The sequence below is a fragment of the Acomys russatus genome, chromosome 1, assembly GCF_903995435.1.
Source record: "Acomys russatus chromosome 1, mAcoRus1.1, whole genome shotgun sequence".
NCBI lineage: Eukaryota > Metazoa > Chordata > Mammalia > Rodentia > Muridae > Acomys > Acomys russatus.
In genome coordinates, this window is record NC_067137.1 from 101,393,605 (window position 1) to 101,537,783 (window position 144,179).

Here is a 144,179-nt window from a genome sequence, read left to right on the forward strand (position 1 = left end):
TCATTGTATAAATGTATGAAATTGTCAAACAATTTTTATCAATATGCAATAGAAGTTAGAAAAATTAAACCTCATAGAAAGGGTCAAAGAAAAAAATCTTAAAATGCTTTAACATTTTTCCAAAGTTTAGGGAATCCACTGAGGCCAGGTAATGAGTGGTACGGTCAGATTCCCTTCAAGGAGGCTCAGAAAGGGCATTGCATGAAGTTGTTAAGTTGAAACCAAGGGTGTAGTGAGATCCCAGCATGTTAGCCATACTGTGGGATGCCTGTCAAGAAAGGGACAGCCATCAAATACAGCTGGCTGATGAGAGAGGCCACTAATGCTGTAGGTGACAGAACTGGAATGGTGTGGTTAGCCAAGACGGCTCAGACTCAGATTATAGCATTATTACTGCATTATTTTTGCTTTCTAAGGAAAAGCATGTTTAACTTTATCTCATGTGTATGAATTTGGGCCTTTCCAGTCCTTCCTGCAATATAGACCTTACTTTAGAGATGCATCCTTGTAATGATGATCTGTAAATGCCCAAATCGCTGTTTTGTTTTAAAAGTGCAAATGACTATGTTATTCCCATTCTTTTTTTAAAGATTTATTTATTTTTTTAGAAATTTTTATTATATTTATTTTTACATATACATTTATATTATTACACATAACTGAAATAAACTACATACAGCAAGAAGAACCATGAAACAATAAGGAATTATATAAATGTTATATTCATAGTGTTTTGGCTATTTGTATTTGGGAACCTTCAAGAAAACATCTTTCCTATCTTAGTCTAAATTTCTTAATGAAAATCAATATCCATCGTATATCATCTCTGTTAACTTAATCATCAGTCCAGACTTAATAACATCTTAACTACTAAACAACTAAGGTAAACTATCTGGTTTTCAACCCCATCAGACACTGGAGAAGAAATAAAACTTAATTACCTGAGTAAACCAGAAGTGCAGGTTAGCAGCTTTCTAAAGTGCAAAAATGACAGAGACAGTCTTCTGCCTGAACAGTCACCTAAAACTCTCTATAATGGTGGAGCATCAAAATAACTTTGCCAAATACAAATTTATGGGTACTTTTACCTTTCATATTTTTAATTATACAACTTGTTGTTTTCTAACTCCTACCACTGGAATAGGAAAATTATGGAAGTTTTTCTTCTAGTGTTTTGTCTTTTTTTTTTTTAATATTGAAAAGAAATTATTCTTTAACATTTTGAAGTATCACTCTGAAGAATTTATAGATTTCTTCTTATTTGTTGTACTTGGTGTACATTACATGAAAATTCATGGATTATAGCCTTTAATCAACTCCAGACAATCCTGTCTTTTTCTTCTATATAACATAGACATCTAAATTTTATTAGTTAAAATTTCACTACCATTCTTCCCACACACAGGAAAAAATATCTTAAAATTTATGTAGAACCACAGGAGAATCTGAGTAGTTGAAGCAATCCTGGGAAAAACAATATAACCTGAACTGTCACCTTATTTGATTTCCAGTTATATGATAGATCCATAGCAATAAAAATGGCATAATGTTGGACCACAAACAAATGTGTAGATTAATGGAACAAAACAGAGGACGTACACAGATGTCTATGCATTTCAGATATCAAATTTTGGGGTAAGACATAAAAATTGCAGTATCTTTTTTAAAATTTTTATTTTATTAATTTATTCATATTACATTTCAATGGTTATCCCATCCCTTGTATCCTCCCATTCCTGCCTCCCTCCCATTTTCCCCTTACTCCCCTCCCCTATGACTGTGGCTGAGGGGGACCTCCTCCCCCTTTAAATGCTCATAGGGTATCAAGTCTCTTCTTGGTAGCCTGCTATCCTTCCTCTGAGTGCCACCAGGTCTCCCCAACCAGGAGACGTGGTCAAATATGAGGCACCAGAGTACGTGTGAAAGTCAGACCCCACTCTCCACTCAACTGTGAAGAACGTCCTGTCCATTAGCTAGATCTTGGTAGGGATTTAATGTTTCTGGCCTGTATTGTCCTTGGCTGGTGCCATAGTTTGAGTGGGACACCTGGGCCCAAATCTGCCTATCATAATTTTCTTCTTGTAGATTTCCAGGACCCTCTGGATCTTTCTTTCTTTCTTTTTTTTTTTTTTAATTTTTTTAAATTAATTTATTCTTGTTACATCTCAATGGTTATTTCATCCCTTGTATCCCCCCATTCTTCCCTTCCTCCCCTTTTCCCCTTATTCCTCTCCCCTATGACTGTTCCTGAGGGGGATTACCTCACCCTGTATATGCTCATAGGGTATCAAGTCTCTTCTTGGTAACCTGCTGTCCTTCCTCTGAGTGCCACCAGGTCTCCCCCTCCAGGGGACATGGTCAAATGTGAGTCACCAAAGTACGTGAGAAAGTCATATCCCACTCTCCACTCAACTGTGGAGAATATTCTGACCATTGGCTAGATCTGGATAGGGGTTTAAAGTTTACCGCCTGTATTGTCCTTGGCTGGTGCCTTAGTTTGAGCGGGACCCCTGGGCTCAAATCTGCCTATCATATTGTTCTACTTATAGGTATCTAGGACCCTCTGGATCTTTCTACTTTGCCATTCTCCCATGCTTCTCTCATCTGGAGTTCCAAAAGGATGTCCTCCCCTCTGTCTCAGTTTCCTCGTAAGTGTAGACTTTCATGGGACATGCCTCTTGGCCTAGTGTGCAGATATAAGTGAGTATATACCATTTGATTCTTTCTGCTTCTGGGTTAACTCACTCATTATGATAATTTTTAGTTCAATCCATTTGTCAAAAAATTTTGGTAATTCCTTCTTTTTAATAGCTGAGTAGTATTCCATAGTGTATATGTACCACAGTTTCTTTATCCACTCTTCTACTGAGCGACACTTAGGCTGTTTCCATGTTCTGGCTATTATGAATAAGGCTGCTATGAACATGGTTGAGCAAATTTTCTTGTTGTGTGCTGGAGCATCTTCTGGGTATATTCCAAGGAGTGGAATAGCTGGGTCTTGAGGAAGCCCTATTCCCATTTTTTCTGAGATAGCACCAGATAGATTTCCAAAGTGGCTGTACTAGTTTGCATTCCCACCAGCAATGAAGGAGTGTTCCCCTCTCTCCACATCCTCGCCAGCATGTGGTGTCGCTAGAATTTTTTATCTTAGCCACTCTGATGGGTGTAAGATGGAATCTCAGAGTTGTTTTGATTTAATTGCGGTATCTTTAACAAACAGTGTTGGGAAACTGGATCTACACAGAGAGAGTGAGACTAGAGATCCTGTGTTTCTCATGCTACACAAGCCCCACCTCCAGGCATTTCCTTTGCAGTTTCATTAACGATTGTTTGGATTTCTTCTGAAATCAGTGTTAGTTCAGCTCCTTTACCAACTTCATTTCTCTGTGTTTCAAGGGTGTGTAGATCTCCCTCTTTATTAAATTGTCCTTCCAATATATCTACTCTAGTCTACAAATTGAGTTTTGATTTCAAATAATTATCAGTGTCATTTCTAAGACGTTAGGGTTTCACAATCAATATATGCCTAATCACTTGATTTTGTTAAATTATCACCAAGAGTCTGTCTGAATCCCCCACAGATATGTTATCTTCCCTTTTTGTTTGTTTTTCTTGATTTTCAGAATGGTGTTGTAGTTGCTTCTAAATTCAAATATAATTGATAGTGAACTCACATTTAGCCGAGTTTAAACCAATAAACTTAGTTGACCACATTTTTGTTGTTGCTGTTGTTCAGAAGCCGGAAAGCCTTTCTGACCGCAGCTCCTCGAACAGTTCATTGGTTTTAGCTTATTGTTAGAATCTCAGATGACCTCATCCACCTCTATCTGTCTCAAGGTCCACTCTTCTGTTTTTTAACTTTAAAAATATATTTCTATTGCAGTATTATGTTCACACACAGTACAATTAAGACTTTTTCAGCATTTCACATGTATCACTTAGCCCACATGCACTCCATCCTCTATTATCAACCTCTTGCATATTTGAAATACCTCTTATAACTGGTGGTCTTGCATTTTTAGTGTACTATTAGACAAGCAGTTCTTTAAACATAACTTTATTCAAGAAATAAGCCTTCCAGAGTGACTCTTCATGTTATCAGAAGGACACATGATACAGTTTTATGGGCTAAAATCACCTCAAGAGTTTGATTCTTATGAATTAAGAATATATGCTTATACTGAAAAGGATTAGAATACCTAATTTACAGCAGAGTACATAAGCTATAGGACATATAATGGTATATGCTTACCATTATGAGCTAATGAATTTTTGTAATAGACTTATATTATGAATGCATTTGCAAATAATATAATTGAAATGTTGCACCATTTTCCTTTGATGTCTATGGTTTTTTATACCTATAAACCCACCAACTGAAAAAAAATGAAAATCTCTTTTTTTTCCCAGTGGCTTAGAATAAAATTTATGATTTTCACATGGCTCTATTAAAACCTAAATACTCTTTGTCCCCTTAGGGAGTATGGGTCATTCAGGAAAGTACTTACTGTGGGGGTTTAAGTTCTAAGTTATTCTCAGAGCCATGTAAAAATATTTAGGTTGAACTGTATATGCTTTGAGTCCCAGAAGTGCAGAGACAGAGATAGGCTAGTCTCTGGGGCTCTCTAGACATCCAGACTATATGGTTCCAGGGGACAATAGGAACAGCTGGGATTGCTCTCCAGCTTCCACAGGCACATGCACACCTATGCACACACACTTGCCTACACACAAACACATATACATTATTTGTGACCTGGTTGAGGGGGAAGTATTTGACAATTTATTATGCAATGATATTACTTTATTAGACAAGACAGAAAAAGTAGGTTACTGAATAGATTCTAGTGAGTTATTTTTGTGTAAGAGTTTCTGGAAAGATATGGCATAATAAGTTATATTTCATGCATATATATATGTTCGTAAACATAACCTGAGCAGTCTGTATAATGTTAATCATATGTTTGTCTTCAAAGTTGGCCATTTGGTATTGAATAACAAGTTGGTGTACTCTTGTCTGGAGAATTCTGTTTCTCCCACTCTCAGCCTCCTTAGTTCCCTGTAGTTCTCTGTAAGGTTGAAACCGTGTAGGCTCTCCTTTGTCTATATTTGCATGTCTATTTTTATCATCCCTGTTTAGCTTGTCATGTTCGTGAAACTTTATGAGTATAATTTCTACTTATATTAACAATTAATAAAAAGGGAAACCATGAAATTGAAAGACAGCAAGGAGGGGCGTATGCAATGGAAAATTTAAAATGTTGTAACTATATTATAATCTAAAGAATAAAAAGTTAAAGTTGAATTTCTTTTATAAGGAACAAATAAATGATTAAATATACTTCTTAAAGTTATAATTTAAGTTTTCAAAATGTTTAAGTATTTCAAAATATATAGACTTTTATTTAATATAGTAAGTCCATGTATTTTGGTTAAAATTCTGGGTATCTGGTGAAGATCCATATTTATTAAATAAGCTTATTCTGTTATTCCATATACACATCTTCACATATATATTTGCTAAAAAAATCAGCTCGCTTTTGGAAAATAAAGCATAGGTATTAGGGAATTGAGGATCTGGGCCATATATCCAACCTAGTTATGCATGTTGGGGTGCTTATAGCTAAGCCACATTTGTCACTTCACAATGTAAAGACTGGAATATATATGACTGGGAAGGTGCTTAGAGCATGACTTATGCTAATTATCCCCAAGTATCCCATTTGTATCTGGGATGGGAGAGTTGCAACAAACAACTATAAGAGTGAGGGCTGGAAGAATATGAGTAAACTAGAGACGGTAAGAGAAGCCAGGTGGATGCTGATTTTTTTCCTGCTGCTATGCCTACCATTTCAGCAGGCTCTTACCATGTTTCAAATGAGTGCTATGAGGTGATTATCAGTTCTATCAATCAGTGTTTAGATTTGTGGGTACTTAACAGAGGTCAGTAGAGAGAAAGATTATGACAATCAAAGGAAAGCATGCTGTTGCTAATACATACAATTACCTTAATACCATAACAGACCGTACTCAAACTATATGCATCTGGAAACATCTTAAAGCTCAAATGGGTCAAACTAGTGAACTATAAAGCAATAGTACTTAAAACAGCATGGTACTGGCACAGCAACAGGCTGGTTGATCAGTGGAATCGAATCGAAGACCCAGATATGAATCCACACACATATGGTCACTTGATTTTTGAACTGTGATAATTACATATTACTTAGCTCTTAATGGGATCATCAGCAGACTTTAAAGATCTTTTGGCTTATGCTGGATATTAAATAAACATACTTTGTGATTATGATTATTATTTTTCTAACAGTTCACATTAAAGCTGCCATTGGGAGTTTTCCTTGTTTTTGGTTAAACATTTTATATCTAAAGTTCTTGGAAGCAATTAATCAATTGACTTATATGTCAATTCAATATAACCCACTTGCTTAATGTGGTAATGTATAGGGAACATGAGAAGATCAGGTATATCACTTCAAAGATCTGAGGTGTATCACTATTAAATTATTTGTCTACCATGTGCACGGTACCAGAGATGAGAGTAAGCTGTCACTTCCTGGGATGCTTCCTGCTGAATACTTGGTTACTCCCATTTAAAGACTTTGTCTTGATGCTGGTTTCCTTTGTAGACAAGATGCAGCTGGAACAGAGACTCTTACCTCTTTTCTTGTTGTGAAGACTTGCCTGACTTCATAAGAAACGCACATCTGGAGTGGATGATTTGGATACCTGAGGCAGACAAAGACTGCTGAATTTCAAAAGCACACTCTTTGTTCTCTTTTTAGTTTTTAAAAATTTATTATAATTTATTCAGATTACATCCCTATTGTTTTCCCCTTGCTTGTATCTTCCCATTCCCACACTCCCTCCTCACCAAGGGGAAGTGATCAAATCAGGTGCACAAGAGCTCATGTCAGAGGCAGTCTCCACTCTCCCCACAAGCCTGGAGAATGAGCTCTCCATTGTCTACATCTGATCAGGGGGTCTGGGTTTACTGCATGTATTGTCCACTCTTAAGTATGGTTCCTCACTGGGTTAGATGATACAATATCATACTTGAGGGTTTAGCAAAGGAGGACTTTTGATGGTGTGGCCTCTAGTATACCCACCCATCCAATGCCAGAGCTCTGCTGTTAAGCAGACCTCACTCACTAAGACGGGAGCTACTAATCATCATTTGCTATTCGTCATCTTACTCCTATGAAGCTTCTCTTGCCCTATTTTCCCAAATATTAATTTGCTTTTGAAAAATCATTCTGCATACTAGATGAGTTTCATTATGTCATTTTTACACATGCCCTAAGCCTCTTCTCATATTCTTCTCTGCCACCTCCCTGTCTGCCTCTTGGTAGCTGGCTTCATGATACCACTAGGAATAATTTTGTTTTCATGCCACATGGACTCCATTACTCCCTTTTCTGCAACCCACCTTTCCCTAATAACATCCCACATGTCCATGTTCTTCATTTTAATTTCACAATTCTGCCCCATAATACATATATGCATATAAAAATCAGAAATTAGAGTCTAAGATTCACATACGAGAGAGACATATGGTATTTGTCTTTTTGAGTCTGGCATATTCACTTAACATAATAATTTCCATATGACCCAGTTCTATCAATCCTGACTATATACCTGGATGATTCTAATTCCTAATCCAGAGATACTGTGCATCCATATTTATTGCTGCACTACTCATACTAGCTAAGATGTGAAGCAAGCCTAGATGTCCATCAACAGATGAGTGAATAATAAACGTGTGGTACATAAAGACAATGGAACTTTATTCACTAGAAAGGGAGATGAAATCATGGATGGAACCGCAAAATATTTTTTATTAAATATTTTTACATATACATTTATATTATTACACCTATATAAAATAAACTATCTATAGCAGAAAGAGCAATGAAACAATCAGGAATTATATAAATGTTATATTCTTAGTGTTTTGGCTATTTGTATTTGGCAGTCTTGAAGAAAACATCTTTTCTATCTTGGTGTGCCTAAAATCTGAATGTAAACCAATATATATCGTATCTCATCATTATCAACTTAAAACATATATCTAGACCTAAAAACATCTTAACCCGTAAACAATTGAGCTTAAATGTAAAATTAAACTATCTAGTCTTCAGGCCCATCAAAGACTTGAGAAGGAATAAAATTCATTACCTGAATATGCCAGGAGTGCAGGTTACTAGCTTTCCAAATGAGAAGATGACAGAGACAGTTTGCTACCTGAATAATCACCCAAAACTCTCTATAACATTTAAGCATCATCTTCAGTCTTCCAGCCCAATATATCTAACAGACATATTTGCCAGAGGAAGATGTTACAGGTAGTAGAGATGAGACTTGACAGCCTGAGTTAGAGGAGGAGGACTTCCTTACTGAGGCAAAGGATTTTTCTAATCACAAAGGGTTCTTAAAGGAAATTTTGTGACATAAACACTTCTCTACCTTCTATAATCCCTATGTGTAAGGTTTGTAGTCAAACCTTATTTAAACATTGAACATAGATAACACGATCAATCAGGGTTAATACCAAGTTCAAATTCCAATATGTCTGTGGATTATCTGTTTCATGCTCTGCCTCCTCAATTCTCCCAGTCTTATGTATCCTAAGCCAGCATCAAGCCACTAACTTCCAATACATTTGTGACTTACACCCTACATATGAAAGCCACTTAGAAGGTAGACAAAGGTAGAAACCATCACTGTCTTGATGATGAATAAGCATGAGCATGAAAGTCAATAGGTATGATGTACATCCTAGGCAAGCCTGTGAAAAACAACCCCCTACATAGCTGATGAGAACCAAAGGTTTGTAGCATTTGCTGGACACAGATATGAGAACCCCCTGCTCTGGTATCAGATGAGATCATATGCAAAAGCCTTCTTGCTTTTAGTTCCAGTTCTTCCAGCAACTGCAGAAGACTTTAATTTTCTGGCAAAACCTCTTCACATGTTGTACTTTATACATTTCATATAATTATTATATGAAAGGATGTAGAAGGAATTTTAGAGGCAGGCATGTGGTAGAAAGATGGATAAAGAATTTATACGCAGGCTCCCATTCTCACTGGCCAAAGAATTTCCCACGAGACATTAACTGGTCTTTTAAATCCACGTAGCTCCCTTACCCTCTCTCAAAAATAGGTGAAAATGCCAGGGGCAAGAGTCAAAGTGTGTGCAAAGATATTGTGACAATTCCTCCCAAGAGAAGATATGAGGAACCTCTTATGCCTAACAAGGTTCCAACTATAAAATAGACTATGATTTCAACAAAGATCACCCAGGGGAGCCAATGAATTTGTGTTACTTACTTATAGAGCATGGGTAGGGGTGAGAGATTACTGGCAGGAATGTGAGTGACCTAAAAGCAGCTACACTGAACAGCATACATCCAGTATGAATGATGACGTTTCCATGGCCACATGAACTGAGAAAATTTTAGCTAGCTTCCCCATTCTTTATATTATACCTTCCTCTAGAGACTTGTCCAAGCCCATGTTCAACTTTGAGGACAAAATTGCATGTGTATGTCTGAGAGCAGTGACTAAATACTGAAATCTGAGAACCCTTGCTAATTCCTCTCCTTCCTTGAGGGAATGTCAATAATCTATAGGCCTACCCATGATGGCTTCTTGCATACATACAAAATTAATGAAGTTAGTACATGCTTTGCTTAGACGACTGCATTCTACAACACCTGTGTGTATTTGACTCATTATCATGCAAAGCTAATTTCAGCAACAATAGTTGTAATGAAGCAAATGTTATAAGATTCCAGAAAAGGTGCTACCCAGGGACTCTGAAGTGAGGTACAGTAACTGTTTTCAATAAGAAACATGTCAGACTTTCCAAGATGGCGGTGCCCAGTGCTTACTATATCTGAGTAGCAGAAGATCACAGATTGGGAACCAAACGAGTGACCTGACTGCTGACTCCAAAACACCAATTTCTGTGTTTCCTGGACAAGAAGGGGCATCCTTGGAGCTAGGGATATATATTTTCAGGCCCCCTACATGATGCCTGTGTATGACTCCTGGGTCCAAGACTCATACAGAGTCATAAGCTCATGGCATCCAGTGCCCTCTACCTACTGGAATATAATTCCTAAGTTACAGAAACATGTGGCTCCAGCATCTAGACCTCAGACTTGCCTCACCTCCAGAGGCCAGGGTCCCAGCCACCAGCTGATGGTTCTACCTGTCCCCCTGTGGAGAACAGTTGGACAATAGGAACATACAGGAATCTCCTTCAAAGATGGTGGTATCTAGTCTGAGAATCAGGAGCTTAGTTTATGCTAGGTGAGCAAGCCACAGTGCTGCTTACTCTGAAATGCCAGTATCAGTTCCCATTTCCCCAAAGAGAGGAGAGGATGCCAGCTGCCAGATACACACATGGTACGACCTCAGAACTCCAGGCTACCACAACCATCCTGAAGACTCTGGAGTCCATAGATGTAAAGATCCGGCCTATGGTTCATAGCTCTACTAGCTGTCTTGAGGAAACCTGTAAGACCACACTGGATAACACAGGTTAGAAACCCACACCCCAATTCCTTGCCTATAGCTCCAACTGGAACACATCCAGCAGAGCAGAGATGTAGGCTACAGGAGGAGATTCAGCTTCCAGCCCATGACCTAGGGCTCCTGCCTAAGAAACCCAGCAGTTTCTATAAACAACCAATGCCAGGGACAACCAGATACCTAAAGGCCAGCATAAGAACACAATCAACAAAAACCAGGGCCGTATCCTAAAACAGATAAAATACAGAAAGATGACCTTAAAACTATGCTCATGAAGATGGTAAAGGCATTTGAATAGAGAACAAATAAATCCCTCAAAGAAGTACAAAAATATATAATCAAACAATTAGAGGCCTTTAAAGAGGAAACAAATAAATCACTTAAAGAAATAAAGAAAAATACAAACAAACAGAGGCCTTTAAGGAGGAATCAAAGAAACCACTTAAAATATACATAAAAACACAAACAGGTAAAGAAATGAATAAAATAGATCAAGAACTGAAAATGGAAATAGACTCAATGAAGAAAAAACACAAACTGAGAAAATTCTGGAGATGGATAACTTAGGAAAGAGAACATTAACAACAGAACTAAACATCAACAGAATACAAGGGAGGAGAGAAATTAAGACATATAAGATACAATTGAAGAAATCAATACATCTGTAAAAGAAAACATTAAATCAAACTATTCCTGACACAAAACATTCAAGAAATCAAGGACACCATGAAAAAACAAAACCCGAGAATAATAGGAATAAAAGAAAGATAGTATTCCCAGCTCCAAGGACCAGAAAATATTTTCTTTTTTTGGTTTTTGTTTTTGTTTGTTTGTTTTTTGAAATAATACCAAGTGTTTATAATCCATTTGTAATTATTAAACAAGAATGAATGAAAACTCTAGAAAATGTAACATGACAGAACCTTTTGCATTAAATTAGAGTTTACTTCACATTAAGAAAAATTAATACTGCTTTTCACAAAGTCTATTTTATTTGAAGAGTTTAATTATGCTCTATAAGTTCACTGATAAACAATTGAAGACTTAAACTTCAGAAACTTTATTATACATGCTAATGAATAAATCACAAAAGAGAAACAGCAATGGTTATAGTCTATCATATGGATTCCTTAAAGTTTTATGCACATTGATAATTACTTATGATATAATAAAATATTTGCTTTGTCTTTTCTTTTTTTAAATTATTTTTTATAATTTATTCCCATTACATTGTGATTGTTATTACTGCTAGGGTTCAGGTTGTCTGCTGAAGAAAGCCTCCAAGGCAGTATGCAAAAACAGAGTGTTTTTATTCTAGCATACTAGGGTTGCCTCTCTCCTTTGAGCATGCAGGCTCAATTTATAGACATTTGGAGGGATCTATGATGACAGGATTGAGTCAAAGTGTACAAGGGGATTCAAGTCTGGCTTTTGGTTTGGCTATTGGGGGGACTTTTGAGTCACTGAAGTTTTGGCTCTTACTCAGGAGTTGGCCTTTAATTTGATTGGATGGAGCCAGCTGTGTTCTTTACCAAGGCCATGAAGTAATAAAAACATGGTATCTAGTCATTTTGTTCTGGAAGTTGATTAACTGCACATGAGCTATCCATGAGCTGTCTATAACTTGTGGCTTTTTCCAAAAATTGTTGGAAACTTGGCCTAGTTAGGCAGAGTGAAAACCTGAAGCCTGTCATGGAGTTGGTCTAGTTAAGCAACTGGGGTCTTGGGGGGCTTTGGGATCTCTGGGGACCTAGGGGTAAGGTCCCTTCAATCACCTCACTATTACCTCCCCTTTACCACCCTTACTCCCTCTTCTGCCCTATTCCCCTCCCCTAGACCACTGACAGTGGGGGAGGGCAGGAGGAGTGTTCTCCCCTACCATCTGTTTTCAACAAGGACACTTGATCAACTATGTTCATAGAAACTTTATTTGTTATAGCTAGAACCTGAAAACAACATATATGCCCCTCAGCTGAAGAATGGATAAAGAAACCATGGTACATTTCCATAATGGAATATTACTCAGCTATCAAAAATGAAGAAGTGATGAAATTTGCAGGCAAATGGATGGAACTAAAAGGATCATCCTGAATGAAGAAAAGCAGTCCAAGAAAGACAGATGTGGTATGTACTCACTTATAAGTGAATTTTAGCCATACAGTACAGGATTTGCATACTACAATGCCCATACCAAAAGATGATAAGTAACAAGGAGGAGCCAACAAAGGACACTTAAATCCCACTAAGAAGGAGAATAGACAGAGGTAGTGGTTGTAGAAAGGGAACAAGATAGGAGAGGCATGAGGGTGGAGATCAGACCTTGGGAGAAAAAGGATTATAAGACAAAAAGGCCTGTAGAGAAAAGAAACTGTGGACAGAGGCTTCACTGTGACAAGCTGAAACCTTAAGTCAGGGTAGGCTCCTGGGAGGATATGAGGGGGATGCCAGCAGAGACTCATATTAGCAGGGGTTGTAGAAACTGAAGAGGACCCACCCCTGCTAGATGTGCAGGGATAAAGATAGAGCATAGAGATGAGAGATTGATGGAATGTCCAGGCAACGCTGGACAGAACTTAGGACCCACCACATGAGAGGGAGCCCACCTCTGACATTGCTAACAATACTCTGCTATGCTTGCATATAGGAGCCTAGCAGAGTTGCCTTCTGAGAGGCTCCACCCAGCAGTGTTTTGAAACAAATGCTGAGACTCACAGTAAAAAATTGGGAGATACAGGAGTCCTGCAGAAAAGTGGGGGTGGGGGAAGGAGAAAAGGGCCTGGAGATGATGGGAGCTCCACAAGAATACCAACAAAGTCAACTAACCAGGACCCAGAAGGACTTGCTGAGCCTGAAGCGCCAATCAAGATCCATGGATGGACTGGACCTAGGCCCCTAAACACAGATGTAGCTGATGGACATCTCAGATGTCACGTGGGTCCTCTAATAATGGGAGCAGGCTCTGTCTCTGACATGGACTCTGTTGCCACATTTTTATTACTTCCCACTGCTGGTACTGCCTTACCAGGCCATAGGAGAAAAGGAATGCCTCGGCCCTGATGAGACTTACTGAGCAGGGTAGATGGAAAGGGGGCTTTCATTTTACTGAGGAATAGGAGAGGGGGAAAGAGGGAGAGGGAGGGGGTGAGACTATGAGGAGTGGAGGGATGTAGCTACAACCATCATATAAAGTGAATAAACAACATAAAAAGTTAACTACACATAGGTACACAAGAACAAAGAGCAAAGTTTAATGATACTTACATGTCTAATTCTTCATGTCCTAAAGTAAGCTTCTGTTTTAAGTAAGCTTCTCTTTTCACTTTTATTGATCACCTCCACAATAAATGTAGACTTATTAATGAAAAATGTTATACAAGCTGCTTGGGAAATAGCTGAAGCTAAGGCCTAGATGATGATGATGATGATGATGATGATGATGATGATGATAATCAGCAGCAACATCGATATCTTTGTGTCATTGTGAGCTGATATGCTGGGAAACTCCCATTATACAACCAATATATGAGAGATAAAAACAGTGAAACTAAATGTCTAATGTTACTGTTTGGTATGGTATAGGGTATGGTATATTTTCAGTGATTATTTATAGGTGACTCTACTGATGTCCTCATGGTGATTTTTATAGGGGATTATACTGCTGTCCTCATGGTAATTATCTTTAGGGACTGTCCTATTGTTCTTATGGTGACTATCAGAGGGACTTCATGCCATCTTCTTGGATATTATCTGTTATGGGCTATTTGCTGTCCTCATGGTGATCATCTATGCATGCTGTTTCCATGGATTATCTCCTGGGAACTGCTTTTATTCAGCAAGATCTCATGAAAGAAAAAAGAAATATAAACTTGTTTCATAAAAATTCATACTCTTAATTCCATTTTCAGATTTAAATTTTAAACCAATTCCAACGTTTGTATACATTTTTAAAATCTGAGCAGTTTCATTTTTTGTAGTAATTATATAATTTTTTGCCTTAAAAGAAAAATCAGAGAAGAAAATTTCCCCAACCTAAAGAAAGAAATGTCTTTAAACATAAAAGAGGCTTAGAGATTAGACCAGAAAAGAAATTCCTTTTGCTACATAATAATCCAAACACTAAATGTACAGAACAAAGAAAACAAACTAAAATTGGCAAGGGAAAAAGGTCATGTAACATGTAAAGTCAGACCTATCAGAATTACACCTTATTTCTCAATAGAGACAATGAAAGCCAGAAGGGTCTGGGAAGATGTCATGCAGACCCTAAGAGAACACAGATGTCATCCCAGAATACTATAGCTAGCAAAGCTTTCAATCACCATAGAAGGAGAAAATAAGATATTCTATGGCAAAACCAAATTTACATAATATGTGTATGCACCGCCCCAGTTACAGAATATATTAGAAGGAAAAATCCAGCCTAACAAGGTCAACTACCACCAAGAAAACACAGGGTATAAATAACTTCACAACAACAAAACTAAAAGAAAACAAGCCCACAAGTACACAACAGCCAACAACATCATAATAAAAGGAACTAACAATCATTGGCCATTAATATCTGTCAACTTCAATGGACACAAACTGTCCAATAAAAAGACACAGACTAACAGAATGGGTGCATAAACAGGACCCATTATTCTGTTGCATACAAGAAACACACTCAGCTACAAAGATAGACATTACCTAAGAGTAAAGGGCTAGAAGAAGGTTTTCGACGCAAATGGACCCAATAAGCAAGCTGGAGTAGCCATCACAATATCTAATAAAATAGACTCAACCAAAACTAATCAAAAGAGGTGGGGAGATCACTTCATTCGCATCAAAGGAAAAATCCACCAAGAAGACATCTTAATCCTGAACATCTATGCCTCAAATACAAGACCACTCATATTTGTAAAAGAAACAAGATTAAAACTTAAGTCACACAACAATCCCCAGAAATTAATAATGGGAGACTTCAATACCATACTTTCACCAATGGGCAAACCATTAACACAGAAACTAAATAGAGAAATAATGAAACTAAGAGAAGTTATGAGTCAAATGGACCTAATAGACGTCTACTGAACTTCTCACCTAAATACATCAGAATATACTTTCTTCACAGCATCACACAGAACCTTCTTAAAATCAAACACATACTTGGTCACAAAGCAAACATCAACAGATAAAAGAAAATTGAATTAATCCATTGTATTTTATTAGATCATCATGGAGTAAAGATTGACTTCAATAACAGAACTAACAAAAAGCCTACACACTCATGGAAACTGAATAATTTTCTACTCAATGACTACTGAGTTAGAGAAGAAATAAAGAAAGAAATTAAAGACTTACTAAAATTCAATGAAAATGAAGGCACAATACACCTAAACTTATTTGACACCATGAAAGCAGTGCTAAGCAGAAGTTCATAGCGCTAAGTGCATTCATAAAGAAATTGGAGAGATGAAAAACAAGCAACATAACAGCTCACCTGAAAAATTAGGAAAAAAATTGAAGCAAATGCACCAAAGAGAAATAGACAGCAGGAAATAATTAAACTCAGGGCTGAAATCACTAAATTAGAAGCAAAGAGTAATACAAAGAATCAACAAAAGCAAGAACTGATTGTTACTGAAAATCAGCAAGATAGACAAGCCCTTAGGCAAACTAAGTTAATAACAGAAAGACAGTGTCCAGATCAACAAAATCAGAGAGGAAAAGAGAGATGCAACAATAGATACTGAGGAAACCCAAAGAATCATTTTTTCATACTTTGAAAGCCTGTACTCCACAAAATTGGAAAATACAAATAAAAAGAAATTTTTCTGGATAGATTTCACTTACCAAAGGTAAATCAAGATCAGGTAAGCAAAGTAAATAGTCATATAACCCCTATGCTCTATGGAGCTAGATCAGTCATTAAAGGTCTCCCATCCAAAAATACTCCAGGGCCAGATGGTTTCAGATTTTCAAAGAAGAATGGATAAAAAAAAATTGTGGTTCATTTATACAGTGTTATACTACTCAACTATTAAAAACAAATAAATCCTGAAATGTTTAGGCAAGTGGATGAAACTATAATGATCACCCTGAGTGTGGTAACCCAGGTTCTGAAAGACACACACACTTGTAAGTGTATTTTAGCCATACTACAATGCACAGATCCAAAGAAGATAAGTAACAAGGAGGACCCAAGGGAGGATGATTCAATCTCACTCAGAAGGAAAAGTAGAATAGTCAGAAGTAGTGGTTGAAGAGAAGGAATAAGGTAGGAGAGGCAATGTAGAGTGAAATAAGTATGGAGATCTGAACAGGAGAAAGTGGGGACAGGAGGGCAGAGGGCCAGCAGAGGAAAGAGAAAGCATCGCAGGGGGGCATCTCTGAGACAAGCTGGAGACCTAAGATAGAGAAGGCTTCTGGGAGGATGTGGGGTGACTCTAGCTGAGATTCCTAGTAGAAGGGGTCATGGAATCCTGAAGAGGACACCCTCTAACTACACAGTACTTCTAGTGGAGGGAGGGGGAAACCACCCCACCCACAAAAACTTTGTCCCAAAATTTAACCTGCCTACAAGATGCAAGGATAAAGTTAGAGCAGAGATTGAGGCAATGTCCAACCAATGCCTGTCCCAACCTGAGACCAACCCCATGGGAGACAGCCAACCCCTGACACTACTAACAATACTCTGCCATGCTCAAAGAGAGGAGCCTAGCATAGCTGTCTTTTGTAAGGCTCCACCCAGAACCAGATTGAAACTGACACTGAGACTCACAGTCAAACTTTGGGCAACACATAAAGAGTCTTGTGGAAAAGTTGGGGGATAGATAGAAGGACTTGAAGGTAACAGGAGCTCCACAAGAAGACCAACAAAGCCAACTAACCAGGGCCCAGAAAGGCTTGTGGAGATCAACCAAGGACTATGAATAGACTAGACCTAGGCCCCTTACACAGATGTAGCAGATAGGCAGCTCAGGCATTACATGGTTCTCCTAGTAAGAGGAGCAGGATCGGCCTCTGATATGGACATTTTTTCCTGATTTTTGATCACTTCCCCCTAGGAAGGATGCCTTGCCAGGTTACAGGGGAAGAAGATGTGCTCAGTCCTGATGTGATTTGATAACTGAGAAGGGTGACTAGGAGGGCTCCTCTTTTCTGAGGTAAGGGGAGCAAGGGAATAGGGACAGTAGGACCAGGAGGAGAAGAGAGAGGGGGGCTATGATCAGGTGAATAAATTAATTAATTAAAAAGAGAGAAATGTGTCTCCAGTTGGCCCTAGATTTGATTTTGTTTTGCAATGGCTGCCTTGGCATTTTTTTTTTCTCCTTACATGAAGTTCTTGTGTGGTTATAACAATACCACAAACCTGATGAATGGTTAAAAAGAAGGGTAATGCACTTCTTTTATGTCTAGAGATGTACAAACCTGTGAGCAGGATGCTATTGTGGCTGAATTCTTAGAAGGGCCATCTTTTAGCTTCAAGACAAGACACTTCTTGAATCCTCACATCGTTGACATAACTATCTCTCCCCATTCCAATCTTACTGTGGAAGGCTCCACTCCTGTGACTGTATTACTTCCCATAGCTTTCACTTTCACACCTCATTGTATCAAGATTAGGGTGTCAAGATAGTAGTTTTGTGGTTCACACATATTTATTTTACAATCCCAACCAGTTTGGGGAGCAGTCAATCATACCAACCAGTCATCCAATTTGTACTTTCTCTTAGCAGGTCTTCAATTTTCTCTACTATTTGACAATAATAAAAAGCACCATAATCATAATAAGCTACAGGTTTATTCTTCAGAATCAATAAAGTCAAGTGTAAAACAGAGTGTCTTGAACACAGTAAATGTTGAAAAGATTTTCCTCTTGTGATACCAGTTTATTGGTTCCCAGGAGATACTTTGGTATTAGGAAGAAGAGGTACCCCTGTATGATCTGCTTGTGTGTGTGTGTGTGTGTGTGTGTGTGTGTGTGTGTGTGTGTAATTGGTTATCATTTTAGACTATTTATACTTCTATTTAGAACATTAGAGAGACACCAAAATTCACTACTCTCCTTGTCTCATTTATCCAAAACAGCTTTAAAGTCTGTATATGTATTGTGTGAGTGTATGTGTATGGGAGTAACATCTGCACATATGTGCACGTGTACATGACAGCCCAAGTGGGATATTGTGTATTTTTCATATTCATTCTCCATGCTACCACTACTATGACTCCTACTACTACAGCTACTTCCTCTTCCCCCCTCCTCTTTTTTCTTCTTCTTCTTCTTCTTCTTCTTCTTCTTCTTCTTCTTCTTCTTCTTCTTCTTCTTCTTTTTCTTTTTCTTCTTCTTTGGCAGTGTCTGCCACTGAACCCTGAACTCAAACATTTAGGTCGACTAGCTAATTAGCAATTCCTGAGGGTCCTCTGAAAGATGTTATTTCTTAGTCTATTTGAAAATTATATATAGGAGGGGTACAGATTATTTTCCTGAGTTTATCTTGTATCCAGCAACTTTGCTGAAAGTGTTTATTAGCTGTAGGTGTTTCCTGGTATCATTTTTTAGGGTCATTAATATATACTATCATATCATCTGCAAATAACAATACTTTGATTTCTTGCTTTTCAATTGTAACTCCTTGACTTCTTTTAGTTGTATTATTCTTCTGGTTAAAACTTAAAGTCATATACTGAATACATATGGAGAAAGTGTGCCACCTTGACTTGTTACTGATTTTAGTGAAATTACTTTGAGTTCCTCTCCATTTAGTTTGATTTTGGTTATAGGCTTGCATTTATTAATAAAGGCTATAATTTCCTTTATTATGTTGATGTGTGTTCCTTGTATCCCTGATATCTCCAGGAATTTTATCTTGAAGTATTGGTTTTGTCAATGGACTTTTCTACATTTAATGAGATTAACAATGTGGGTTTTTTCTTGTTGTTTACATGGCATATTATATTTACTGATTTTTATATATTGAACCATCCCTGAATCTCTGGGAGGAAACCTACTTCATCATGGTGTATGTTTTGTAACATTATTGGATTCAGTTTGCAAGTATTTGTTTGAGTATTTTTGCATCTATGTTCATAATGGAAATTAGTCTTTAATTCTCTCTGTGTGTTCAGTATTTATGTGGCTTGAGCGTAAGTGTAACTGTGACCACAAACTATGAATTGAGCAATGTTCCTTTTGTTTCTATATTGTGGAATAATTTGAGAGGTATTTTCTTTAACTCTTCTTTGAAAATCTGGTAGAATTCTCCACTAAAACCATCTGATTGTGAGCTTTGTTGGGGCAATGGGAGTTTAATGACTACTTTTATTTTACTAGGAGTCAAGATTCCATCTTATACCTGTCTTAATAGCTTAACAAGATCAGTAACACAAGTTGCATTACATGCTGTAAGAGTGTGGAGAAAGGGGAACACTCCTCCATTTCTGGTGGGAGTGAAAACTTTTACAGCCACTTTGGAAGTTGATATGGTGGTTCTTCCAAAAGTTGGGAATTGGTCTACTTCAATATCCAGCTATACCACTCTTGGGAATATAACCAAAGGATGCTTCATCATATTATAAAGGGCCAACCATGTTCCCTGCAGGTTTATTCATAATAGCCAGAAACTGGAAAAAATCTAGATGTTCCTTAGCAGAAGAATAGGTAAAGGAAATGTGTTACATTTACACAATGAAGAATTACTCAACAATTTAAAAATAATTTTTTAATTTATTCACTTTACACCCCAATTGTGGACACTCCCTCATCTCCTTCTGGTCCCACTCTACCTCTGTCATCCACTCTAAAGCCTCCCCTACTCCTCAGAAAGGAGGAACTTTCCTCCTCTAGTCCTCAGAAATGGGGAACCCTCCTCCCCTATCATCTGATCACAGCATATCAAGTCTAATCTGGACTGCCTGCATCCTCTTCCTTTGTTGCCTGGCAAGGCCACTCCACCAGTGGGAAGTGATCAACTAGTGGGCACCCAGAGTCCATGCCAGAGATAGATTACTCCCCATATTATGAGACCCACAATGAAACTGTGCCGCCTATCGACTACACAGGAGGAGGAAGGAGGTATAGATCCTCACCATGCATGGTCCTTGGTTGGGACCAAGTAAGTCTCTGAATAGCAACCACCACCCCCACCTCCTGGTCTGGCCTAGATTTGTTGGCTCCATTGGTTTCCTTGTGGAGATTCTGTTCACTCCAGGTCCTTCTATACCCCATCTGTTCCATAAGACTCTCTGCAAGGCACCTGTAAGACTCATGTTGGGAGAGTCTTTCCCTGGAAGCCCCAATGAGAGATGGAGTCAGAGATCAATGCAAACTGAAGAAGATTTTATTGATCCAACACAACGGTGTCTACCTGTCTTCAAGAAGGAGACCGTGTGCATCAAAAGCAGTGGGTTTTTATACCCTTTATAAAAACAGACTTCAGCAACAGCAATTATCACAAACTTGACTGGCTAACAGGGTGACCTTTAAGCTGACTGGGTGGGTGACCAGGGCTAAGTGAGGGGACCAGGGACAGACCCCAGGAGGGGAATTTTTCATTTGTTCTGGTCACTGTGACTTGTAGCTCTGATTGGTTGGCCTTGGGTGCAAGCTCATAGAAAGAGTTGCTACCTGTGTATCTGTGTCTCTCCCTGGAAACTCTGAGGAGGGCAGGTCAGGTGTTCAGACCCTGAACACAAAGGGTGTTGATGTGGTTTCTACACACCCTAAAATTTGGTGGTGAGCATCTGCTTTGATTCCCTGCTGGGTGGAGTCTTCCAGAGGACATCTATATTAGGCTCCTTTCCTGTTTATTCTCTTCCACTTCTCTATTCTTTTTGCTCTTCTGAATGAGAATTAAGTATTTCCCCTAAGCTTCTCCTTTTTTTTTTTTTTTTTTTTTTTTTTTTTTTTTTTTTTTTTAGCTTCTTTAGGTCTATGGATTGTAGTATGGTATCTTGTATTTTGTGGCTAATATCCTCTTATAAATGAGTATAAATCATGCTTGTCTTTCTGGGTCTGGGTTACCTAACTCAGGATGATATTTTATAATTCCATCATCTTTTTAATAGCTAGGTAGCATATCATTGTGTAAATGTACCATAGTTTCATTCAGTTGGGGGGCATCTAGGCTTGTTTCCAGATTCTGGCTATTATGAAAAAAGCTTTTATGAACATAGTTGAGCAAATGTCCTTATATGGTGAAGCATCTTTCAGGTATATACCCAGGAGTGGAATACCTGGGTCTTGAGGAAACACTATTACCAATTTTCTGGGAAAACATCAGATTGATTTCCAAAGTAGTTGTACAAGATTGCACTTCCACTAGCAATGATGGAGTTTTTTCCCTTTCTCCACATCCTTGCCAGCATGTGCTGTCATTTGAGTTTTTGATCTTAGCCATTCTGAAGTGTGTAAATGGAATATGAGAATTGTTTTGATTTGTATTTCCTGGATTAGTAAGAATGTTGAGCATTTGTTTAAGTGTTTCCGGCAATTCGATATTCCTTGGTTGAGAATTTTGTTTAGTTCTGTACCCCATTTTTTTTTTTTTTTGCTTTCCTTTTTCTTTTTTCTTTTTCCCTGTTTTAAATTTATTTTTTCTTTTTTTTTTATTAATTTATTCTTGTTACATCTCAATGTTTATCCCATCCCTTGTATTCTCCATTCCTCCCCCCACCATTTTCCCATTATTCCCCTCTCCTATGACTGTTCCTGAGGGGGATTACCTCCCCTATATAATTCTCATAGGGTATCAAGTCTCTTCTTGGCTACCTGCTGTCCTTCCTCTGAGTGCCACCAGGTCTCCCCCTCCAGGGGACATGGTCAAATGTGAGGCACCATAGTACGTGAGAAAGTCATATCCCATTCTCCACTCAACTGTGGAGAATATTCTGACCATTGGCTAGATCTGGGAAGGGGTTTAAAGTTTACCGCCTGTATTGTCCTTGGCTGGTGCCTTAGTTTGAGCGGGACCCCTGGGCCCAAATCTGCCTATCATATTGTTCTACTTGTAGGTTTCTAAGACCCTCTGGATCCTTTTATTTTGCTATTCTCCCATGCGTCTCTCATTTAGAGTCCCAATAGGATGCCTTCCCCTCTGTCCCAGTTTCCTGGTAAGTGAAAGTTTTCGTGGGACATGCCCCTTGGGCTAGTATGCAGATATAAGTGAGTATATACCATTTGATTCTTTCTGCTTCTGGGTTAACTCACTCATTATGATCATTTCTAGTTCAATCCATTTATCCACAAATTTCGGGAATTCCTAACCCTGTACCCCATTTTTAATTGGATTATTTGGTTTGATGATGCTTAATTTCTTGAGTTCTTTATATATTTTGGATATTAGCCCTGTGTCAGATGTAGGATTGGTGAAGATATATCAGCTGTTGTTTTCTTCTGTTGACAGTGTCTATGTGATAGCAAAACTATCACATAGAATATGGGTGTGGCAACCAAACTGGAGGGAAAAAAATCTGAAGAGCAGGCACAAGAGTAGAGGCCCACATGTTCTCAGAGTCAAGAGACCCATAACAATACTAAGCTTATAGCTATATCTATACTACGTATGTAGAAGTTTTGGTGCAGACCATGGAGGCCCTCAATCTCTGTAAGCTCTTATGCTCCTTGCTAAGTTGATTCAGAGGGCCGTGTACTTCTGATTTCCTCCACCCATTATGTCTCTTAAAATATTTCTTCCTACTATTCCTTGGGATTCTCTGAGCTCTGAGAGGAGGGACTTGATGGGGACCTCCAATTTAGACTCTCTGTCTCTATCTCTGTCTCTGTCTCTGTCTCTGTCTTTGTCTCTCTCTCTCTCTCTCTCTCTCTCTCTCTCTCTCTCTCTCTCTCTCTCTCTCTCTCACATATCTCATTGAGTGTCTTTGCATCTGTTCCCGTCTGCTGCCAGCAGAAGCCTATGTGATAATGACTGGATAAGGCACTGATCTATAAGTACAGCAGATCATTAGAAATTATTATATTGATACTTTTCTCAGGCCAGTAGAGTTTGGTTTTATACTAGGTCTCTGGACTATATAGTCTGTGGTTGTTGGTTACATAAGCTGTGAAAGGTATAGTTTTTTTTTCTTGTGAAGTGTGCCTTGATTCAAATCAGACAGTGATGGACGACTCCAACAAATTCTGTGTTACTGTTGCTCTAATATATTTTTCAGGAAAGACATTGTATGTCAGAGATTTGAGAAGGAAAAACTTGGTTACCTGAGTATGCTGGGAGTGCAGGTTAGTAGCTTTCCAAATGAGAAGATGACAGAGACAGTTTGCTACCTGAATAGTCACACAAAACTCTCTATAACATTGGAGTATCTTCTTCAGCTCTCTGGCTCAATATATCTAAAAGACATATTTGTGGGGCAGGAACTATTGAGGACTTACTCACCTTGTCTTGGCAGAGTTTGGCCATTGAATCTGCCTGTAGCATTTTTAACCTATTGAAGGACTTGATGTGGACTTTTGTTAATGGAAGAAAGTCCTCAAATACTAACCAGGGGAAAAAAACCAATCAAGCAATGGGTTAGGAAGTGAACAAAATTCTCACAAGAAAAAGTACGAGGTGCAAATGTGAAAAATAATATTGCATTCCTTTCTTTCTTTCTTTCTTTTTTTTCTTTTTTAAACAGTTGGACTGAGTATCCATTGCTTTGTTTTCTTGAATTTCTTATCTGTAGAATTTGGTGGCCCTTGCCACCTATGTTTTTAAGGTCTTTGAAACTGATTCTAAAATGAGACCATTGTTTTTGTTTAGTGTTAAAAATATGATTGCATACAGATCAAGTTGACTTTTTTGTAGCTAATAGTGACCTTGAATTCTTCATTCCTCTGCTTTTCTTCTCAAGTTCTAGGCATATAGGCAGATGGCACTTTGCCTAGCTTAAAATAATTCTATTCAACCGGACCTAGAAGATAAAACAGAAGCTTTTTAGATGAGGAAACATTACATTTTGTTCCCTTGACCACCTACTAAAACATTTTAATGCCTTTCTTCATGATAGGCTGAAAAATAAATGTATCAGTCCTTTCTTTTATCTGTGTTTTATTATTTTACATAAACTTTTTATTATTGCTCCTTTTTGTATAGCAATGCTTAAAGAACCAGGATTTTAAGCTGTGTTCTGAGTGCAGCCATACTCACTTACTTCTGTTGCTTTCTGTAGAAATTCACAAAGGACAGCATCTGGATTGGATGGAAGACAGATGAACAGGATGTGAGTGGCTGCTCTAGGGCAGGCCCTGTACCAGGTTTTCCTAGTGTCCCACATGTACATTCTCAGCCATTTTTACTCTACTAATAGAAGTTGCACAGAATTTCATGTGTATCTAATCCAACAGTGTCTTGTCCTCCTTCTATCTTGCTCTTGACTTCTCTCTTAGTTATTTCCTATGGTGATTCCTAAGAAAATCTGCACAGCCATCTGATATGTGTAGAAAATGGTTTTCCATAGGGCATTGCTTAACTGGAGATGAACATTGATCTTTTCTCTCTCAGGTTGATAAGTTTGAGGTACCTGTCCATGACTCTTCAGAATTTCTCTAATGTTAATGCATTTATTCATTAAGCTGTGGTGACTATGACTTAAATGAACTTTCTTCTACATCTTTTTCTTACCCTTCCAGTTTCCTTCTCTTATTTCCTCATTTCATTTAAAAATACATATATTTTATACATATTGTACACAACATGTTTACATTGTAATATTATATACACACATATTACATACATACATGTGTATGTATGTATCTATTATATACATATATAATATACACATATATATTATATACATATGTATGTATGTATGCATATACACATATACACGTATTCGTATTTCTATTGTTGCAACAAAACCACCATGACCAAAAGACAAGTTGACAAGAAAAAGGTTTATTTGCTCTACACTTCATTGTTGAAAGAAGTCAGGACAGAAACTCCAATAGAGAATAATCTTGGTGAGAGGAGCTGATGCAGAGGCCATAGAGAAGTGCTGCTTACTGAGTGTTTCCTCTGGCTTGCTCAACCTGCTTTCTTATAGAATCTTGGACCACCAGCATAGGGATGGCACCATCCATAATGGTCTGGGCCCTCCCACATTGATCACTAATTAAGAAAATGCTTTAGAGCTGGATCTCATGAAGGCATTTCTTCAACTGGGGCTCTTTGTTCTCTGATATCTCTAGCTTTTGTCAATTTAACACAAAACCAGCCAGTATTCATACACACACACACACACACACACACACACACACACACACACACTTCTTATGATGCACACAGGCACAGTGAAACCTATGTAATATATATTTTTTCCATTCACTAAAGAATTTTAAGCACTTTATACAGTTCCTGGAACCTAGTCAGCATTCATAAAAAAAAAAAAAAAAAAAAAAAAAAAAAAAAAAAAAAAAAAAAAAAAAAAAAAAAAAAAAAGGAGGTTGATTAATCACTGTCTCTCAGCATTGTGATATCTAGAGGATGGACAAGATAAGTGACATTCCTTGCAGAATGCAGTCTTTTAAAAGTCTATTCCTCAGTGGGTTTGCTACATCCTGTGATTGATCATTAATAATGGGTGTAGTCAGCATCTTGCTGCTGTATTGTGTAATACATGCTGTATGGCTCTTCTGATGTGAGTTCCCTCTCCACACTAACATCAGGGTCTCTGGGAAAATGATGTTTCACTAGGTGAATTGTAAGAGTCTAACATGGAGTCCGGCATGATGGATTGTTCTTTGCTCATAAATAATGCAAAGATGGTGTGAAGCAAAGATAAAGACGTGATTTATTCTGCATACCCTCTATGTAAGTCTCATAAACTGCACACAGTAGTGTCTGTAAATTAGACAGTGGCTGTGGCACTTCAGTGTGGTGACAATAGGAAGCATTTTGTGCATTGATAAAAAGACCTAAAGAGGAAATCCCTTCCCGTTCCCCTCTGGGACTCCCATCAGGAAATAAAACAATACTAGTTTCAGAGTTAAGCAGACGATCATAACATCTCCTTCCTTACCTCAACATCAGTTCAGTGTAGTAGAGTACTATGGTGTCATGATACATAAAGTAATATGTGGCAGTGAAAATCTACAGACTTAATCAACCTTTCTTCTCATTCTTCAGTGTAACTTCTTTCTACAAAAAATTCTCTCTTCTTTATAAGCTTCCAGAAGCTTCTGTGGAATCAAAGGGAGTTCAGGACAATATAATTAGCTAAATCGACTGAGATAATATTGTTAATGATTTCTATAAACATTTGGCAAAGGTCAACTTTTAAGCTTAAATAAAAGATTTTTTTTCATTTGCATCTAAATAAATGTGCTGACTAGCAAGGAACCACAACAAAAATCTCTGTAATTTGCATCTGTGCCATTGACCTTCACAGAGACATTGTCTTAGGATAAACACTGAATGCTTTGTTTCTCCCTCTGATTGGTATTTGGAATCAGATTTTGCTTCAGGCATTTTCTTATAACAAACACTATTTTCCTAATTAATTAAAAGGAAACATGATTACAACATTAAGAGTGGAAAACATCAATAAACGATTCAGTTTCTAGCAATGGCCCTCTGTGAGTCCAATGCACTACACAGCCTTGCTATCCTGAGATCAAAGCACACATTATTAAAAGACTGTTGCCTTCAGCTCTGACAACAAGGAAGCTATGACACATGTGAAGTTGGACTTTCTTGAAACCTGGCTTTCGGAGCCATTTGCACAAACAGCTTAGAAACTGACTCTATATAAAGTAATTTAAAGAACAGAGATTATTTCCTTAGAACATTTGTTGTTGGAGGAGAAGTTGTTACTGTAAAAAATGTCTGTGTGAGGAGGAGGTACTCTACAAGCTATCAAAAGAGTAACATAATCAACAACCCAGCCACAAATCCTTTGGAGTGGTGTACTACCTGCAAGACATGCTATTGCACTGTTGGCATAAAGCTTGTGGGAGTACCCAACCAATAACTGATTTGACTTAGGGCCCTCACCAAGAGAGAGATGGAAATCATATCCAACCCACTTGGATAACTAAGAAGCTGAGACTAGATAGTCCAGGGTTCTAGGAGAAAACCAAATAATACAGTGTAGAGATAAATGACTCCTAATGATGCTCTGCTATGTTTTAAACCAGTGCCTTGTTCAATTCTCATCAGAGAAGCTTCCTCCTACAGCCAATGGGATGGATATATATATATATATATATAAAACCAGAGCCAGACAATATTCAGGGAGTGAGAAACCTTGAAACACTCATTAGTAAATGGGATGATTCTATAAATCCTTCTCCTCAGAAATCAGAGAACCCTGTGAAGGGGAGATGGGAAGAGTTTAAGAGTCTGAGGGGAAGGAGGACACCAGGAAAACAGTACCCTCTAACTCAATAAGAGCAAAGTTCATATGAGCTCACAGAGATCAAAGCAACATGCACAGAGCCTGCATGAGTCTGTACCAAGTTCTTTACTTATACATTATGGCTTCTAGTTTAATGTTTTTATGTGATTCCTGAGTTTGCAAATGAGTGCATCCCTGACTCTTGTGCCTTATCTGGGCTCTTTCCTTCTGTAGGTTTGTCTTGTTCAATTCCAAAGTGATAATTTTTATTTTATCCTACAATGTTTTATTTTGCTATATTTAAAAATGTATTTATGTATGTATGTATGTATGTATGTATGTATGTATGTATGTACGAATACCTAGTCACTATGGTAAAGGCTAGCAACTGATCTGTCATTTATACCTCCTGGGAGAGGGACAATTAGTTTTCTCCTATAGCGAATAGATTAATATCTTTTATTCTAATCTGTTTTTAAACTAGTTTTCAGACTACATTGGAGTGTGTCACATTTAAAGAAATTCATTTCCTTCTTGATTTCTTATTTTAACTCATCTTGCTAATGATAGCAATGGGCAAATAACAACCCAGTAGGATATGATAAGTAATTATGGGATGAAGGTCTCCGCCTTGTGTTATGAGATATTTCTTCTTGGATCCCAATTTTCTGCTTTTCATTCTCCAAGACTTACCCCACTATGCCCCTAGATTCTTGTTTGAAGACTGTTTGTATAGTAAATAACTTTGGAAGATGCATCCAGTGCCTTTCTTCAAAACCAGTGGTAGGTTTTTGTACTATAAAATATAAAGATAATACTTTCTTTGATATCAAAAGATGGCTATGTTTGTCATGTATTACGGCACACTACATTTTTGTAAGTTGATTATTTCTTTTTAAAATAGGTGGTTTGGTGGGGGAGCTCGCCTATTCTTAGGAGAAGAGGAGGTAGCAAAGAGGGTGGGAGGGTGGGACCAGGAAGAGAGGAGGGAGAGGACAGCAATGAATGAATGATGAATGAATGGCTAAATGAATAAATAGTGAGAGTGTAAGCAAGCAAACAAATATATGTAGCTTATTGAGAAAGATAGTGCTACCTGGACTCCTTTGTTTCCTTAGTGGAAGATGGGTAGGACTACAGTGTTCCCCTTTGCTAGTGTGGGAAATAAGGGTCTTATTCCCCAGCCTTGGAAGTCTCCTATTTTCTTCAGCATCAAGCCGACTGTGGCTACCTTGTTAGCTCAGACTTTTCACAGGCATTTACAACTCTTTTTTCCTTCGGATATTTTATACGTGTAAGTACTCTAACTTCATAATATCCAAACACCCACTCCTCCAATTCTTTCACCCCATGGGAAATTTTCATCCCAAATCAGTGTTACCTTTTTTTTTTTTTTTACTACATTTCTGCTTCTTTCAGTTTCTTTGTTTCGTTTTAACGTTCTGTTTGACCATCTGCCACTCAGAAGCATAAAAATGACCAGGTGGATTATTAGAAGAAACAAGTCTGAAGTAGCTAAATTTTTAAGTTGCTGTTTGTACTAAAGGGAATATAAAAGGTATTAAGTACCAATGGGGAGAAGAAGGTGAGAATTTTTTAAAAGTATCTAGTAGGAAACTGTAATTAAATTTAACATGTTAAAGACAAAAAGAACTGAATTTGAGAAGGAGATATGTAGGGAAGAAGGTTTCAGGTGGCAGAGGGTGTTGATGAGAGAGGCTAGAGGGGTGACAATGACTAAAACTTTTATAAATATAGGAAACTGTCAAAAATGAAAATAACTAAATATTTTCTGGTTGAATAAATGAAAAAAAAAACCCATGTATTTGGATTTGGATTTCTCTATCTTTTCTGGTGAAGTTTCATCCTTGTTACATATATATATATATATATATATATATATATATATATATATATTACTCATTTATATATATATTACTCATTTATATATATATTACTCATTTATATGTATATATTTACTCATATATATACATATATGTACATACACACACACAAATACTGTATTCTTGTTCCTTGTAGATATGAGTATTATTCATGATGGTTTCAAACTTGCTTATTCTATTTTAACCAGGCTACCCCAAAGTAGACAGGTTCTGACATTTTATAATTCATTTCCTCTTTCTTATATTTACAAAATTCCTTCCATTATTTCCCACTAGTCTGCTGGTAAGGTTGAACATATGATCCCGTAAGTACACGCTCCTGAAGTTAGGGCTGAATTCCACATGTCTTGTTTAATGGCTTGCATGCTTCAGGGAGTCCTTTCGCTTTCCCTTTGGTAGTACTTGCATTTAGGGAAGGTTTATAACTTCTTATTCTGCCAAGAGCAACAATGTGTGGTATAAACACAGTATCTTTTGGCTCTTTCTGTTGTGTAATGTAAAACAGTTATCTTGGTCTTTTCCCAGACGGGTTGCCATTTTCTGTGTAGAACTAATTTCTCTGGCATTTTGGGAGCCCCGTAATGGCTTTCTACCTCTTAGCTGCTATCAATAAGTCTGCAAGTTCTGTGACTAAAGGACCTGTGCGGAATATCACAGACCCAGACACCCCACTCTCATCCTTAGACTGAGAGCTTCAGGCTTATCTGCTTGGCTTTTTGTCTGACTGTTCTCACCGTATTTTCTGCATGGACTAAGGTACTCATGCCAAGGGAATAAAAAACACCACACCTCTGATCATTTCTGCTCTGTCAACTCACTTGTCTTCTTTTTTTCTTTTTATATCCCATAGGAAAACAAACAAAAACAAAATTATTTTCCCAAGCCAGATACGGAGATAAGAAGAAAATGACACAGCAAAACTGCATAATTTAAGCATTTTTATTTTATCTTTAAAATTAATTTTTTTATTTGATAATTTCACACATAATATATTCTATTCTGATCACTCTCCCCTGCTCTCTTAATACTCCCCCCCATACTTCTCACCCTTCACTTTAAATTCCTGCTAGTCCCTTTCCTAGAATCATAACTTTTGATTTTGTATTCTGTACCATTTGGGTTAACCAGTGCCACTTGTGTGATGACTGGGATAGGACTAGCAATCAGAGCCTGGGAAGGTTATATGTAGGCATATAACTGAAAAGTCAGCGAGTTTCCCTCTCTATGTCAGTAGCAAATAAACCAAAGTTTTTAAAACATGGAGTTTACATATCAATGATGATTATGGTAATTTAAAATTTCCTTGTCTCTACAAAGTTTGCTTTTCAGACTTTTACAAATTATATATTATATATGTAAGCTATTTTCCATCTAAATACAATTACGTAACTTCTACCCTTCATTTCCTCCACCTAGCCTCCCCCAGATAGCTTCCCTCAAACCCCCCCAATTTATCCCACCACTTATTCATATATACATATTCATATATATGTGTGTGAGTATGTGTGTGCACAAGTATATATAAACACAAGCTGCATAGTTCGGTTTTGTTGTTTGTGTATAGGGTTGCAAGGCTGACCATCCTGTACTGGACGTCCAATAGGGGGACACTCCTTGGAGGCTAATTCTCTTTCTCTCAGTAACCACGGTTGCCTGTAATATTTTGCTTAGGATTGTGTCCCCAAGAAAATTTCCTTCTTTCACATAATATCTCCATCAATATTGTTATTGTATGTGTCTGGTTTATTCAGCCATTTCTAATTGAGATGGCTTCACAGTAGACTTGATGGTATTCTGTCTCTTACAGTCTTTCTGTCTCCTTGTCTACATGTTGCCTGAGCAAAGGACGTGAAAGCTGTGATGAAGAGGTATCTGTTGAGATTGGGTTCCCCATAATCTGGTGATGTCTGTATTGTGTCCAGTTGTGGTTTTTCTCTCATGACCTTCATTTGTGGTAAAGAAAAGATTTCTTGATGTATTATTAAAGTAATTAATTTGAAGTATTAATTAAACTTACCTAGTGGCATAAGGAAAACAATGTAGTACCACTACTTTGCTAAACCAGGATAAATTCTTACTATTTTCTAAATATTAGCCTTACGAACAAAGTTAAGTATAGATTTTGAAACTTTAAAAAAGTAGCTTACGTTTAATACACAAATTAGATGCTATTTTATTTTCTTATTTCTGACCTGAAAGATTTAATTATTCATCCCTATTTATCTCTTACTTTTCATTCAACCACTTAAGGTACAGACATAACCATGAATGACTAGAGGCAATTATCCACTACAATGGAAAGTGAGATATATTATACTTTTCACACATACTGGTCATTATAGTTGGCTCTTCTCGCTGCATCTCTGTGATTTCTTCCCCTCCCCCTCCAACCCCGTGATATGTCCACATGATTCCTTGATCTTTCCTATGTCCACATATATTATAAATTTTGAATTAGAGTGGTTTGTTTTTCCTACTGTGAGAAGTAGTGCTGTTTTTATTCATTAAATACCACACTCCTCAGACTTTTGGTTTTTAAAATTATTATCTTCAGAGTGTCAAATCCATGGGGGTGGTGCTCCACCACCCACCTAGAAAGTAGTGCTAAAACTTGCTATTTTTACTTCTCCTAGGTCAACTCTTTAGGTTGTATGTTATATAAAGTTTATTTTATACTCAAGTAATTTAAGGGTAAGCATATTAAATATTTATTGTTTATAATTAACAATAGGTTACATTGATTATGTTGATATTTAGATCCTACAAATTCACTTTGATTACTTGTATCTGTGGTTTCTGTTCATTTATTATAAATTTTTGAAAGCCTGGGAATATTTTACCTTTATTTTTTCAATATAATTTAAGTTGTACACAAGCATAAAGATTGTTTTATGTGATTTTTTCTTGTCACTTATATAATCAAATTCCATAGTAGCTTAAGAAATAGAAACCACTGTTCTTGAAGAGACTTATTGATTAGATGGGCTTTCATGGAAGCCGTCAAGACTATGTAGGATTTGAAATGATAAGTACAGAGATGATAAATATTTATGAACAATGACAACCTTAAAATTTTGGAGCTCAAAAAAATCAATCATGCTGGCTTTTGTATTTTATAATAAGTATCTAGAAAAAGGTTTTTCTAGATCCTTGAGTGTAGGGGAATCATGTATCAAGAAAAAGGGGATAAACTATAAGCAAGCTAAAGTACAAGGGTTATGTTTTTTTATATGAACAACCTTCATATGTACTCTTTAAAGATATTTTAGCTTTATTAAAATATGATTAGCAAGTTTATCATGTATACATTTAAGATGTACAACTTGATGTTTTAATATATGCATGATTTGTACCCTGGAAAATTATCACAATCAAGGTTGTTCATATTTCTATCATCCCAAATCATTTCTAATTACCATTTTATTTGTGATGAGAACACAATGTTTACTCTTGTAAAAAATTTTTCAAATATGGTATGTGGTATTATTTTATTATAATCATAATGCTGTATATTAGACAACCAGAACTTTCACCTTATATAAATGAAATTTGTACTCTTTGAATAAGATCTCTCCATCTCCCCCACTGTCCAACTCCTGCAGTCATCTGTGAGTTCTCCTACATGATCACTCAGTTTTCTTTCTTTCTTTCTTTCTTTCTTTCTTTCTTTCTTTCTTTCTTTCTTTCTTTCTTTCTCTCTCTCTTTCTATCTTTCTTTCTTTCTCTCTCTCTCTTTTTTTCTTTCTTTTTCCTTCCTTCCTCCCTCCCTCCCTTCCTTCCTTCTTCCTTTCTTTTTTTTCTGGTATTCGAGAAGGAGTTTCTCTGTGTAACAGAGCCCTTGACTGTCCTTGAACTCATAGAGATGGCAAGTTTCTGCCTCCTGAGTGCTGGGATGAAAGGTGTGCAACACCATCCCTGGCTCAGTTTTGTTTTTCTGTCTGCATCTGTTTTGATGCAAATACAGACATTACTTGTGTCTATTCAGGTTTTAGTAACTTTGTTCCAAAGTTATTTTTACTGTGCTTTTGAGATATTTCATGTGTATGATCACGTCATCTTAGTCAGAGTTAATTTTATAGATCTTTTTGCAATTCAGATATTTTTTATTTCATCCTATTCATTGAATAATTTCTTAGAATGGACTTTCATTATTATGTGGACAATAGTAGTGAGAGTGGCATCCCAGCCAAATACAAATGTTTAATATTTATCATTATAACATTACTAATGTGCTTCTTATATATACACCTTTTAATTTGCCTTGGTGCATCTTTCTATAACCAGAAATTCACAACATTTTTTTCTTATTTTCTCTTTTAAAATTTACATTATTTATATAAGTGCTCTATCTGCATGTACACCTGAATGCCAGAAAATGGCATCAGATGACATCATAGATGGTTGTGAGCCACCATGTTGTTGCTGGGAATTGAAATCAGGACCTCTAGAAGAGCAGACTGTGTTCTTTATCATTGAACCATCGCTCCAGCCCCATAACACTTTTTCTTTATCGATTGAAATGATCACATAGTTTTTATCTTCTGTTAGTATGCTGCATATATTGATTGGTTTGTATTCCACATAACATTTATATTTCCTGCTGATAAGCCTCACTTGATCTTGGAGTGTCAATACATGTACTGTATATTGAATTTGAGTGTTATTGCATCTGTGTTCATTATATATGCTGTCCTGAGTTTATGTTTTTACTGCTGTCATTGTGTTTAATACCACAGTTACAGTGGTTTATAAAATAAAGTTGTAAAAGTTCCATTATGTCCTATTTTTGAAACAGCTGGAGGAGAATATTTTTATTAAAATTCTTGGTAAGATTAATCAATAAAGGAATTTAATCTTGAGATTACTGCTGTTGTCAGAGAGGTTTTATTCAATCTCATTCTTTTATGCTAGGTATTTCATTTCTTCTTCATTAAGGTTCAATAAATTGTGTGCCTGTAGGAACTTTCCATTTCTTTATTATAAAGCTATTGGTACATGGTTATTTATAATACCCCATATTATTATTTTTACTTCCCAAACATATATTCTAATGTCGTAATGTCTCCTCTTCTATTTCTGATTTATTTGTTTTCTTCTCTCCCTAAGAACTTGTCAATTATTCATTTGTTTTGAAAAGCAACATAGTTTTGATACTCTACTGCTTTCTTTTCTGTATTTTACTCATTTATGTTCTAATTTTCCAGTCTCTTACTAACTTAAGACTTAATTCAGATACAACTTTATTGTTTGTTGAAGTACAAGGTAGGTTGTTGGAAACATTTCTTGTTTTTATAGCTGTGAGATTTGCTCTTAGCATTCCTTTTGCCCTATCTTATGAGTTTTGGTGTGTTTATTTTTCTGATGAAGGCCGAGAACAGTATTAATCTCTGGATATTAATGCAAGTTTTAGAAGGTACGTTGATAATGTGACCATTTAGAAAAAAAAGTAGGGTCCCACTTAGGACTTTAAAACCTTCCAGCCATATTCCTTTCCTGGACAACAGAAGCAGGCCTAAGTTCCATTCTGTGGAGCAGGAGCCAAATCTAGTGTTTTGTTACTGCTATCACAGTGAAGCCACTGTGAAAGTAGAGAGCACGTCTTGCCTAGCAAGGTGTTATGACAGTTTAAAGGACTCCCAGCTGGACAAGAGGGACGGTTCCCCACTTCCATCAGCTGTCCCTGTGAAAGCTATTCAGTGAGGAAGAAGCTTTGAGTTCAATCCCAGCTTGCTTTGTTTATGTCCTGGGACCAAAATATAGGATTCTGTCTTCATTCATAGAATCTTCCCATAAAGTCCTTGGGGCATCCAAGAGTAATGATGGTAGCCTGTATTATTTTGGGGACTTTAATGATCAACACTTCAAAGGGAGGATGGCACACTTGACACTTGTATTTGCACTTAATAACCTATGACCTTTGAGAGGAAGTTTATTTACCCATGGCGGGAGGGGGGGCGGTCCCTCAATTCAAACTTTTTAAAGAGATTATATTCTGTTTCCATATCTTTTTCACATATCTTAACTTTTGGTTAAATTTTCCTTCTTCTATTCTCCTCTTCCCTACCCTTCCCATTTCCTCCCTGACTAGAATTTTCTCACCCCATGTCTTTCCTCACCCACTTTCATATCTAGTGCACTCTATTCTCCCCCATCCCTTAAACCTCACTCCATTAACGGTCATTGTTAGGAGCCATAGGACCCTGCCTGACCTGCCCCAGCTGCCTGAGAGGCCCTGCTGGCTGAAAGCCACAGCTGTCTGCATACTTGAGATAATAATTCTGCCTGGCAACCACAGAAGATCCAGCCTGACCTTGAGAAGAGAACATTTGGTGTATCGCGACTTCTGAGTAACTTGCCCCTTCCCCATCTGCTGCCCTTGGGGCCTGGCCCAAAGGATTCCTTAACTTTCCACTGCATTCCTTTCTGCCCCCGCCCTCCCTGAAGCTTACTTTAAATTTGAATACCCCCTTACAATAAACAGCTCTTGACAAGCAATGTTTTTTGAGCCCTGTTGTCTCTCTTGCCCATTCTTTATCCACAGGTCGCGACCGTCCTCGCCTCCCCTCCCCCCCCCCCCCCCCCCCGCCCCCGAATAACTGGACCCGCGGGTCGGGAAAGGTCATTTTTAAAAATCTTCTATCCTTTATTGGTACACAGAGTTAAACATAGTACTTGAAAAATTCATAGTTAGGAACTGCGTATAAGGAAGAGCATCACACACACACACACACACACACACACACACACACACACAATCTTACAAAATGTAGTTGCAATTTTAGTTTAAAAGACCCTGAAAGCTCAGACCCAGAAAGGATAAGCTACTCTTCAAGGTCACACATGTCAAAATAGTAGAGCAGAGACTTTGTGGGTGTCCTTTCCCTTACTCATCACAACCTATGTTCTCCCGCTGAGACAAAACTGCCTTTCCAACAAAGATGAAATATGAAAAATAACGAGAGGGTTAAGGACTTCGAAGCACACAATGCTCTAAACACTCTATGACAACAATGTTGTCCTCGGGAAATTAGAAAGCAATTTAGAAAAATGAAATGGGTCAAAAGAGCTGTCAGTGGAAACAAAGGCTGTGAATCAGCCAGTAACTCAGTAACTGCTTCTTGTGCTTTAGATTTTCAACCCCTTGGGGTGGGAGGTAAACCACCAAATAAATTTAAAAGGATTACTACTGAGTGGTTTCTGGTGAAATTCTGAAGACATTTATATTACATTCTCTGCACCTTTAATTTCCTGTGCAAAAACAGAATGACTTTCACTGTTCTCATGTCTTAAGAGGCTTATTTTCCATCATATTTTTAAAAATTTTCATGAAGCTGTTTTTAGAAAGAGAGGTTGATAATTTCCTTTGCAGAACTCAGTTTCAGATTTTCTTTGAATAAATCCTAAATTCTCTTGTTCTGTCTCATTTTCTTGATGACTGAGTGACATCTCTTTCCTGTCTCTTAGGAATCTAGGGCAGAAAATTAACCATGGAGATACAGTAGCTGCATTCTTACCTATGCTTCATATGCAATTTTAATGACAGTTCTTCATACAGAGCTCAGCCCTTGGTATGCTCAGAGGTCATATCAGCATTTAAACAGACATTCTAAATGGAAATGAGTGTCCAGTCATTTATTCATGATCAGTGTGATAGAATAGCAATTCTCCAAATCATCTTGATGTAGAAGGAGCCTGAAAAATCAACAGCAGCCATTGATTTCTTCGCCTACTTGATTTTAGCAATTGCACTTCAATTGCATGAAAACTCAGCAAAAAGAGACCTTTCATGCAATTTTAGTTGCCTTGTCTGTACAGATCAATGTGAATTGTGCATTGGTCTATGAATATTATTTTGATTTTGGCTGACTACATCTCCAATTAACTTGTGGGTTCCTAAAAAGGTTATTTTGAATTTTCACCAAGCCTAGTTAAGTGCTATGAACCTTGAATTTAAAGGCAGCAATCCTTGGATTCCAAACAGAGACTATGGCAGAATGGCAGTTGACTGGGTGCTATGGTTTCTAGAGTTCTTTTTTGTGATAGCTAAATAAAAGAACATTTCACTATTAACCACCACAACGCTGTCCTCTGATCTCATGATCAATGAGGCAGTCTGCCACAAAGCATCTATTATCACCAATAGGTAGTAGGCAGAGATGTGGAGCTCTATGACAGTGTCAAGAGATCTTTTCCTCCTGTTATTTTATTGCTCCATGAAGAAGAGAGTTGATCTTTAGCTGCATTAGTGAAGCTAGTCAGATACCTTCAAAGAGATTATGTTGATTTTCAACTGGAACTGATATAATGTCAAATGTTCTTAAATTGGCAAAGAGGTTGTCAGAGTATTCTGAGGCAGGAAATATTTGACCAGCAAAATCTAGGTTTAAAACAGGAAGCGGCCCAAGTTGAGGAAAGTGGTTGTTATAGCAGTTGGAAATGGCAAGACAAAATATATTTCCTGAACTTTCTAGGAAAAAAAAAAAAAAAAAACACAGCCTTGTAAGCACCTGCATTTTTGCTTGTCAGATCTGTCGTTCTTATATTAGAAACATTAGATAATTTATTTTTGTTATTTTACATTGCTAAATTTGTTATTAAATACAAGCTAATGAATTAAAACTAAAAATAAATATCTGGATCATCATCTATATCTGTGTATCATCTATGTATCTGTACACACACACATTCTATAATATGAGATGAGGGGATTATATGATGCTTTAATTTTAACCATAAGTTCATTTTCTCATGGAATGTTTTTATCACATACTAGGCAAATTATATACCACTGAGATATATTTCTACTCCTGTATAGAATTTTTAAAAATATTATTAGGAATATTTATTTCCCTCTCTGTTTATAGAGAAGTCACTGCTTCCTAAAGCCTACTATGATGAATCTGCCACAGAAATATCTGACACATATTCTTTGTGTTCCCAAGTGAGAGTTTCCCTTAGCCATGAAATGTAATTACTAGGGTGTATTAAATGTTCATTCTCAATTCAAACATATATTGACAAATTGCTATGTAATGTAATGAGATCAACATATACTTCTAACAGCATTATAGACTTTCATTTTCTTCATATATGTGCACGATCTAGATGTGACACAGTTTTCTAAGGTGGATATTTTGGACGTTGTATTATGAATCTTTACAAGTTATGCTGATGATATAATTTTTTAGGGTAACTTCTGGCATGTAGTGACTGTTCTGAATATTTCATTTAGAACTCAAAAGTAACCTTATTGTGTGTGTGCGTCAGATCCTTACATGGCACAGACAGATGGCTCTTTTCAGTCCCATCTCTCTCTCTGTACTATCTGACTATTTGTGATGCACTTATTCTGATTCTTGTTTCTGTGCATGTACTTTATTGTTTGTGATTTAATCATCACCTTTCACCTCTATCTTTTATTTGAAACTCCAAGGCTTATTTGGATCTCATGCGTTCTTTTCTAGTAAAATTTATGCTAGGCCAATCCATTAAAAAAGCAACCAATCAAGCAACCAATCAGCCAGCCATTTAACTGTTCAACCAACCAATCAACCAACAAAACATTCAACCAACTAACAAAGCAACCAACCACTCAACTCAATCAACTAACCAACCAACAAACAAACCAACCAGCTATTCAACTATTAAACCTACTAGCAAACCATCCAACCACTCAACTACAAACCAACGAACCAACCAACCAACCAACCAACCAACCAACCAACCAACCAACCATCCAATCAACAGACCAACCAACCAAACAACCATCTAGTCAACCAACCAACCATCCATCCATCCACCAGCTAGCTAGCCAGGTAGCCAACCAACCATCCAATCAACCAAACCAACCGAACAACAACCAACTTACTGTATATAACCCATCCAAATACATATATATGATTTTCATATAAAGGGCAAGACATGGTATTTGTCTTTTAGAATCTAGCTTATGCCACTTAATGCAATTATCTCTAGATCCACTTATTTTCCCGCATATAACATAATTTATTTGTTTTTCTGGATGAATAAAACTTCTTTGTTGGAGGGATAGAGAGATGGCTTAGTACTGGATTCAGTTCCCAGTACTCACATTGCAGCTCACATATACATCTCCTTCTTATATATAGAAAAATTAAGAAGCAGGAATATTTTTAGTCACTTAATTTCATAGTCAGTAATTATCAGGCCAACATTTGATTGATACAGTATGCTGCTAGATTCCCACAGGAAACTATAGATCTATATTGCTTTCTTTTATTAATTTTATAATTCTTGCCTTACTCCCTCATTTTTCTTGGATTTTATTCATTTTTTCTAAAAATCAAGAGATTGGAATAAATTATCACCCCACTTCTCTTACACTTTTCATGTTTTAGGATTCTGGAAAGGATCTCCATTTACTTTTTCTTCTGCCTTCTGATATAAAATGTATTTGAATTTTTTAAAGCCTGTAATTGACTTTCAATACAATTATTGGAAATACGCCATGATTTCCATTTCTCAAGGGACTATCTGAGCTGCCTGTTGATGCAATCCTTACTTAGTAAGGATCCAATTTGTGACAAATAGACTTCCCCTCCATCCCTGGCCCAAACAAGTTTTCATCTCAAATGAATTAGCATTTCAAATGTATTCTTCAGAACTGGTGCCCTTGGGGCAGCCTCATGGGAGAGTGAATTTATCTCAGTGGAGAATTTGCTATCTTTCTAATCATATTTCCTTCAAACCTTCATCCTTTTCTGTGCTAATTTAAGGGGCAAGTCTATACAGCTAAAATCAGGTTCAACAGTATTTGTAATCTAAGCCAGTCTTCCTTAAAAGAAATGGCCCAAGAGTCATAAACAAGAGACAGTCTTAAATTAATCCTTTTGGGGATGGTTCTCTATTGCAAATTTCTATGGCTCTAGCCTCCTTAACAGTGGCAGGTTTTGATAGCAATGCAGATACCTCCTTGGTGTGTCATTGTCAGATCTGCTTCAAATCAAAAATGCAAAGCAGTTGGTCTCATTTAACCCAAGCTATTTTCCTCAAAGAGCAGCTCAGAAAGTGTTTTTCTGTGGGGGAAAGGCTTTGATTCAGGTTTCTATACTTTGTGATAGCTACAGTTTATGGAAATTTACAACAGGGAAAGGTAATCAATAAAACAAAATTCAGATTATTTTTAGCATTTTAAATTCTTAGATGGTGCTCTCTTGCCTATGCTTTCTGCCTCTTTTCATTATGCCATCTTTATATCTGTCAGTTTCTTTAGGATGATGAATGGTACAGTAACCCTTTTAGATAAGATGTTGTCTTCTAGGAGATGTGGCAGGTTCTGTATGTATATCACTGAGGAGATGCTCCTCTTTAGGTAGCATAAGGCACATGGAGGATCCTGCCACTTAACTTTCTTCTTCTTTTGCTGGCAAAACCTCTTAGGTTTATCTAAAAACTTACAAGAAAACTTACATAGAAGCAGTTCTGTGTAGTAAAGTGATAATGCATATGTGAAAATTGGAAAATTAGAGAAACAAAAGGAGGGGGAAAAGATTTTTAAATATCACGATATTTAAAAGAACCGCTGCCAGGGCACATCAGCAGCTCCTTAACAGGCATCTGTGAGCATAAACTGTCTTCTTTTGTAACCTAGAGATTCTGGTCCTCTGGCATAGGTATGGTCCTCACTTTGTTACCAAAAATCTTACTTTCAGAGTCAAATGTGAAGTGCCCCTCTCCCAGAATCCTTTCTATCCAAGTACCATTCTATCCAAAACCGGAAAAGCATAGGACAGAGGAAGTATTGGTTCCTAGTGGCAGGTCCTCCATTTTAAAACCATATCCACTCTGTTTTGGCCCTCATTTTCCATATCAGTTTTCAAGGCCTATATAGAAAACTCCCTGGTCCTACCATTTAGAGGTATATTAAGTCATTCATCTTCTCCCTTTCTTGCCTAAGGGGCTATCACACAGATTATTTCAGGAGCCTCACCACATACACTTAAACCTGGTCATGCAGAGCCTAGAGATAATTTAGTCTATCTCACCAAACTCCAAAGGAGACTTTTATAGTATTGAAGACTTCCAGGGTTATAAATATCTCCTCATTATTGTTTATCTAACTACAGGTTACTTTTTTCATATGAAAAGAGACAATTTAATGTTGAAATTTTATTAACTCTATAAGTTTCAACTGATATTGGACAGATAGGGAAAAGTAAAGCTTAGAGATAGAAAGAAAAATTAACTGAAGGGACATAACTATTTACTCCAATCATTGTGTTTCTACTAAGGTTGTAATTTTTCTTTCTTTTTTTTTTCATACTTTTCTACTTAAAATTTTTATTTAAATAATTTTTTCATATTACATCTCAATAATTATCCCCTCACTTGTCTCCTTCTGTTTCCTCCTCCCTCCCTCTTTTACTCTATTACCCTCCCCTAGGTCTGTGACAGAACGGGACCTCCTTCTCCATCATATGATCACAGCCTTTCAGGTCTCATCCTGGTAGCCTGCATACACTCTCTCTGAATGTCTCCAGGCCTCCCACCAAGGGGAAGTGGTCAAATAGGGCCACTAGAGCTCATGTCAGAGTCATTCTCTGTTCTCCACACTACTGTGGAGAATGTGCTGTCCATTGGATAGATCTGAATAAGGGTTCTAGGTTTATTGCATGCATTGTCCTTGGGTGGTACAGTAATTTGAGCAGCCCCCCCCCCTGCCCAGGGCCCAGATCTACCAGCCTTGATGGTCTTCTTGTAGGTTTCTATGACCCTCTTGATCCTTCTATTTCCTCATTCTCCCATACCTCTCTCACCTGGAGTCCCACTAGGAAATCCAAGAATCTATCACAATCTCCTGCTAAGTGAAGACTTTCAGTCTTCTGTTGGGATAGTGTCCAATTATAAATGAGTATATACCATGTGTATCTTTCTGAGTCTGGGTTAACTCACTCAAGATGATCACTTCTAATTCCATACAATTGCCTGCAAATTTCAAGATTCTTTGTTTTTAATAGCTGAGTAGTATTCCATAATGTAAATGTACCATAGTCATTTTATCCATTCTTTGACTAAGGGACATCTAAGTTGTTTCCAGATTCTGGCTATTATGAATAAGTCTACTATGAATATGGTTGAGCAAATGTACATTGGCACAGGAGACAACTTTCTGAGCACAACACCAAGTGCTGAAGCTCTAAGGTCAACAATTAATAAATGGGGCCTCATGAGGCTGAGAAGCTTCTGTAAGGTAGAAGAAACTGTCAACAGAACAAAGTGACAGCTTACAGACTGGGAAAAGATCTTCACCAACCCTACATCTGAGAAAGGTCTAAAATCCAAAATATATAAACAGCTCAAGAAATTAAACACCATCAAACCAAATAACCCAATTAAGAAATGGGACTCAGAATTAAACAGAGAATTCTCAACAGAGGGATATCGAATGACTAAGAAACACTTAGGAATTGCTCAATGTTCTTAGGCATTAGAGAAATGCAAATCAAAACAACTCTGAGATTCCATCTTATGCCCATCAGAATGGCTAAGATCAAAAACTCAATTGACAGATTCCAAGATGGCGCCAACCGATAAGCCACATATCTGTTCTACTCCGAGGAGACCAGAGACATAAGAGGAGCAACAGATTGCTGGATTTTGAGAACTGTAGGTGAGTGGGGCCCCAAAGGCTGCAGACCAAACAGGAGGCCTAGCCCCCTTGGACAAGCAACATCCCGGAGGTACTAAATGCACTCCCCAAACTCTGGAACAGGATCCACATGCAAACTGCAGCCTGTATATAAAGCACAGTCTCGCTGTTTGGGGAGGGGATTTTCCAGAGTCCTCAGCCAGAGGAGTCTCAGTGAAGAGGGTGAATCTGCCCTAGGTCCTCCTTCCACACCACCCCAAACTGCAGAGGATACCTGCCTAGGCGGAGTGGAAACACAGGCGGCGGGACCCAACAGAGACAGCTAAAGCGGGACTGCAGCTCGCTGGCCTTCCAGGGCCCAACCTAACACCGATCATAGCGGACTGAGCCTACAAACAGAGGCATTGAGAAATCAGCTTGGGCTGCTTCCACAAACTTATCGGGAGACGTGGGTCTTGCCTATAGTGATAGCTGAACATCATAGCCCTGTGGGAAGACTGGGTTCCGCTGGCTTCCGCCAGAGCTCTGCAACCCTATTGTTCCTACCCAGCCACAAGGCACTGGCCCTGCACTCCCCGAACAAAGGAGCCTAGCCGGGGCTCCTGGCCCTGAGCAAGGCAGGCACTCCCACATTATAGAGAGATGAGACATGGGTGGGTTGTGTTTGCAGTGTCTAATTGCTGCCCTAGAGCGTTAGAGGAGTGCCATAGCCCGGTGAGAAGATCTGCGGGCGACCACCAGAGCTCTGCAACCCTAGGCTCCCTAACTTCCCAGCTGCAAGGCTCTGGCCCTGCACTCCTGGATCGAGAGAACCTAGCTAGGGCTCCGGGCCCTGAGCAAGGCAGGCACTCTCACATTATCGGGAGACGAGACGTGGGAGACGTGGGTGGGTCGTGTTTGCAGTGTCTAATTGCTGACCTAGAGTGTTAGAGGAGTGCCATAGCCGGGCGGGAAGATCTGGTTCCGCTGGCGACCACCAGAGCTCTGCAACCCTAAGCTCCCTAACCTCCCAGCTACAAGGCTCTCACCCTGCACTCCCTGAACAAGAGAGCCTAGCTGGGGCTCCTGGCCCCAACAAGGCAGGTACTCTCACAGTATCGGGAGACGAACCGTGGGTCTTGCTCACAGTGTCTAATTGATGACCAAGAGCAACCTTGGTCCCTCCAGGCATATAGTTCTGGGAGAGGTTGGACACCGCTACAGGGTATAGAGACAGAGCTAAAAGACAGCTACAACCCCAGATGATTTGAACTACCTGGGGTCTTGACTACAAAGCCACGGGAAGGACAGGCAGCTGGGATCAACTTACATAACCAAAATGTTTGTGTGCAGATCTTATTCTAGGTCCCCAAACTGCTGTTCTGAATTACAGCAGTAAAGTCCAAGCAGTAAAGTCTACTTTGGCTGACTCAGCCTGGAGCCAAAAGTGCTGAGGAAAAGCACCAGGAGTGAAACTGGATCACCTACCTATTCTAAGGAAATACTCCCTGATCCCCTCAGGCAAGAGCACCTGACCTATAATCAGTCATCAATTAACCACTCTCAACCAGCGAAGGTCACTACAAAATACCTTCCAACATCAGAGCCATCAAAATGACAAGAGGACAGCGAAAGAACACTAACACAAACCAAAACAATTTGGCATCTCCAGATCCCAACAATTCCAATGAAAACAACCTAGAGAACCTAACAGCAATGGATAGGCAAGAAAATGACCTCATGTCCTTAGTAAAAAAGATGATAATGGAAGAAACAAATAAAATCTGTAAACAAATGCAGGAGGAGGCAAACAAGAGGGTTGAAGAGTTAAAAGAGTCATATAAAGAGGCACTTGAAGAATTTCAGAAAAATATAAATAACCAGATGATGAAAATCATTAAAACAGTACAAGACATGAAGATAAAAATGGAACCTATGATGCAGGAACACACAGAAGAAAAACGTGATCAAGAGGCATCAAAGAAGAAAGCAAACATCTCAGAGGTGGCTTTATTTAACAGATTGCAAGAAATGGAAGAACGAATATCAGGACTTGAAGATACAATCGCAGAACTGGAAACAACCATTCAGGGAAATGCTAAATCTGAAAAGTTTCTAACACAGACCATTCAAGAACTAAAAGACAACATGAAAAGACAAAACTTGAGAATAATAGGGATAGAGGAAAGAGTAGATGGCCAACTCCAAAGCCCAGAACACATCTTTAATCAAATATTGGAAAAAAAAGTTCCCCAATTTGAAGAAAGAGATGCATACGAGCATACAAGAGGCCTACAGAACACCAAATAGAATAGACCTGAAAAGAAAATCTTCCCGCCACATAATAATAAAACACAAAATATACAGAACAAGGAAAAAATATTGAAAGCGGCAAGAGAAAAAGGCCGAGTAACATACAAAGGCAAACCTATCAGAATTACTCCTGACTTCTCAGCAGAGACCATGAAAGCCAGAAGGGCCTGGACAGAGGTGCTGCAAACCCTAAGAGAACACAGATACCAGGCAAGACTACTATATCCAGCAAAATTATCAATAACCATTGACGGAGAAGACAAGTTATTTCATGACAAAAACAAATTCAAATAGTACCTAGCCACAAATCCGGCTTTACAGAAGCTATTAGAAGAAAAACTCCACCCGAACTGGTCAAACTACAACCAAAACTACATAGGAAATAGGTAAATATGCCATTGCAAAATGACAACCTCACAAAATCTGGACGGTTACAAATACCAAAAATGAAGGGACTTACCAGTCACTGGTCATTACTATCTCTCAAGGTCAATGGTCTCAATTCTCCAATAAAAAGACACAGACTAATGAAGTGGATGCATAAACATGACCCAATATTCTTCTGCATTCAAGAAACACACCTCAACCACAAGGACAGACATTGCCTCAGAGTAAAAGGTTGGGGAAAAATATTCCAAGCAAATGGTCACAAGAAACAAGCTGGGGTAGCCATTCTAATATCTAATAAAATACTTTCAACCAAAATTAATCAAACGAGATGAGGATGGACACTTCGTACTCGTCAAAGGTAAAGTCAACCAAGAAGACATCACAATTTTGAACATCTATGCTCTGAATAGAAGAGCTCCCACATTTGTAAAAGAGTTATTAACAAAGCTTGCCCCACTCATCGATACCCACACATTAATAGTGGGAGACTTCAACACCCCTCTTTCACTCAAGGATAGGTCTTTGATTCAAAAACTAAGCCGGAAATAACCTCATTATCCAATGTCAGGAATCAAATGGATCTAACAGATATCTACAGAACTTTCCACCCAAATTCAAAAGATTATACCTTTTTCTCAGCACCTCATGGAACGTTCTCTAAAATTGATCACATAGTTGGTCATGAAGCAAACCTCAATAGATACAAGAAGATTGAAATAATACCTTGTATCTTATCAGATCACCATGGTATAAGGCTGGACTTCAACAACAACAGAAATAACAAAAAGCATACTAACACGTGGAAACTAAACAACTTTCTACTTAATGACACATGGGTCACGGAAGAAATAAGGGAAGAAATAAAAAGACTTCCTGAAATTCAATGAAAATGATGGAACAACATACCCAAATTTGTGGGACACATTAAAAGCACTAAGCGCCTTCAAAAAGAAAAAGGAATCATCCCACATAAAAAACCTAACAACACATCTGGAAGCTCTAGAAAAAAAAGAAGTAGAAACACCCAAGAGGAGTAGATGTCTAGAATAATCAAAGTCAGGGCTGAAATCAATAAATTAGAAACAAAGAGAACAATCCAAAGAACAAACAAAACCAAGAGCTGGTTCTTTGAGAAAATTAACAAGATAGACAAACCGTTAGCCAATCTAACTAAAAGACAGAGAAACACTATCCAAATTAACAAAATCAGAAATGAAAAGGGAGACATAACAACAGACACCGAAGAAATACAAAGAATCGTAATAACCTACTTTAAAGGCATTTATGCCACAAAATTTGAAAATTTAAGGGAAATGGACAAATTTCTCCACTGATTTCGTTTGCCAAAATTGAACCAAGACCAGATAAACAAATTAAATAGCCCTATTTCACCTATTGAAATAGAAGCAACCATTGATAGTCTCCCAACCAAAAAAAAGCCCAGGGCCAGATGGTTCCAGCACAGAATTCTACCAGTCCTTCAAAGAGGAGCTAATACCGATACTATTCAAGCTATTCCAAAAGATAGCAATGGACGGAATACTACAAAATTCCTTCTATGTTGCCACAGTCACATTGATACCTAAACCTCACAAAGACCCAACAAAAAAAAGAGAATTTCAGACCAATTTCTCTTATGTGCATTGATGCAAAAATACTCAACAAAATACTCGCAAAGCGAATACAACAGCATATCAAAGACATCATTCACCATGACCAGGTAGGATTCATTCCAGGCATGCAGGGATGGTTTAACATACGGAAATCCATCAATGTAATCCATCATATAAACAAACTGAAAGAGAAAACCCACATGATCATCTCTTTAGATGCAGAAAAAGCATTTGACAAAATCCAACACCCATTTATGTTTAAAGTTCTGGAGAGATCGGGAATACAAGGCACTTATCTAAACATTATAAAGGCTATATACAGCAAACCAACAGCCAACATTAAATTAAATGGAGAGATACTCAAGGAAATCCCTTTAAAATCGGGAACCATACAAGGCTGCCCTCTGTCCCCATATCTCTTCAATATAGTTCTTGAAGTTCTAGCCAGAGCAATCAGGCACCAAAAGAAGATCAAGGGGATCCAAATGGGAAAGGAAGAAGTCAAATCATCCCTATTTGCAGGTGATATGATAGTGTATATAAGTGACCCGCAAAATTCCACCAGAGAACTCCTACAGTTGATAAACACCTTCAGTAAGTTGACAGGATACGAAATAAACTCAAAAAAGGCAGTAGCTTTCCTGTATACAAATGACAAACAGGCAGAGGAAGAAATTAGAAAAACTACTCCCTTCACAATAGCCACAAACAATATAAAATATCTAGGAGTAACTCTAACCAAGCAAATGAAGGACTTATTCAAAAAAAACTTCAAATCTCTGAAGAAAGAGATCGAAGATGACATCAGAAGATGGAGGGATTTACCTTGTTCGTGGATCAGGAGAATCAACATAGTAAAAATGGCCATCTTACCAAAAGCAATTTACAGATTCAACGCAATCCCTATCAAAATACCCACAAAATATTTTGAAGATATTGAAAGATCAATTCTCAAATTTATATGGAGAAATAAAAAACCCAGAATAGCAAAAACAATCCTATACAATAAAAGATCCTCTGAAGGAATCTCCATACCTGATCTCAAGCTGTACTATAGAGCAAGGGTAATTCAAACAACATGGTACTGGCAAAGCAATAGGCCGGTGAATTAATTGAATCAAATTGAAGACCCAGAGATGAATCCACACACATTTGCTCACTTGATTTTTGACAAAGAAGCCAAATCTATTCAATGAAAAAATGATAGCATCTTCAACAAATGATGCTGGTCTAACTGGATGTCTACATGTAGAAAAATGCAATTAGACCCTTATTTGTCACCATGCACAAAACTCAAGTCCAAGTGGATTAAAGACCTCAACTTAAAACCAGAGACATTAATTCAGGTAGAGGAAAAAATGGGGAAGAGCCTGGGACACATAGGCATAGGAGACAACATTCTGAACAGTATACCAACAGCCCAGGCCTTAATGTCAACAATTAATAAATGGGACCTCATGAGGCTGAGAAGCTTCTGTAAGGCAGGAGACACTGTCAGTAGAACTAAGTGACAGCCTACAGACTGGGAAAAGATCTTCACCAACCCTTCATCTGACAAAGGTTTAATATCCAAAATATATAAAGAACTCAAGAAATTAAACACCACAAAACCAAACAACCCAATTGCGAAATGGGGCTTGGAACTTAACAGAGAATTCTCAGCAGAGGAATATCAAATGGCAGAGAAACACTTAAAGAAATGCTCGTCCTCATTAGTCATCAGAGAAATGAAAATCAAAACGACACTGAGATTCCATCTTACACCCATCAGAATGGCTAAGATCAAAAACTCAAATGACACCACATGCTGGCGAGGATGTGGAGAGAGAGGAACACTCCTTCATTGCTGGTGGGAATGCAAAGTAGTACAACCACTTTGGAAATCTATCTGGCGCTTTCTCAGAAAAATGGGAATAGGGCTTCCTCAAGACCCAGCCATCCCACTCCTTGGAATATACCCAGAAAATGCCCTACCACACAACAGGGACATATGCTCAACCATGTTCATAGCTGCTTTACACATAATAGCCAGAACATGGAAACAGCCTAAGTGTCCCTCAGTAGAAGAATGGACTAAGAAACTGTGGTATATTTACACGATGGAATACTACTCAGCTATTAAAAACAAGGAATTCCCGAAATTTGTGGACAAATGGATTGATCTAGAAATTATTATAATGAGTGAGTTCACCCAGAAGCAAAAAGAGACAAATGGTATATACTCACTTATATCAAAACACTAGTCCAAGGGATACGTACCATGAAAAACTTTACTTACCAAGAAAGTGGGTCAGAGGAGAGGACATCCTATTGAGACTTTAGATGAGAGTAACGTGGAAGAATAAGGAAATAGTAGGACCCACAGTGTCCTGGAAACCTACAAGAAGAACTTTATGACAGGCAGACCTAGGCAACGATCATGATATTCTCCACTGTTGAGTGGAGAGTGAGATCTGACTCTCACATGAACTCTGGTGCCCCTTTTCTGACTACATCCCCTGGATGGGGAGGCCTGGCGGCACTCAGAGGAAGGATAGCAAGTTAGCAAGAATAGACTCGATATTCTAAGAGCATATATAGGGGGAGGAGGTCTCCCTCAATCACAGACATAGGGGAGGGGAGAAGGGGGGAAATGGGAGAAAGGGAAGAATGGGAAGAAACAGGGGAAGGGCTAACAATCGAGATATAGTACGAATAAAATAATAAAATGGAAAAAATCTCAATTGACAGCACATTCTGCAGAGGATATGGAGAAAGACGAACACTCCTTCATTGCTGGTTGTCATGCAAACTTGTAGAACCACTTTGGAAATCAATCTGGCACATTCTAGAAAACTGGGAATAGGGCTTCCTCAAGACCCAGCAGTTCCACTCCTTGGAATATAGCTAAAAGATGCTCCACCACACAACAAGGCTGTAATTTGTCTATGTGCTTTTTAGCCTGAAGCATCTCTATGAATCCCACTATCACTGTTTATGTTGCTTTGGAACATAACATTCCTGTATAGTGCCTTGTGCCTGGTACCATGACTGTAAGCACTTCACTGTGGCTGGAGTAGGCACACATAAATAACAGGAAGAGTTTAAGCTTTGGCATGAAAACAATTTCACTTTATATTTCAGCAAAGGTGGTGTTACTCATTGCTAAGTCCAATAGAAGCTGTGTTAGATTCACTCAGCTATGTTACAAAACCCTTCCTAATGCCCTACAAGAAAAATAAATTACTCTGGAGAAATAAGGTAGCAGAGGATTTGGAAGTGGCTTGCACTGGGATGGAGTATTCAAGTGAGTCTCCTTCTTGGAGAGCACACTAGTATCATGGATGATGTTAGATTCTGTCCACTCACTATGGGGAATAATTTTATAAGAAATTTGCCTCTGTCTGAATAAAACAATATTATAAGGTAGTTTACCTTGTGTTAGAAAGGGTCGGGTGGATCATGAAAGACTAGCTGTGTGATTAACTATGAAGGTATTAGAAAAATATTAAGTTTATTGAATATATATTGTGGTAATATCTTTTTGTGAAACTATCTCTTGCCTTCCAGGACACTGAGGTTCAGTCAGATCTTGAGACAAAATTAATAATAATTCTACGTCTTGAGATCATTTCAGATCTGATATTTACTCTGAACTCAGCCTGTGTAAATTTGATATGACTTTAAGAAAACAATGTAGCCAATTTTCCTATGCCTGTGCCTTATTTATTCTATTGTGAAAAGGCACCACAAGACAACTATTATATAAGAGTTTTAATTGCTGGTTTGCTTACAGTTTCAGAGGATTAGTCTAAGATCATCATGGTGGAAGCAGATAGACATGGTATGTAAGAAGTAGTTAAGGACTTTACATCCTTATCCATAGACAGCAGGGAGAAAGAGACTGGATCTCATCTGGACTTTTGAGATGCTAAAGATCACTACCAATAACACTTCTCCTCCAACAAGGTCCCAAATTCCAATACTTCCAAAACAGTTTCACCAAATGGGAGCCAAGGATTTAAATATATGAGCCTATGGGGGGTGGGGCATTCTCATTTAAACCACCAGACCTTGGATTTTGTATGATATTGGCTCTTATAACCTAAGCTAAATGCATAGTTTTAATTCTCTCTCTCTCTCTCTCTCTCTCTCTCTCTCTCTCTCTCTCTCTCTCTCTCCATTATTTAATGGAACATCAAGAGAATCTACTTCTTGTTACAAAGAATTTGAGCATTATGAACGACAATGTTAAATAAAGTGTAATGGACAGTTTTCAAGGCCATCAGTATTTTAACACAAAAAAGCAACACAGAGAACTTGTGACTTGTAAAAAATATCAAGGTGTAGCTATGCTATAATACACGTACACTCTGCAGTTAACGGAAGAGGGAGGGAGGGAGGGATGAAGCTCACTACCATGCTTGCTACTAATTTGTTAAATCTCATTGATGCACATACTAAGTGTTTTCTCCTTGGGGACTATTTACTAAACTGTATAGAAGAAACATTAATTACATAACACACCTTTTTTACATTCATCCAAGTAACCAATAATTTTAATTTTTCCTTGTATAAATCAATCTAGAAGTTCCCTCTTAAGGGCAAAAGAACCAATTTATACTTCTGTTTTTTCTTCTTTATTTTTGACAGGTAATTTTAACTGTGAGTTGATGGTTTTCTAGCCTAAGGAGTCATCTCCTAACATTATAAACCCAATTATGAATTCTATTAACCTTCATTATTATATTTTCTAATTCCAGAATAAGACAGACAGACTTGCAGACAATGAGATACCTTGTGAATTGTTACATTAACATAGATAAGATTTTTTGATCTGAGAATAAGCTTTAAAGTAAATTAGCAGAAATGTAAAATGACACATTGAAAATTGTCTATTTTATTTCTGCAGCAGCAACTTCCTGAAGTTTCCACAGTAAACTGACTAGAAAGCAGTTTATTAAGAAATGATATGGTGACTGTCATTTGTAAGGTCCTTACATCGATCAGGTAAAGTGATTAAAACTGCATCTATCATCAGCATAATTAATCAGAAGTTACAACAGCTCATGCTCAGATGTTGATTAATCTGTAGCTCATATACATGCAGCATAGGCTGTAAGGCCATATGACACATGAATCCATCAGCGCTTTCATAGGTATCAGTATGCCTTACTGTAATTATAGAGTAGGTAGGTGTTTTTAAAAGAATAGTGTTAAACACCATCAGTGGTGACTAAGCAACAAACAAAAATCTAACATAAAAAATATTTTTTATTTATTACATTGATGTAAATGTCTTAGATTTTCTTAGTCTTTTCCACAAATACTCACTGAGTCCTTAACTTGCTTTTAGTGACATAGTAATGATCCCACAAGGACTTTGCTCTCAATAATTATACAACCCATGTTGAAAAAGGAGACACATTTAATCTTGACCACATTACAAAGGGCAGTAATTTTATAGGAAGGTAGATGCCTTCGTGAAGTTGATTACCACATTGTCTTAATGGTTTAGAGAGTTGAAATAACCTTAAATGCCTTTAAATTTTAAATATTTGACTTTATTTATATAAAACTCAAATGCTCTGATGATTTCCCTCTTCTGGAGCATGACTCAAATCCAATCAGAGTAACTGGATACTACCATATCAGTTATGTCAGTATTACAGTCGTTAATACCTCTTGTCTGGTATGTCGGTGTCATGGTTAATAGGGTTTGTTATTCACCCTCCGGAGGGCAGCCTGGTTTCTGTATCAGGCAGGTTGGTCCAGGTGCTGCTTGCTTCTGGGAGAGAACACACAGACCTGGAGATCACATGTCCAGTTTCTCTCAGGAACAGCTAGCATGCTCTAGGGTGAGGCCTGTACATTAGGCCAGGGTGTGGAAAGAGTGTTATAGTTTAGCTCTTTTAGGAGAACATAGTCCTTAATTATCTTATGGGAGGGGAGAGAATGTCTAAGTACAATTAAATGCCATTAGCTAAAGGCTAGGCTCTCCTTAGCATAGGGTGGGGTATTTCCAGGATTCCTCAGGTGCTTGCTGAGCAGGTTCGGATCTCTGATCTTCCCTGGTGCTGGCAATGTGATGCTCACTAGAGTTTCTAGGTTTGAGAAAGAGGACCCAGCTGAGAAAGGGAGTGTCTTCTCTCTATACCAAGCTCAGAGGTTTTCAGGAGGCACTCTAGCAGAACTCCACAGGGATTCATAGCTAGATAATGCCATGGGTACATTTCTTTCCCAGTAGCATCAGGGGAAAAGTTTCCTGATTAGTTTAGCTTGATTTCTCTGTATATTGGAGTGGAGATTTTTTTTTTTTCATCTTTAATAATACTGACAGTAAAATAAGAGATATGGCATTATCCTATATTTGTTTTTGGGTGGGGCTTCCTAACTAAAACTCATAAGAGGTATTTGCTTAGTAAACCTTGACTTTTAGGAGTGGCATTAGTCATGCAGAAAATTTTCTTCTAAAATATCTTCTATTGCCGTTATTTTTATATTGGCTTACAAAATACTAAGAATTGATTTGGTTTTTCATACACTTTTTATTTTGCTTAACCTCTTGCCCTCTTATGGTACCCCACCCTTCCATACCATCCCTGCTTAAAATTTCCACCCATAAAATTTCCCATCTCTTTTTCTACTACCTAAGTTTTGCAATTATCCCTTTGTTAAAGCATCACCAACACTATGTCTCTCTTCTCATTTCTTGAATTCGGCAGCTACTCCGAATTAAACATCAATCTAAAGATTTAAAGCTGCAATTTATAGATGAGAGAAAACATGAAGTATTTACCTTTCTGGGACTGGGTTACCTTGCTCACTTTATAGTTCCAGTGTCATTCATTTATCTGCAATGTTTAATTGTCTTTATCACTGAATAAAATTTCACATTGCATATGTGTCACAATTTCTTCATCTATTTACCCATTGATAGATTCTTAAGATGATTCCATTTTTTATCTTTTGTGACTAGAGAGAATAGAAAGGAACATGCTTGAGTTCACACTGGTCTGTCCAGCTTTTGGAAAGGACAAGGAATGGTTTTCCAGACCCTGATTTCTTAGTCCAAACTAGTCTCCTCTTCTCACCTCCTACTGTGCTTTCTTCTGTTACTGAGCTGGTCATAGTCACTCATAATGCTGAAGAAAAGCAGAGAAAGCAGGAATCTTTTAGCTTATTCTACATCTTCATTCAAATGGATTATGGTTCAAATATAATTTTAGTAATGATATTTATCAGCATCAGAAATAATCTGCTTTTAGTGTGCTAAGAGACTTTTAATACTTATTTTTATTTACCTGTATGTAAGAACATGTGTGTGCATCTGTAAGTGCCCACAGAGGCCCCCAGACAGTGTGGCTACTCAGGTTGTTGGGTTACAGGTGGTTGTGAGTCATCCAAGGAGGATCCTGGGGACCAAATTTTGGTCCTATGTAAGAGAAGTTCATATTCTTCGCCACCCAGCCATAGGTGCCAGTATAAATGAAAATGCTCAATAGATTTTATGAGTATGAATTATTTTCACCAATATTTGTTAAAAATACATACTATATATGGTAAATTTATTTATTGAGTATTATATGTTTATAGTTGTAGGTTTTCATAGCTGAGGTAAATTGAAGCTTAAAATATATCAATGTATTGTACACATTTAGGCTTTGCCATTTGATTTTTAAAAACTGTGACTCTTTTTGTTCCAGTGCACAGGAATACACTTCTTTCTAAGCAGTTTTCTAAGAAACTAACCAGTTGGGTGAACAAAAATAAGACATTAATTCAGCTACAGGTATCTTTGTGTTAGTTTTTTTACTACTTTCTCTCACTTAATTTCAAAGCTAAACCATCACAATCCTCTTTCTTCTTCTTCTTCTTCAGATTCCAAGAAACTATTTGGATGTGTCTCACACCAGCAGACATCCATGTCTCTAGAGGTCAGTCAGAGAAAACATTTTTGGGCTAGATAAGTAAATAAGGCTGTTTTTCGCTGCCTGAGAGGAGGCACTTTAATATATTATCATAGGATGTTTATTAAATTACTAACATAGATCTAAAATTGCATTGGCTGAATGGAGTGAAAAACATCTATTAGTGTTTAAATTGATGAGAATTATTATAGATGAAAAAATTATTAGAGGGCTACCTCAGTGCTAAACTGAAAGGTGAATCGTAGTAACAAATGATTTTTCTCATAGAGCAAGGACAGGGTCCATGTTGTCTCTGACTGAAAGCGTTCAGTAGAAAAGCAGTGGGGATCTTGGAAAAAATATTTTTAGATGTTTGTGCTCATACAGTTACCAGACAGCATGCTTTCATGGAGTGAACTAACTTTGTTTCTTATTTTCATGGCGCTATCACATGCTACAGAGGGACTGTGGATGTCCATGCAGAGTTCAGCATTTGATCTTGAGAGTTGGTTCTGGTTCACTGATTTTTGAACTGTGTGACTCATGAAAAAGCTCTTAAGTAAATACGAACTGTAATCCTCAGCAACCAGTTTTCCAAATATTGTAGGAACACTCTATATAGGATATGCTAAGTTTTTGTGTTTTTTTAATTTTCAATTTTATTATTTATTTTCATGTGGTTATTGGTAGCAATTATTCGAGTCTACTTCAATTTGCTTACAGTTGAATAGCACAATATATACCTCAGAGGGAGAAAAGAATTTTTAAAAGTTGAATGCAGAGAGAAAATTTGCGAGAGTAACTTGGATATAGGCAATAAGAAGATTATCTTAGGGTATCTATTGTTGTAATAAACACCATGGCCAAATACATCTTGGGGAGGGAAGGATTTATTTTATCTTACAGCTTAGAAGACCACTATCCAGGGAAGTCAGTGCAAGAATGCCAGACAGGAACCTGTAGTCAGTCATTGATGCAGAGGCCTCAGAAGAATGCAGCCTTCTGAGGTACTCCACCTGGCACTGCCAGTTCAGGGATGGTACTGTCCATACTGTTGGACACTTCCACATCGATCATCAGTCAAGAAAATACACAACAGGCTTGCCCACAGGACTGTCTGGTGGGGATAGCTTCTTATACATGAAGTTCCCTCTTCTGAAATGACACTAGCTTGTGTCAGGTTGACATAAAACTAGCCAGCACAGATGCAATGATTTTCTGTATAACATAGTGAAAGAATAGAAAAAGAAAAAATGAAGTCTTAACTACTGCAAAATTAAAACTGAATTACTTCTCCAAAGTGTTAGTGTAAATTGAAAATGCTAATTGAACTGCTGTTAATTTTGATTAGTAAATCCTCTGGAATTTTAGAAAGCTACAATCTCTGCTTAGTGTCAAAAACAAAAAACATGATTAATAGCAAAATAGGTAGATCAGAATTCTTCACTTACATCTTCTTTCAGAATTCCAAGGACTTCTAAGTGAGGGAAAGTCAGGAGCTCCATAATATTGGCAAGATGTAGACTATCAACACAGCTAAATTACACATTCAGTTGACTCTGATACTAACAAGGATACATTTTTATGTTACCAGGTAGGAAAATAGGTATTGTATTGATATACAAAATACACATTTAGTTTGAGCAGGACCCCTGGGCCCAAATCTGCCTATCATAATGTACCACTTGTAGGTTTCTAGGACCCTCTGGATCCTTCTACTTTGCTATTCTCCCATGCTTCTCTCATTTAGAGTCCCAATAGGATGTCCTCCCCTCTGTCCCAGTTTCCTGGTAAGTGAAGGCTTTCGTGGGACAAGGCACCAGCCAAGGACAATACAGGCGGTAAACTTTAAGCCCCTACCCAGATCTAGCCAACGGTCAGAACATTCTCCGCAGTTGAGTGGAGAGTGGGATAGGACTTTCTTATGTACTTTAGTGCCTCACATTTGACCATGTCCCCTGGAGGGGGAGACCTGGTGGCACTCAGAGGAAGGACAGCAGGTTGCCAAGAAGAGACTTGATACCCTATGAACATATACAGGGGGAGGTAATCCCCCTCAGGAACAGTCATAGAGAGGGGAATAATGGGAAAATGGGGGGGGGGGAAGAATGGGAGGATACAAGGATGGGATAAAACATTGAGATGTAACAAGAATAAATTAATAAAAAAGAAAGAAAAAGAAAAAAAACAAAATACATATTTAATTTATTTGGTATTAGATACATTCATATTTCAACTACAATTAGTAGTATTACTACATGAGATAATATTTTTTTCTCACTTTTAAAGAACTATTTTGGGAAATAGGGATATAATCATTTTAAGTCATGTATACATGAGCTGATGTACATGGAATTCTTAAAAAGATTATATAGATTATGATACTACTTTACAAACAGAATTTCTGTCTGAAAGGCAGAAAAGTAAAGATGAGGGGGTTTGGAAGGCCTGAGAGTCAGTGCCCACCCTTGACCGCGAGTTTCAGAGCTCAGTCTCAGGTTTTCATGCTGTGCAGCAAGAGATTTTATAAAATGAGCCATTTTGTCCACCCATAATGTTAAATTGTTGACTTGTCTGTACCTTATATCTGAAAATTACAGGAAACTAGAATAAGGTCAAAAGTCCTGGCTACCGAATTGTAGGCAGTAGCAAAAGGAATGATAAAGGAGTGAGGTAGACCTTGAGAGAAAAAGTTGGTGTCACCTTTCTGTGACAGGCAGATAATTTCTTTTGTAACCTCTATATAAATATATAGGTCAAATCAGTTTTGCAGTTATTTTCTTATTGAATACATTTTTTATGAGTCTAGTAGACAGAAAACTAAGGATAACACAAATATCTCTACCCATTTCTCAGGTTCCATTTTTCCTTTCTAACATGATCAACACTTACAAAAGTGATGTCATTCATTGAAGCATGTTGCCTTCATTATTTGACAATAAATAGATACATATAATATTCATAAAATTTCAAGATTTATTTTTTAATTTTTTATTGGCCACTGGTAGGAAGGGAACACAAAGATAATCAATCACATGAGTAATTTGAGGGACCACAGTTGACTTGTGGCTAAAAGGTTCCATATGATGAAAAAAACATATACAGCTCATAGAGGCTCAAAATACATCCCTGATGACCAAAAAACCAAACCAAAACAAAACAAACAAAAAAAGAAAAACCTGTTGTTTCCACAAATGCAAAAAGATAAATCTTAACCTTAACCTGAATGACAGTAAAAGTAGATTTATTCTCAACTCCTGAGTATAAAAGCTCAGCCTTATTGAAATAATTTTTATTAAATTTCATAGATACATTTATATTATTACACATATGTACAATAAACTACCTACAGCCAGAAGAACCATGAAAGAATCAGGAATTATAAAAATGTTGCATTATAAGTGCGTGGCTATTTGTATTTGGCAGCCTTGAAGAAAACATCTTTCTTATCTTGGTGCATCTAAAATTCTGAATGTAAATCAATATCTCATCATTATCAACTTATTATCACTATCAACTTATCTAGTCCTAAAAACTTCTTAACCCCTAAACAACTAAGCTTAATTGTAAAACTAAACTATCTGTTCTTCAACTCTATCAGAGAATAAAATTAATTACCTGAGTAAACAGAGAATTCAAGTTATCAGCTTCCTGAATGAGAAAGTGACAGAGACAGTTTGCTGCCTGAACAGTCACCCAAAATTCTCTATAAAGTTGCAGCATCATCTTCAGCCTTCCAGCCCAATATATCTGACAGACATATTTGTGAGACAGGAACTATTGAGGACCTGCTTACCCTGTCTTGGCAGAGTTTAGCCGTCGACTTTTCCTGAATCCAAGCTTGCCTATTTTTAGGCAGAATTCCATCTGTGGCAGAAATGAGGGCATTGTGGATTATTTGTCACATCTGAAGCCATCTCCATAAGAAGGTTCTTTGATGCTAACCATCTTTCAGGTAGTCTGGGTGTTGCCAGGAGTTAGCCTGTTTCATTTTCAATGAATTTTGAAAACAATAAAAACATCTTTAAATGTCATATTCTGTATGTCTCTGAGGTTTTTGATGACCTTATTGGACTCTTTTGCCTTATATTTCTTTTCTTGTTTTTGTTTTTTTTCTTTTTATTTAAGTAATTTATTCAAATTACATCTCAATTGTTATCCTCTCACTTTTATCTTCCCATTCACTGTCTCTCCTTCTTTCACCCTATTCCTCCTCTAGGTCTGTTACACCTAGGATGTCTATTCTTGTGATAAAAATAGACTAGTAATTGATACGACCATGATTTCATCAACTAACAATTAACTTGTATAACCTACTTATCCTAAATAGCCTGCAATAGCAGTTTCAAAGTGTCGGATGTAAACCTTGTATTATAATTGAGTTGTATGGATACAATACTGCATATCTGAGTAGAAATATATATAATGTGTGAAAAGAGTAATCTTAAAATTGAATTCTATTCCAGTGTATCTAAAATTAAATTTATGTTGCACCTATGTATAAAATTATATACCAGTGAATTAAACATAACGTTGTAAGTAACAATTAAGGCATTTTTTTTTGTCCTATCATCCCTATATATTTCTATATTCCCCCTTCTTTCTTTGCAACCCCTATTTGCAAACCTAAGAAAGAAAGGTAAAGGAAAGGAGAAAAATACCTAAGTCCAACCTTGTTGCTCTCTAAATAAGACCAAAAATAACTTATAGCCATGTCCCAATGAAAATAAACATCATTGGTTTTGAACTATGGAGCCACAACAAAGAATGTAGTCAAATTCACCTTTGCTGTTTCTTTTTGGTTAATGTTTTATTTAATAATTCTCTCATATATTACATCCTGAATGCAGTTTACCCTCCTTGCTATCCTCCAAGTCACTCCCTCCTCCCTCCTTTGTCCCCATCCACTCATTCACCATTTCCTTTTAGAAAATGGCAGGAGGCCTCCTAAGTATATCAACCAAACACGGCATATCAAGTTGTAATAAGACTGGAAAGTTGTCTCATATTAAGATGAATGATGTAACCCGTCAGAAGGCCAAGAGTCCCATAGAGTAGATAAAAGCATTAGAAACAGCTTGCAATCCCTGTCCTAGGAGACCCACAAAACACCAAGCTACACAACTACTATCACATATACGCAGAGGACATAGGTTAGACCTATGCTAACTCCTTATTGTCAATTCAGTCTCTATGAGGTCCTATGTATCCTGTGGGTTTTATTGTGGTGTCCTTGACCCCTCTGGCTTCTACAATTACCCCTCTGCCTCTTCTACAGGACTCACTGAGTTCCACATGTTTGGCTGTGCATCTCTGCATCTGTTCCCAGCTCTAATCACAACTGGGTTAGGCACCAACCTATGAGTATAGCAGAATATCACAAGGCATCATTTCCCTGACTTTTTTTTCCAGTCCGGTTTGGTTCTGTTTTACATCTCTGGGACATCTGGCCTCTAGTTTCTGGTTCTCTAAGCAGTGTCAGGAATGGACTCTCTCTCATGGCATGGATCTCAAGCCTGACTAGTCTGGGAATCTATCTACCTCAAGACCCAGTTATACAACTCCTGGTCATATACTCAAAAGATTTCTATCCTACTACAAAGACACTCGCTTAAATGTTCATAGCAATGCTATTCATAATAGTCAGAAATTGGAAACAACTAGGTGTTCCTCAAGCAAAGAATGGATAAAGAAAAGTGGTACACTTACACAACGGAGTATTACTCAGTTTCTAAAAACAATGACAATGAAAATTTCATGCAAATGAATGGAACTAGAAAAGATATTCCTGAATGAGGTAACCCAGACCCAGAAAGACAAGCATTAAATGTACTCACTTATAAATGGGTATTAACTGTCAAATAAAAGATAATCAGGCTACAATCCATAGACCCAGAGAGGTTAAGTAACAAGGAGGGCTCAAGGTGGGGATGCATGGATCTCCCTAGGAAGGGGGCATAGAACAGATATTGCAGGTGGGCTGGGGCAAGTGAGGACAAGAAAAGAAAAGATCAGGTGGTGGGAAGAAAGATGGAGGGAGAGTACTGAGAGAGACAAATGGAATTGGGTATCAATTTGTGAGCAAGATAAAAAAAAAAAAAAAAAAAAAAAAAAAACTAGTGCATGAAAACTCCCAGGAATCTATTAGAGTGACTCTAGATGAGACTCCTAGTAATAGGGGATATGGAGCCTGAACAAACCATCTCCTATAATCAGCTTCCTTGGGAGATGCAATGGCTGGAGAAGAGGGCTAAGTCTCCTGAGCTCCTTAGCTCAGGTGGGGATACCCTCTCCTGGGAGCTGCAATGTCCCAGCTGAGGAGGCCTCCTCTCAGAGCTGTAAGCTTCCTGGGCTTCTGTGTCTCAGCATACCCTTGTCTTGGGACGCTCTCCAACCTCAGAGCTGGGATACCTTCCCAGACTTTGGAATGTGGGTTTCCTGGACACCTTCTCCTCTGAGCAGGAAGGCCAACATTATGCTCTATAGATGCACTGAAGTGAACACAAGAACACCCTCAATTGTATTGAGATTTTTAGAATGTAATAAAGAAGATGGATGGGTAAATACAAGTTTAATATTAATGTATGAAATGTAAGGATGGGAATGACTTTGAATTCTTCGTAGGTAAATCAGAAGGAGTCATTCACATGCAGTTATTCTTGTTTTTTATAGTGAAAACTATGGTGTATAGCAGGGACTTTGTACTGAAATACCAAAGAGATTTGAATCTATAGTACATGAATATTTACAATATTTTTTTTCCTTTTTTCCTTTTTTTTTTTTTTTACTTTTTTTTATTAATTTATTTTCTTGTTACATCTCAATGTTTATCCCATCCCTTGTATCCTCCCATTCCTCCCCCGCCCCCCATTTTCCCATTATTCCCCTCCCTATAACTGTTCCTGAGGGGGATTACCTCCCCCTATATATTCTCATAGGGTATCAAGTCTCTTCTTGGCTACCTGCTGTCCTTCCTCTGAGTGCCACCAGGTCTCCCCCTCCAGGGGACATGGTCAAATGTGAGGCACCATAGTACGTGAGAAAGTCATATCACACTCTCCACTCAACTGTGGAGAATATTCTGACCATTGGCTAGATCTGGGAAGGGGTTTAAAGTTTACCTCCTGTATTGTCCTTGGCTGGTGCCTTAGTTTGAGCAGGACCCCTGGGCCCAAATCTGCCTATCATATTGTTCTACTTGTAGGTTTCTAGGACCCTCTGTATCCTTTTATTTTGCTATTCTCCCATGCGCCTCTCATTTAGAGTCCCAATAGGATGCCTTCCCCTCTGTCCCAGTTTCCTGGTATGTGGACTAGTATGTAGATATAAGTGAGTATATACCATTTGATTCTTTCTGCTTCTGGGTTAACTCACGCATTATGGAATACTACTCAGCTATTAAAAACAAGGAATTCCCAAAATTTGTGGATAAATGGATTGAGCTAGAAATGATTACAATCTTGAAATTGGTTGGAGACAAAAAGAAGGCTAAGTTTAATTTTAGGAGAAATTAACTGTATAAGTGTGATTGAATTTAGTGAGTAAAGAGCATATTCTATCCCAGAGTATATATTTTATTGGTTTGGAGAGAGAATACTTCCATGCACGCTCTGACTGGGCAGGTTTGCTCATAAGCGACTACCTTAGTTGAAATTGTCTGATGTGCTTACTAGCTTCAATATCTCAGAAAAGCAAGTTATAGGCCTTGAATGTCTTAGTATCACTAAAGATTAGGTGTATCTGAAAGTGGCTAAAAATCCCAAGAACAAGGGCTGTAATGATTTGATCATGTATTTCTCTTTTTTAGGCTAGGGCTTGGTGACTCTGCAGTATTAAGAATCTCATTTTTTTTTATGGACTTTGAAACATGTGTTGTTTATGCCCCTAACACATGAATGAACTGGCAATATTGCAGAAATTCCTTCTGTAGTTCTTCTAGTTGATGGGAAAGGATGGCTATCCTCACTCTCCTTCCTCACTTTCTAGAAGTTGTACTTGTATGTTCCTGCTTAGATGTAGTTGATGAGTTCATATTCATGCATAGTTATGAAAAGGGAGGACAATGGGATATTACTTCTTGTGATTATGTGAATTACCCAAAGATACATATTCTATTATTGTATGTCATGAAAGAATGTACCTTATCTAGTTATCATCTGAGAGTAAGCACACATGGTTTTTCTTTATTTTTTAAAGTGCACTTATGCTGTTAAAAGAGGAATTACCCATTCTTCTGTTGAGGGCCTTATAGGTTGTTTCCACATTCTGGTTAATATGAATAAAGCTGCTATGAACATAGATGAGTAAATGTCCTTGTTGTGTGGTGGGGCTTCTTTCAGGTATATGTCCAGGAATGCTTGAGGTAGAATTACTCCTAATTTTCTGGGAAAGCACCAGATTGATTTCTAAAGTGGTTATACAAGTTTTCAGTCCCACTATCAACGGAGGAGTGTTCACCTGTCACTTAAGTTTTTGATCTCATCCATTCTGACAGGTGTAATATGGAATCTTAGAGTAATTTTGATTTGTATTTCCTTGATGGCTAGTGACTTTGAACATTTCTTTAACTGTTTCTCAGCCATTTGATATTCCTTTATTGAGAATTCTGTTTAGTTCTGTGCCCCATTGTTTAATTGGATTACTTGGTTTGGTGTTTAATTTCTTTAGTTCTTTATATATTTTGGGTATTAGTCCTTTGTTAGATGTAGGGTTGATGAAGATCTTTTTTCAGTCTGTAGGCTGTCATTTTGTTCTGTTGATAGTTTCCTTTGCTTTACAGAAGCTTCTCAGCTTCATGAGGTCTCATTTAATAATTGTTGGTCTTAGGGCCTAAGCTGTTAGTGTTCTCTTCAAGAAGTTGTCTCCTGTGCCAATGAGGTCAAGGCTCTTCCCCACTTTTTTTTCTAACAGATTTAGTGCATTTGGTTTTATATTGAGATTTCTAATCCACTTGGACTTTGGTGAAGGGTGATAATAAGGGGCTATTTGCATTCTTTACAAGTAGGCTTCTAGTTAGACCAGCACCATTTGTTGAAACTTCTATGTTTTTTCCATTGTATGGTTTTGTATTCTTTGTTGAGAATCAATTATCCATAGGTGTATGGGTTTATTTCTGGGTATTTGATTTGATTCCATTGATCCACCTATCTGTTTCTATGCCAGTACCATGCCATTTTAATTACTGTTGCTCTGTAGTACAGCTTGAGTTCAGGGATAGGGGAGATACCCCCAGAAGAGCTTTTGTTGTATAGGATTGCCTTAGCTATTTGGGGTTTTTGTTTTTCCAAATGAAGTTGAGAATTGTTCTTTTAGGGTATGTAAAGAAGTGTGTTGTCATTTTGATGTGAATTGCATTGAATCTGTACAGAGGTTTTGGTAAGATAGCAATTTTACTATGTGAATCCTACCAACGCATGAGCATGGAAGATCTTTCTATCTTCTAATATCTTCTTTAATTTATTTCTTCAGAGACTTGAAGTATTTTTCATACACGTCTTTTACTTGGTTGGTTAGAGTTACACCAAGATACTTTATGTTTTTTTGTGTTTATTGAGAATGGTGTTTCCCTAAATTCTTTCTCAGCTTTTTTGTCTTTTGTATAATGGAGGGCTATGGATTTTTATTTAAATTGATTTTGTATTCAGCCACTTTGCTGAAGGTGTTTATCAGTTGTAGGAGTTCCTTGGTGTACTTCTTAGGATCATTTATATATACTATCATATCATCTCTGAATAGTGATAATTTGATTTCTTCCTTTCCAATTTTATCCCTTTGATCTCCTTTAGTAGTGTTATTGCTCTAGCTAGGATATTAAGCACTATATTGAAGAGATATGGAGAGAGTGGGAAGCCTTGTCTTGTCCCTGATTTCAGTGGAATTGATTTAAGTTTCTTTCCATTTAGTTGGATGTTGGCTATAGGCTTGCTGTATATTGCCTTTGCTGTGTTTAAGTATGTGTCTTGTATCCCCAAGCTCTCCCCAAGACTTTTAACATGAATGGTTATTGCATTTTGTCAAATGCTTTTTCAGCATCTAAGGAGATGATCATGTGGTTTTTTCTTTCAGTTTGTTTATATGATGGATTGCATTGATGAATTCCCACATATTGAACTGTTCCTGCATGTCTAGGATAAAGCCTCTTTGGTCATAGTGAATGATATTTTTGCTGTGTTCTTGGTTTAGGTTTGCAAGTATTTTATAAAGTAAACCTAGATGTCCCTCAAACAGAGAATGAATAAAGAAATTGTGTGGTACATTTACACAATAAAATACTACTCAGATATTTAAAAAAAAAAAGGAAAATTTGAAAATTTCAGGCAAATGGATGCAACTAGAAAATATCATCTTATGTGAGGTAACCCAGACCCAGAAAGACATGCATGGTATATACTCATTCATAAGCAGATATTAGCCACAAAGTACAGGATAACCACACTACAATACAGAGACTGATGCACTAACTAAGGACCATGTACGATATGGACCTAGACCCTCTGTTCAGATGTAGTACAGAAGCATCACAGTCTCCTTGTGGGTCCCACAATATAGAGAGTGGGGACTACTTATGACATGGACTCTGTCCCCCCTCCCCACATTGATCACTTTTTCCTAGCAGGGTGCCCTTGGCAAGCCACAGAGGAAGAGGATACAGGTGGTACAGAAGATAATTGATAGGCTGAGGTCAGATGTTAGGGAAGGAGGGCTCCTCTTTCTGAGGACTAGGAGAAGGAGGGAGGAAGTATGAGAGAGGGAGTGTGGGATCAGGAGGTGATGAGAGAGGGGGCTACAATAGGGATGTAAAGTGAAAAAAAATTAAAAGATAAATCATTTTATTCATGATATTGATGCTTTGAAATACTATTAAAATACTGCTTCCTCAAGATTTTTATACTCAAGTGGTTAACAGGTCATAAAAATTAGTTGAAATGACTCATAGATATACTAATAACTATATTTATATAAACTAACCAGTGGCAATTATTTAGTGTTATATTTTCCTGAAGTTGCTATAACATTTGGGACAAACATGACTTAGAAGAGAAGTCCAGAGAGGGATTTTGCAAAGATCTGATGGGACCTTAAGAAATTTGAAAGCCCTAGACATGTGCAAGGATATATATTAATATTTACATAATATATAATATAATAATATGAATATAGAAAATGAATGTATTTTGTGTAAATATTATATATAAATATATATGCAAACGTTACAACATTTTATGTAAGCGGCTTCAGCATCTGCAGATTTTGGAGTCCATGGGATGCTTGGCATGGTTCTTTGTATACACCAAGAGATAGCTGTTAATAACTTAAACTATATAATTGTCAAGAAAGATATACCAGAAGAAACAAGATATACAATATGAATACATTATTGTGTTAATATAATAATAATATTGAATGCTTTAAGGTATAATGTATCATATCATAAATGTGTGTGCGTGTGTCTTAGTTTGTTAATATGTAAGACCAACAAAGGCCTTAATATCTCATTTTCTCTGATATTGAAAACCTTCAAATCAGACTGTGGTTACAAAACTAGATAACAACAGAGCAAGGTGTGAAAGAATTACTGACAACAAAACAATAAAAGCTGAGGTAACTTAAGCACTGTTTAACTATTAGCTAACAAAGCAGAAGTGTCTCCAGCTACACACCTCAGTAATAGAAACTTCAAGAGCACCTTAAGAAAGTCAACAAGCAAAGGACAGAAACTCCAAGCTGCAGAACTCAGAAGAGCTAGAGTTATATGTCCAGGGACTTTTTATTTATTTATTTATTTGGACTTTTTTTTTTTCAAACTGCAGTCAGCTCTCTTTGTCCATTGATCCTACATCCATGAGTTCTGCAGCCATAAACTCAATCAACTGTAGATTGAAAATAAATTGAAAAAAAAATTGTATCTGTATTACACATTTCAATTCTAATTTATTTCCATTCTCTAAACATTGTAATATAAAATCACCACATTTGGAATTCACATTTTATTGATTTTTCTGAATAAATTAGGATATAATTGAAACATGCAAGAGGATATGCAAAAGATAAATGTGAATATCACAACATTTTATAGGAGAGACGTTAGCATTTGCAGACACTGGAGTCCAGGAGGCTGTTGGCCTAATCGTGTACATACAGTCTTTATGAATTAAATTATATAATTTTCAAAAAAGATATAATAAGATATGAGGTTAAGATTTGCATGTGCGTGTGTGTGTGTGCATGTATGCTAGTGTGTGTTCTTAAAATATACACCCACCACTCAAAAAAAAAAAGAAACAACAATATGAATATATTTCAAGATAAATAAAAACCAGAGATTTAAATTTTTTCTCACAAATAGAGTAACCCATAAAAATATTGAAGGCTGGGATGAAAGAACTTATATAATTATTTAAGTTCACATGAAGAATTAGACAGCACTAATAGAAACTCCTTCATTGGCAAATATAAAATAATAGTGTATATTCATTTTTGTTGATGAATCTTTTCTTCTACTTTATTCACAAGGAAACTGTAAAAGAAGTAGTTAAAGTCTCTAATTATATAATATATAAAAATGTCAAACCAATTTATAGTGATCTAAGAGTGCATAAAGGTATAAAGGTATGGAGCGAACAGAGCTCTTATGGAGTAAAGTTTTGTATACTACTAAATTTTAATTGGTAGCAATCCTTAGTAAAATGCTTTAGGATGTTAATTGCAATTTCCAGGGAAACTACTGAGAAAATAACTCAAAACTATAATAGGGAAAAAATAATAAAATTATACACTATAAAATATTTATTCAATACAAAAGAAAGCAGTGATGGAAAGTACCATGTAAAAATTATTCAATATAATAAAAAAATAGTCCACTTTAGATGTAAGTCCTACAGCATAAATAATATTGAATATAGATGGCCTGAATAAATATAGCAAAGAATGCATGGCAAATGGGTTAGCATGAGTATAACTTAACAATGACCTCTCTATAAAAGATACACTTTGTGATCAGTGACAATGAGATTGCAAGTGAGAGAGTAGGAGAAGATATGTATGCCCAAGTAGTAAATAAAAGGGAATGGAAGCCACCTTGGTAATTGTATTAGTAAGGATTTTCTAGAGGAACAGAACTTACAAAATAAATTCTCTCTCACATATGTGTATGTGTGTGTGTGTGTGTATACAGATACATATATACATATATGTGTATATAAATATGTGTACAGATCTGTATGTATCCATACATGTATATATTTGTGTATATATTTATATATATGTGTGAGCACACAAACACACCCCAACATAATGTATACATTTGTGGGATTTATTTATTAGTTGTTGTTCAGCTAATCTAACAATGGCTGCCGATGAATGGTAAGTACAAGAATCCAGTAGTTGTTCAATGCCCGAGGTTAGATGTCTCAGCTGGTTTTCAGTATCTGTTGGAATTTCTAAGACATAGACAATATTGCCCTTAAAGGAATGGACTTGCTATGGAGAACAAGGGCAAGTAGATAGAGTGAGGCTTCCTTTTTCCATGTTCTTTACATAGGTTTCCAGCAGGAGGTGTGGCCCAAATTAGAGATGGGTCTTCCCACCTCAGAAGATCTAGATTAACATTGTATCTTCTCACCTCAACAATTTGGATTAGAACTAGATCATCCTATTTTAAATAACCCCAATTGAGCAAAAAATCCTTTACAGTTGTGCCCAGCCAATTTTTGGGGTTCTAGATAATTCCAGATGTAGTCAAGTCGAAAAAACAAAATAGACATCACAGTAATATTAGATAAAGGAAAAACAAGCTTAACATGTTCTCAAAAAATACGTAAATGTGGATCATTTACAAAATGGAATACTACTCAGTTATAAAACAAAAGCATCATTCAATTTTCAGGCAAGTGGATGAAATAGGGAAGATCATTCCAAATAAGGTAACTCAAACCCAGAAAGACATAAAGACAGTAGCCATAAAGGACAGGGTAACCATGCTACAATCCAAAGACCCAAAGAAGCCAAGGAGAGCCCAAGGGAGGATACTTGAATCTCACTCAGACAGAACAGGAAATAAAAGAGACATTGACGTAGATGGAGAGAGGGAACTGGGTGGGAGAGGGGGTGGAGAGGATAACTGGGGTAGGAATAAGTGTGGGGAAGAGAAATGGGGTTGGGAGAAAATTAAAATCAGTGAGGAGGCACCTCTGGGACAAGGGAGGCTCACAGGGTTTATAGGGGTGACCCTGGCTGAGACCCCTAGAAGCAGGGGATGTGGAGCCTGAAGTCACCACTCCCTGTAGCCAGGTGTGACTTCCAGGGGAAGGAAGGGGGACACCAAACCACCCATGAAATCTTCTCCTCAAAATTTGTATTATCTAAAAGAAATATAAGGGTAAAGATGGAGCAGAGATCAAAGGAACAGCCAATTAATGCCTGCCTCAACTTGAGACTGACCCTGAGAAAGCCATCCCCTGTCACTATTAGTGATACTCTGCTATGCTTGCCGACAGATGCCTAGCATAATTGCCTTCTGAGAGGCTTCATCCCAGCAGCTGATGGAAACAGATGCAGAGACCTACAACCGAACAGTAGGCCAAGTTCAGAGAGTTTGTGGAAGAGTGGGGACAAAGGATTGAGGGAGCTGGAGGAGTCAAGGACACCACAAGAAGACCTATAGAATAAACTAACAGGCATCCATGGGGCCTCATAGAGACTGAACTACCAAGCAAAGAACTTGCATGGGCTGGACCTAGACCCTCAACACATATAGCAGATGTGAAGCTTGGTCATCATCTGGATCCCCTAACCATGGGAGTAAGCACTATCTCTGACTCTGTTGCCTGACTTTGGATCCCTTTCCCTTAGCTGGGTTGCCTTGTCTGGCCTCAGTGGGAGAGGATGCACTTAGTGCTGCTGTGACTTGAAATGCCAGGGTGGGTTAGTACTCCTTGGGGGCCTTGCTCTTTTTGAGAAGGAGAGGAGGCTTTGGAGGAGGGGGGTATGAGGGTGGGACTGGGAGGAGAAGAGGGAGGGGGCTGGTATCAGGCTGTAAAATGATTAAATAAATAAATGATTGAATGAAAAACAGATAGATAGATAGATAGATAGATAGATAGATAGACAGATTGATAGGTGATAATAAAGAATTTACCTTTGCTTGTGGTTTTACAGGTCCTGTTGGTCCTGTGGCATTTCTGCCTGTGGTTAGGCAGCACAACTCAGCAGTAGTGCGCAGCAGAGCACTGTTCACCTGCTTACCTCACAGCTAAGATGAAAGAAAGTAGTTGAGGTCCCGCTCTTCTCTCTAAGGTGCCTCCACCAGCTTCACCTGATAGAGACTTTATCATATCCTCAGTACTAGCTTGAGGAGCAAGTCTTCAACATATGCATACTAGAGGACATTTCAGATCCAACTACAGCAAAAGGTACCTTGTTCTCTATATTATGTGTAAATGTCTTGAGAATGAAAATTTGAAACAACTTGTTTTCTAATTATATGAAATACAATAAGGTATATGATTAAATCAAGCAAAAGGAATAAAAGATTTACACTAAAATTTATAAAATTGTCATTGGAGGTCTATAAAGTACATGTCATCTCTGGATCCTCACTCAAGTAAAAAGTAGGTAGACTGTCATTCCAGCATTTTGGAGGCAGCAACTGGATCCCCTAAACTAGCTAGACTATCCAGGATTAAGGGGATGTAGGTTCATAAAAAGGTCCTGCATTAAAACAACAACAACAACAGAACAAAGAAAAAAATCAGTGGAGAGCAATTGAAGACATCTTATGTCAACCACTGGATTTCATACACATGTCCACACAACCCATTCACATGTTAACATGTGTATGTGTATCAATATCATGCAAATACACATTCATAAAATTTTTCTGAATGGAACTTAAACATCTATGAAGACATTCCATTCTAATAGATTAAAATGTGGGCTGGAGAAATGGCTCAGAGGTTAAGAGCACTGACTGCTCTTCCAGAGGTCCTGAGTTCAATTCCCGGCAATCATATGGTGGCTCACAACTATCTGTAATGGGGTGACTTTCTCCTCTGGTGTGTGTGAAGACAGAACACTCATATATATAAAATAAAAAAATAGATATTAAAAAAATAGATAAAAATGTAACATATACATCAATGGTTCTCAATCTCTTGGTCCCAACCCCTTTGAGGGTCAAATGACCCTTTTACCAAGGTCATATTAGTTATCCTGCATATCAGATAGTTATATTACAATTTACAGCGTTTAAAATTACAGTTATGAAGTAGCAAGGAAATGACTTTATGTAGGTCACCACAACATGAGGAACTATATTAAAGGGCTGCAGCATTAGAAGGGTTGAGAATTACTGATCTACATGGTGGCATTTTAGCTCAAATTGAATTTACAGATTCAATGTATTCTATGTGTTCCCAAATTGGGACAGAATTTGAGAAACGGAATAAAAACATTCATAATGAAATACAAGGAATGCAAATTATCTTGGTGAATGACAGAACAATAATTGGTAAAACAATCATATTTTAGAGATGTCATCTCTACTGTGACTCTGTCCCAACCTTTGGCACTTTTAGCATTGAGATTGATTACAATTCAGGGAAGAATAAATGGAAAATAGCCATATTTTCCTCTACCAGTATGAACTATGAATTTCGTTCAGGGAAAAAAAATAATAAAGTGCCTGTTACAAAACAGAACGAAGATGTTTTAAATTGGGAAACAGAGAACACTGGGGTGTGTTTACAGAATCTCTGCCTCAGGAGGTCTCACTGAGATGAATTGGTATGCCCTTCTCAACATGGAAGAATTGAACATAGTATTTTGACTTGTAAAATTTCTCCTTGGCTCTCTCTGCAGTTCTTCTTATCAGCCCAGTGAGAGGAATGCAGGCAGCTGAGGCTGAATTTAACCACCAGAAATGAATAATGCTCATTCTGAGAAAGGATTTGCATTTTGTCAGATGCTATGCTCCGTACAAATTTCTCTCATTGGCCTAGCCAGGCAGCATGCAGAGCCATGATGCAGCAGGCAAGCAGCTGGCAAAGAAACCATGGTAACTTACATGTTGGCAACTGGTGTGAAGAGGTGTCTGTGAAGACTTACAGACCAAGAGAAGCAAATACACTAAGAGACATCTAGTGGGTCCTGCTCATTATGGCCCAGATTCTGATGAGGCTCAGCCGTTATCCCTGTCCTGCTTGTTAAAGTTAGACAGGATGTATTTGAGCGTATAGATAATTTTGTGTCTGAAGAACATATTTTGAGTTGGCTAAACTTTGTGAACTTCAAGTCACAAGGTCTTCTGGCCAGCATCCCTTGGCTATTGTTGTAGTTAATATTAATTTTTCACTTGATATGATATATAGTCATGAAGAAGACAAGCATGTGAAGCACGTGAAGGATTATCCAAATTAAAGTTGGGAGACCCACTGTAATATGAGCTACAGCAGTCTCTCTCTCTCTCTCTCTCTCTCTCTCTCTCTCTCTCTCTCTCTCTCTCTCTCTCTCTCTCTCTCTCTCTCTCTCTCTCTCTCTCTCTCTCTCTCTCTCTCTCTGTGTCTCCCTCATCTATCTACCTATCTACCATTTATATATATCATCTATCTATTTGTCTGTCTTATCTTATCTATCTATCTATCTATCTATCTATCTATCTATCTATCAATCATCTATCGAGTGCTAAGATGAGCACTAGCTGACTTCTCTTTCTGCTTCTTGACTGTGGGATCTGACCCATGCTTCTGCTCTCATTTTTCCTCATTGTGATGGAGCATATCCTGGAAATGGGGTCCAGTATGAAACCTTTTATCAAACTGCTTTTATTATATATTTTATCAGAGCAGCACAAAACATAGCTAAGGTATAGTTTAGTTTTGTCAACTTCAAATTGCCCATCTGAGTGCAATTTTCTAATAGAGATGCTAGAAGAATTAAGTTATCTAAAGTATGTAGAGTATTTTCCTGCTATAAATGATATTTCTTAATATTATCCTTTATTAAGTGAGGAGCCGATGTTGGCTTTCTATCTGTATTCTAACTAGCCCTTAGAAGGTTCCAGACTCTTGAGCCCAATTCTTTTAATTAGATAAAAGACTGATTAGCCAGTTTGAAGATAAAAATTTATCTTCAGAAGTTGTCCCAGACTTCATCAGTGAATAACAGTCCAAACATACTACTTTCATAAGATAATAATGGATGGCAATGCATTTTATGGAAGAAAATAACAAAATATTATCCTAGTTGCCAAGTTTGAGACATAAACCCTCTCTCAACTACCAAAGAACCAGACAACAGTGTTTGGAATTTGTGTGGAATATCAATCTTGTAAAATGTCAGGTTAGTTTCTGTGTTGGCTAGCAACTCTCAAACATGTTACAAGCAGTTATTCTATAGTGCTCAATTTATTTTTTAACAGATAATGGAAATAAGGACAAGAAGGTTGAGCTATCTGCTCAACAGCAAATACTGTTTAATAGTTCACCGTCTAGCAAGGTCTACTGATGCTCAGGTTATTGAATTTTGCTCCAAGTGCACAGAAGCAAGAAAGGCAGGCCAAAATAGTGAGTATGAGAGCTTCCAAAGGGAAGTGGAGCCTTAACTACCTTTGTAGTAATTGAGGAAGAATCTGCATGATTTTATCTATACTACGCAGGCAAGAGTTATTTTTCTTTTCCCCCTTTGATCTTATTTTGTCAGTTAATGCTGAAGTCACACAGCTGGACAAAATTATCCTTAAGAAAAAAATTCTCTTGTCATGTTCCACTGAAAATCAAACATTGAAACATTGGTAGAGAAACTTAAAATATCCAGATTATGGCAGCAAAATCAAACCTGAGAAATGAGCAATTGAGGAAGGAAGGCTGGGTCACACACTGGCAGCAGTCCAGCAGACAGTGGAGAAGGAGCTACGTTATGCATATTATTTAGTACATTTATTAAGAGAACATTTCTAAGGCAAACATCTCAATACAAATGCCACTATCACATCACAATACAAATGCCACTATCAGTTAAGCACCCCACTGTTCTGAGAAGATTTAGAGCATCACAATTTTCTCATAATGGGTTTTCTTGGTGTTTGCTGAGTTTACAGCCTTTTATGAATTGTCATTCCAGCAGATTTTAAATAGGATGAATTTGTCCTTCATTGTGGCTGCTTAGCAAAGTCACCAGTGGGTTTCTGTAAAGCAGCACAGGGAAAGACAAGAATATGTTTGTTTAAATAGCATTTACTTGTTTTTAGTTGGCATTTATCAAAATATCAAATCATGGCTCTTCTCTATTGTTCACTGACTTATCTTCAGATTATTTGAGTAACTCTTTTATTCGGTAGTCTGAACTTTAGATCCTGGGAACACAGAGATACATTAAAAATTGTTCCTGACATCAGTAAGTGTAGTATTAGAAAGTGATTAATAGCTTGTCAAAGAGGAAGGCTGACCTAGACACACACAAGTTCAAATAATGTGAGGCAGACGGATGACAATTTTTATTCTACCTGTAGGTGGAAGAGAACAGCAAATGGAAAGTTATCAGCAAAGAAATGATAATGCATCATTGATAGAAGGATAGAGTGATCAGGGCTCTAAAAATTTGCCTGACAGTGTGTAAGTCATAAAAAGGTTTTACAATTCACCATTTTTAAAGCATAAAGTTCAAGACAAGATCATGTAGGCATAAGTCTCATGGCAATGAATTTATGGTGGGAAGGCATGAAAAAAGAAATAATCTCATTATGTTGAGTTTGAAAGGCAAAGAATTTCAAAGACCAAGATAGTTCTTTTGGAAACAACTTATTCTTGGGAGACCTTATCAGGGTCTTGAGAGAAATATCTTGATGCCTTCTGTATTTGGCAACCTTAACTACTGAGACACAGTCCATGAACCTACTTGTCTTAGAGTTACTACTGCAATGATCAAACACCACAAACAAAAGCAAGTTGGGAAGGAAAGTTTTTATTTGGTTTAGACTTCTACACTATAGTCCATCACTGAAGGAAGTCATGGCAGGAACTCAAGCAGGGCTGAAACCTGGAGGCAGGAGTGGATGCAGAAGCTATTGAGGGATGCTGTTTGTTGGCTTCCTCAACATGACTTGCTTAGCCTTCTTTCTTATAGAACCTAGGACTACCAGTCCAGGATGGCTCCACTCAAAATGACCTAGGCTTTCCTCCATCAATTATTAATTAGGAAAGTATCCCACAACTGGATCTTATGGTGGAATTTTTTTACAATTGAGATTACTCTATCTCTGATAACTCTAGCTTGTATCAAGTTGACATATAACTAGCCAGTATACCACCTATCCCCTTCTTAAAGTTTCTATAACCTGTAACATTACCACAGGAAGAACAAATTTTCACACCATGAACCTTTAGAGGGTTGCCCTCAAACATTATCAAAAACATTACACAGGCCTAGCTTATACAAAATATGGACCTGTCACAAAGTATACAATGATCACCAACTAGTGTGCTAGAGATAATGGGGATCTAAACAATGATACAAAGTGACACTTAGCTTGGGGAACATATAAGAATTATTGAATGTACAGAACGTATAAAATATAATCTCAGTGGAGATTCAATTGGCTGAAATGCCATCATGTAGATAGTGTATTTTGATTTATTAACATGGAATCCTTCCAATTTATTAATATTTTATTGAGGACATTCATACAGTAGAGTCTACTGGTACTATTTCGGTCATGTGAATTCAGAATATGGAAATTCAGATTTTTGTCTTGAGGAACTGTTTTGTATTTTTTTTTCAAACATTTGTTGACCCATGATTAGCTGAAACACCAAATGTGAAACCTCTGCAGAAGGAAGACTAGCTTCATAGGTTTCCATTGTGGGTAATGATGGTTTATTTTTTTCTAGTGTCTGTTTTGTTTGTTTTTGTTTTTGTTTTTTGAGACAGGGCTTCTCTGTGTAGCCTTGGATGTCCTGGACTCAGTTTTTAGACCAGGCTGGCCTCGAACTCACAGTGATCCGCCTGCCTCTGCCTCTCGAGTGCTGGGATTACAGGTGTGCGCCACCACGCCTGGCCTTCTTTCTAGTGTCCGTACATGTTGTTGCAGTAAGCCATATTTAGGTAGGAAGAAAAGAACATGATAGGAAGAAAGCACTTGAATTTACTAAGTTTAAAGCCTAAAAAGAAAGACACTGGAATAGTGGAAGATTTTGTTAATTTTCATGGCCTTTGTTACCTTCCAGCTGCATGGCTTGAGTCCAATATCACACTCTATATCCATTTTCACCTATGATACACAGTCAGCTCTAATCTTTTGTCATCTTTGTTATTATTCAATAATACTTAGTGTGGCAGTCATTTACTTTTAAATATCACAGGCGTTATTTGTTAGCAGATGTCTCCCAACTCTTCAAATATACTCTGGATTTCAGCTGAAATTTTATTTTCTCAAATTGTGAAAACTTATGAAAACCTTTAGGACTAGAGACTAAAGAGCATTTAATGTCTTCGAAAGGTACCTCTATGCAATAATGAAAAACAACAAATGACCTTAATATACCATATTTCAAAAAGTCTATTGACTGGTCTATACTGCCATTTATATGCTAAGCTATAGTCTTAGCATATAGTCTTGATTTTTGATAGAAATTAAGCTTATATATTTTTCTTTTTTATTGTCTAAGGAAATGCTAAGATCATGTTTTTATCCAAAAATAAAATATTTTATTCTATGGAGACTATTACAAATTGAAGTTACTAAAAAATTGAAGTTGGATTATACCTGGAGAATCTACTATGCTCCGTATTTATGCTTTTTTATGTTTAATTTTAGTTTTCCTCAATTGATAAAATGATAAATTATACATATTTTAATTGTGTGTGTGTGTGTGTGTGTGTGTGTGTGTGTGTGTGTGTGTGTGATGCACACATAAGTGTGGGTGCCAGTAGATGCCAGAAGAAAGAGTCGGTACCTTTACAGCTCTGGTTACAGGTGGTTGTGATCAATATATTATAAGTACTCTTCTGTTCCTGTGAATAAATACCATGTCAAGGGAAATTCTGGGGAAGAAAGCATTAACTTCTTCTTAGACTTCCAGGTCACAATCTAGCATTGAAGGTTTTCAGAGTAGGAGTTCAAGACAGGAATCTAAAGGCAGGAATATCAAGCAGAAACCATGGAAGAACACTGGTTAGGGACCAGCTTCTATTTAGCTAACTTTCTAATATAGTCCAAGACTCCTGCCTAGGGATGATACCATTCACAGTGGGCTGGGATCCCTGCATGAATTAGCAGTCAAGTAAATGCCTCTAATATGCTAGTAGGTCAATCTGTTCAAAGTAATGCCCAGGTTGAAAGTCCCCTTTAGTACTCTGGGCACGGTAAAGTTGGCAGCTGAAGCTAACCAGAAGACCAAACATGACATGGGTGCTAGAAATAGAACTGAGGTACTCTTAAAGAGCAGCAAGCTCTCTTAGTTGCTCAAACATCTGTGTAGCCTGCCATTTTATGTTTTCACAATAGCCATCTAAGATTAGAAAGCATCTTAAACTAGTTTTATTTCTCATTTTTCTTAATAGCCAAAGATGCTGATCACTTCTTAAAATGTCTATTAAGCCATTTCTATTTCTTTTTGAGAACTCTCAGTTCAGAATTGTACCTCATTGTCTTCTTTTTTTTTTTTTTTTTTTTTTAAATTTTCTTGATGTTCTGTTTTGTGGGCTAATCTAGTGTTCTTCCACTTTGTTCAAAGTGTTAAGAACTTTGAGTTTCCTAGTGTACATTTAAAGCTATTTTGTACATAATATCATGTTATCTGTGACTAGGATACTTTAACTGCCTTTTTAATTTAAATCTCCCTTGTTTTCTTATCTTGTCTTACTGTTCTAGCTAAGACTTGGAGCACTATATTGAATAAGAATTGAGAGAATAAACAGACCTGTATGTTATTGATTTTAATGGGTTTTTTCACAACCATTGCAATCATGATTTCCTCACAGCTACAGTTACCTCCACTGTCATTAATCAGTTATGGCTTGGGGTGGGGCAATTGAAGAGCTACCACTCCCTGATGAACTGGCTTCTAGAAGATCCCAGGACAAGCAATTGTTGTCTTAGGTTTAATATACATGAACGAACTCATCAAGATCCATAGTTTAAAAACTATGACCACACAGATAATCCTGATTAAATTCATTGTTTCACAAAACTAAAGAAAAAGGTATGAGTATGAAAAGAGAACTGGTAGGGAAGAGATGTGTATTGACAATGGTAGAGGAGAGATAGAGCAAGGTTGTGGTGTGCAGGAGTGAGGGAAACCAGTATGGACTGCATATGTGTGTGAAGTTGCCAAAGAACAGATTTAATGAAATATATAACAAAAATCCAATATAAATAGAACAATCATGTTCTTTTTTTTCCCTTTTACAAGGGAGATTGATTTACATTCAGAACTTTAGATACACCAAGATAGGAAAGATGTTTTCTTCACGGCTGTCAAATACAAATATCCAGAACACTAAGAGTGTAACGTTTATATAACTCCTGATTGTGCCATGGTTATCCTTGCTATAGGTAGTTTATTGTGTATATATATGTATATATATATATATATGTAATAATATAAATGTATCTGTAAAAAATATTTTATAAAAAATTCATACACAAAATATATCTTTTATTAAATAAATAACGGAACAATTTTTCTATTAATTGTGTGAAACTTTTGTTAGTTGTGATAATTCATATTATAATTTTCATTGTGAAGGAAGTAAGCCAACAGTAACAAATCTGTATAGGGCCATCTTAAGGTAATTTATCCCCTAAAAGGCAGTTCTTTCTTTCTTTTTTTTTTCACTATGCTTTCTTGGGCTATAGATGTTTATTTTTATTGAGAATTGGTCTTATTTGAGAGAAAACAAGGTTGACTCAGGAGTGTCTTTCTTTTTCCTTTACCTTTCTATCTTAGGTTTGGATATAGGAGTTGAAAAGAAGGAAGGGGAATATAGAAATATATAGGGATGTTAGGACAAAAAGTAGATTATTGAGTTTACTCCTCCACTTAAGGCTCATAAGGTTATTTTTAAATAATTGGTATGCAATTTTGTATGTTGATGTAAAATAAGTTTAATTTTTGATACATTGGTATAGAATTCAAATTTAAGTTTATTCTTTACACACACACACTATATATATATATATATATATATTTTTTTTAATAGGAGGTATTGTACTCATACAATTCAATTATAATACACGGTTTACCTCCAATATTTTAAAAAATACAATTATAGGCTTCTTAGGATAGTAAATTATACACGTTAATTGTTAGTTGATCAAATCATGATCATGTCAATTACTAGTCTATTTTTATCACAAGACTGTACATGCTAGGTTTAACAGATAGATATGATTCTATAGATAGATAAGGTAGAATAGTTACATAATGTCTTCAAAACCTCAGAATCCTGCAGAATACAGCATTTAAGGATGTTTTCATTGTTTTTAAAGTAGCCCTTCTAATCTGTCTTCTAGCAACCCAGCTACTTTTCTATGCAGCTTGGTCAAATCTCTTACAGTGTTGATATTCCTGGATTTATTTGAGACTCAGAGGTCACAGTATACAGTCATACTCTAGTGGTCAATGGACAGATAATACTACCTACCCACACATTAGATAGAAATAAGTAGAAGGGAAGATGCAGTTTAAGAAATAATTTTACACAGAGGAGTCATAATGACAAGTGTGGCTTTTAGTAGATGAGTAATGGGTGAGCCATCTATCTATAGAAGGTGTTTAAGTTTGGTGAAATCAGTAGCTAAGAGACCAATTGAACTTTTGGAAGAGTGGAGAGTGTTCATTTGGGCCTCATATTCCAAGTTCTTATTTTGTTATCTCCCTATATGTTTAAAGTGCAGTGCTAATATTGTATTTCCAAGAACAGACTTAGGCTTAGGTGAAAATAATTTCTCTGGAGTATTGAAAAATGAGTAGAGAGAAAAAGTGAAATTATAGGATGATATTTTTTCATTCCACTCTTAAATAAATCTTCTTGGCCTCCCAAAGTTCAGGATAGTCTTTCTTTCCTTTAACTGTGCTGAACTTGTGTCTGGATTGATGACCACTCAGAAATGTAGATCAGGATGATATTCATTCCTGAATAATGGAGAAGAAGGTACATGATGCAAATCAGAGGTGTGATGACAGACTTTGAGGTTTCTTTCCCTTCTACCTTTTACTGGCTTAATGGCCATAGACAATTCACTAAGCTAAAGTGTCCTTACATATTAGAAATAAAAAAATAAGACAGGAACTTTGTAGATGATCAACAGAAGTATTTTTAAAAATGTGTTGTAATTGGAATTGTCTTAATCGAGAGATAAGGTATGGTGCAAATAAATAGAATTAGCATATTTTCTACTATGAATGTAATTATAATGCCATTAAGAAGTATAGTGGTTCTCTAAGGAACCCAAGACAGTCCATTACAGCTTTCTAACTTCAATACCAGAGTGTATTTTCATTTTCTTTAATGACAACTTGTCTTAATATTTTAAAAGTGGATTAAGACATTATAATGTTTTATAGGTGTTTTTTGGGGAGGTTTAGTTTCTGGTTATCAGTACAGATTGTAATCTTTTTGTTGGGGGATGGTTTTGTGCACTGCATATTCAAATGCTGATATCTATACCCAGAGATCTGTTTGCAGTCAGATGTTAGCACTGTCATTTCTATGATGCATCTCCTGAGTCAATGTTATATAAAAATTGTTCTCCATATCCTGATTGACTAATAAAGGACTGAGCAGCCTGTAGATGGACAAGAAAATAAGGTAGGAGGTAGAGAGAGAGAGAGAGAGAGAGAGAGAGAGAGAGAGAGAGAGAGAGAGAGAGAGAGAGAGAGAGAGATGATGCCACGTGGGAGCCACCATTAGGACACAGATGGAGCCAGAACAGTCAGGACAAGAATAAAATGACAGGTAATGGGCATGTGGCTGAGAAATAGGACAAGCCTGCATAGCAGAGGTTAGAATAGATGAGTATCTGCCCAGCTATAGTGCTGGAAGCTTATTAATAAATATAATATGTCTCCATGTCATTTTTTGGGGGCTAGAATGGGTGTAGAAATGCTCTAATTTTACACCATTTTAATTTTTTAAAAGTTATTCACTTTACATCCTGATTGTAGCCCTCTTCTTCATCTCCACTGAGACCCACTCTCTCTCCCTCTTCTCCCCACTCCCCGTCTGTAGTCTTATGAAAGGGGGAGAGCTCCTCACCTACCATCTGATGCCAGTCTATCAAATCTAATCAGGACTGGCTTCATCTTCTTCCTCTGTGGCCTGGTAAGACCACTCAGCCAGAGAGAACTGACGAAAGAGTGGCAACAGTGTCCATGTTGGAGACAGCCCCTGCTCCCTGTATTAGAGGACAGCATGGACCTTGAGCTTATAAACTACATCTGAATAGGGAGTCCAGGTTTTCACTATGCATGGTCCTTGATTGGTGCATCAGTCTCTGCAGAACAACCTGGGCCCAGATTTTTTGGCTCTGTTGTTCTCCTTGTGGAGCTCATGTCCCGTCTGGGTCCTTCTATCCTTCAACTCTCCCATAAGGCTCCCTGTTCTCTGCCCAAAGTTTGGGTATGATTCTTAGCTACTGCTACGATTCCCTGCTTGGTAGAGTCTTGCAGAGAACATCTATGGTAAGCTCTCATCCTGTTCCCTCTCCTTAACAGCTTCCTGTGTCTATTGTATAATTTGCTCTTCTGAATGTGAATTAAGCATCCTACCTAGGGTTTCCTTGTTTATTTAGCTTCTTTAGGTCTGTGGATTATAGTATGTTCATCTGGTATTATACAACTAGTCTCTGCTTATAAGTGAGTATATAGCATGCTTGTCTTTCTGGTCTGGGTTACCTAACGCAGGATGATCTTTTCTAGTTCCATCCATTTGCCTGCAAATTTCGTGATTTCCTTGTCCTTAATAGCTGAGTAGTATTCCATTGTGTAAATGTACCATAATTTCTTTATCCATATTTTGGTTGAGGGATATCTAGGTTGTTTCCAGATTCTGGCTATTATGAATAAACCTGCTATGAACACAGTTGAGGAAATGTCCTTGTTGTATGATGAAACATCATTTGGGCACTGGTGAGGATGTGGAGAAAAGGGAACATTCCTCCATTGATGGAGTGCAAACTAGTACAACCACTCTGGAAATCAAACTGCCACTTTCTCAGAAAACTGGGAATAATGCCACCTCAAGATTCAGTTTTCCATCTTTTACTTGTATTTTCCTAGAACAAATGACCCCTGAGTTTCCCCCTCCCATGATAAAATTATAACAACATTCAAATAATGTTCAAAGATTACACATGTTGTATAAATGAATATTCTTTTAAAATTTTTCAAACAGAATTCATTTTAATTAAGATGTGAAAATAGCGAATTAGTAAGTGTTCTGCTCTCATCTTGAACATGGGATGCAGAGGTGAGGGAGGAAATGTTTTCTTGCTAAAATGCTGCATTACACTGATTCATGTGTAGAAGGAAGTGAAGATGGCTATATCTTTGGCTAGAGAAAACATCTGGCTTAATGTAAAATATAGTGCTTGTGCAATGAAGACAAAATTACAAATATGTCAAAGAATCTATCATGAACTGCTGAATTTGCAGAGCAAAACATAAAATTGGCACTCTGGGGGACAGTGAATATCCTTGACTTGGTCATCATTGTTACAACATTTCTTCTATTTCTTGGTGATTTATTAGAGTGGTCAACTTATATATTGTTCCCATATATATTGCCCTACTAAACTCACACATTCAAACGTGCTGCTCTTTAAGCTGTGTATGGGAAGATTTCACCTTGTGGTTACAACCTTTTTAGAGATAACTTATGTGAGGATTTTCAAGGAACTCCTGCTATGTAGTGAGTGACATGTGATTTCTGTTAAGTATTCTTAGCAGATTGTAGATTGGTGTACATAATCCTATATTATCCACTTACTACACCATTATAATGGCACCTCCCACCTGCCTTCATGACAGGATACTGATAACATCCATGCTTAGGGATAAAGAATGATTCAGAATATTGTTTCTGGTTTATACTGCACAACTCTATTCATGAAGGCTTAACTAGAATCTATCAACTATTATGACTTTAGTACTTAATTTAAAATTTCACAAAGCATGATCTGCCTATCCTCCACATGTCTTTTTTTTCCCTTGAGGATAGTTATTTCTTTCACTTTATTTTCCCCCAGTGGAACATACCTCTGAAGTATTGGTCTGTGAGACAGTCAGGGTCCATGCTGAAAGCAGATGCATATAACTCAAATTCAGTCTTTGGCACAGTTTACTGAAGGGACCTCTTATAAAGGTGTGGACAGAATATAGGGAAACATCTCAAGATGGAGTGATTCTTGTGAAAAAGTACAAGTACTTCCTAATGGGGAAGAGAAATCATTCTATATAATTTGTGGGAAGTCTCACTGGACATTGTTGACAGTGGAGCTAAAGGAATAATTATCCTTTATTCACCCTTATGGATGGTATATTTTCACATGGACCATTGTTATTATAATACCCTTTTTATTGTTTCTTGGAGAAAGTACTCTGGCAAAGCAACTTAAAGAAAGAAGAAGTTAGTTTGCCCACAGTTTGAAGATGAAGCAGCTGGTTACCTTGCAGTTGTCATTAGGAAGCATAAAGAGATGAACACTGTTACTTAGCTTGCTTTCTTCTTGTGGTACAGTCCAGGACCTCAGCCCATGGAATGGTGCCACCACACTTAGGGAGGGTCTTTTCTATTCAGTTCACCTAACAGATAACACTCAGAGGTGTGTCTCTTTTGATATTCTAGAGTTATCAAGTGGAGATTATTAACTAACATAACTACCCACAAAGTGTGGTAGCACTGGCAATGTCTCTGTTACTGGACTGAAGTGGTCATTGTGCAGGAGGTAATTACAAATATACAGGAACTTCAAAACACGATAGCTTGGATAAACTACTCCTCTGAGTCAAAAAGAATAAAGCCTTTTAGTTATAGAGTACAGGTTTTGAGATAGTGTCATTATTATATTTGGATATCATATTTCCACAGATAAATTCTCAACACACCTTTGCCTATCTCAATGTTCTGGGATGCTGATTATCATTGGTAATATAACAGGATCCACTGGGCCACTGGATTATGGTTAGCATCTGATAATAGACATATGAGCAACCATGTACATTTTTGTGTATATTTGAAAACAATGCAAAGAGACTAAAGATTGTCTTTCTTTTTCATGGCTCTTTCACACATCTAGGGAAAATAAGGAATATATATATATATATATGAATGAGTATGTTACCAATATAGTGATTAGCAGGAATTTTATAAATATGTCCATGCATTCACTAAAAAGCAAATTCCAAAGTCAATTTTGAATTGCCGCCCGGAAAATTTATTTTCTAACATTATTCACTCATCCATGAACTAATAACTGGCATTCTTATTCACCCTGTGCCATTCCTGGTACTAGCAACCCAGGTGCAGTGCAGAAAGATGCAGACAAGCACTTGTCTTGATGCTACTTAGGGAATGGAATGTGATGAGAATTTAAGTTTCAGAGCTCAGTAAATATCTGGTGTCTTTTAGGGCAACATTACAAATTTTCAAAAGTCCCGCTTTTATTATAAAATAGATATATTGATACCTTATAATGTTTTGTGAGAATTAAAGTAAATGAGGCAAACAGGTCACTATGTGTGTGTTTGGTGCAAAGCAAGAGGTCAGTTTACTAACTGAGTAATATTCAGAGTAGCCTGGATAAAAGGGTAAACATTGCTGTACAGTGACTGAGTCCTATAGAATGTTGTGTAAGCCAGCCTCAGACCCACAAAGCTTCAAGTAGTTATTTATTTGAAATAGAACTTATACCAACAAAGGGGAAGAGCAAAATTGCCAAATAGAGAACCTCATCACCCCAATCTGAGAGATCTATTAGCATTTGATGGCTGCTGAGTGAGTGAGCCACTTTTCTTTAGGGTATGGTAGGTAGGATGTTGTAAATAGTTCATTGGATGTCCTCACATCTGTTTGTATATGGTGAATACTAATTGAAATCAGCAGTATTATCTTAAAAAAAAAAAAAGAAAAGATCAGTTTCAGAATGTGAGGTGATTTGAGTATGTCTGGAAATTCATGACTTTCCAGTGATGGCTTTTGCAGTCTAATAATAATGAAATGTAATTCTGAGAGTAAAATTAATCATAATATTTGTGAAAGGTAGAAATTCATAGTGTATAGTGATAATGAATTCTGGATTGGGGTGTCCTTTTCTTTCCACTCTATTAGCATTTTTTCTTATTGTAGGAACTTAGAGTTAACATCTGCTATGATGTCAACTTGTTTCATCCCTTTTGAAACTTATGTTGAAATTTAAATACTCACTATGAAATATTGAGTTGGAACCAGGTGGGTACTTTTCAAGTTATGTTTAGGGGACCCCTGTCAATAAGAACCAATTCATATGTAAGTAATTGATGGGCAGCTTTAACAGTGGAGATTCTATAACAGTTTCTCTACCTATCACTGTAGTAAAAAGTTCTTCATTAATGTTATGATTAAAATTAACCTATTAATAAAAAGAAACCATTGACATATACTACTCTGTCCATTGTTGTCATCTCTCTGAGCATATTTTTCCTTTAGAAAGTTAAATGACATTTTCTGTTAACAGCTCTTCATATTTACATTTAATTTATTCTACTGTTTTCCTTTCTTTTGCATTATAGGTCTTCCTTTTATAGAAATACACCCTAAGTCAAGTATTGTTGTGAATATCTGGTCTTTCCCAAACCAGCATGTCTAATATTTTTATCACTGACAGTTCAATATTACATCACTATTCTTCATTTTTCCCTCACCCTTTATTCACATAGCTATCTTTGCCTGCTGTGTTTTTCTCTTTCGTATTAGATGTTCAACAAATATTTGCCACAAAATAAAAACAAAAAGCTCTGTTTTCTCTGTTTTCCAAGATGCTCTCACTTTTGCTTTGTTTGTAGCATCCTAGGTAACTATGATTCTTTGCTTTTATTCCAAAAAAAAAACAAAAACCCAACATTATTATAAATGCACCTCAAATATGCGTTCCTCTTTGCTACCACTTACATTTTAGTAATTTTATTTGTATTTGGCTCTTCCTAGCACTGTACTGCCATATTAATTATTTTTTATACATACATATCATTCTCTTTCAGAAAACACTATAAACTATCCAATACTTTTAAATTAATATCTTAACTCTTTATGTAAGAATGCTTAAGCTCCCCAATAAAAATATAAATGCACATATTCTCAATTTCATATGGAAAAACACAATCCAATGATAGCTAAAACAATTGTGAATGATAAAAGAACTGCTGGAGATATCACTATTACTGATTTAAAGTTGCACTACAGAGATATAGTAATAAAAATCATATGTATTGACAAACAGACAAATTGATAAATGAAATCTAAGTGAAGACCCAGATATAAATCTATACACATATGAACACCAAAATACATACTGGAAAAAAGAGAATATTTAACAAATGGTGCTGGTAAAATTTGGTAGCTGTATGTAGAAGAATGCAAATAGATCCATACTTATTACCTTGCAACTCAAGTATATGTACAGCAAATACCACAACATAAAACAAGTCATACTAAACCTGATAGCCTTGAATGCATTAGCACAGGAAACAGCTTTCTTAACATGCAGACACTAAGACCAGAAATTAATAAATGGGACCTCATGAAACTGAAAAGCTCCTTCAAGGCAAAGAATACCATCAATAGGACAAAACAGCAGCCTACAGAATGGTAAAATATTTTTACTAACTCTACATCAGATACAGGACTAATATAAAAATATATAAAGAACTCAATAAATTAGATAGCGAAAAAAAAAACCAACCCAGATAATTCAATTAAAAATATGGAATAGATATTAACAGAGAATTATCAACAGAGAACATTCAGATGACTGAGAAACACTTAAAGAAATGTTCAACATTCTTAACCATCAGGGAAATGCAAATCAAAACTACTTTGAAGTTTCATTTTACAGATATAGAATGGCTAAGATCAATAATCCAATTGACATCTCCTGATGGCTAGGATGTAGAGCAAGGGGAACCACTCCTCCATTTCTGGTGGGCGTGCAAACTTGTACAATGGCTATGGAAATCAATACAGCAGTTCTCCAGAAAGGTTGAATTGATCTTCCTAAGGATCCAGCTGTAACAGTCTTGGGGCTATACTCAAAGGATGCCTCATCATACCACAAAAACTAAGCGTGATCACTGTGGCTTTATTCATAGGGGCCAGAACCTGAAAACAACCTATATGCCAAACAACAGAAGAATAGATTAAAAAATATAGTATATTTATACAATGGATTATTACTCAGCTGTTGTTAAAAAAAAAAAGAAACCCTGAAATTTGTAGACAAATAGATAGAACTAGAAAAATAAATCATCCTGAGTGAGGTAATACAGACCTCGAAAGAGAAATACACTATATATTCACTTATAAGTCAATAAGAAAAATGCTACAACCCATAGATGCAGAGAAGTTAGGTAAATAAGAAAGGTCTAGTGAGATGAATTGCTCTCCCTGGAAGAGTGAAATAGAATATATATTATAAGCAGAAATCAGGAAGTTGCAGCAGATGAGAAACGATGGAGATAGGCATAGACGTAGAGAGTGAGAGTTTAAATGGGAGGTTTCCCTCAAGTCTGTCAACTCACAGCCCAGGGAATTCCACAGAAAAGAAGGTAGAAAGATTGTAGAAGCCAGAGGGAATGGAGGACACCAGGACAACATGGTCTTCTGAATAAAATATACATGGGGGTCAAGGGTGAGGGAAAGATTGGGTGCAAGGAAAGTATGGAGAGATATGGATAAAATTAGGGGACACAGAGGGTGGTGTGGAAACCTAGTGCAGTGCAAACTTCCTGGAATGTATGAAAGTGATCCTAATGAGGACTCCTAGTACTGGGGGATACTGAGTCTCAGCTGACCATCTCACCAGGCAAGGACTCCAATGGCAGCACTAGGTTGCGTTAAATTCAGTTGTTCACCAAGGACGTCAAATGGAAATTCCCAAACAACCTCAGCCTGTTGTTAAGAATATGGCTAGCTCTCTGCAAACTGAAAGTGGGACTCTGTTGCCAAGGACAGCACCCATAGAATTCATCAAACATGGAGAAGTTGAGCTGGTATCTACAAGCCTTCACTGACTATGCTCTAGTCTCTTCATGTGGGAAGGTACTCTGCAGGCTACCAGAAGAGAAACATGGACATCAACTCAGCCACAAACCCTTTGGCCTACAAACTGTCCTGCCTGTGAAATACACTAGGGCAATAGTGGCACAGAACTTGTTGCAGTAGCCAACCAATGTCTTTTTTAGACTCAAGGCCCACACCAGGAGTAGAAACCCATACCCAGCACTGCTTAGATAACCAAGAACCAGAGACTAGATAGCCCAGTGACCTAGGACTAAATGCTACTGGTATAACAAACAGATAAACAAATGGATCAATAAAAATGACTCCATGATATTCTGATGTACTCAGATCAGTGCCTTACTTAGTGATCATCAGGGAGGCATCCTTTGGCAGCAGATGGAAAAAAGTGGAGAGACCCACAACCCGACATTATGAAGAACAAGAGTCTAAATGGAGGTCTCCATCAAATCCTTCCTCTTACAGCCCAGGTAATTCCATTAAAAAGAAGGCAGAATGACTGTAGGATCTAGAAGGGGTGGGGGACAATAGGAGAACATGGACTTCTGACTTAACTAAGCAAGGCTAACATGAGCTCACAGAGACCGAGTCAGCAGGCACAGTGCCTGTAGGGGTCTGCACTGGTCCTCTATGTATGTTTCACAACTTTTAGCTTGGTGTTGTTCGGGAACTCCTGACTGTGAGAACAGCTGGGTGTCTGACTCTTGGGCCTTTTCTTGGGACTTTTTTTCTTCTGTCAGATTACCACGTTCATTTTCTACCATAGTTTTTACTTCATCTTACTGTGTCATTATTATTTTTTCATGTTTGGTTCTTATCTCTTAGAAGTCCATTGTTTTCTAGTGAGAAACTGAAAGGGAGTGAGTCTGGAGGAAAGGTGGGTGGATTCAGAGGAACTGGGAGGAGCAGGGTATCAAAAACTAGCTTTGACATCACAGGGTAAACTGATGTGGAGCATAGATCCAGCCGCTGGCTGGTTGCCCTTCAGACTTTCTCTTAGGGCCACTTTCCAGGCTGGAACTCTTTGTTACTGGCAGTGGCTTCCACTGATAGTGGCAGCTTGAGGGCCAGGATTAAAGCACTGGTGTCAGTGTTGATAGCTTTCTGGTGTGGGCTTACACCTATTATGGTAAGCATGGGCTAGAGTTATTGGCTCTAGCATGGGCTTTCCACTGGTGGTGTCAATACATCTAAGAAAGAAAGGAAAGAAGGAGAGGCAACACATACACAGACACACACTTACACTTACACTTGATGATGAAATAAGATAGACTCCAGCAGGTAGGTTCTAACAATCTTCTTCTTTTAAGCCTCTTTTATTTTATGCATACACATACATGTACATACATACATACATATGTACATACATATAAGCAGATATACACACACATTCACATATTGGGTGGATGGAAACAGATTCCAAAACCCTTACACACGTACATACTCACATACACATTACACATGTCTTTGTGGATGGAAAAGATTTCAATGACTTTACTTTTTCTCCCACAGTTTATATACCCCAGCAAAATCTTTCAGGTAGTACAAAAATCACAATGTGGTTACATTTTATTTTTCTTTTAGTGAATGATTACATGAGTACGTGCAATAAAAACATGTTCCCCAATATCCTCACATGGTCAAATATTTTACATATTATAGATAAGAAACAAGGCATTCCCAAGAATCCATATACATTTGTAACTAAAAAAAAATTGTTTTATATTAGCAAAGTGTCATCAAGCAAAGTAACTTCTCAGTCAGCTTTACTGGCAGGCTGTAATTTGTGGTTATAAAATAGAATCAATTATCTTAAAAGTAATCTTATAGAAATCTTTTTCCCCTTTCTTTTAATTAAATATTTTTACATATACACTTATATTATTACACATATATATGATAACCTATATACAGCAAGAAGAACTATAAAACAAAACAGTAATTATATCAATGTTATATTCATAGCGTTTTGGCTATTTGTATTCTGTAGCCTTGATGAGGCTAAAATTCTGAATGTAACTCAATGTCTATCTTATCTCATTATTATCAACTTAAAACATCTATCTAGATCTAAAAAAATCTTAACCCCTAAACAACTAAGATTAATTGTAAAGCTAAACTACCTGGTCTTCAACCCCATCAAAGATTTGAGAAAGAATAAAATTAATTACCTGACTATACAGGGAGTGCAGGTTGGTAGTTTCCCAAATAGGAAGATGACAGAGACAGTTTTCTACCTGAGCAGTCACCCAAAATTCTCTATAACAGTGGAGCATCATCTTCAGCCTTCTGGCCCAGTATATCTGACAGACATATTTGTAAGGCAAGAACTGTTGAGGACTTGCTTACCCTGTCTTGTCAGAGTTTGACCATCAACTCTGCCTGCATCCAAGCTTGTCTATTTTTATACAGAATTCTGTCTGTGGTGGAAAGAAGGACATTTTGTCCAGTGGCTTGTTTGCCACACTTGAAGCCATTTCCATAAGAAGGTTCTTTGATGCTCATCATCGTCTTTGAGATGGTGAGTGTTGCTAGGAGCTAACGTCTCTTACTGTAAATCAATCTTCAAAATAATAAAAAAATTCTTTAAATGCCATATTCTGTATGTCTCTGAGGTTTTTGAAGACCTTATCTGACTATTTTACCTTATCTTTCTATAGAATCATATCTATCTGTTACACCTAAGATGCTCATTCTTGTGACAAAAACAGACTAGTAATTGATATGACCATGATTTGATCAACTGACACGAACTCTGGTGCCCCTTATTTGGCCATGCCCCCTTGATGGGGAGGCCCGATGGCACTCGGAGGAAAGATAGCAGACTACCAAGAAGAAATTTGATACCCTAGCATCATATTCAAGGGGAGGAGGTCCCCATCAGTCACAGTCATAGGGAAGGTGAATGGGGTGAAAGTGGGAGGGAAAAAGGAATGGCAGGATGCATGGGATGGGATAGCAATTGAAATATAATATGAATGATTTTATTTTTCAATTAAAAAAACATTAACAAAAGACAGTTAACTGGTAGAAATTATCTTTTCCTAAATACCCTACAATAGCACTTTCAAAGTATTAGAAGTAAACCTTGTATTACAAAGGAGTTCTATGGGTACAATACCACATATTAGAGTAGAAATATATATAATGTGTATGAAGAATAATATAAAAGAATCATAAACCTAAGCTTTTATGTAAAAAATAATCAGACATTTCTACTTTAAATCATAAAGATGTGCATCTATATTAACATTTTTGTTAAATCATATCAGGAAGCTGAGAACAAAAATAGAATAAGGAAATCAATCATCATCCCAGTAAGTGACCCACTTTGAAAGAGTTATATCAGCCAGCACCACTATGGTCCTTTGTTCTTGCTTGCCAAACTCAAAATGTTCCTAGTTTTACTATTAAGAGTATACTGTTTCTGATCTTAGCCATTCTGATGGGTGTAAGATGGAATCTCAGAGTTGTTTTGATTTGCATTTCCCTGATGACTAAGGAGGTTGAGCATTTCTTTAAGTGTTTCTCAGCCATTTGATATTCCTCTGTTGAGAATTCTCTGTTTAGTTCCAAGCCCCAAATTCTCAATTGGGTTATTTGGTTTGGTGGTGTTTAGCTTCTTGAGTTCTTTATATATTTTGGATATTAGATCTTTGTCAGATGTAGGGTTGGTGAAGATCTTTTCCCAGTCTGTAGGCTGTTGCTTTGTTCTCTTGACAGTGTCTCCAGCCTTACAGAAGCTTCTCAGCCTCATGAGGTCCCATTTATTAATTGTTGACATTAAGGCCTGGGCTGTTGGTGTTCTGTTCAGGAAGTTGTCTCCACATGCTGGTGAGGATGTGGGGAGAGAGGAACACTCCTTCATTGCTGGTGGGAATGCAAACTAGTACAGCCACTTTGGAAATCTATCTGGTACTATCTCAGAAAAATGGAAATAGGGCTTCCTCAAGACCCAGCTATTCCACTCCTTGGAATATACCCAGAAGATGCTCCAGCACACAACAAGATAATTTGCTCAACCATGTTCATAGCAGCCTTATTCATAATAGCCAGAGCATGGAAACAGCCTAAGTGTCCTTCAGTAGAAGAATGGATAAAGAAACTGTGGTACATACACACTATGGAATACTACTCAGCTATTAAAAACAAGGAATTCCCAAAATTTGTGGATAAATGGATTGAGCTAGAAATTATAATGAGTGAGTTAACCCAGAAGCAGAAAGACTTAAATGGTATATACTCACTTATATCTACATACTAGCCCAAGGGGCATGTCCCACAAAAGCCTTCACTTACCAGGAAACTGGGACAGAGGGAAGGACATCCTATTTGGACTCTAGATGAGAGAAACATGGGAGAATGGCAAAGTAGAAGGATCCAGAAGGTCCTAGAAACCTACAAGTAGAATATTATGATAGGCTGATTTGGGCCCTGGGGTCCCACTCAAACTAAGGCACCAGCCAAGAACAATACAGGCAGTAAACTTTAAACCCCTACCCAGATCTAGCCAATGGGCAGAACATTCTCCACAGTTGAGTGGAGAATGGGATATGACTTTCTCATGTACTCTGGTGCCTCACATTTGACCATGTCCCCTGGAGGGGGAGACCTGGTGGCACTCAGAGGAAGGACAGCAGGTTACCGAGAAGAGACTTGATACCCTATGAGCATATACAGGGTGAGGTAATCCCCCTCAGGAACAGTCATAGGGGAGGGAAATAAGGGGAAAAGGGGAGGGAGGGAAGAATGGGAGGACACAAGGGATGAGATAACCATTGAGATGTAACAAGAATAAATTAATAATAATTTAAAAAATTATATGATCAAAATATACTGTGTGTAAAAAACACTTTCCAATAAAAAAAAGAATTTGAGTTAAAAAAAAAAAAAGAGTATACTGTTTCTTAACTTCAAATTGTTCCCAAAGTTTTTCTGCATCAGAGTCAATAGCAAAGACATGTTTACCTAACTTTGCTAAACAATCTATTTTTCCCTGAGATTTTTCTATGTTAGAGCTACTAGCAAAAACCTAGCCTTTCTAAACAGTGTATTTTTCCAAATTCTTTCTAAGGGTAGTGGCCATTATTTGCAATCTACATCTGTAAGTTCTTTTCAGTGGTTGTAGTTGACTCATTATTAATCTAGCAGCAATGCCTGAAAGAGATCAAGCACTGTTATTGTGAGTGTCAGTGATACTGCCCAGTGAGGGGTTGGAAGCCGTTCTTATAGTACTCACAATTTATCCGTCAGGAAGATTATGAGATCTGCAAGGACAACAAGCAGAGCTATACTCCATAACAACAGAGTCCTCAGGATGCTTAGTTCTCAGGGTTTTGCCTCACTAAGCCATGTCCATCATGGGTATGCTAACTGATGGGATGCTTTCCATGAGTTCTAAAGCCATTTGCTGTTCTTCTTGCACAGACCGCAGCAGAAGATGGAGGGGACACTATAATCAATATATATTGTAAAAGAAAATCAACTATATTCAATTCAAAATCCCTCCCCCCAAAAGAATATTTGGGCTTCTGTGGGATTTTCCCTTTAACTATTGCATCCTTATAACATTTGTACGTAATACTATGTTCATTGTTCAAATATATATATAATTAGCAAGTTGACATTTATTGAAGACTATATCAACTATCCTGGGAATTATTATTTTTGTTTCTTCCCACTCTCACATATTTCCCTTAAAAACATTGCTTAAAATTTTTTCATAATATAATTCATCCAATCCTGGTTCATTCATATTATCCCTTCTATCTTTGAGCCTTGTGCCATGTCTGCTACATTAAAGAGGCTTTGAGAGCAGTCAAATAAGGAGTGGGTTGAGGAAATGCAGCATAGTGAAAACATGACCCTAATATTTTGGTGCCTAGTTTTATAGACTATTCAGCTTGGTATGAAATAGGTATAGCTTCAGTTTCCCTTGATAGAAAATGATGAAAATAAAGATTTATAATGAAACACAACTCTAGTTTCCTGTGTCAAGAGGTGGAGAAAGGTAATGAACTTACCCATGAGTCAGAGTGCGGTAGTAAATTCACAGGACTGTGATAGTGTGCCCAGACCGCCAGTCCATGATTGCTTAGTCACTTATCTCAGAAACAAGGGTCAGCTCTGTCTGAGATCCTCAGTTCCCTTTGATGGAGGAATCATACTCCTCTGGATGATGCTTATGACTTAACTAAATAATCAAAAATATTAATTCATGTAATTTATTCAAAGACACCTATATAACAAAAACTAAGCCAGTTGAGTGAACCATGACTATCATCTCTTCTTTACTTTCTAGTATGTTTTTCAAAGAAAATACACTACTAAAAACAAAAGAATTGCTTTGGTTTTTTTTTTTCACATTTAATGCCTGTGGATTTATTGTTTTATTTTTTTTTTAATTTTTTATTACTTTATTCTTGTTACATCTCAATGGTTATCCCATCCATTGTATCCTCCCATTTTTCCCTCCCTCCCATTTTCCCCTTACTCCCCTCCCCTATGACTGTTCCTGAGGGGGATTACCTCCCCCTGTATATGCTCATAGGGTATCAAGTCTCTTCTTGGTAACCTGCTGTCCTTCCCCTGAGTGCCACCAGGTCTCCCCCTCCAGGGGACATGGTCAAATATGAGGCACCAGAGAATGGGGTATGAAAAGAATTGCTTTGTACATACAAGCTTTCTACCCTCACTGGAATTTTGTAGATGAATGACAAATGGTTGTAAACAAGGCCAGTTTCTCCCATTGTAACCTTGACCTAGGAAGGCCAAGGAACAAATTGTTCATTAAATGAAATTCATTTTGCTGTCATATTAGTTATGCTTGGAAGTTTTATATCCAGCAGAGATTTTCAGGGACATACTGTTCCTGGAACAGTGAGCATGCTAATACAGACAGATATTACAACTGTAGAACAAATTTCAGCCAGTATAGAAAACAGCAATATGGACAAGCGAAGGAATGAGAGAGGGAAAAAGGAGAAAGAGGGTGGTGCAGAGATATAGGAAGATATATGGCTAGATAGATACATAGGTAGATAGATAGATAATAGATAGATAGAAAGACAGACAGACAGACACAGACAGACGGACAGACAGACATTGTTTGATAAATAGCCAGATAGACAGAGAATGTTTCCATATTTATTTTTATTCCATTTTACGTTTGTGTGCTGTGATTGAACACATCACCTTGAACTTGGGAGATGATTATAACACACCTTAGTGACTCAGACAACTCCGATTATTATCATTTTACTTTCAAAAATAGCTTTAGGAAGTCAACTATTTTGACAGTTTACACTGTTTTAACAATTTGGGGTAAATATCAACTCTTTCTTTTGCATCTACATTCTGTCAAGATCTGGAAAAGTCTGAGCGTTTATACAATTGCAAGTTAAAAATGTAGCTTCTCAAAGTGTTCTAAATGAAAGAAGAAGGTGTAAGATTTGCTCCAGAAGGAGCTGTCGATCACTGAGGACGTCAGACAATGGAAACTTCACGTGTATGTTAACTTTGCTTTCTCCTCTTAGTTTTATAGAGGCAATGTCGATTTGGACCCCAGTAATTTTTGTACACATGGAGGCTTCATATATCCACTAAAGTACCCAGGGTTTAGTGAAGCAGAAGTGCTACAGGGAATGTTGGAAGATTTTCCCAGACTTTTCTCTGGATGGAACCATTATTTGTATTATCCCCAGAACGTTTGTTGTTTATTCCAGGAGAAGATACTATAACTATGTTCATGTTCAATGACTACAGCTATTCTCAAAATAATAACTATTACCTATAGGAGATTTTTCAGAATTGTTCCTTAGAACTTTAAGCTTTACAGTTGTAAACTTTCACTCAAGATGTGAAGCATATTAATTAATGATAATAGTAGTATATGCCATGTAATGCCTTCCAGTTTACACACTATTGTTTAACCATTAATATGCTTGATTACGTGTAAGGTCAATGGGAGTGAAGTTAAATCATTGATTTTAGACAGTGGTCCATGTCAACAGGAAGGGGGATGTCTACAGTTATGATGAAAAACATACGTTAGGAGATGGAAGTTGTAAGAGTTGTGTTTGAGTACATAGGAATGCCAATCCTTATCTACCAGATTCTTGTAAAGCCATTACTATAACTACCCATATCTTCATTTTATGAAACGTCCTCTAATAAGTATTATTGAAATTGGAGTGCAATGGCTGAGGGTGTTGACTATGAACTTCGGAAAAAAAAAAAACAGATTTACTTTATTTAGAAACAACAATCTCCAAGAAGTAAAGGGTGAAGTAACAGAAACTACTAAAGTCCTTTCTGTAGAAAGACCTTCTGCAGGCTGCAGGCGTTTCATATGTGAACTCTGAAGGTTCAGAGTTTTCTTCCCAGGTTTCACAATTAATAAAAAGCAATCATGAATTAAATGGGTAGGGTGGTCATGTTGTAAAAGCCCTGAAGAATCCAGCTGTGCACTGAATTTCCCAGGTTAGCACATTCCCCTTGAACTCTATCACAGATCATCCAAGTTGGTAGAAATGGATAAGGATATGGCTGTTTTCCTTCGATACAGGAGGTCAGATGGAAATCAGCACTAACAATTTTATTAGTGAAGAAAAAGCATTGCTCATGAAGTCTTTAATTGTTTCATACTCTCTCACATTTTGTTTAGTACCACTCAAACCTCAGGACTTATTGCTTTAGTAACTAGACCCATATATATTAATAGGCTGAAAAATTTAAATTTATTATTACTGTTTTGACTTAATATTCAAATTCTAATGGCCATCTTGTTTATTATCAGTCTATGTTTTCCTGATTATTAATATTGCCTTAAAAAGATGAAAACCATTAAGTGAGGAGGGGTTATTTACTCATATGATAGACAAGAAAGCTAAACAAAGATAGGTGAATGATCTTTATTTACTTATTGGTAAAAAGAGATAATTGTTGGATTTTAAGAAAGACCATCATCATATAGACATATTTATTGGAATACTGTGTAATTTACATGCCACAATTATTTTACATTAGGAACAAGAATATGTCAGGAAATATATAGAAAAAAAAGAGGTAACAAGGAAGAGGAAAATGTACTGGTCAAACACGTGGAGGCTGGTGATAGACACATGAGTGCGAACTACAAGTGACTTCTGATCTATATGACTTCAGTATGTTTTTTTTTTTTTTACACAGGGTTTTTTTTTAATTTAATTTAATTTTTGAAATTGGATGAGACTTAAAACCTACACAGAGATCTCAGACAACTAAGTAATGGACTTCAGTATGTTTCTTAAAGTGATCCTCTTATTAGCACCTTTTAATTATCATTAAAATGATGATGATATTATTTTCTTTTGGAATTGTTTTCAGGGTAATATAATGATTAATTGTCAAAGTTCTGTAGAACACCTAGCAAATAATAAAGTAAACAACATTTACCTACTGTCAATTGTATCTTTACTACCATCATTGGCATAAGAAGAATTATAATAAATCAGCAGGCAAGATTATATCAAGTTAGTGTCAAGGTGTGATGCTCTTGGACAAAGAAGACTGGAATGCCTCATTGGGAATTACACATTAATTGACAACCAGGGAATGGAGTAGTATTCACTTATACCAGAAAAGAATATAGGAAAAAGTACAAGTTATTTGATACCATTTGCTTGTTGCTGTTAAAATAGATTGCAGGATTCCTTTATTTGACTGTCTTGCCCTGGGAAAAGTTTTTAAAATCCATATATTTTAATATGTTTCTTTTTAAGTGTACACAATTTTGATCATTTGTGTATACAGGCTCTGAGAGTCTTTGAATTGTAAATGAGAATATAGCTCTTCTGTATATGATCCTAATTGCATGCCATATGGTGTAATATTTAAGAAAGTGGTGTATTCGAAAGAAGTTTATTGATTTGACCTCGTGGTGACTTGAATGGTTCCTTATGTCTTTTGCTGTCATTGTGAACCACACATTTGACAAAGTTCACAAGTTAAGAGGTATCAGAGGAATTGTACACTGGTCTACTGGGGTTGTAAATATGTTTTGCCATTGTTCATAAAACTGCACTGGTATTTAAAAAAAAAAAACCTCTTACCATGTATATAGCATATCATAGTGATGTCTTGGCATCTCTGTGGTCAGACATTCTCAGAGGGATTTAGGGCTCAGGAAAAGAAATATCTTCTTGTCATATGAATGTATGTCTCTTTCACCTTCTACCAAGACTACTGTAAAGTAATCCAGTATTTTGAGCCATCATGCTAATAACAACTCACATCCATGAGACATATCATTCCATAACTATGTCATTATTCTTATACTTCAATAGTAAATATTCTTCAGTGGAGCTTAGTACATATTGTAGACTATGGTAGATTCTTTGTAGCAATTCTTCAGTTGTTCTTTATGGAAACACATAAGGTGGATAGTGCTTCTGTGTCTATTTTCCAGATAATGAAATGTATGATAGCATCCCAAGAGAGTCATGAGGATGGTGACATAGCTGAGTTGGTAGAGCTAAGGATGTGATTTCTGATCATTAGAAACCATGTAAAAATCTGGGTATGATAGCATGTACATGTAATCCCAATGCTGGGGAGATGGAGACAGGATGATCCTTAGTGCTCACCAGCAATTCAGTCTAATGAGTTAATAAGTTTCGGACTCAGTAAGAAACCCTTTGTTTATGTGTATATCATCAGTCTGTCGGTCTGTCTGTCTGCCTGCCTGCCTGCTTATCTCTCTCTCTCTCCTGCCCTACTATTTACCTATCTATCATCTACTATATATGATAGAAAGCAATAGACGAAGATACCAATAATGACTCCCAGACTCCATATGCATATGCACAACAAATATATATATATATATATATATATATATATATATATATATATATATATATATATATACACACACACACACATTATTTTAAAAACCAATTAAATTTGAACACAGGCACATTTTCCTTAGTATATCATGTAATACATGGTAACTATGTGTATAATATTTTCTTTCATATTCATTGGGTGCTATTGGTATGACATCAATAATTTTGTTATTACTTCCTTGTTTCATTTCTGAGAAAATAATTGACTAGTCAAATCACACACACACACACACACACACACACACACAGATAGAGAGAGAGACAGAGAGACAGACACAGAGAGACAGAGAGACAGAAAGACAGAGAGACAGAGACAGAGAGAGACAAAAAGAGACAGAGAGAGAGACTTAGAGAGAGAGACAGGGAGAAAAGAGAAGAGAGAAGAAAACTGTATCTGTTAGAAAAAAATTAAGCTTTGCTATGATGCCACATTTCCAATTTTTAGTGACTAAAACAAAGTGTGTTTATTTCTTCTCATGTGTAGGCAAATAGCCTTCAGTCTTCAAATTATGTCTCTGGGCTTCTGTCATGCATGATTGCATGGGGGTATAAGGAATGTAAGAAGAACATGTAGAAGCTCTTGGCTCCCTTTTTATGCATATCTTATTAAGTTCAATTCAGTCATATGATATCAAACTAATTTGAGGATACATTGGAAACTTAGCTTTAATGGCTAATATTGGCTATCAGCCTGAATTGGCCTGGAGTCAACTAATCTGCAAGTTACTGAGCATGTCTATGAGAGATAATTTTTATCAGATTATTTGAAATATGAAAGCCTCTAAATGTTTGTGGGATCCAATGGTGGCATCCCAGATTAAAGAACACAGAAGAACATTTGGTTTGCATTCACTCTTGCTGGCAAACTCATCCATCCTGTTTCTCCATCATTCTTTTACTGATATTAGACCAGCTTCTTCAGGTCTTGAACTTAAGATCAATAGCCCTTTAGGAGTTTTCCAGGCCTTGAGTGCCAAATCAGGCCTGTGCTGGACTTGGACTACTTAGACATCTTACCTCATGCTCTGAGCACTTAAGAGATTGTCAACCTCTCCAGTGCTAGAAATGCATTGTTGGATTATCCAAGCCGTATTGTGTAAGACAAGTCAATCTAACTTGTTCACTTCCTTTATATTATATATATATTTGTGTCTTTTACACATATACACATGTGTATATGAATATATGCATATATTCACGCATTCATTCATTCCTTGAAAGAAGCTTGATCAATACACAACACTGCAGCCTTCATGTATGTGGAGGAAGGATATAGGTGAACACACTGTGTGCCTTTTTTGGAGCACCAGATGTCAGTTCTGACTGGTTTAACTCCTTTCTGTAAACTTACTCCACTTTAAGCACAGTTTAAATACATTGTCAATTTGATCAATTCTTGAATCCCATTGGAGATGAATCTCTGGGCGTGCCTCGGAGATTTATTATCTTGACTCCGTTAACTGAGGTGGGAAGACTCATCTACTGCTGGTGGCATCATTCCATGGTTATGGTTCTCGACTATATAAGTGGAACAAGTGAGCTGAGTAGCTGCAAGCATGCAGAATTCTCCACTTTCAGTTTGCAGATGTGATGTGAACAGTTGCTTTAAATTCTTGCCAAATATTTTCTTCTCATGATGGACTGTACCCTTGGACTGTGAGACAGGCTTATAAAACTTTTTCCTCTTAAAATGTTTTTGTCTTTTTTTTTTTTTTTTTTTTTTTACAGCAACAGAAAAAGAAACTAAGACACATTGGAACATCAAATATATATGAGATTGATGAAGTTGATATTTGTTGAAAAATTGAAAATGGTTTTCTTTGTGCTTGCTAACAGCTTAAATGGACATAACACTCTTCAATGTCAAGGATTCTGATATCTCACTCAACTATCTATCTATCTACCTACCTATCTATCTATCTATCCACCTATCTACCTACACTCATAGATTCTGAGATTTAAAAGCCACTAATCTGAGATGAAGTCATAATACAAATGAAAATAGTCAGCTGGTATTAACATGATTCACAGCTCAGGACAAAGTAAGGATGCCTGGTCTACACCTCTACTGGAAATGAAGCAATTGAAGTTAAGTCATAGAACTGCACAAAAATGACAAATTAAAGGAAGAATAACATGAATGTTACATGGCACAAGAAAATTCAAGGCAGCTGCCTAAATCAAAAGGATCCATACTGAGAAAAAGCAATCGTCTTAAATTAGTAAGATTGTTTTTTTTAATCCCCAGCAGTACTGAACTATTAAGATAGTAGTTATTGAGAGAGTCTTTTTTTTTTTTTTTTTTTTGCCTAAAACTCATCTCATTGCTTTCTTTTCATTATAACTTTCTTCTTCTTCTGTGTTGTGCCAGAAATGTAGACAGTTGAATATATTGCCTCTGCCTAGTAAAGCTAATTTTTCAATTTACATAAATAAATAACCTGCCAAAACTAATTACTTCTCTTCAAATTCTAAATACATTATTTCTCCCCTTTTTCCAGTCTGTCTTAGTTTAATTATTTTCACATCAGTTGTCATTTTATGAGCTGGTTTAGTCTAAAAAGGCATAATCGGATGTGTCTTACTGTTTTAATTTGACTAATTAAGATTGCTGCTTTTGTCTGGTTGTCTGGAGATATCTATTTATAGCCTTTTCATAGTTGGTGGGTTTGGAGCATACAGAAACAGCAAGGAATTAAAAGGAAGCACATGCATTTTACTTACATTTACATGTTAACTGACCATTATCTCCAGTTTTCTCTCTTTTGCAAAATTAGTTTTCATTGGCCTCAAGAATTACACACAGGTCTAGAAAGGCAGGTCCTATCTTCTTAAACCTTATGGTTCATTTTTAAAACAAAGAATATTTCAAACATTGCACTGGAGGGTTCTTCATCCTCTTCATGGTTTGAATTGAGTAAAATTTCAACACAGAAAATGATTGCTTCTAGAAAACAGATGGTTAGCTGAATAGCTACGCAATTTACAGGGTGTAATTGCCTGGTTCTGAGAAAGCTTATACAGTGACACCTGGGAAATATAGAAGACAGAGCAGGTGGGAGAACACAGTCATCTTTGCATCAACAACCTAGTTACTGTATATAAAGTGCTTAAACTTGTGTCCTCTAAATGGCCACAGCTTGGATTTATTAACATGCTGTCCTCCAAACTGATCTCAGAAATTATATACTTCTTCTAATTTAATTTTACTACCTGACTGGGTGAAAGAAATACCATCCCAGGGTTCTTATCATGAATAAGAAACTGAAATAATGAGACTTCATTATTAACTCCCCATAAGTCAGTTTAGGCACTGTCTGTTCATGACAGTAATCTGATTATTACTTGTACTTCATAATGATTGAAAAGAGATAGTTATTTTATTTTCAAAGGTGATACTACACACACACACACACACACACACACACACACACACACACACAAACACACATAGAATTCTATTCTAATAAAAGGTTTTTAAAAAGGAAAATTACATTTAATATGCTTTCCAAAATCATAACAATATGGTTCAGGGGCGTATTTTTAAAATGATAATAATACTTAATCAGAATTATCAATTCAGTTTGTGAAAAGATATTTTAACTTATCATATGTATACGTCTGTCTTACATGCATCATTTCTTGAGTTATACATTTTCAAAATATGTTCTTGTGGGCATATAAAAAAACCTTCACTATGCTAATTCTTTTTGAATAAAACACAGGTCTTGCCCTTAAAGATACTGAGGTAGGAAATAACTTTTTCAACACAATACCAACGAACAGGAAATAGCTTCAAGTATTAATATGTGAGGCTACATGAAAATAAAATGTTTCTATACTGCAAAGGAAAAATATTCAGCAGAGTTAACTGACATCCCACAGAATGGGAGAAAATCTTTACCAGATACATCTCCAGAACTTACAAAAGAATTGTAGATATAAAATACCAGTGAACCAAAGCTACCAATCAACATATGGGGAAACGAACAGAATAAAGTGTTTTTTTAAAGAAGATATATAAATTGTCAATAACTGTTTTTAAAGATGTTGAATCTCTCTAATCCTCAGAGGAATGTTTATGAAAACTACTCTGAGATACTATTTCACTCCAGTCAGAATGTCATCATCAACATATCTGATAACAAATGTTGGTAAGGATGTGGAGAGAAAGGAAACCTTGTTTAAGTGCTAGTAGATTCAGATTAATATAGCCACTATAGAAATCAGTTTGTAGATTTCTTCAAAAGTTAAAAATAGACTATCATGTTATCTAGCCATTTCTCTCTGTCTCTGTCTCTGTCTCTGTCTCTGTCTCTGTCTCTCTCTCACTCTCTCTCTCTCTCTCTCTCTCTCTCTCTCTCTCTCTCTCTCTCTCTCTCTCTCTCTCTTTCTCTGGAGGGAGATGGTCCTGAATAGCTTGAGCCTCTCTATATTTATTTCACTTCAACCTTACAAAGCTTTACTTCCTCAAATAATATGTTGCAAGATACTAGACAATGATTCTCTGAGTGTTTTTCATTAATATCTTTCTCATATGCTTTATTTTTTCTAGACAATTATTTATCATCTATCTATCTATCTATCTATCTATCTATCTATCTATCTATTCATATCTGCCTATATATTCACTTTACTTCTTGGTCACAGCCCCATCACTCCTTACCTCCCAGTCCCACCTTCATTCCTCTCCTCTTCCTCCCTCCCTTATTCTTCAGAAAAGGGGAGCCCCCTTCCCATCCACCCTAACTCATCAAAGCATATCAGGACTGAGCATGTCCTCTTCCCATGTGGCTTGGCAAGGCAGTCTCCCCAGAGAGAAGTACTCAAAAATCTGGCAACAGGGTCCATGTCAGAGACAGCACCCACTCCCATTACTAGGGGACCCACGTGAAGCCTACATATTTGTAGGGGACCTAGGTCCAGTCTATGCAAGATCCTTGGTTGGTGCCTCAGTCTCAGCAGGCCCCTCTGGGCCCTGGTAAGTTGGCTCTGTGACTCTCTTGTCACATCCACATCCTGCTCCTTTTCTCCTTCCCTTCACTTTCCCACAAGGCTCCATATGCATCATCACCCAATCTTTGCCTATGGGTCTCAGCATCTGTTTCATGGCATTGCTGGGTGGAGCCTTTCAGAGGACAACTCTGTGAAATTTGCAGGCAAACGGATGGAACTAGAAAAGAAATCATCCCGAGTCAGGTAACCTAGAACCAAAAAGACACACGTGGTATATACTCACTTATAAGTGGATTTTAGCCATTTATCACAGGAAAAACATACCACAATGCACAGACTTAAAGAAGATAATTAACAAAAGGAATCAAAGGAAGGATGTTTAAATCCTTCTCCTTCATATAGAAGGGGAAATAGAATAGACAGAGGTAGTGGGTGAAGAGAGGGAATAGGTAAGAGCGGAAACACAGATATAAGGGTGGAGATTAGACCTAGAGAGGGCAGGGGATGGGGAGCACAAAAAGCCTGAAGAGAAAAGAGAAACCGTGGTGGGGTCATCTCTGTGACAAGCTGGAGACAAGTCAGGGTATGAGAGGGACTCTAGACGAGACTCCTAGTAGTAGGGGTTATAGAAACTGAAGACGACCTCTACCTAGAGAAGGTTCCTAGTAGAGGGAGGGGAACATGCACCTACCCACAAAAACTTCAACTCAGAATTCACCATGCCTACAAGAAGTGCAGAGATAAAGATAGAACAGAGATAGAGGGACAGTCCAACCAATTCGTGGTCCAACTATTTCAATCCTGGGCTTATGCTCAGAGGACTCCATACCCTACCATAGAGATAATTCCAGTTTATTGATGCTTTATTTACTGTAAAAAAAATGCACAACCTGGTTGTCTATCAGTGGATGACTAGATAATAAAGCTGTAATATATATGTGCATGTGGGCACATGTAAGTGCGCACACACACACACACACACACACACACACACTCACACACACACACAGCTATGAATATTAGTCAGCTATGAAAAATGAAGTTAAAATTCCACAGGAAAGTGGATATACTTAGAATATATAATCTTCTATAGGCTCACATAATCTCAGAAAGAAAGAAAAAAGACATGTTCTCTCTTATTTTGAAATTTAGCCAATAATGTAACTATGTATATATGTATATGAATGAAGTATTGCATAAAAAAGAGAACAAGAAAAGCTAAATGTGATAGGATGAAGAAGAACTGTTTAACTGCAGGAAATGGGTATTGAACACATGTTGTGCAATAGGACATAATTACCTCTTAATCCTAATTCTGTTATGGATTTTCTTTTTTCTTTTTTTCTTGATTTGAGTGGTAGAAAATACATATATGGTTGATTCTAAAAACAGTATTTAATTTGATGTTTCACATATATTCAAAATGCCTGCTATAACTCAATTGGATTTTATTTAGTTGTATCGACTTCAGGTCTATTAATTTTATAGCATGATATTTTTATTTACTTGCAAGAATTTTTATAGTAATGTTTATGTAATTTTTTAAAAGCTTGAATCCTGAAGATAATGATAGCTTCAGTTACACATTGAAACTATTTGTGACAGTTCATAAAAGAAGAAGAAAATAATAATATTTATTGACTACCTACCACATGACATGCTTTGTTGGTCAGAGGATATAAAATAGAATATCATTTTCATTCTTATAGATTCACAGTGAGCTTCCTGAAACTCAAGGAGGTTTCCAGCTTGTCACAGAGATATCCCCAATCACAGATTTTCTTTTGTTTGCAGACCTTAGATGCTCAACATCCCTAGTCATCAGGGAAATGCAAATAAAAATGACAGTGAGATTTCATCTTACACTTATCAGAATGGCTAAGATCAAAGACTCAAGTGGCAGCACATGCTGGCAAGGATGTGGACAGTGGGAACATTCCTCCATTGTTGGTGGGAGTGCAAACCTGTACAACCACTTTGGAAATCTTGTGCTTTCACAAAAATTGGGAATAGCTCTACTTCAAGACCCAGCTATACCACTCCTGTGCTTACCCCCAAAATATGCCCAGTCATACAACAAGCACATTTGCTCAACTATGTTCATAGCAGCTTTGTTTGTAATAGCCAGAATCTTGAAACAACCTCGATGTCTTCAACCAAAGAATTATAAAGAAGCTCTGAAAATACCCAGAAGATGCTCCAGCACACAACAAGAAAATTTGCTCAACCATGTTCATAGCAGCCTTATTCATAATAGCCAGAACATGGAAACAGCCTAAGTGTCCCTCAGTAGAAGAATGGATAAAGAAGCTGTGCTACATTTACACTATGGAACTCAGTTGTTAAAACCAAGGAATTTCCAAAATTAGTGGACAAATGGATTGAACTAGAAATGATCATAATGAGTATGTTAACCCAGAAGCAGAAAGAGTCAAATGGTATATACTCACTTATATCTGGACACTAGCCCAAGGGGCATGTCCCATGAAAGTCTTCACTCACCAGGAAAGTGGGACAGAGGGGAGGACATCCTATTGGGACTCTAGATAAGAGAATCATGGGAGAATGAGGAAATAGAAGGATCCAGAGGGTCCTAGAAACCTACAAGAAGAACATTATGATGGGCAGATCTGGGCCCAGAGTTCCTGCTCAAACTATGGCACCAGACAAGGACAGTATGTGCAATAAACTTCTAACCCCTACCTAGATCTAGCCAATGGACAAGGTATTTTCCACAATTGAGTGGAGAGTGGGGATTGACTTTCATACGAACTCTGGTGCCCCATATTTGACCATGTCCCCTGGATGGGGAGGCCTGGTGGCACTCAGAGGAAGGATAGTAGGCTACCAAGAAGAGACTTGATACCCTATGAGCATATACAGGAGCAGGAGGTCCCTCTTAGTCATAGTCATAGGGTAGGGGAGTAAGGAGAAATGGGAGGTAGGGAGGAATGGGAGGATATAAGGGATGGACTAAAAATTGAGATGTAATATGAATAAATTAATAAAATATGTTTTTCAAAAAAGAAGCTCTTGTACATTTACACATTGCAATATTGCTCAGCATTTAAAAACCAGGAAATCATGAAATTTGTACGTAGATAGATAAAACTAGAAATGTTCATCCCATGTGAGGTTAACTAGACCCATAAAGACTCATGTTATCACTTATAATTTTAACCATATAGTACAGAATAAATATTCCATAATGCACAGACTCAAAGGAGATAAGTAACAAGGAGGACCATAGGGAAGATGCTTAAGTCTCAGTCATAAGGGGAAATAGAATAGACAGAGGTAATTGTTGAAAGAAAACAAGGTAGGAAAGGGAGCACAGAGAGAAATAAGAGCAGAGATCAGTCCTGTGTAGAGTAGGGGCAGGTGGAAAGTTCTCTTTTTAAATGTATTTCAAAAAGTCATACATTTGACTGCCTCACTCTCCTCCTTCTCTGAAGGTAAATTCAGAGGGATTGTTTGGAAATCAAATCAGCTGTAATAGCATGCTTGAAGCATATTTTCTTCTCTAGGGACAGTGGCCAAAGGGGAGAGTCCTCCACTTGCACTTAAAGACGTAAATATTTTAACACTTCTCCAGTTTGCAAACATCATCTTAGTTAAAGTGTGGAGATTCCTGGAGATTTCAGTGTCTCTCTGTGGTTTTCAGTTCAGCCCAGCATTATTTTTTAATTCCTCCCCCCTCCAGGTTGCTCCTTAGCACCACAGTCTTCCACTTCAGAGTGTCCCTCAGCATATAAATGTCTCATAGACACATCTCAGCCACTCCACTCTGAGCCACACATTTGCATCTGCCCCACTAGAAACTTAAAATGGCTGAGTGGGTGGGAAATTCTAGCTAGGCCACTATAAGGTTAGGCAAGGCAAGGACAAGATCACTAAAGGCAGCCGCTTCGGGTTCAAGTTGTTGGCAATGCACTTTGTTTCATACTTTTGCATCTAATAAACGATTTTGTCTTTTACAAGCTACACAAGTTGCCCGAGAGTAACATGTGGAATGAGTTACTTACTTTTGCTTTTTTAAAAAGATTTTCTTGAACCCATTATATTTGAAGATGTATTGCTATTGTTCACCTGTTTTGAGGCTGTGAGTGTTTGCAAAATGAAATTATAGTTGTTTTGGAGGTCGTCAATCTTCAGAATTTCATGCTGGCTTTTTAGAAATGTGGCTATTGACTACATCTCTTAGATGAAATACTGATCTTAAGTCAGTTTAATACACGTTTCTCATGACATCAGCAAGGCTGCTGAGGCTTGTAAACTCTTTGAAGTTTCATAAACTAGCAATATCAAATATGAAGTTCCTAGATATTAATTTACATTAATATTAGCCTTATTGGCCTCAATAATTACCAATGTTACCATTAAAACTCCCCTGTTTTTTTCCTGTTCAATTAGCATTAGGTAAAATGATATTTGTTTATGAATAGAAACTTTTAAAAAGTTTTAGTAGAGACTCCAAGATTGAAGGGGGTCATGAAGTGAACCCGAAGTTTTACGCCACACGCTAGGGGCAGAGTCCCTGAACAGAGCCTAGGGTGCCATGGGTGATGGGTTACTCTCAGTTGCAGTGGAGACCATAGCTCATTGGTAATGTGAGGACTGTGTGACAACCACTAAGGACAGGGGCAGGTTTGGGACCAAGCAGACCTCAGCCCATGAGACAAGCTATGCATATCAAGAATGGCAGAGCCAGAAAAGAGGATTTGCAAAAGCTTTTCAGAAGCCAGAAAGTCATAGGTAGGGACCAGATGTGAGACACTGTGCTAAAAGTGGGTTCTACATGGACAGATATTAGATTTGCTGTTTTTAATGCCTTGGTTATTTCCTTCGGAGTTAGAAAATATTTAACTTGTTAAAGATATTGCAGGAACCCACGGTTATGAGACTGGATAATGTAAAGAGATCTGGATTTTAAAGTGTTTGGATTTTTTAAAGGCTAGGAGACTTTTAAAATGATTCTGTGCTTTATATTGTGACAGCCAAAGGAAATGTTGATGGTAAACAAGAAAAGAGCGGTTATGATTTGATGGTATTTATGTATCAAGTTGGGAACAGATCAATTGTGATGGTCAGATTTTTTTAATTGAAGACTTTTAAAGAGTTATTTACTTATTTATTATGTAATGCTCGGCCTCCATGCCAGAAGAGGGCACCAGATCTCATGGATGGTTGTGGGCCACTATGTGGTTGCTGGAATTTGAACTGATGACCTATAGAAGAACAGCCATTGCTCTTAACCTTGAAGCCATCTCTTCAGCCCTGGGATGGTTAATTTTTGTCCACTTGACCAAATTAGTGTCACCTAGCAAGAGAGATGTTCAACTGAAAATGTCTGTGTGGAGTTTTCTTGATTAATGTTGAATATGGGAGGACACAGGGCACTGTGAGTGCCATGGACTCTGGGGGATGTGTTCCTGAGTTGTGTAAGAATGCAGGGCTGAGAAACTTGTGGAGAGAAAACCAGTAACCATTTTTCTTCTATGCATCTTCTCTGCCTACAGCAGTGTCTGCCGTGACTACTCTCAAGTGTGGACCATGACTGAGATGTAGAAAACAAATAAAGCCTTTTTTATCAAATTGCTTTTGTGTAATGTTTATCACAGTAAGAAAAAATAAATTAGAGCTATAATAAAGAAATGACCTGGAATGCCCAACTCTATTTTGCTCATAGTAGCCTTCTGGTGAATAGTAATAGAAACGAAATCATGCTTACACTTAGGAATCCATGGCTAAGGATTCGTGGCTTTATAAGCCTTTATCTCTAACTTTTCTTTACTGTATTTTTATATTTCTATTGAAAATATATTCTTCTCTTATACAGCATATTCCAACCACAGTCTTCCCTCTCTCCAGTCCTCCTAGGTCCCCTCACACCTCTTGTACCCCATATTCATTCTCTTTCTGTTATCCCTTCAGAAAAGAGCAGGCCATCAAGAGACAACAAGCAGGGAAGACAAAAGGAGATACAAAGCAATGGATAGCTGATTCTCCATGGTTGTAGGGTGATCGGGGACTGCCTCTGACATGAACTCTAGTTACCCGCATTTGACCACTTCCCCTTGGTGGGGAATCCTGGCTGCACACAGAGGAGAGGAAGCAATCTATCTGTCTGAGAACTGATAGGCTGTGGTATATGGTAGGGGAGGAGGTCCCCTTCTGTCAGAGGTCTAGTGGAGGGGAATAGGAAGAAAGAGGGAGAGAGGGAAGGGGAATGGGAAGATACAGGTGAGGGGATAATATTCGGGATGCAATCTGAATGAATTATTTTTAAAATAAAAATAAAAATAGAGATAAAGATATAAGGCAAAAGCTTTTATATTGAGGCTGGAGAAGGCAACCCAGTAGGAGGGAAAGTCTCAAGAATAGTCAAAAGAGTCTAAGATACACCCACTCATACTCTTAGGAGTCCCACAAAAGCACCAAGTGAACAGCCATATCATATATGCAGAGTACCTGGTGCAGACCCATACCCCATGCTTTCCGCTTGATTCTCCATGAGCCCTTGTGAGCCCTGCTACGTTGATTCAGTGGGCCAACTTTTCTAAATTGCTGTATTTTTAAGCATTCACTTTCTAAGAGGTTTTCTTTATTTTATTTTATTTAGTTATGTGAGAGATAAAATCAGAACATCCTTAGTTGTCTATTTTGGTTGGAGTAAATGTTACTTTAGTGAATTGAATAAAATTGATTAAATTCATTCTTTGTTCATGTATATATATATATATATATATATATATATATATATATATATATATATATATATATAGAGAGAGAGAGAGAGAGAGAGAGAGAGAGAGTACATTCTATAAACAATAATAGACTCTATAAGGTCATGAGTCAATTAAGTTATTTTCTGACAAATGTATTACCAGAAAATGATTTGAACATCAAAGGTTATCCATATACAAATCTTTATTGTTTAGTCTATTGACATCTAGGTTAAATGATATAGCTGCTTGCTTCTAGGCTAAAAATCTGAACAGCAAAATAAAGATTAACAATTAAAATTATGAAAGGGTAATATATCATAACATTAAGTATATATACATGGAATAATAAAAACATTCACTATCAATGTCTTAAATACATTAAAATATATGAAAATTAATTGTAATATATCGTGATTCATTCTATTTCCTGGACATTTTAGGTTAGAGTAAGAGTAGAGATAGCTCTTGTGCTGGACACTTTTGTGTCAACTTGACACAAGCTAAAGTCATCTGAGAGGAGGGAGCCTTAGTTAATAAAATGTTTCCATAAGGTGAGTGGAGCTATGAGCAAGTCTGTAGGGCATTTTCTTGTTTAGTGTTTAATGGGACAGGGCCCAGCCCACTGTGGATAGTGCCACTGAGGACTGGTGGCCCTGGGTTCTCTAAGGAAGCAGACTAAGCAAGCCATGGGGAACAGCCAGTAAGCAGCATTCTTCCATCATTGTTGCATAGGCTCCTGGCCCTAGGTCCCTACCCTGCTTGTGTTCCCATCCTGACTTCCTTTGATAGTAAACAGTGATGTGGAAACAGAAGCTGCCAGTAAGCACTTTCCTCCCCAAGTTTCTTTTGGTTATAGTGTTTAATTTCAGCAGTAGGAAAGCTAATGACAGCTGTCAAAGGGTTGACAATTTATGAATATTGTGTTATTTGATGAATATAAGGAGGTATTATAATTTACATGCCTTTTAATCAATATAAAGCTACTCTTTACTTTCTCAATCCATCTTGGCATCTTTTACTTTATTAGAAAATAACAATTGTGCTTATTTATAATATTTGGCTTCTTTCTTTGTGGTTTGCATGTGATGCCATTCCTATTATTTTTATTTGTATTATTTTTGGGTACTTATAGATTAAAGATATACCTATGTAGGTGACACCTAGTTGGGTTTTCTCAATAAAATTTTGGCATTTTTTGACTTCCACTTTCAACATCACTTTACTTAAATTTAGGATAACTAATTGTATTTTCATTTAAATATACCATCTTTCTATTTTTTTATCTACTTCTTTTCCCCTATTTTTGGCCTCCATTGAACTGTTACTGAATAGTTTTAATAATCCATAACATTTCATAATCCATATCATCTGCCTATGAAATTTTAAATTGTACTTCTAATTTTATTAGTGATTATTAATCAGGGCAATATTATCAATGAGTATTAAAGATTATATCAGTGCTCTTCCATTACAACTGACTTTGCTTTTTTTCTTTCCTCAGTGACAATTAGCAATGTGTTGGAAGAAACAGTTTTGAACATTTCAAATAGACAGAAGGAGGCAGTTGCTGCCATCTATTGAGTAGAGGCTCAGAAGGATGCTCAGGATCCGGCAACATATTGGAGAGTCCCCCTCCTTGGAACACACAATTATACTCACTGAATATGGAAGTTATGCCAACAATGAGAAAATTACAATGTGCATGTTAAAGCCATGAGCATTTACTTAGAGTCAATATCACAGCCTTTTCATGTAAATATTCCTACTTAATATTTATCATATTGAAAATAAAGTAGCATAGCAGAATGTAATTATGTGATAATATAAATAAAAACACTGTAGGAGTGCTCTTTATGGGAAGAAGGAGGAGGTAGGTAAAGTAATAATAAAAATGTGTAAAAAAGGCAAAAGGAAACATCATACTAACTATTGACCTGTAAAAACCTACAATGCTCTTAATTCCAAATATAAATAAACACAGATACTTTTAATAAACTTTTCTCCATTAATCTTATGGTGTTTCCTCCAAGAACCAAAGACCACCTAACAAACAAACAAACAAACAAACAAAACAAAACACCAAACCAGAAATGAGAAGCTCTCTTTTGAGTTGAGTCAGGGCTAGCCAAGAGATTCCCCTAATACACAGCCTGTTGTTGCCTTTGGTTATAACCATAAGTGGAAGGTCACTCCCTTTTGCTGAAGGTGTCTAAGAATCCCACCATGCACTTCAGAAATAGGGTCCAGAGACCGCTGAGCTGGAATTGATCTTAATATCCCCTCCCTGAGGACTAGCTTGTATGGTACTAAAAGGCACCATTCAGGATTCTAAAGTAGGGAGGTGGCCAAAAGTATCACCCAGTAAGTGTACCTATGACCCCAATAATGACTAGCATCACTCAGTTGCCCTAAGTAGACAGTACTGGTGTGACTACCTTGGCGGTAACCAAAAGCTCTCTAGTTCCACTTAAACACCTTCTAAATAAGAGGGATACTTTGCCTAGTTCTGGAAACCTAGCAAACTACTCAGTGTTAGTTAGTCATGGGTATTGGAGGTGAATCTACAACCACCACTGAACTAAGGTGTAGCATAACCTCCAACAACAATATATAACCATTTGTCATTATGTCTACAGAGAAGTGTAGTCTTCATCCCTCACAAGAAACCTCTCTTGGCAATATATGAAGAGCACTAGAAATAAAAAGAGCCTACCAAATGCAAAGTTGTAGAGCCCAGTTCCAATAAATATACCTATAAAATACCCCTGCATCTAAAGATAAGGTAAAATTATGACAAGGTGATGGTGGAAAGACTGCAAGAGCCAGAGGAACAGGGAGTTTGCTGAGAGACTATGTCTCCTAATAATATTAAAAGTGATACCCACAAAGTCTGCCAACATCACTGACCAAATGTAAGCTGACCAACGATTATACCAATGAGCCTGTCAAACTCGATAGCATCAGCCCTACAAGAAGAATTATAAGCAACAGAGGAAAGATGAGAGCAAGAGAGAGGTAGTCTTCTCAAGAGAAAAGGACACCTATTGGTTGTTCCATGCCAAATGGTCATCCTTGAAAACATATATACCAGAGTACTGAACATATATAGATATTGTGAATACACACACACACACACACACACACACACACACACACACACACACACACACACACACAATTAATGAAGAAATGGGCCACGAATTTGAAGGGTAGCAGAGAGCGGTAAGTAGAAGGGTTTGGAGTGAGAAAATGAAAGGGATAAATGTTGTTTTTAAATAGTAATTTCAAAAATAACCAACAAAAAGAAAGCAACATAATGTTCAAAACATGAGATTTACTTTGGAAGATTTTATCCTATATGTGACTGCTATAGCTTTGGTCCTCAGGTAATTTAAATGTCTTATTATGCTTTAATTATCTGGCATTAGTGGGACTTTCACAAAAATATGCTATTTTTGTTTGTTTACAGCTTCTTATATTCATGCTCTTTCCTGTAGACCCATAGGTTTCCAAGGGGCATTGTATTGTTGCAAGCAAAAAAACATCGTTAGCCTTTTTGGTACTGCAGATCTACTACTGACAAATTCCTTCTGATTTCTACATCACTCATTTGACCTTTGTATTTGAAGGTTATTTTCTCTCACTGCATTTTGGGTTGGGGAGGTTTTGTAGTTGTTGTATTTGATTGCTCACATTTGATTGTATTTTAACATTTCAACATTTTGCTCTATTGTCTATCCTCTTGCTTCTGACAGAGCTCTGCAGCAATTTACCAGTATTTCCCGAACGTAATGTAACTTTCTTGTTTGGTTCTTTTTATACTTCTTTTATGTTTTCAGCAGTTTGATGAAGTTCGTTTGAAGTTAAGTTAGTCATCATCATTGTATTTTTCCTTAAAAATTTGACAATGTAAACATAGATAATTATGCAGTGTATCTTTTATATGTGTGTGTGTTACAGTAATTGTTTCTATGTATAGTTTAATTCACTTAATGTTACTGTATTCAGTTACATCTTTTATGTATGGCTTTGTTTTTATGGTTGTAAAAATTCCAGTATGAACAATACATTTTCTTGCTCCATCCCTTTGTTGTTAGATACCTGGTTTTGTTCCCTAATTTAGCTATTGTGAATAGTGTCACAAAAAGTTGATGTGCCTGTATCTCTGTGATGTGTTGACTTGGGGTCCTTTGGATAAACTACTATCAGCTTAATTTATTAAGAAATGACCCCATGGGCATTCTAATACTTTCTAGAGGGATACATTCTTGTGGAAATATATCCAAGGGAAACAAAGTTAAGATAAAATAAAAATAAATGGGAAGGAAAAAAGGAAAAATTGAAATAACATGTTACTTAATTTTTCTACTCTTCAAAAAAGCAAGGCAAATCTAACTGCTGCATAGCACTTTTCTCCTACAATGATACATTACACCTACCAGGGAAGCTCGCTAAGACAAAAAGCTCCACAACTCAAAATAGCTTCAGGATGTCCCTGAAAATGACCAGATTTTCTAGGCACCTCCCTCCCAGAGTAATTAAAGTCTTCTTAGAGTTACTCTCAGAAGAGCCAGACTGCAAAGAAAACTCAGACAAGTTAACCTGAAAGGAAGACTGTAAAACCAGAGCAGCTACTTCAAAGAGGTTTAGAGCAATTTAATGGCTTGGAAAGGAGATGCTTTCACCTATTGAGCTGCCTGCAGACTGGTCAGTGTGATCTAGGTTCCCAACTTTTGTGCAGAGTCATCCATGCTGGGGTTAGCTTTGATGATGCAGCTGTCTTTGAGTTATTTCTCATCCTGTAAGTTACCTCTCATCCGTATTTCTATAAATAACCCCAATTAAACTAGTTGACTCACCAACTGGATTTTGGTAGTATCTGTACTTTTGTCTCCTGTGGGCTCCCTATTTGGAGTAATAGACATGTGCCTAGTGTCTCCTCATGAAAAACTTGGTCACACTTCAACCAATCAACTAACCAACCAATGACAGGAACTAACAAAAACCACACCATCTTACAGTACTGTTAGTTTGTTGGGTGTAAACTATGCTATAGTGACTTTGATACTAATGTGTCCAAACATAGTCCTTCATGAAAAGAAGAATAGTGCATATGTTGTTCTAGTTTACCATACATACCTTACATTTTATTAGTCATTCCTATCACCATCACCACCAGGGATCTGAGCCCTGAGCCTTCTTTCTAAGCAGATCTTTGGGTTCTCAAAGTGTTTATGAGCCTAGTGAGAGCAAACTACATCCTGGAGTTGACAAACTTTCATATGGAGAAAAAAAAAAAGGAGGCCTCCTGGACACACAGTCCTTGTGTATAGAGGAACAGAACAACTGATACTTTCAGCAAATGAGACAACAGGGAAAAAAGGCTTGGATTTATGACCTTAAATTATTTTGACCAGTTACTAGACTCTTAACTATTCCTCTAAAGCCTCCTGAATAGTTAGATGCCATGCTGCTATTACTTAGGGAGAAGATTATAAAAGTATTGTACAAAGCATAAGGAATATAAATCTATACCAAAGTAGGATTACACTGTACCATAATAGTACGTTTTTAATTTTGTGTAGTTTGGGACATTTTTCTACCGATAGTCTGAGCTTTATGACCTCTTCCTTGAATGAAAGCACATGATGGTAGAAGAGCCCATGGCTTTTGTGATCAACACAATATGAGAATATGTCCATGTTTTGTCTGCAGAAGTAAGTCATAAAAAGCCAAGCAGCTTCCTTTTTATTCTTTATTTCTTATTTAATTATTATTCCTATTTTAATCCACTAGGAGCCAGCTATCACTTAAGGAATACTAAGAACCTTGAGACTATTATAATAGAGAGACAAAACCTGGGACCAAATCCCAGTTCAATTGAACTTGCTCTGTTCCTCATTCCAAACATGAAGCCTAACCTTCTGAAGAACTCTTGACCAGACAACCTTCAGTTGAGAGTCAAATGGTGGTATCAGTGTGGTCATAAGGAACAAAGATACTACCTAGCCAAATCTTTCCTAGATCGGCAGCCCACCAAATACATGGTATAAAAGGGTTGAATACCCCCACTATTCAACAACAATTGAAATAGGTTTGTATCCTGAAAACAATGTTAATTTAACAGTAGCAGACTAGATAATAAACTTCCATCTGATTTACTCTGTTGAAATTGAGATATAATAATGCACAGTTTTAGCTTGAGATTATTAGAAGGCTTGCTAAACATAAAAAAGAAATGTCTTTAGAGGTAGGATAACTATAAGATTTTTAACAAATAGTTAAAATTTAATAAACACAGAAAAGCATTTAATACAATCTAAAACAAAATTACAGAATAATATGCACACATAAGACCATACAGATCCTTCTCGGTATGTGGACATAAATGTCATAGTCAGAGAAAAAGCAAGATACTTGAAAGCAGGCAGTCTAATTAGGAAGAAATGGACTTTCTTCTCACCTAACTTTTAGGGTTGAAATGTGAGTACACTTTTATTATTATGCTAACGTACATATTCAGACAAAAGAACATAGGAAGCCTTTCAGTGTTATAGAGAACAAAACCATGTGCTTTTGTTATTATTTCACATCTCCTTGCTGCTCAAGGGTTTTTAAATGAGACTTTGTTGCTGCTGCTGTTGTTGTTGTTGTTGTTGTTTTATGTCATGTAATGTTTCTCTTTTCTCACATTTTATTCTGCCTTTGGTCTCCCTTTTCATCCCAGCGCGATTCTGGGGAATAATCTACAACGACTGATTTCACTGAGCATACTTCAAAACCAGAGACCTCCATGTGAGATCCGAGCTCTCAGGATCATGTGGCCCCTTGAAACATTAATTTTCCAGCTTTGAATTTCTTTTATGATATCGTTTCTATTATATGCTTTTCATGTTGTAATTGTGTTTCTTTTGTGCTGTCTCTGTTCTCGGAGGTCCCAGGTTAGCAAAATGAATGTTGCTTTTGTTGGTGGATTTCTTTTTCAATTTCCTTTCATTACGTACCCTTCTTTTATGAACATATCTTAGCTTTCTCACTAGTCTCTTGGGTATACTATGCACATTGAAAGCCTGGATATTTCCACTGACCCAAAGGCTTGTCAGCATCTACTGTGACATCTATCAGTTTAACAAATACAGAAGGTATAGGACTTTGTATTCCATGTGCCCACATTTTCCCCTCCCTCATAGCAGCCATCTTCTTCCTGTCAATAGTGTGCTTAATTTTTCTTATTGGACACATGTGTTGTAGGCTATGCATCCTACTAAGTCTAATTACTATGCTGAGATGTTTTCTTCATGTTGATAATGTGTCAGTTGAACTCAGAGATTTCTATCCCCTTTCAGTAATACAAGTCCTTATCTCATCTCTCTTTTTTTGTAGAGTTCTGGATCTATGAGATTTGCCCTCTTTATTGCATAAAGATAGATGACAGAGAAAAAACAGAGCAGGTAAAAATGTTACTCTTTTTATGACATACCTTCTTCTACATTTTTATGATGAAGTAGATTTCATGAAAATGACATGGTCTTAATCTTGAAGACATTTCATTAGCTGTAAGATTTATAAAAGAACTCAAATGGCTTCTCTCCTGCCCTTTGAGTATGTAAAAATACCACCATGGGAATAGTGATGGTCACCTTTATTATTGCTGATGCAACACAAAGCAGAAAGAGCACAGAGACACTTTTAAGTGATCATCATACCTGCAAGGTCTCACAGTGCTCATTTCCTTATGCCTCTGCTTATATGAAGCAAATACATTCCAGGTGGAATCGAAGGATCTATTTCCTCCTCTGTGATAGGTATGATAATGGTTCTCGAGATGCCCACATTTTAATCTACAGAACTGTAAAGAGTCTCTTGAAACGCCAAGAAGACTTTGTAGATGTGATTAAGTTCATGATCTTGAGATGTACAGGTTATTGTGTTGCCACAGAGGTCTTTTGTGAGACGAGGAGGGAACTAAGTGATCATGTGAGGAAAGAGCATTCTTCACTGATGAGGCAAGAAGTCACCTGCCACTTTAGAAGGCATGGATGTGAATTCCTGAACAAAACTTTCAGAAGGAAAGCATAGAGGACAATACCTTGTTTCAGGATCAGAAAACACATATTATATTCTAAAAAAAAAAAAAAAAAAAAAAAAAAAAAAAAAAAAAAAGCAGCGCTATAATCCATTTGTGTTGCTTTAAGGCAGCAAAATGCTTGGTGATTTGTTCCAGCAGCAATTGGAAACTAATACGTTGTCCAAAGAGGCAAATTCAATAAGTGATTTACTTGTTCAGTAGAAATACCAGCTTATGTCCTAGAGAGTGAAATAGACTCAAATTATTTTTTTGCTTTTGCCTTCTCAAATGAAGTTCATTTTTATTTCAACAACCTAACTCTCTGTCCTCTACTTTTCCCCTTAGGCCAAACTTACCGTAATATCCTCAGCTATTCACCACCTCTGTCTATTTTTGCTAAAATAACCTAGTCATATAATACAGGAAAAGCCCTAGATGTTCCTTTCTCTGTCTTCAGCAGAAGGGAGTTAGTGAACCTTGGGAGACCTTCCTTTTATTGGAGCAATAAATCCTTCCATTGAGATGAAGACTTATTTTTACAACCAATTCTCTTTGTAATGATACTACAAACGATCTCAAGGCTGATGGAGGCTGAGTTGCTGGTAGAACAACATCTGCATTTTCAAGTGTAAAAACATCACACCAAAGACACTGATTGCTGGAAGTTATGTCCGCATTGTCCATTAAAAAAGAGGATACTCAGGAAATAAAGCCCTACATATACTTCATGTGGCATCATTTTTCCAGCTTGGCCACTTTATAATTTTCCCATGTGCTTTGAGGCTTGATGTCTTTTCTCATTGATTGCTAAACTATTTGCATTTACTTCTGCAATACCAGATAGATAGAAAACCCCTTGCTGCAGTGCTTGTGTCTTCAGCCCAGCTACACTAGCTTGTGCTGTTGGGTGAGGTTTATTTTTATTTCAAACTATATATTTATACTATAGATAGCCTCTTTCTCATTTCATTTTAAACTATTCATCCAGTCCATCCTTCTCCTTAGGAGGATTAATTGAAAATTAATTAAGTTTCTCCTGTGTATATATTAATATGCTAGAAATATGGTTACTATATTTTAGCAGAGCTTTTGTCCACAGCCCCTGTCTTTACAAGGCTTATCAGCACTATGTATAAACATACATACACACACACACACACACACACACAAATAGCAATTAGTATTTTATAATACAATGTTCACTCACATTAAAAAAAACTGATGTTTAATTAAGTAAGAAGAAAATCTTTCCCATTGTTACTGTGGTCATCTGTATCCTCTCATAAAAATAGTCATGTCTCTAAAATTTTAGGGTTTGAGTAACTTTTCCTTTGACACATATTTATTCAATTATTTAATTTACACAAATATTTATATTTTCCTTTTTCCAGTAGAGTCTATGTGACATCTTTATCTGAATTTCCCAGGACTACGTAGCCATCAGCACTGTACAATATGCTCACAAAATTTTCCAAATTCAGCTCCTCCCAGCAAGTTTCTTACTTCTATTAGTTGATAATGTTATTTCCCCCAAAACATTTAAACTTAAAAACCTTGTTTTACCAAAATGAAATTCTATTCCTTTACCAAAGACTTGCCAAGTAAAGTTCAAGATAGGTAGGAAAATATAATTAATATTAAATATACCTCATTGGACTTACTATAGGGTTATTTGCTTGATCTAGCAGTGCAAAACCAGTGTGCTTCAGACTTCAGTATATCAAAATCATTAGGAAGGCTGGTTTAAAAACAGGTGGATGGGCTCCACCTTTCTAACTCAGTATGTCTGGATGGGTTTTAGTTCAAACAAATTGGAAATTAGTTCGTAATTGTAACAAATTCTCAGTTCAAGCCTAAGGGACGCAAAATATAAAAAATGACCATTACTCTTTCCGTACTCCCGACTGATAGCTATAGATCTCAATTTTATCTTCATAGGAAAATAAATTGGGGACCTTCTAAAACTATCCATGCCCTTATTCATCCTGGGGGATTGTTAAGATTTGGGGTTGTTACAAAGCTTCCAAGGTGATATTGAATTGCAGGCAGGGATAATTATGTTTAATTGTATGTACTGGACATTGCTGAGTCTTTCTTAGAGGAAAGTATCAATGTTATATATAAGTCAAACCTTATAAATTAGTCTAGCTTGTTTCTCAACACTGTACAGTGATTATGATAGCTTTGCTATCTAATTCATCTCTAACACAGCACTTATTAAGTTTTTGAAGCACCATTATTTGAATTTTAAAAATAAATTCAATATTAACTTTTGACACTTGAATAAACATACATTTCTTATTTTGATATTTAAGGTACTGTTCATCTGTTTTCTAGTACATTTAACAACTTTTAGGTGTGTTTCTTCATATACACCTGATTTCCTAAAGAAGCTAAGTTAAACTCATCTCCCGTTCCCCTTTCACTCTTCACATCAAAAATATTTGTTGCTGATTTTATTCAGTGGCCTCGTATTTGTCCCATCCATCCCCTGGAGGTAAATGTCGCTCTCTCCAGTTCTTCTCCCTGCTTTTCTTTTTTGATTGCAAATCTGGAAATACCCTCTTTCTTTATGTGAGGAAAAAAAAAAAAAAAAAAAAAAAGATCTTTCCTGGGACTCAGAGTTGAGAAAGCAAGAAATCAGGACAATTTCTTTTACAGCGTTGGCTGTGCTGAGTGAGTGCATGGAACAGCTTGTAAACCTCAACAAGAGCAAATCCTTTTTTTCCATTTCTCCTTTGGCTGAGTCATTGGCATGGTGTGATTGTTAGGGTTCTTCTTCCCCTGTCACTTATGTTTATCTTCTAAACTAAACCTGGCCGTGCCTTCTTATCTACCTTTTACATGTGCTTATTTTTTAAAGTTTATCAGGCCCATGTTTTTGCAGGCAAGTTTGGTTGTTCATAATTTTCTTCTGTAAACTTCTAGTTTGGGAGAGGGAAGCAAGAGAATTGGGGTGGAGGAAAATAGCTAGACTAGTGGCCATTAGTAGGGGGTTTAGAGTTTTCTGTTCATTTGTAGTGGGACTTAAACTGGCTTGAGCTACCTTTGCAAATAAACTATTGGGGATTTTATTTCCTACATTCAGAGACTTTCTGTTTAATAACGTTAAAAGATCTCAGTTCAAGTATTTATTTATTCACTCAATTGGTTCTTGGTCAACCAGTTTTACAAAGGTCCCTTTATGTTCCCTGGGCTATGGTAATGAGCATGGGATCCTTATTTGGCCCTGGACTTTAAAAGAGACCAGTATACTAGCAAAGGGTAAGTTACAACAAGTTGGTGAAGAGGAGGAAGGTAGTGGAGTAAAGTGGTTTGGGATTTTGTTGTTTGTTGTTATTTTAAGAATGGTTTGGAAGGGTTATGTGCTGTTTCTCTCATAAGTCTGGGAAGTCATGGCCAGCACAGATATCTGTGGATTTTTATGGCTACACATTTTCAAGACAGTCAGTTTGCATTCTAAATGAAAAGCATAGCCACAGGGTGAGGGGAACAAGTGACACAGTGTGACCATTCTAGAAGACAGCCTGGCCTGCACAGTGTAGAACAGAAATTGGATGCAAGCAGAGATCATGGTTGGGAGCAAGGCTTATAACCCATGCAATCATGAAAGGGTGATTTCCACAGTGGAGACTATCAGCCAGAGGAGCCAGTTTTGTTGGAAAGACTTAGTAGGGATGAAACTACTGGTTCTAAGGTGTCAGGTCTGTAATGAGGGAAAACTGTGTTCCAGATGCCTTGCTTTATGGTTGCATTAACTCTGAAGGATGCAAACAGTAGGTCCCATGAATTTCTGCTTTTATATCATCTATAGGTAAAGGGATGGGCTTTAGTGATGGATTTTTTTTTAATGGATGAAATAAAGCATGAGTCCCATCTTTTTCACACTTAAGGAATTTTAAGTGTGCATATATAGGAAAATTAATTAGTTACTATTTTTTATTGCTGGCACATAATACCTGGCAAGAAACAGTTTTGGGTAGAAGGTAAATTATGGCTAAGTGTTTGAGTGGTTATAGACCTTGGAGGTAAGATGATGAGGTGAATTCTGGTGCTGTACTCACTTTTGCCTTCTTATTTACATTTAGTCCAGGACTCTTAGCCTGGAGGATGGTGCTGCCCGTATTCCACACAGCCTGTCCTCTTCATGTACACCTTTCCAAAAATATCTTCATGGATATACTCAGTGGTATGTTTCAATGGTGGTTTGAAATCCATTCTAAATCAAAGTTGGCAATATAGATTAACCACTGCACCTCCGTTTCTGATTAGTTAGCTTATAGAAATCTAAGAAAAATGACTTAAGCAATCACTTTGGTTTTTTTAATGTCTAAATTTCAATTCACTTCTAGTTTTTTTTTTTATTTGTCTATGAAAGATGAGCACTTTGAGTAACAATAGAACTTGTTTCAGTTATAATGATATGAGGAACTGCACACCAAGCACCTAGTCTGATACAAAGAGGTTCATTTGAGAATGAGAAAGGTGCTGGAGCCTGAGTGAGCACCTAGTGTGCAGCTGGTGGTGGTGGCAGGTGATGATGTCAAAGATTGCTGGTACCCTAGTGGCAGGCTAGTGGCACTGCCAGTATGCTATTTTCTATTTTTATGCTAGTGTCTATTTAATACACATATGTTTTTTTTTAAACATTTACAGAACCCAAGTTAACTTTCTGAATGTTTTAGTAACTGATACCATGTTTATGATATCAATATGTACATGCAATCTGTTTTATGTATTTAGCTGTTGTGTAGTAAATAAATAGTTTGATACACTATGACTGGAGAGTAGGTACTGGTGAAAATGACTTCAAGATTACCATGAAAGAAGCTGGTTGGAGGAAGACTGGGAGCCCTTCCTTGTTTTGGTATCATCTAACAAACAGAGCATGCTTGAAAACAAAAGCAAAAAAAAACCAACCAAACAAACAAAAAAACAAAACAAAAAACAACTGTGAAATTCTAAGAGGACAGGAAACTGTTTTAAAAAAAAAAAAATTAAAAGCACACTGAGCTCTTTCCTCAGCTCTCTAGCCCATTTCCGTTCCCGAGAGTGCTTTTCCTTTATTAATGAGCTCTCTCTGTTTCTATTTGATGCCTAACTTAAAAGCCGTGGCTTTGCTTCCATCTTACTTCCTGACAGCTGTAGGGATTTTTACCTCACATACACTGTGTTTGCCTTTTAAAGGGTAGTAACATAGTCCTTTAACTTATCTCTGAGTCTATTTTTCAACTCTTTTATTAATGAGACTTAGAACCTTCAGAGGAAACCTCAATTTTCCTAGAAACAAAATGAAGACTTAAGCATGCAGTTCTTGTTGGCCAATTATCTTCTGGGTCTGTTGAGTTTTTTTTGTTTGTTTGTTTGTTTTGTTTTTTTGTTTTTTTTTTTTGGTTTGGTTGGTTGGTTTTGGTTCTCGGTCTTTGGTTTTTCAAGACAAGGTTCCTCTGCATAGCCCTGGCTGTCCTGGACTTGATTCGTATGCTAGGTTGGCCTTGAACTCACAGAGATACACCTGCCTCTGCCTCCCAAGTGCTGGTAATTTTTGTTTTTGAAAAAAAAAATATTTATTCACTTTCCATCCAACCCAGATGAAGCCCCCTCTCTCCTCTCCTCCCAATCCCAGCCTTCTTCACCTATTCTTCAGAAAAGGGAAGCCACCTACCCAGCCACCTCACCTCATCAGGATGCATCAGGACTGAATTCATCCTCTTCCCTGTGGTCTGGCAAGGCAGTCCAGGCAGAGGCAGTGATCAAAACGCAGACAATAGAGTCTATGTGTGAACCAGTCCCTGCTCCCCTTACTAGTGCTCCCATGTGAAGCCTGAGCTGCCCATCAACAACAACTATGTAGAGGACCTAGGCCCTTGGTTGGTGCCTCAGACGCCACAGGGCCCTCTGGGCCCTGGTGAGGTGGTTCTGTTGGTCTTCTTGTGGAGGAGCTCTTTTGACCTCTAGATCCTTTATCCTACTCGCCCCTCGCCCATTTCCACTAGACTCCCTGTGCTTCACCCAGTGTTTGCCTGAACTGCTGCTGGGTAGTTTTCTTATTCCCCTCCTTGAGTTTCTCTAAGACCCTCTCCTGTAAAGCTGATTGTATCCTCACATTGACCAAACTTAGTTCCTTTTCAAGCTAGTTCTACAAAGCTTTACCTTGTGAAAGAGAACTTTAGCTACTAATCCTTTTCTATTGTACTAATTGAACTTCACTTTGTAGGTAGAAATGACAATTCTCTGTGATTTAGGATCAAGGGACTAGCAGGTGAAGGCGTCTACTCTAACTGCCATCTAGACTGTGCCCTGTTGTGTGGCCAATAGCGTTACCTTTCTGAACCCATGATTTTTGTTCTCTTTTGCAATTGTAACTATAATTCCTATCTTCAAAAGTTATTATAAAAGTTAAACATTATGTTTGCTAAGTTATTATCACTGTGTAGGTCAATGTTAGCAGTTTATTTTCTTTCAGTTTTTTGTCTTGAAAGAGACAGGGGTCCCTCATCTATAGATCACTCAGTTACCCAATAATGTTTTTCATACATAGGATATATAAAACTTTTGATTAATGACCATGGTATGGGAACAAAACCAGAGCGTTCCTAAATGAAGATGTAAGAATATCAACAAAAAAGATGATAATGATTACTTTGAGTTTCATTGGCATTCTCCCTAATGCTGGTGTTTTGCTTGTAGAAAATTCATCTTAAGAAAATTTGGGTATAAACAGTGTGATACCCATTTGTTTGTGCCAGTTAACTAATTTATATCTTAGGATGAATTGCGTGTACAGTACTTTCTTTCAGGAACTCACACTTCAAGGGTGGGCAAGAGGCACATCATAGGAAGCACCTTCATCAAGAATCAACACCTTTAGAGGTGGTAATCTAGCACTCTTAAATGGAAATTTTACACAAGTGAGTTTGTTTATTATTAGCAGAAGAAGTGTTGGAAATAGTTTTCCATTGAAGAAATAAACGTGCTAATCATGGTTTGTCACTTAGAAAGTGTAGTATTCCCTGTGGGTTTAAACAAATTGTAAAAGTCAGGCAGCTTGACAGTGGAAAAAACGTCAGCACAGGTTTTTTGGTCCTGTGGCTTTCTGGTTCATGGAGGTGGTTCTCTACTTGGCTGTCCTGCAAGCTGACTAGTAGCTCACCAGACACTCATGAGCTTTCCTCTTGAAAGCCTCACAGTGGCCTGCATGTAGCTTAGCTACTGGCTGAACACATGGGACTACTTGCCTTTACCTCTCCTTGTTAAATAAGAACTCAAGGTATTTTTGGTTTAGAATAAGAATGAGTAGCAAGCTGTAAGAGAAAAAGATAGCAATTTGTTCTTATTTATTTAAAAGGTCTTTAATACCTATCTGAGGATAACTTTTTATGTTGAAAGTTATTTTTAAGTGTTAAAGTAATGATTAATTCTTTTCTAACAAATAGATGTTATGCATTTTGTCAAAGTCACTGATGAGAGAATACGTTTTAAGAGAGCTTATCCAAAAAATGGACAAACTTATGAATACTAAACACTAGAAAGAATGCTTAAGGTTGTTCTTAGGTTTAATGATTTCCTACAGCTCATAAAATTCAAAAGTAGTATTTTCATGGCTCTATATTATTAATATAAAATCATGTAGACTAAAAATCAGCGAGGATGAAAAAAAATCTTAAAGTTCAGGCACGCATTCAGGTATCCACTTCCATGGGATTGAACAGCATGTGAGTCTTCAAGCTATGATGTGTCCTATAAATAAAGGAAAGCTCAGGGCTGGAGAGATGCCTTAGCAGTTAAAACCTGAGTTTGGTTCCCAGCACCCAAGTAAGGTGACTGACAGCTGTCTGTAACTCTAGTTCCTGGGAATCTGACACCCTCTTCCAGCCTCTGAGAACAACTGCACATATGTGCACTTATCTGCACCCATCCTGCGGACATAATAAAATAACTATTGAAAGGAAGCTTACCCACTTGATGGTATCTATAGACATTATTAGAGGTCATTTGCATAGCCCTGTAATTCTCAGCCACTTAACTATGGATTTCATTGTTAGGACAATTTTATCTGATAAACTAGTTTAGAGAAGCCTGTGTATTAAAGAACATATAAAACATTATTATTGGCTAGAACATCCTAAGATGTTAGGGCTTATCTCTCTGAATTTGGCCTTGGAGCTGGTTCAGAGAAAATGCCTTTGACTTATGCACAGTTTAGGGTTTGGATAACTCAAACTTGCTTAATTAACTCTTTTCCTATCTCAGAATAAAATATTTTTACTATACAATAATATGAAGGGAGTAACCATCCTTTCTTCAGAATGAATTGCTTTCTAATGAATATTTTGCTCTGTTATCAGTTGTCTATATCAGTTACCTATAATTCACAATATATATTTTATCTAATTGTGTACTGAAATTCATCTTTCTTCCTAAGACTTACTGGAACCTTGTTTCATTTAGGACACTTGCTTTTAATATCTCTCTCACCATTCTGCGCGTATAGTTGCACAATGGCCCATGCCTACTGGCTAATAGCAGTGTGAATGCAGCAGAGACCATGGGCTGAGGAAGACTATGACTCCACTAACATCAACAAGGCAGACCCAGAGGTCACAAACCTGTGCTTGTCATGCATGACTCACCCTCCTTAATCCTGTTGAAGGGAGTTTGGGAAATAGAAATTTGTAAAAAAACCAAAACTATCGTGAAGACTTTAGTAGCAGTCTAGGCTCTTACTTTTCTTTACTAAGGCAAAGAATTGAAATAAATTCAGAGTGTGAGCTAGTATTCTTGGTGCCTGAACACCACTGTGGCTTATAGTTCAGGTCATAGAAGAAACGCCTTTATTGCTCCTTGGGCTCGCTGGCCAGTGGAAGATGTGTAGCTATAACAATCATCCTGGTAAGTTCATGCACATAAATGAGCTTGATTACAATTCAGAGAATTTCATATTTGAAGACTTTTTTCCTTATAAGAGCATTTATGTAATAATAGCAAAGTTTGGGTCTAAATTCATGTTTCTTCAAGGGGGAAAACTCTTTAGCTGTCTTTTTTTTTCTGTATTAATTTATTCTTGTTACATCTCAATGTTTATCCCATCCCTTGTATCCTCCCATTCTTCCCTCCCTCCCATTTTCCCATTATTCCCCTCCCCTATGACTGTTCCTGAGGGGGATTACCTCCCTCTGTATATGCTCATAGGGTATCAAGTCTCTTCTTGGTAACCTGCTGTCCTTCCTCTGAGTGCCACCAGGTCTCCCCCTCCAGGGGACATGGTCCAATGTGAGGCACCAGAGTACGTGAGAAAGTCATATCCCACTCTCCACTCAACTGTGGAGAATGTTCTGACCATTAGCTAGCCAATGGTTAGCTGTCTTTTTAAAATTGTTTTCAATGTATTCTTCAAGGCAATCATAAGCTGGGTAGTTCTTGCTACATTAAAGGTTCCCCTTATGTATTTTAAGGCAGTTTTTACAACCTGCAATGGGAAACAAATATGTTCAAATCCTGATTGTTTTTAATCTGAACCTTTAAGGTATGGTTAACCTAGATTGGGAAGTTGATTGGGTTGAGATATGCCTAGGAGGTTACTAAAGCACATCTCTGACATGCTGGTGAGGGTATTTACACAGATTATAGACCCTGAAGGCTCAGACTAATCAATGCTTTAATATATTGATTGACTCTAAATTAAAAAAAATCTTTAGGAGATGGTGAAGTTCTGGGGTCTATTAAGAAGAAGCAGGCTGTCATATCTTAAGGGTCTATCTTGTCCTTGGCTTCATCCTATCTTTTGTTTGTGTCCTAGCAATCATATGGTAAGCAGGTTTCCTCTCTCATGCTATTCTTCTCTCTTACGTTTTTTCATTATAAATTCATAACAATCATGCAATTTCTTACAAGATATGCATTGCAATGATTGTCAGTATATGTTTGAGAGTAATAAGAGAAAGAATGTGTAGTTTCCAAGGCAATAAATGATGCTATAAACAATATAGTAATGGTGCTCGATAAGAAAAAGTCCAGATGTTCTTATGAAATTTAGTCACCCCGAAAGCTGAGTTTGAAGCTGTGTATTGCTGGGGTCCACGCAAGAGGAACAGCAAAGCATCTCTAGAACTCATGGAATGTGGCCCACCTGTTAGCAAACCCATAATGGGTGTGTCTCTGTGAGGCATAACCCCAAGAACTATGTGTCTTGAGGACTTCATGATGTTATAGATCATAGCTCTGCTTGTTTACTTTGTGGTCCTAATCATCCTCATAATATATGAATTGTGTGAGTACTATGAAGGGGGCTTCCAGTCCCTCACTGGGCAGTATTATTGGCATACTCAATAACAGTGCTTGATCACTTTCAGGCATTGCTGCTAGAGCAGATAAATGATTTAACCACCACCCTCGAAAAGAAAGTGCAGATGTAGATTGTTAACAATGATTATTACCCTTAGAAATAATTTATAAAAATAGATTGTCCAACAAGGTTAGGTAAAGATGTTTTTGCTAGCGGCTCTGATGCAGAAAATCTTAAAGGACAATTGAAGTAAAGAGAAAGTACACTCTTAATAGTAAATCTAGGAACTTTTTGAAGTTGGCAAAGCAAGAACAATGGCCCATAGTGACATTGGCTGATGTGACTCTTTCAAGTTGGGTTGATGACTGAGATGACAATTGATTTCCTTATTCTATTTTCCTGCCCTTAGCTTCCTGATATGATTTAATAAAACATATTAGTGAGTAGATGAGCACCTTTAGTACTTAAAGTAAAAATTGCTGATTTTTTATATAGGAATTTAGATTTGTGATTCTTTTAAGATCTTCATGAGATTACTTCTTAAGATAATTGACTCCTTCTTTGTAACCACAAATGGCAGCCTGCCAGTAAGAAAAGCTGACTGAGAAATTAACTTACTTGCTTATACTTTGTGAATATATAACAAGTTGCTTAGGTACAAATGTATGTGGGTTTTTGGAATTAACTTGTTATTCATGTTTGTCTCTCACCCATAATACGTTAAACATTTGATCATGTGAAGGTATTGGGGAACACGATTTTCTTACATTATCTATTGTAATCATTTATTTATAGAGAAATAGACTCACATTGTGATATTTACACTGCTTGAAATATTTTGTTGGGACATATAAACTGTGAGAGAAAAAAATAGAGCTAGAAGAAACAATTTGTTGAAACCTACCTGCTGAGTCTGTCTTACTTCATCAAGTATAAGTGTGTGTGTGTGTGTGTGTGTGTGTGTGTGTGTGTGTGTGTGTGTGTATGGTTATTTTCTCTCCTTCTTTCCCCTTTTTTAGACACTTGCACCATCAGTAGGCCCTCCCACTAGGAGCCATCAGCCCTAGCCTTAGCTTGCCGCCATCAGTGGAAGCTATTGTAGGTAACTATCAGTTCTGGCCTGGAAGGTTGCCCTCAGAGAAAGTCTACAGGGTCACCAGCCAGCCAGCCACAGGATTCATGTCCCACCTCATTCTTCCCCAGTTGATGTCAAAGATGGACTTCAATAGTGTACAACTATAGCACTTGGCAATGTGACAACATATTTTCCCTTCTAAGACAGAGGCCTGGGTTTTAAAAAGATAAATGGATAATTAGTGGTAAATGGGAGTAATATTTCCAAATATAGAAAAAACATACTGGTTATAAAAAGGTAGAATATGGTATTAATTATACACTAATCTAATATGTGTGCACAGAAAAGTATCTGGATGCATGCAGATTGCAGAATTAATCGTTTTCACTGGTCTGTTGGGATTATGGATGATTATAATTTTCTTCTCTTTGCTCAATAATAATGATTTTTAAACATTCTTTGATGAGCATCCTTTATTTTTAATAGGAAAATGAATGGAATATATCTGGAAGTCTTAACAAAATGCAGCGAGAATAATTGAATGCATGTTCCATCATCTCCCATGGTGGCAAATGTCTTTAGCTATAAACAAAAAACAATTAAGTGAGTATAAATGAGTTCTCTCTGGTATTTCATCCATTGCCCTGAAATCACATCCTTTGTTTTCCCTACATTATTTTATGTTAGTAACTTAGTAACTTCCTCCCATGGTCACACAGTGCGGGGAAATGTATAGGATTGTTTCTATGAAGTAAAGGAGAGAGAGAGAGAGAGAGAGAGAGAGAGAGAGAGAGAGAGAGAGAGAGAGAGAGAGAGAGAGAGCTATTCACCTGATGCAGCTAAAACAAAAGCATTGAACACATAAAGTGTGTTTATTTTGAGAACCACTTGAGGTGGGTCAATATGAATGAGAGCCAGAGTGCTCTAAAACAATGTAGCAGTAGTTAATTTTAGCACTAGTAGCATTTTTATTTATTTATTTATTTTTGGTTGGCAAAATGAAATCTTTGCCTTAAGGGCTATTCTGTACAGTGTAGGTTGCTTAGCCTTATCTTTGCTCTTTACTTATCAGATACAACTAACAAATAAAAATTGTGCTCAAATATTCCAACATCCTTTGGAGTAACATGAACCTAGTTCAGAGCCACTACCTTACTAAACACTTGCTACAGTTTGGGTATATACAGTTTTAGTGTCAGGATCATTTTCCTAAGTCACAATTATCTGATAGGAAGCTGTCACTTTCCTTTGTTATATAAATCTAGAGGTTGTAACTCACAACTCGGATGACTATCGTATACCATTAAAGAGCCAGAGTTCTCCCAGATCTTGCTTGACCATTCCTCAGGAAATCATTCTGAGAGCCACATAATTGTTCAAACTGCTGCTAGACATCCAATAATCAAAATTACTCTCCAGGGAATTGGAATGAATCCATTTTCTTCAACTTAAGAGAAGCTCTGGAGGTCACTTGCCTCTTCTTATTCATACCATGGTTAGAACTTGGCTTCTTTTAGCTGTTTGGAAGGCATAAAAAACAAATGGCAGTTGGGGATTTCGCTTAGTGGTAGAGCACTTGTGAAGCAAGTGCAAAGCCCTGGGTTTGGTCCTCAGCTCTGGAAAAAAAAAAAAAAAAAAAAAAAAAAAGCCAAGATATTTGTCTTCTGGAGCTAGGGAGATGGCTTCTTGGTTAAATATTATGGTTATTTTTACAAAATTGTGTTTCTTTATCAATCTCTGTTAACTTATCTATCATACAAATAATTGAGGCTCTTTTATAAAATTTAATAATAGCTCCACAACACAATAACTGAATAGTTATTACTCTATTCTTAACCTTCTGAGCTAGTCTGGCTTCCTCCCAGGGTGCATCTTAAAGATACTTGCATTTTGTAGCTCTCCTTGCTCCACACACATAACTACTCTCAGCTCTATGTGACTCTTGAACTGCAGGTTTGATTGGCCTACAAGGGTGCATGATGCCATGAATAGTATTAAACCTTATATGCACTACATTATTTTATATATCTTTATACTGCTCTAGTTTTCTTTCTACTTCTGTGACAAGTAATATGATAAAAAGTAACTTAAGAGAGGAAGAATTCGATATCAGGCTACGGGTTATTGTTCATCACTGAGGGAAACAGTACAGGAATCAAGCAGGGACTTGAATGCAGAAACCATAAAACATCTGCTTGGTAGCGCTCTCGCAGGCTTATGCCTAGCTAGTTTCTTAGACATCTCAATGATACCTTCCTAGGACATCTTTATGCCCATGGTGGTCTCGGCCCTACTATACCAATTGATAGTTGAGAAAAACCTCCGTAGAATTTTCCATAGGCAAGTGTTTTGGAAATTCACAATTGATACTCCCTTCTTCTGGTGACTCTAGTCAGTGTCCAGTTGATGGTTAAGCTAATTAGGACATATACTTATGGTAAAATAATATGTATTAAGCAGCACTTGAGAAGGCAGCGGTGGGCAGATTGCTGTGAATTTGAGGTCAGCCTAATATACAAAGCAAATTCAGGATAACCAAGGCTATGAAGAGAAACCCTGTCTTGAAAACAAATAATCAAACAAAAAAAGAGTAACAGTTGTTAATGTTATTTTTATGAAACTCTGTTTGCTTCTCAGTTTCTCTCTTAACCTGGCCATCACACAAATAACTGAGATTCTTTTGTATTTGTTTAAGAAAAAGATACACAACACAATAACTGAGATATTATTATTCTATTTTTAAAACCCTAACCTAATTTGATTTCCTCCCACTATACATCCCAGAAATACTTGCACTTCATAGCTTCCTCTATTCCAGCTCCTTCCTGAAGTCTCTAGTACATCTCCTGTGGCTGAATCCCCTAATTCCTCCTCTAACTCCTCCTCCCCTGGCCAGCAGTAAGTCCAGCCCTATTTTCTCCCCTGATCAGTGATTGGATGTAAACTGATTTATTGGCATATGAGTGAACAATTGACGAGCAGTATTTACACAACAGTGAGACAGTAAATTCTCAGAACAATGATTGAAACAAGATACAGGAGGTACAGAAATCAGCATTTGTATTACACATTAACTTTATGATTGCACAGTAATAAGTATAACAGTATGTAATAACATAATTATGTGACTGTGGCCTCTCAGTATTTTCTTGCAATCATCTTTGTAAGGATGTGAGATAACTCAATGTATATAACTGAGGTGACATGACATATAAGAGATAGACTCTTTGTAAGCACCAATTAATTCAAAGGCAGCTTGAATATTTTCTGAGATAGACATCTGGAAAGATGATATTACAACCAAGAGAAAAATAAAATGATGAACAGATGTGTATTGTATTCAGAATGAATACCCAAGACAGAAGGATGACTCATGTCCTGTGCATTGTGGTATAAGATTTTACACTTTACTCAGAAAGCTATGCCATTTGGTTTAAGGAAGCCAGCTCTTAGTGTTGGGGTGGTTCTGGAGTACAAGATGAATCAACAACATTTTGGATTTCTGTATCAAAATCTGAAGTGGTCACAGCAAACATTTTAAAGAACCTTAATTTGTCTCCTTGGGAAAAGTATTGAATTATGATTAGAGAATAAAAACATTGTTCAGAAATATTTATTCTATTTCACTGAACTTTGTGAGAATAGTACATTTTGCATTATCTTGGGTCATATGATTTTTAGTGGAATGAGAGTGAGGCAAGAGAAAAAGAAAAAAAATTACGAAGGCATGGGAATAGGAAGGACCCTCTCACCCTTTGGTTTTATATTCTAGAACAACTAACATTTACTTTGAACATTTCTTACACAGAGACAAGATTCTTTTCCTACAGAAATATTTCAAATAAAAAAATTAAAAATAAAATGAACATAGTTAAAACCTGAGCATATATAACCTTTGAATGTGGCCTGTCTCCTTTCCCAGATGGAAATCTTCAATTTTTAACTTAATATCACAAGAATACCTCTTTACAGTAGAAGGTGTCTTTAACTCCATTGTAAAACACTCGTGAGCCATGGTTATACCTTATGGGATTGCAATCTTCTCTAAGACACTTCTCTGACCTCCTTGTATTCTCATTTAACAAAACCAGAAAAAAAAAAGGGTTGTAGGCATCAATAGTTTCTATAGTTTATTAACAACCCTTTTAGATTTAAGTTTAGGGAGCCAGCAAAATGGCTCCCTGGGTAAAGATGCTTGTCACCAAGCCTGAAGATCTTAGTTCAATCCCTGGGCCCCACATGGTGGAGGATGACAAGGGACTCCTTTGAGTTGTCTTCTACAGGTGTGCCATGGCACATGCATTCCTAAATGTGTGCGTGAACACACAAATAAATAAAAGTATAATTTAAAAAGATTTAACTTTTGGTTCTCCAAAATTGTATATATTGTATACATATATGTATGTCATAATATGGTTTTGCCATTGTTAAGAGTAATGCTTGGCTTTCTCTTATGAATTACACACATATTCTTCCTTGTATCTGATGTTATTCCTGATGATTTTTTTTTCCTTCCAATCAAAATCCCTGTAGTGGATGTAAACATGTTTTTGTTTTGATCCCAAGTGTGGGATGTGAAACAGACTTGTGTGAGGGCAGGTGGTGTTTGTCCACTGGAAAAAGCCTTGTGAGAAGACATGTGATGTTTATCTGCTAGAAAAGGAACTGCCTCTTGTGGGGGCATGGTCTTTGTCATCTGATGAGCGCCCTAGTGTGAACTCTGAGAGGAGATATGTATGAGCCCAAAACCAGAGGTTTGACTTTTTGGTTTTTGCATCACTTCCTGTCATTTGGTTGTTCATCACTCTGCTTAGGGATGTTCCTACAGAGAAATGCTCCAGAGAATGCTTTGAGGTTCTGGGTTCCAGATGATGTAGTTGCAGCCATTTTTGCTGAATTGATTGTGTGTGTGTGTGTGTGTGTGTGTGTGTGTGTGTGTGTGTGTGTGTGTAACAAGTCTCCTGAAATTCTGATGATGAAGAGTGGAATAACTCCAAGGATTTAAGTCTAAAAAGGCCTACTTCTCCTGTCCTCATTAACCTCTTTTCTCTCTTATCTAGGGTAGGAGGCTTGGAATGGAGGTATAGGCATTAGTGAACCACAAATAAAGGAGTTTTATAAAAACTCAAAGCCTGAAAATCCCCGTGCTTAAATTGGGGTTAAAATCTTTCCCTATTAAAACTAACTCTGTTTCATACTGACTCATCCTGAAATGCTTTCCTATAGTGAAGTCAAGAACCATGGCTTCACTTGAGTATTTGTCTCTGGAAGAACTCCTGAGAGCAGTTTTTTTTTTATCTAGTCAGGGCTTATTGCTGTGGCCATTGGCAAATTGGAACTAATCTGAGGCAAGGTATGCCTCAAATATTATTTGTTTGCCTTAATATGTTCTCTCTTTCTTTGTGAAGTTATATTACATTGTTAGATTTTTGTACAAAGAACAAGAGAAATTTATACTAAAGAAAACCTACTCTTGAATCAAGCATAAACTGATCCATAATAACTATATTTAATTTACAAAGAGCAACAATCAAATACTTATGAGTAAGACACAGAGTACTAGCATATCTTTGCATATCTTAAGGACCATTTTAGTTGGACTGTATCCAAGAATTGCAAGCAGACTAGATAGTAAGGATAATCTTTTCCCCTATCACCTCCAAATATTTGTTTAGGTAACTAATATAATGCAAAGCATACAATTGTTTAATTTTTTTTTATTTTTCTATGTGTCCAAAGAATTAAGAAAATGTGATGTGAGTGGATATTTTATAGTAGAAATTATTAATACGATTGAAATATAGCATGAGATATACTATGTTAATGACTGAATCTAGACCCTCATCATTCTTTCCTGGGTAGAACATGAAGCATTGAAAATATTGTATATTGTTTTTAAGACCCTAATAATTCTATATGTTGGTATATATTCCTTACTGACATAAAAGTTGTAGATATATATCTTTCATGATAATAGTGCAACTGCTCCTTTTAAAAGAGTTGTAGTATAGTATAAAATTAATCTTATATTAGAAATTAACTAATATGAACAGGGTCACCAACAACTAAGCTTCTTGTTCCCTTTGCCCCTTATTCCTGGCAGGAGTCATAGGAGCCATAACTTTTATGTGTTATGATTAAATAATTTTTATTTATAGATATCCTTGACTGAGGACATGACCAGTTATCTTGGTAGTAGATATATGGACTCTTCTGATTGAAACTGTAACCCACATAGTCTTAATTTTTTCCTATTCCTCTAACCGTGGATGTATTTCTTCCTGATTCTTGACCCTTGACCTACCTGTATTTAGAGCATTTACCTTGGAGAACTTGTAATCATAAATTTTTCCCACTCATTTTAGATTTAAATATAAATCATCACAACGCTCTTGCATGCACTATAACTTCTCAATGTGTTTCTCAAGGGAGTGGGAAACATTTTTAAAACTTTTATTGCTAAACCAGACAGCATCCCTGTGTTTATAGAAAAGTATAAATATAATGTCAGTAAGTTCCAACCAGCTAACTCAAATGAGCTCATCACATTGTTCAAACCCCTAACAACCATAATCTAGGAAGTTTCTACTCATTTAATTCAACAATGGAAAACTGCCCTCTCCATTTTACAGAAAAATAAATGACTTCTCTTTGTATGTGCCCGGAAAATTGTAAAACTATCATTTACTTAACTGATGAAATTGTCATCTCAGAGGCTTCTTGCTAAATGAGCTCACTCTTTCTAATTTTTACTGAACTCTGGATGGGTGGTTCAGATGTTCTTGTTCATACCCCTCCAACCAGACTGATTCAATCTGACTTCTCTTAGCTTCTGACAGAATTTATCTGCTTGGGGAAAAAAACTGCCTCTGAACTCCATTAACTGCACTGCACTGACTGCAGGAACTCAACTGCACTGCATAAAATTCAACTGAACTCAACTGAACTTATCATCCTTGCACTGACTTCCAACTGGTTGACTCAACTCAACTCAACTCAACTGCACTGCCTCTCCCTGCACTCTTTGCCTTTCTTTCCTGTGATTTTCTCTTGAGGGTTGAGCATATCCTATCTCTGAGTCATTCTGTTAAATCTTTCTCTGATTTGGCATTTTGTCTGTCTCTCACATAGATGTCATTGTTTGGGATTAAAGGTATTTACTAAGGGCATGTTTATATTCTAGCTAGAGGGGATAAAGATGTGTATTCCAGCAAGATGAGTTAAAGTTGTGTGTCATATTTACATTCTATCCAGATCACATAAACCTAGGTATTCGGATGTGATCCCTTGCCAAAGCAGCCATGTTGTTGGATTAAAATTCCTCTATATCTTTCCCCTTTCTGTTTAAGCTAAAAATGGTACACAGTTTAGCTATTTCAACAGAAACATTTATAAATACTATATATTTAACAGTCCAAATGTCTGCAAACTTAACAGTTCAAATTTCCTTGTGAAGATCCATTGATTGGATGATTCTTTATAACTGCAGTCCTGATCATCTATCTGTCCTTCAGCAAATGTTCATTTCAGCATTAAAGTTTTCCAGTCTGTCAATTGGATGAACTATCTCTCCTTCTTCAGTTGTTTTGCTGAGCTATTTCCATGCCAGACATATCTGCTTTCTGAGTTGTCTGAGGAAACTGCTGTCTTTTTGCATCTCTTCCTTCCTTGAGATGTGCCTTTCATGTGGAAGCTTCTCATATTCGGGTTGGACCTTTATAAATTTTTATGGAACCCATAGTCTTTCATCACCTGTGGAAATATAGAAAAAATCTCTTACTCAATGTAACACATTCTCCAATTTTAATGCGTGGTTTGTGTTATTTGTTGCTGGGGTACAACAAATTCCCTTAGGACACTTTCCATATTTAAAGGTTTACCTCTTATATCTCTTGCTGATCTGCATTTGTTAGTTCAATGCCACACCTTCTACAAATCCTGGAAGGCTGAGGTCTTCTAAAGAAAATAGTAAAATACAATCTTACTTGCTGACTAACTCTACTAATACAATAGTTTTTTTTTTTTAATACTAAAGCAAACCTATGTTATGAAACATATAACAACAACAACAACAAATTATCTACTTCTGGGTTATCATGAGATAGAAGTCAGACAAAAGAGAGGTCGTAAAGTTGGATGATAGATTTCTTTATAGAACTACTTTCTACATTCTAAGTAAAAGCTCAAAAAAATAGACACAACAAATAGAACTTTCAAGAGATAATATTTGGTTGAAAGAACAATGGCTGGTTTGGTTCTGAGGTCCTGAAAGAGTTTCCCCCAATCCCTACAAATTTTTATTTTTATTTCTATTTTCTTCATTTTACACCCTAATTGTAGCCCTTCCCATGTCTCTTCCAAATCCCACCCTCCTTCCCTCATCCTCCCTCCCCCTTTCCTAATCCTCAGAAAGAGGGAGGCCTCCTCCACTATCATCTGACATCAGCCTATCAAATCTCATCTGGACTGCCTGCATACTCTTTCTCTGTGGCCTGGCAAGGCAGCCCTATGAAGAAGAAATGATCATTGAGTGGGCACTAGATTCCAGGTTACAGGTAAATCCTACTCACCGTATTATAGGAACCACCAGAAGACTGTGCTGCCTATGACTGCATCTGAGTAGGCGGTCTAGGTCTGCAATATGCTTGGTCCTTGATTGGTGCATTTAGTCTCTGTAGCACCATCAGCCCTGCCCCCCACCTGGATTTGTTGGTTCCTTTGGCCTACTTGTCAAGCTCCTGTCCCCTCCAGGTCTTTCTATTCCCTAACTCTTCCACAAGACTCCCTGTATTTCACACCAAAAATTGGCTTTGAGTCTCAGCATCTGTTTTGATTCATTGCTGGGTGGAGTTTTTTCAGAGGCCCTCTCTGGTAGGCTCACACTCCGTTGATTCTGTTGTCTATTCTATTTGCCCTTTTGAATAAGAATTAAGCATTCTCCCTAGGCTTCTCCTTGTTATTTAGCTTCTTTAGGTCTGTATATTGCGTGCGGTTATCCTGTATCATGTGGCTAATATCTGCTTATAAGTGTGTATATAACATGCATCCCTTTCTTGGTCTGAATTATCTCACTCAGAATAATTGCTTCTCCTTCCATCCTTGTTTTTAATAGCTGAGTAGTATTCCATTGTGTAAATGTACCACAGTTTCTTTATCCATTCTTCACTTGGGTGAAATCTAGGTTGTTTCCAGATTCTGGCTATTACGAATAAAGCTGCTATAACATAGTTGAACAAATGTCCTCGTTGTATGGTGGAACATATTTCGAGTATATGCCCCAGGAGTGGTATAGATCAGCCTTAAGGTAGAACTATTTCCAATTTCCTGAGAAAGCTCCGGATTGATTTCTAAAGTGGTTGTACAAGTTTTCACTCTCACCAGCAATGAAGGAGTGTTTCCCTTTCTCCATATCCTCACCAGCATGTGCTGTCACTTGACTTTTTGACCTTAGTCATTCTGATGTGTGTAATGTAGAATCTCGGAGTTGTTTTGATTTGCATTTCCCTGATAACTAGTGACAGTGAGCATTTCTTTAGGTGTTTCTTAGCCATTTGTGTTCCTTTGTTGAGAATTCTCTTTTTAGTTCTGTATCTCATTTTTAATTGGATTATTTGATTTGGTGGTATTTAATTTCTTGAGTTCTTTATATATTTTGGATATTAGCCCTTGGTCAGACGTAGGGTTGGTGAAGATTTGTTCCTAGTCTGTAGACTGTCATTTTGTTATATTGACTATCTCCTTTTCCTTATAGAAGCCTTTAGGTTTCATGAGATCCCATTTATTAATTGTTGCTCATAGATCCAGAGCTACTGGTGCTCTGTTTAGGAAGATGTCTCCTGTGCCAATGAGCTCAAGACTCTTCTCCATTTTTTCTTCTTACAGATTTAGTGTGCCTCATTTTATATTGAAGCCTTTAGTCCACATGAACTTTAGCTTTGTGCATTGTGATAAATAAGGGTCCATTTGCATTTTTCTATGCATAGACATCCAGTTAAGCAAGAACCATTAGTTGCAGATTCTATCTTTTGCCCATTGTATGGATTTGGATTCTTTGTCAAAAATCAAGTGTCCATAGGTATATGGATTTACTTCTGGTTCTTTGATTCAATTCCATTTATCTACCTGTCTGTTTCTATGCCAGGACCATGCAGTTTTTAATAATTTTGCTCTATAGTATAGCTTGATATCATGGATAGAGATAGCTGTAGAAGAAAATTTATTGTACAAGATTATCTTAGATATTTTGTTTTTTTGTTTTTTTTTTTTTTTTGCTTTTCCATATGAAGTAGAAAATTATCCTTTCAAAGCTGATAAAGAATTGTATTAGCATTTTGATTTTCAGATGGCCATTTTTACCATGTTAATCCTACTTATCCATGACCATGAGAGATGTTTCCATCTTCTCATATTTTCTTCAATTTCTTTCTTCAAAGATGTGAAGTTTTCTTTTTCTACATACAAGTCTTTCACTTGCTCTGTTAGAGTTACACCAAGATACTTTATGTTTTTTTTTTTTTTTTTTTTTTTTTGTGGCTATGTGAAGGGTGTTGCTTCCCTAATTTCTTTCTCTGCCTATTTGTCTTTTATATAAAGGAGGGCTACTGATTTTTTGAGTTGATTTTGCATCCAGCCACTGTGCTGAATTAGTTTATCAGCTGTAGGAGTTCCTTTGTAGAAAATTTGGGGTCGTTTATGTAAACTATCACATCATCTGTTAATAGTGATACTTTGATGTCTTCCTTTCTAGTTTGTATCCCTTTGATCTTCTTTAGTTGTTTTTTTTCCCCCTGTGGCTAGGACTTCAAGTACTATTTTGAAGAGATACTGAAAGAGAAACAGTTTGTCTTTCCCTGAGTCAGTGAAATTGATTTAAGTTTGTCCCCATTTAGTTTGATGTTGGCTATAGGCTTGTATATTTCCTTTCCTCTGTTTATGTATGTGTCTTGTATCCCAGATCTCTCCAAGACTTTTAACATGAATAGGTATTGGATTTTGTCAAATGCTTTCTCAGCATCAAAGGAGAGTATCAAGTGAGTTTTTAAATTTCAGTTTGCTTATATGATGGATTAAATTGTTTATATGATGGATTTTCAACTATTGAACCACCCCTGCATGCCTGAGATAAAGCCTACTTGGTCATGGTGAATGAAATTTTTGATGTGTACTTGGATTTGGTTTGCTAGTATTTGATATTTTTGATGTATTCTTTGACTTTGTTTAGAAGTATTTTATTGAGTATTTTTGCATCAATGTTCAAAAGGAAAATTGGTCTGAAATTCTCTTTCTTTATCTGTACCTGAGCTTTTTCCGTTGGAAGACTTTTGATGACTGATTCTATATCCTTAGGAGATATAAGACTATTTAATATGTTTAGTTCATCTTTATTCAATTTTAGTAAGTGATATCTATCAAGAAAATTATCCATTTCATTTAGATTTTCAAATTTTGTGGCATATAGGCTTTTGAAGTAAGACCTAATAATTCTTTAGATTTCTTTGGTGTCTGTCCTAATTTCTCCCTTTTCTTTTCTGATTTTGTTGATTTGAATACTCTCCCTCTGCCTTTTAGTTAGTTTGGCTAAGAGTTTGTCTATTTTGTTGATTTTTTCCCAAAAAAAAAAAAAACAAAAACAAAAACAACAACAACAACAACAAAAAACAGCTCTTGGTTTCATTGGTTCTTTGAATTTATTTTCTTTGTGTCTAATTTATTGATTTCAGCCCCAAGTTTGATGATTTTCTGTCATCTATGACTCTTCTGTGTGTTTGCTTCTTTTTGTTGTAGAGCTTTCAAGTGTGCTGTTAAGTTGCTAGTATGAGATCTCTTCAATTTCTTTATGAAGGTGTTTAGTGCTGTGAACTTTGCTTTTGGCACTGCTTCATTGTGTCCCATAAGTTGTGGTATATTGTGCCTTCATTTTCATTGAATTCTAGGGCATCTTTAATTTTTTAAAATTTTGTCCCTGATCCAGATGTTGTTGAGTAGAGAGTTGTTCAGTTTCCATGAATTTGTAGGCTTTATGTAGTTTCTGTTGTTGTTTTCTAGCTTTAATCTGTGGTGGTCTGAGAAGATGCAGGGGGTTATTTTGATCTTCTTGTATCTGTTGAGCTTTGCTTTGTGAGCAAGTATATGGTCTACTTTTGCTAGGGCTCCCCTGAAATCTCCTCAGGATGGAAGATCATAGTTGTTGGAGCCTGCACACAGCTCATCTCTTCTGGGTTCTATGTCTGTGTCACAGTTGGGTAAGGCAGGAGAAGAACATGTTGAGAGAGTTTCAAGTTCATGTGCTCCTCAGGACTCCTGGGTATGGTGAAAAATGTGGGTTGTGGCGAGCAGCCTACTCACCTTTGCTGATTCACTGTCTGTGACCCAGATCAAAGTCCAAAACTGCTTGGGTGTCCCACAGCTCTCCTTGGGATGGTGGGTAATGTGGTTTGTGGGTTGCACACAACTCACCTCTGTGTCTCGGATGGGACAGACCAGAGAGGATAGGGCAGAGAGAGATGTAAGGTCAAAGCTGCTTGGGTATCCCATGAGCTTTCTCTTATGGCTTGATGGCTGTGTTCTGGATGGGACAGGTTGGTGGGGAAGTGGTCAGAGAGAGAGATCAAAGGTCAAAGATGCTCATTGTCCCACAGACATCCTTGGGATGGCAGATAATGTGGGTTTTGTCCTGTGCCTAATTCACTTCTGCTGGATTGTTCTCTGTGTCCCAGTTGTGCCATAGTGGTAAGGAGCAGATGGATAGAGATCCAAGCCCAAGGCTGCTTGAGTGTCCCATGGGTTTCCTCTGCTAGTTAGTTGGCTGTGATATGGACAAGCATTTGAGCTTTTAAAGATGGAATAGGGTAGCTGGGCTTGGTGGTACAAGCCTGTAATCCCCCACTAATGGAGGCAGAAGCAGGAGGATCTCTGTGAGTTCAAGGACAGCCTGGTCTACAAAGTGAGACCAGAACAGCCAAGGCTATATAGCAAAACCAAAATAATCCCAAAACCAAACCAAACCAACCAACCAACCAACCAACCAACCAATTAATCAAACAAACAAATAAGAATGAATAGGGTGTTTTGAGTCAACTATACAAGAGCTTTGATTTGGGAAAAATGTGAACCTCCATAGTAACATGATATTTCTGTTTATAGAACAGTAAGTATAGGGCACACAATTAAAGTTTTATTCATCGTACACACACAAAAATGCTATGAACAACTTCTACACTAAGCATTTTCTCTAACAACTGAGCCATATCTCCTGATCTTGAACAACTTCTAACATAATAATTATTTTGTTATTTATCTACATGTATTTGTGTTCAGCTGAGTACAT